The following is a 144,179-nucleotide window of genomic DNA, read 5'->3' as shown; positions in this document are numbered from 1 at the left end:
TGTGGAGAGAAGAAAGGAGATTTTAAAAGAGAGTAGGTTGACTTTGAGGCAGAAAAGCATATGGACAAAAATATATGGAAACAGCTCTCAGTTTCTACAGAGCCTGTCATAAAAACAAATTCTTGACTATAAAGCACTACCTGTGCAAGAAATAGTCAAGAGACAGAGTAGTATTTTTGTTTAACATACATTTGTATTTTGAAATCCTGACTTGCTTGTTACCTCAAGGAAAAAAAAAATAAAATAATAAAAAAAAAAAAATCTGTGATCCCTGCCTCCATTTATCTCACAAATCACAAGCAGCATAAAAAAATTGTGGCAATCAGGTAACTGTGCATCAGGTAGGTACAGCATCTGCCTAATGAGCCACTAACTGCATTTTCTGTAAGCCAGACCACTGACCCTAGCACAAAGATGCTCTTCACTGTCCAAGGTTGACACATAAGAGGGAAGCAGAAGTACAATCTGTAAGCTCATTCTGAATGTTCTTCTGTGGGCTTTCTGTCCTTTCTCATGCTCCCTTCTCCACTTCCCAGGTTGTTCAAATCATTCAGACTTCTGCACAGAGCACACGGATCATTTGACCTGCCCTAGAATAGCCCATGTGTCGGAATTGTGTTCAACTCCTCAGTGGAATCGATACATGATCAATACATACCGCAACAATCAAACATTCATAACTAATTATTAATTACTTACAAAGACTCCCCCATTCGGGTTAATTTCACTAGATGATCACTCAAGGAAACAAGACCAAGGAAAAGAGTTTTCTAAGTTGACTTTTAAAAGCAGATTTTTAGTTTTTAAGAACAACAGCAAATCCATTGCCCTATTTTTAAAGCCAAATTCACACGCTCCTGTAAGAAGACAAGAAAAACCCTTCATAGAAAAATCCCAACCTATCTTATGAAGGCTTGGATCTGACCCAGTATTTATAGAGCTGATACAAGCTGTCAGCTCCACTGCGTGTCAGTGGATCTCTGCCAGTTGACGCCAGCAAGGATTCACTCCACTATCATTCTTCTTGCTGTAACCCTGTTTTTTGGTTTGGTTTTTTTTTTGTTGTGGTTGTTGTTGTTGCTTTGTTTTGTTTTTTGTTTTTTTTCCCCATTTATCTACATAGTGGCCAGGCAGAAGCTCTCACTGAACAAAATATCCTTCAAACCAAATCCTTTCCACAGCCACTAAGTTGTACGTATACCTCACTTAATATTCCCTATGTTGGCTGCCCCCAGACTTAATGTTACAAATGCAGTTGCAAATTCATCTTCCACCCGCCCCAAAAATCAAACCATTCCAGTTACTATGTGCAAAACTCATATTTGTTGATAGTTATTGCAACCATGCATTTTAGTAGAGCCAAGTGTCCCCAATGATTCAGATCGCCCTAGCAATCTAACAGTTCTGGATTACTTGTGCCCTGGTGGCGCAGTGGTAGAGTTGCCGCTTGCAACACCGGTGGCCCGGGGTTCAAATCCCCCCTGTGGCACAAGTGGTAGAAGTGCCACTTCACTACACAGAGGGCTTGAATCCCGGGAGTTGGACTCGATGATCTCTAAGGTCCCTTCCAACTCCCACGATACTACGATACTATGATACTATGATACTTACTGTGTTTGTATACAAAGATTCAGAATACAATGTAATTTATTACACAGAGTAACAATCTACATATATTGTAACAATCTACATATATTGTAGCAATTCTTAAGTACGTTTTGAACAAAAAATATGTTAGCATTTGAATCCACATACAATTTTTTTTTTAATGTACTAAAGAAAATGTGCCATGACACCTGTTTGAAATGCCTTACAAGAGGCCTCAGATGAATAAAGCATTTCAGTAATTCCTGGAGGTGTTCAAGGCCAAGTTGGATGGGGCTCTGAGCAACGAGAATCACAGAATCATAGAATTATTCAGGTTGGAAAAGACCTCAAAGATCATCAAGTCCAACCGCAGCCTAACCATAGTGCTCTGACTCTAACAACCCTCTACTAAATCATATCTCTGAGCACCACTAATACCCTCTAGTTCTTACACTGGAAGATGAATAAGCAACCACAACTCATCTTTTCCCTGGTAACTGATTTTTGTAAACTGCTGTGACTTCTGCCTCAGTTCCTTCCTGTTTAAGCAACAGCTGCAGCTTACTTAATCACTCTTTGGTCAGAAATTGTTCCATCTTTTACCACCCCCATTACCCTTCCCAAAACTCTTAAAAAATATATATTGATGAAATGATAAGTGGAACTGCCTTTAGATATCACCTATCAGCCAATTCCTCCTTTCCTTCCCAGATTATATTTCTCCAGTGCTCAAAACAAACAAGACAAATCTATTGCTGAGTATTTTACAACAATTTGACAGAGCATTTTTCAGCTTTCTATAGCTCCTAGATAATGCTACATACTATCAGCTTCTTGAAAACCTAATTGGTTTTCAAGTATAATTACAAAATAAAAATTAAAAGGAGGGGGAGAAATTAAGGTCAAAGACAATCAGACTGAATTGCTCAATCTCTTGAGTTTTTAAGGAAAGAAAAACAGGATTTGTGCACATTTTGAGAATCCAGCTCTCTGATTCAGCATATAAGCATCCTTGGAATCAGTCAATCCAAGACATATGAAGGTAAGTTTAGACTGGGTATCAGGAAGAATTTCTTCATGGAGAGGGCAGTAAAGCACTGGAATGAACTTGCCCAGGGGAGTCCCCACCGTTGGAGGTATTCAAGAGACATGTGGACATGGCACTAAAGGTTATAGTTTAGTGATAGGACACAGTAGGTCCAGTTGATGGCTGGACTTCATGATCTTGAAGATCTTTTCCAACCCATTTTTAAACAGTGTTAAGAAAATAAAAATCTACATTTTCTGGACTTGGAAAGCTGATCTGGGACAAGCCACCTTCACATAACTATTTTCTTTACTCTTTAGCTATCCAAAACACATTGTGAGTATTGTTAGGCTTAGAGTGCAATTCAAACACAGACATCTCCATTTATCTTTGCAATGCCTACTATTTAGTTCAGTACAATGTTTTCCTTATCAGATCCATCACTCTTTAATTTAGCTGTTTTATGAACACAAAATCCTCACACCACCAAATCTTTATCTATGTACACTGGCTACTCTATTTCAAATTCTGGCTAATTAGATATTGCCATTTTTTCTCTATTGAAAGAGATTAACATTCTTTCCAACCTACCCATTGCTCTATTTTTAAAACTAGCTCTATTTCTGTATTTACTTCCAACAGATAACTGAATTCCAATGAGAAATCCTTAGGGTATTTCACATTGACTCAAAGTCAGCTCTCCTGAAGGCACAACTCGCACTTGTGCTGTTCCTCAAAAATATGCTTGCATGACACAGTAGAATATGATGACATCTGAAGCTGAAAACCCCAGACAGCCACAGCTCTGGCACTACCTGTCATAGCAGGCTCATTTTAAAAGGTTAGGGCCAAAACAGATTCTGTCACACTCTAGCGTATTGCATTAAAGGCACACCTCTGCACTAAAATAAAAGTATCCCTTCCAAAGTTAGACACCACCCTCTCAGTCAACTGTGAAGGTGAAATCTTCAACAAGTTCACAGCCTTTCTTTGGAGCCTTATCCAGTGGAAGTAGATTTTCCATTTCTGACCCATTGGCTCTGCTGCGCTTAATGCACACCAAAGGCATTTGAGGTCTTGGAGGAAACTTATCAGCTAGAGACTTTGAAACATATTCCCAGTGCACACTTACGCTGATGAAGAATAGCTGGCAAAAAACAAATGTGAAACAGAAGCATATTTCTTCACAGATGAAGAACTGCAATCGTACTTATATGTAACATAATGATAATGAACTAGGAGTATTGGCAGTTCCCTATTTTTTAAGATACAGGGGTTAGATAAATAAGCTCCACTGACTTCTATTGTTCTATTTCTTATTTATTATTCAAAACACTTAAAATAGATCTTTTTTAAAACACTGTAAAATTATGTCATGGAATCAGTCACACATTTCTTTCTTTTCCCTTTTCCCCAGAGATATACAAGCAGTAAATCCGCCCGTTCTGATTTCTTTCAGATAATTTATTTTAGAAAGAATAGTGATATCACCCACAGCACTGCTGTGGAGCTTTTCCATTATATAACATTGAACCTTTCCTGCACATAGAAAAGTATCTGTGAACTGGATGGTAGTTTGAAAGCAAGAGAGAACATGTTTGATACAGGGGGAAAAAAATCCATTATTTTTTCTTTAAACCAAGTCTATTGAGAGTGTCAGAATGGTTCAAATTGAAGTCCATGGAGGTATGCAGACATTCGCCAGCTGAGCCTCCAGACTGCAGTTTGTAAACTGCTAAGGACACATTTGAAACAAGATTGATAATGGAATGCTAATACCTGTAGCTTCTATGTTCTCTCACGTTTATTCTTAAGAAAAAATCAGCTTTTAATTCAAGAGTTTGGACTGAAGGATTCAAAAGGCCAATGCCATTATAAACCTTTCCCGTTTTTCCACTAACAATAGGCCCTTCTCACATGACAACATATCATCAGTTTTAAGGCACAGCTCCTTCACAGACATTTCCATTACGCTAACTTCCTATGCACCCTGTAGAGAGATCAGACAGCACTTATATGAATATGCAAAAGTTAAATTCTTACTTCTCATTTATCCAGAGCTGCCAACACAACTGCAAACAGTAAGCCAACTGTATCCAAACAAACAAGTCCCAGTACTGGGAAATCTAAATGGCACAGTTTGCTACTGCATCATTCCAAGCTGCACAAAAGGCTGTTTAGTGGCCACTGTTTGAGCTGGCAAACTATGAGGAAGAAACACAGGAAATTTTCAGAGGTTTTAGCCTTTTTCACTATTTGAGAATTACCCAGTAACTTATTATTATTATTATTTCCTTCTTCTAAATACTTTGGAGATGTTTTTCATATATAAAAAGGCATCAACTAATGTTTGTTATATGACTAAGCACTGTCCAGGATCTATTTACTGTGTATGGTTAAGCTAAAGACATTTGCAGTGGAAATGCTCCTTAACTCTGTGCTTCCCATCAGTCCTGGCTTTAGGACTGATTGTTGCACAATGTGTGGCAAAGGATTATTACAAACTGGTTCCTCCCTGATTCACTCACTTCCAGTGCCAACACTGAATCATATTTGCACTGATCAAAGCAGCAGCATCCATAGAAAGTAGGACAGTCACTCCCCATAGACCGAGAGAAGGAATGGTCCAGACTGGGCACTGTGTGCTCCTTCTGTGCTTGTGTTTGAGTAGCCACAATTATTTCTCTTCCCCTTGCAGTTTTTATTCTCTATGGAAATTCCTACCTATTAGACAAATAACTTACGCAATGCACTCCAATCATACGAGTGCCATTTTTCCCCCCATCCTTCAAGACTTTCATTCCAGAAAACACAGCAATTCTAGCAGGGAAATATATGCAGCCTGGCTGGCCCCTCAAAGTAGAAGCTGATGCTCACAGTCCCATACAAAGTTGAGGATCACTTAACAGCTTCGCTCTTTTGAACCTCCTCAACAATAAGATGAATTAAGATAGCAGTGATGCTAAGCAGTGCTGCTGAAGAAGGCATGATGTGATGTTAGGAGATGCAATGAGGAAAATAAACAGTGTCACAGAGCCATACCACTTCTATATTTCAGCTTTTTTAATCTGAATTAAGAAGCTCAAAATAAGCTTTGCCTGATAACTGGTACTGAGCAGTCTCCTCTAAAAGCCAGACTGGAAATACCAAGTATTTTAGGTAAGTCTCAGACCATCAGACAGAGGACATTAGGAGTGATTGGTATAAAGTGCATTGCTAGCCCAGATTTCATCTCACGGTGAACAGAAGCCCTTTCTTCTGCAGGTTTGTACCTTCAAAACGCTTTCTGGCATCACTTTTAAGTGACAGAATTTGTCACAATGAAAACTCTCAGCATGAGATATTACGTCTTCATGAAGAGGCCCGGGCCAGCAAAGGCATTGCCGCCTTTCAGACACTCAAACTATTTTCAGACGTTTGGAGCCACCACTGCTACAGATGGAGAAGTTACTCCATAGCGAGCCCGCCTTCGCAACAGCAGAATTAACAAACTGTCCATTGCTACAAATACTTCCCTGACCCATCTGCAGCAGATTGCCTCCCCCCTAGTTATTAACAATGGCCCTCACACAAGCTTAAATTCAGACAGAGATAAAAAGGTAACCCCCGTGGTAGCTGAAACACTACTGAAATAGAACCACCTCCAGAATGAAGCTTAGAACTTTCCCCTCTTAACAACACAGAGATGCTCTCTGATCCATCGCCTGTTACAGTGAGGCTAATTAAAAATAATAATAATACAGGTTTGGTTTCAAGTTCAAAGTCCTTCCTGAGCCTTTTAAAAAGCATTTCAGAGCCTTCCAGCAGCCTGCAAGGAAGATGGGGGGGGGGGGAGGGGAGGGGGAAAGAAAGGAAAAAAGAGGAAAAAAAACCTTAAAAAGGGTTGCCTTTTTAAAGCAAGTGTCACTCAGAGTCTGCACTGACTGCCCCAGAAGAACAAAATTATCTCAGACATAATAATAAAAAGATTGGAGAGCAAAAATATATTCTAGGTAGCACAGAATTAATGTGTGTTTTACACTGTAGAACATAAAGAAGCAGTTGTTGAAATGAAAATAAGGCAGCACTTCTCAGGAAGGAACCTTCCAGATGATATGAACTAAAAAGCACAATGTGTTTTCATTTAATAACTATTCTGTCATCCGACCCAAAGGAAGGGACTAGCTTAACAAATGTTCCATAATATTAAATGCAAAAGCAAGGGAAAAGTACATGATATGTGGTTTGTCAAGTCGCTATCACGTCTGATGTCTGTCACTTATTGGCTTATTATATGCACGCTTTGCTTTCTAACAATAAGTCTAATTTCACAACCAGCCTTAGGAGGACATCAAGAAAATGGAGCACATTTTCTGCCGCTCAGAGCAGCCTCTCAGGGAGCCCTAATAGCAGTGTCTGGGTAGGCTCTGGGAGACTTTAATGGCACGCAATCACTGTTTTGTTTGCTGCCGGTGCTGCAGCAAATGAGGAAAACAAATTTAATAGGATTAAATTACATATATTAGGACCCAAAATTTGGTGATTTATTTGCTGCAAACTATGTTTCCTGACAGAATTATTTTTCAAAACGCTCTAGTTATGGGAGCCCACAGTCTAGAGGAGCTACGCAATTACAGCATCTACAGGATGCCTTCTGACATAGCCCTACAAAATAATTCTGCTTCCTTTACACTTTCGTGCATATCTTCCTAATTGCTCTCACTAGAAGCACCTGTGTTTTGAAACTCCGACTGGTTCACAGCAAAGCCCATATGAGCAGCCTGAACTGCCAGGTCTCAAGTAAAATAGACCTTCAGCTACCTAAGCCAGAGAAAAGGCTATTCAAAAGCCCTTAGAGATCAGAAGTATGAAATTAGCATTGAAGCGAATCCTAACAGGACCTCAATCTGCCTCTCCCACATTCCTCAGCATTTCCATACTGGAAGTCATGGTCTGATTTGGGGTTGCAAACTCACGCTCATGAAATTTTGGACCCACTTAGGTACCAGTCCAGAAAATCTTGTATTTTGGAGAAGTTTTGAACACGCCCTAGAGAGGCTCTAGTTGAAAATCCTTTACATTATTAGTTACAAGGACTTAGATTTTACCTTCCAGCCTGCTTCAGACCCAGTTCAGACAACCTAACTGACAACATAGCTGATAACCTCCATTACTGACATAGTAGTAGACATACGTTCTTGTTTCTAGGAGCCCATTTCAGGAGAAGTGCTTTCTGCATCATCCTCTGTGTTCATTCCATAGTGCATAAATACCAAGAGGCAGATGTAATTGCTACCACTTGGGTACTAGTCAACAACTGCAGTGAGATCAGCTTGAAGCTTTCACATCTTGCTGCACTGGATCCTATCTACCCAGTCGTTCCCTTCTTCCAAGATGATATTTTTATTGTTATTTCTTTTGGTACAGAAAACTACCAACCCTGAAGAAAAACTGAGGGGAAAAAAAAGTCTGTAATTTATGAATCAATACCTACCGTCTCCCAGGGAAACTTATGTCATGATAAAATACAGTTAGTGCCCAGTGTCAAAAAAAATGAGAGAAAAACAGCTGTTATTCTCCACAGTGTAAGTAAATGTACATTTTCCAGACTGCTGCCCAAATGAATTTTTGAACAACCTCTAAATCAATCATAAACATCGGCACATCCTGTCACTGCCACTGGAAATGGCAATTAGGAGCTGAGCACATGAGGAAGCACCCCACTCTTTATTTACTACATGATTTCAAATATTACAGCTAAGATCATCGTTATCTAATTTTTAAACAAGCAGACTGGCTCAAGCTGACTGATTTTGTTTAGCAAATTAGCCCGAGGTTTATTTTTGTCGCCACAACCCTCACAAGATAGCTGCAGTAGTTATCGCCTGCCAACTAATATTATGTGAAGAGATGGGACGACAACTCCTCAAGCCGACATTTGCGCTATTACCACTGCAGGAAGGACCCTCATCAGAACAGCTGTCCTGGAAATGAAATGAAGTGGGAGAGAAGTGGTTCAGATTAGGATGAGGAGATATTACGTTCTAAATGTGGAGATTTCACCAAATAGTGAGTCACGGTAACGCAAGGGATGTTGAAAGTCCATCATCTTCAGTTCATTGTTTAAAAACCAGCAGCAAAAGATGCACGCAGAAAAGAGGCATAATTCATAAGAACAGCTGTTTCAGTACTTAAAAACAGATCATGAAAATAGGATGGGGAGGTCTGAGGTTTGAAATGTCAGTATCTACAAAGCACAATGTGAATAATCTGTGCAAGCTTTCCATGCTGGGGGGACACGGCAATCCCCAGTTCTATTTATATCTACATGAAGAAGGAACCTCAGAAAGAGAATCCAGCCAGAAAAGTCCTATTAGTTTTGCTTTGAGGAAAGGGCTAGTGCAAGAAAACTGTGTAAGCTGTTTCCAACTCTAGGTCAATTATAAATGCCTTAAAGGCCACAGTCCTAATTCTAGGTATGTTTCAAAAGCCTGTGCACCCCTACACCACAATATAGCTGGAATATACTTAGCAATCTGCTTCAAACTTCACTTTGATCCCCAACAAAACTCACTTCCTAAGACATGTGGTCTCTCCTTATCTGTTCCTCCAGTCTCCCCCCAGAGCTGGAGCTCTATGCTACTTGATGCTGTCAAGTATGTACGGCAAGATCAGTGCCTCACCTCCCAGTAGACCCATTGCTCTGATATGCCAGGTGAAAGCAGTAGAGAGTAGGCTCTGCTTAACTCTAACATTTAGACAAACAGTATCTTGATACTGAATGCTGTTATATAAAAGTGTTCCCCTTTTATATCCGCTTTTGTCTTTAGTAAATAAATGATCACTATGATTTACTGCCTTTCAAGTCCTATATTTCCTAAATTTTAATACTTGAAAGTCACTGATGCTTTATCAAAGGGTCTTCTAGTCTGTCCACAGGGCCCAAAAGAGCTGCAGGAAGTTTGACATATTTGAAACTATCTCAATAGAACACTTTCCTCAATAATCTAACAATGATCCTCAATGTTCACCTCACAAACTCATAAATTATTGTCATTGTTATTTCGTGAACTGAAGAAGAGAAGAGATCCACAGGTAAAATGTAATCTCTCCAGATCAAATTCTTCCCTGTATATTAAGGTGGAAAACAGCAGAAGAGCGAAGAATTCCTGCTATTGCTGTCATATTCAATAGGAGACATTCATCTCTTCCAGTATATATTAAGAAATTCTCCACTACTGTATTATCATAGGAAACGAAATATATCACCTTTCCATGCAGGCTGCCTGCTACCCTAAGGATTTGCTCCTTTGGTTTATTAAAGCTGATACGTCTCTACATGATAGTAGGACTTGAAATGCTATAGTGGGACAAAAATATCATTGACAAATTGAAGCTCGTATAGAAGTTTAACTTGTTCAATAAAAAAAATACTTCTAGTTTAGAACAAGCATCTACACTTCAGGCAAGCATCGTTCATTTTGGAAGTTCCTCCTGTGATCTGCTGTACCTTCTGCAACAGTCAATACTGATAATATCTTGTTAGGCGCCCTGGTGTGCACCTAATGCAACTCTTAGGTAGGGGTACTTAGAATCATAAAATATCCCAAGCTGGAAGGGACCCGTAAGTCCAACTCTCAGCTCTGTGTACCATCACCCAAGATGCAAGCCCTGTGTCTGAGAGCACCGTACAGAATTCATAGAATCATAGAATCACCAAGGTTGGAAAAGACCTAAAAGATCATCCAGTCCAACCGTTCACTTATTACCAATAGCTCCCAACTAAACCACGTCCCTCAACATAACATCCAATTGTTCCTTGAACACCCCCAGGGTCAGTGACTCCACCACCTCCCCACAGTCCATTCCAGTGCCTGACCACCCTCGGGCCTTGTCGCTAACGCCATAAAGCTGCCATACCCTCAGTCTCATCTCCTCTAGGCTGAAGAAATGGCGTTGATTATACCTACACTTTCCTTAAATAACGTTTGCCATGAACCAAACGTGATATTTTATTTGAAAATAGGTCTCACAATCTTTACAAGTAAAATTTTGTTGGCTTGGGCCTTAAAGCTGCCAAATTTGATTTGACCAGACAATCCTAGATGCATCTCCAGAGGGGCAGAGCAAAATAAAATATTGGTGCAGATCTCACTTATTAAAGTCTAAGACAACTGGGTATCAGCACTACATTTAAAATACTAACTAGTCTAGATGCCATTTGACAGCACATGGAAGCTCACCATAAGAATCCAACATTTGCCTCCAAACACATCCCTAGATTGGTGTTCCTAACAAGACATGATTGATGCATTTTGAGCCCAAGTCAAGATTAGATATATCAGCACACGCTGAAGGAACATACCTCACTTTGCTCAGTAAATATTCATCAGTAAGTTCAGTATCACTGGCTTTCAGGTTGTCTTACATTTTGCATCAAAAATACCACACTTTACTCCATAAACAATCACACTGCTCACACAGATGGAGCTTTCATGTCTGCAATGTCCTGTTAACAATTCTCTAACTCCATTTTTGCATTTGATAGGCTGCATTAAAGCGAAGCAAAATGAAACTCTTGAAATAAATTCCAGTTGAAGTCAGCTTTCTTATCTAGCTGCCACTTGGAAAATAAATTAGTCCCTGCAGGGATTACTACCAGCATAAGCACCAGGCATCCGCCCACACAGAACATTCAGCTGTTACACTTTTAATTCATTAGTCTCTTTAGCTAGGTTAGAGGTTATTACAACCTCTCCGGGAAAAATAAGAAAGCTCAGATGACCTCCTAACCTGTTATAAAATCTGGAATAAGGTTTTTGAAAATACAACAGCTTAACAATGGGGATTAGAAATGACTCTTATACTAGAATAATGTTCAAACCAGAACTGACAAGATCTTGGAAAGGCTCTTCAAACAGCAGCAGCATACGCCAGATCTCAAATCTACACACCATGTTCATCATTAGATACTTCAAAATTATCCTCAAAAATTAGTCACAATCATGCTTAAAAAAAGAAAAAAAAAAAAAAAAAAAAAGCCAGTAAACTAATTTACAGTTCCAGAAATTACATTATTTCTGTTCCAAACTGATGTTCCAAATGACACGATATCAATTACTACAGCAAAGTCTTTCAGTCCATATCTAGTCTCTTAGTAAAACAATGTTCCTTAATAAATGCTAGGTTTTCTGTATATGCTACTTGCAATTTAAGACAGTAAATCAGCTTTTTATGCATTAAATATCTTACTCCCATTGAGGAAAAATATCCCGGAGGTTATAAATATCACATTTTAGTGCAAATGAGATAACACCAAATTTCAGATGTTGCAAATAGATCTAATTGACGCATTCTGTTAGACTCACAAACCTAGCAAAAACTCTGTTGTGGAAAAGGCTGACAAAAGACATAGCACTGTCTGCAGAGAAAGGCAGAAAGCCTTAATCATGTTTACTGCCACATCTCTCTCCTCTTGGCCTTGCAACAAAGTGGACAGCAGGGTGCAGTGGGCCAACTAAACCTCAACTCTGCTCACAGCTGCCCGGTGCAGCAGTCAGTGCCACTAAGTCACAGTAGGTATCAGCAGTAGTTAGTGATCTCCAGGGGACACAGGAGGGCAAGCAAGCTGATGAAGAAGGAGGAGTATTGAACTAAAACGCCGAGGGTCTGATTCAGCAGCCAGTCATTAAGATTTTCTGCACCCCACCTTTCAGACAAAGCTCATTTTAGCTACAACTTCTGAATGCAGACCCAGGATTTCAGATATTTTGCCTCTAAAGCACATTGACATCACACCAAGACAATAAAAGCTTTAAGTGTTGCAAGACATACAGAGAGTGGAGCTGCATGAAATCAGGTCGCTCAATCTCACCCTTTTCAATCCTAAGAGTTACGGAAAAATGGAGCTTTTTTTTTTTCCCAGTCTCCGTTTCCTACCATTGGAACACGCAGCTTCACTTAAAACCTCCTCGGTGAATAAAAATCAGCTGCAGAAAGAAAAGGAAAAAAAAATAAAAAGATAAATCTGCCAGCAGTTGTCTGATCCTCACAAAGGAATTTGTCTGTGAGAGGAAAAGCTGGACACAGAAATCAAACGCTACAACAACACAAGAAAGGAAAGAGAAATAAATAGGGACTCCATGCAGTAAATTCAGAAAATGGGATCTTTCCAAAGCATAAACTATCCAATTGCTTTTAGCTTTTGGCAGTGTGCTGGCATTAATGCCTTTCCTGCTCAGGTTTGAGACCTAAGCAATCTTTTTTGTCTGCACGACCTGTCCCATATGGTAGAACCAAACAACGCACTGAAAGCTCACCGCTCTCACTGTAAACAAAGCTTCAGTGGAGGTCAATAGAAATCTCAATGGGAAACAAACGTTCTGATGATGAGACAGTTGCTGCTGGATCATATCGTGCTGCCAGTGACAAAGAGAAGGTAAATGCAGGGAGAAAAAAGTGAAATGAGGTGGAATGTGCATCTTATCTTCAGCTGCAGGGGAGGCTATGAAAAATATATTTTGAAGCACGTCAAAGCAGGAAAAATTCAATTTGCCACTAATAGATGAATGAGCTCTGAAAAGTAAGCTTAGCTAAGTCAAACTGCACATTAGGAAATCAATTGTTATCTGACTTCACTTAGAACACAGCTACAGCAATACAAGGAATAATAGCTGTCTCAGTAGGGCTAAGTTTGCTTTCCTCATGCATAAACAGAAAATACATAGCAGCTCAGAACTATTCAGTGGTTGCACGCATACCCACACAAACGCAGAACTAGCCTCTATCAAACTTACTTATGTGTGCCAAACTGTAACAGTTATGGATCTGCTGAGTTCTACAGTTGATGGTCTGATGGCCTGTAGTTCAACCCAGGACAAAATAATAAAATTCACATCACTTTAAATCTGAGTTTCACAATGATTTCCATAGCTTACACACTGCTGCAAAGGCAGAGAAGCCTAAGCAAAGAACATTGCCTCTCTTATATTATGCATCAGCTTTGCAGTGCTGAAAAACGGGTTAGTCTCAGCTGTGCTCTGCTATTGACATAGTTGAAAACATACTGTAATTAACCTTTGTTTTAGTCTTTGTTGCCTCTTTGTCACCTCCTTCATCACTCACATATTATCAGCCAACTACATGCACAACCGAACTCCATTTGTGAATGGAATATGATTTATGATTTGGCTATCATTTGACTTCTATAAAAGGCAGAAACAATTCTGCACAATGACAAATTGCAGCTCCAAAAACTTTCAGAAAGTACATTCAAAGTTACATGGCTCAAGTCCACAGTCTTTGCAGTGATTAGCACTTGATTGTGGGGTCAGCATCTGGATATAGAAATGACCAAATGAAAAGACACCCCTTAGAGTCATAGGAGCCAATAATAACCATCAGTTCAGTGCTTGGGATGGAGGCAGCTCAGTCACTTGTATTGCCATGCACTTACTGGTTTCGAGTTTGTGTTCTATGCTTCCAACAATCAGAAAGCCTAAAAGAAGGCATCTGAGCATCAAACCTGTGCTCAGCTGTGCTCAGTAAATATCAAGAGCAGCTCCAGATATTAAGAGGGCCACAAAATCTGGCAGTGGCTAGCAACAGGGAATGGTCACCCTTGAAACAGCATAACAAATTCCCAATTCTTTACTGGTCTCAAATCGACGTGTATGCAATGGTGGTGCCTCAATTCTGTTCTTACATTTTACAAGCATTTGTGCTCCTATGCCCTTGAAGAATCCATATGAGTTAGCAGAACATGGATACATGCTTACTTCTGTAGGAGGGAAGACGTATCCATCTGTACACATGAGCACAGAGTTTCCACACTGCGTCAGATGGTCCACCTTAATAACTCTAACAAGATGAACAGTAAAATACCTCTGTAGACCATCGCCAATAAACTACCTGTGAATTACTTTAACTGAAAAATCAAGCTGAGTCACCACAAGGCAGATTTTGTCATTCTCAGTTTTGCAGTGCTCTAAGAGGTGGAGCAGTGAAGGAAATGTGTAATGAAAATGTCAGTCAAACCCTGTAGATCTGCAATGAATTGAGACAATCCCCACTGATCACTCTATCTGGGGCCTCCCAGTTTTTTGTGCATGATAGTACGCAGACAGAAGAGCAAGTGCAGAAAGAAAAGGAAAATCTAGAAACATAATAAATGTACAAAAAGTCATTACTTGTTTACTTGCAAAAAGGCAAAGATGACAACCTGAAGGGAGCATAGCAACACAGCACCAGTACAAGACCTTTACTCCTCACATACACATAATTCACAGTAGCCAAAATAATAATAATAATGAGAAAACAATGGGCATTCCCACACGGCAACACACAAGTTCGGTTTTCTTTAAGCTTTTTTATTCTAGACATGAAACTCTTTTGACACTCTATGTATTCCAGCACATCCTTACCTTGCACGCTCTCCTTTCCACTTCACACTCAAAATCAAAACAAATCCTTTCAACATTTTGATGCCCCATGCAGGATGTCTTAAAGAAGTCTACATTTTTAGAATGGGTTTTCTCCTCTCCTTTGAGGATTCACAGTGCTTTATTTTTGTTAAAGCATCCAAACAAGACAAACCTAAGACTACTTATCACCACATCTTATCTGGCCACTGTCATCTTCCTATAATTTGAAACAGATACAAAGAAACACTTCTTTCTGCCCAACAATGAAACAAATTGCTCAGAAATATTAGCGTGAACACAGACATCTTTAAGTAGCACAGATGATCCCTAACCCGAGTTGTGATACAGCTCATTGTTTATATATCAAAATCCCTATGTATGTATACAACACCAAACACTGTTTTTTACCATCCTGATAAACTACACATGCAGTGACGCTGTCAGGATACAGGATATTTCTCACAATGCTCCCTCACATCATGTCTGCTGATCTATCTTCTAAGAGGTTTTAAGTTCCGCTGTACAAACATACAAATGTCTCAATCAACCTAATTTGACCAAGAACCTGATCAGACACTCAGTATGCTAGTATATAACATTCCATTCTTCATTCTATACATACTGATACTCCTGTTTCCAGTAGCTCCATGTTAATGAAATCAGAGCTGAAATGTGTGATTTCGTACATCTGTGATTCTTTCTGTTCACACATCTTAAATAATATGGCAAAAAAATTCACGATGGATAAATTATAAGGTTTAATTTGAAGTTCTAAATCTCTACATATTTGGATAATTTAACTTGCATTAAGAAAAAAAAAATGGGAATCAGAAAATGCTTTCATTAAAAAAACAGTGGGAAAAAAGGGAAGGAAAAATAAGAACAGATATAAGCAGTCATGAAAGACAAATTATGACCATCTAAAAGAAAAAAAAGGATTCCAATATGAATTTTGAAAGACTACTCGGGAGAAGAACATAGGTGGAATAAACAATTGTTTTTACTAATAAGGCTACTCAGCCAGGGCTGGTTTATTTGTAATTAAATTGATTATCAGCACAATACTTTTTGCAAATACCTGACGTGGCAATCATAGTGAGAAATAAAAACGTGAAAGCCAGAATCTAAAGGAATCCTACACTCTCTCTATAGCCCATTTTAATGACAGTCATTATTAATTATCTGAGTATCAGGAAACGAAAGCTGCAGTGCTAATTTTCTCTGAAACTTGCTTCGTTCTTTATAGTGTGGTAATCTGTAGACAGTTAATGAGGAAAAAAAAAATGACAACTATCTACCATGTTACTAGAAGGAAGAAGACAGCGTGACATTAATAGGCAAACATGTGCCTGCATTTTATACCTCAGCAGAGTTGTAAAAGCTATTCTGTACCTACAAAACTTCTCATAGGATTTAGTTTCCCAGCAAAGTGTCGTGGGTTACCCTAAAATCTACCTGCACCCATGACAGAGGGGCAGTCGGCCCGCAGGCCGCTGGCCCCGAAAGAAAAGGAAAACAGGGAAAAGGAAAATAAATACAGCGGCAACGATCTAAGGAGGCACACTTATTTACTAAATACTATATCGGAATACAGAATAACACAATATAATACAATATAATTGGAATTAAGGCTAACGAATCAAGTAAAATAAGAGAGAGTGAGTCCCGAAACCGAGAGGCCTACTGTAACTCTAGGTGAAATGGCTGGAACGCTCCCACATGGCTCCCCCCTGGCTGGAAAGGTCCAAGAGAGCGAGTCCAGCACTGAAGTAAGATTATATAGAGTCCATGTCATATGGACTGTGGTGTTCCCTGGGACATTCAGTCTTCTTTTGTGAGCAGCAGATTCGTCAAAATTATACATGCTTAACATGATGTTATGATGTGGAATACTGATAGCAAAATTACAAAATTGCAAAACCATGACACAAAGCCATGCCAAGGAAGTTATCCCAGAGGGATCAGTAAAGCAGGGACAAGAAGAACAAAGGTGTTTTGCTTATGAGTTTGAAAGGAAAACACAAAATGGGAACGTTGTAGTACAGTGGAAACAGAAGATTGGTTGTAGAAATTCAGCAGAACACTGAAACCAATGTAAGAGAAAGTAAGGGAGTAGAAGTGCTACAACACAAAATGGAAAAGACAGAGCAATACAAGTTTTAACATTGTGTTAAATTGGCTTATTTTACTGCAACAACTGAAAGTTCAGTTATTCCATTAAACAGATGGCCACGTGATCATCACACCCACTTCAGCAGCATCGTTTGGGAAGACAGTCCATTTGTGCTCATGGTAACTCCTACCAAGCAGTAAACTGCAGATGCATTCACAGACTGCCCACAAGTGATAACTTTGCAGGTGAACAGCACACTTTATGCTTGGCAGATACGTAAAGGTATGTACTGATAACTACACCACCAACTCAAATATCACCATCTCTGCAGCAAATGCACTCATTTCTTGCCATTTGCCCTTTCACGCCCAAAGCCCATGTGATGAACAATGGCTCTAACAGAAGAACTTTAAACATTTTAACTGTATATGCATTTGAGAAGGCCTGAAATAAACAGACCAAAAATCCCAAGCAGCTACAAAGCTGAAGGTAGAAATGTAGCAATTAAGGTATATGTGTTCCAAAAGATCTTGAGAAAGAAAATAACTTAATATGCAGCATTAACTGAGATGAAGAACACAATTTCTTGGACATCATCTCAAACAGAAAGGGGGGGGTAGAGGTAAGACAGCAACATGTGTAAGAAACGAGACTGTTCTAAAGCCACAGTCCAACAGATCTGACAGGCACAGAGATCCTTCTAGCTAACAACCTGCTCTACAGAAACATTGCCAAGTCACCATGATGTGCTCCTGGTTGTATGCAGGTCACTCTAAATGTAATGCTTCCTATTTTCTTCTGGGGAAACTACAGATATAAAAGCAAAAAAAAAAAAAAAAAAAAAAAAAAAAAAGACTAATGCACAAAATTCTGAGCTACAAAACGGTATTTTTCAACTTAGTCACCACTGTTAGCTGATTTGCACAACTGAAGTGCTCAAGGCTTCAAGTCATGGTGTGACAGCTGTGTGTGGCCATCTAGAACACTGATTGTCTTTCACATTGCTGTCCCCTCTGCTGACATGGGCCACACGCTGTCACACCATGCTCACTTACACTGTTTGGTCTCCAGAAACATTCAGCAAGCATCAATGCATGTCAATGGGTGCCATTTTTTCTACATAAAGGAATTCAGCTCTATACCTTTGCTTCATAAGCACTTCCATGTCAGACACTATTCTGTCAGTCTTGGTAGGAAAATTCAACCTGTACTGCCATACCACCAATATCAGCCTCTGATATCAATGGGCCATGTAATAAAATAGAAGGTATTACTTTTGGAGCAGCTCACATACTTAGTACGCCCTCAGAATTTATGAGCTATATAGGAATATTAACATGAGTGCACATATATGAATATTTAAGCCCAAGAAAAATACAAATAGCATCATCTAGCAGTCTGAACTCCAAAAATGCTGTATTTCCATCTTTATCTCAGAGACAGCAACCCTGTACTCTCAGGGTCATTCAGGTCAGCCCTGAATTCTACCGTGACTGCAAAGCTCTCAAGAGACACACTCAGAAAGTTCTTCTGCATCTTCCCAGAACCATCCTGATTTAAAAACACTAGCTGTTTCCATGCACAACCAACACACCTGAATTTAACTGCACTTCTACAGCTTTCAGAGAAGGGAAGATTTTTACTGAAAGGCTTTTTATATCAGAACTCACAAGTAAACCTGCTGAAATACATAATCATTTTTCATCTTGCTTCCCATGGTTCAAGTTTGCTATAAGACAGCACATATAACACACTAACTCACATGCTGTTTGTTTTGAGGCAGGTGAAGCTCCTGCTCCCCTGCAAAAGGAGCCACTAAGTGCAGCCCTCACTTTTCCAGCAGTGCAGCTCAAGTGCATAAGCTGAGCTTGGAACCCAGCTAAGTTTAACATCAACCTGCATATTCCAAATTCTCCTCAGAGTGCTTAAATTCCAACTCTATCAGACTTAAATGTATTATAAAGTGAAGGACAATACCGGGATGAGATCAGGAAAGGTGTATGATAGTGTTGCTGAAGATCTCTAACAACAGGTAAATGAAGACACTGACAGCTTTTCTTAATAAAAACCACATTACAGATTGCAAAATAAGAGGGTCTGTCACTTTGCGCCACATGCGAAGTTGGTATTTAACCTCTTAAAGGCCTTATCTGCAATTCAGTAAAATCAGATATTTGCGAAGACGAAACATGCGCACACAGAAAGGACTTTGAATTAACTGCAAAATTCTGTTTCTGGCTGAGATAGCTCCAGACCGTTCTTATCTTGTCTTCTGCCAGTCAGGAGCAATGAAGGATCCTAGTGGTTATGTGACACATTCCCTTATCCCATAGCTGCTCTGCAGTTTCAGTTCATTTGGAGGATTTTACCTCAAGGGCACTGTCTCTAAGCTTCACAGTTTAACAATCACTACACTTTACATCCGTTTCCAGTAGGTGTGTTCAGTGAGTTTCAAAAGTGGAGTTGTCATCGAGCAGAATGCCTGCTATCTAGTCATATAAAACCCATTAAGACAACTTAGACTTAAGGTGCAGAGAGTATCAGCTTTCCGGAGGCAGTGAACTAATTCTTTCTCTGTCTCTCACAAATAGACCACAGTTTAGAGTCAGTTTCTTTCTTCACCAGGTATTGAAAAGGGGATGGAAAACAAGGGGAGAAAGAAGGAAGCCAAGGAAACCCCTCCATCCAAATAATTTGCTATCAGCTGGCAGCATATGCACACATCTGGATTTTTCTACAGTATGCAATTTTCTGATACCTTCATTTCCCTATGGAAAAAATTGTTGCACTAGGAGCAAGTGCAGTCTTGAAAGTCTGCTAATTAGTGATATCCAACTATGATTTCAATAGTTTTCTTCGTAGTGCAAAGGTGCTACTCTGTGACATGACAAGAAGCCGCTTTGCCTTTGCTTCCACAGCACAGATACTCATAAGTTTACAAGCTTTTCCAGAAGTTACTTGCAGGTCAAGCAGCTAACATCATTGGGACACCTCAGCTCTGGGGTTATAGTCAAACAGTGAGCTACATAAATATAAAATAAATCCCATGAAAGCTACATTCAGCAGGAATGCATATCAAAAGAAACCACACTGGAAATCTCTGAGCAGTGTTACGTTATTAAGAGCTGGATTCATGTTTTATGCATGTATGATGTTATTCCACACTGCTGGGACGAGTCTTTGTGCAGCAGAAATTCCTGTTGGAGATCTAAGGATTCTATATCTGTAATAACACAAGTACAGTTTAAGACAGGTCAGAGAGAAGCTTTATTAACTATGGTCACAGAATATAGAATAGTTCAGTTGGAAGGAGTTTACAAACATCCAATTCCAGCAGTCAGGTCACACTGAGAAAACATACAAAGAGAACCTTCTCCTCCCTTCCCCTGGTCTCTGCCAACCAAATTCAGGGACACGGCTTATGTGTGCTTTCAGAAACAAAACAAAGACAAAACAGCAACAGTGAGGAGAAAATCATCCTGCTGACAGCAAGGCCAAGCATCCGTGCCTGGGAAGAAAGGTTCTGTACATGGCTCGTTAGCTGCCACACTATGGAGAAATGGTTTTTGGTGGAGCCTATGGGCATGCAGGACCATCTTGGCTCAGAAGCAGGGAGTTTGAAACCATCAGATGGAAAGTTTTTAGATGGAAGGAATACCCTTTTTGTCAATATAAGTTTCATAGGAAATCAAGGAACAAAGGGATTTATCAGAAAGTCTTCCTTATTACAGATGAAGAGGAATATGGAAGGAACAGAACAGAGTGCTGTGTAGCTACGCAGAGGAGTTGTCTTCTAAAATACAACCCCTTTTAGCTTTCTTAAATTCATTTTATAGTTACCAATAGCACCATTTTATACTGTGATATAAGAACAGTCTCCCTAAGGAGACTATGACTGCATTTCACTAATATTGCACTACAGCTCAAAGCAGAGACTGCCAACTGAGTGTACCGGCACCAAACATACAACAAAACTCATGAGAAACCTGAAAGGACAATAAATCAGGTAACAAACATTCCATCTCAAATGCAGAAAGTGGCCCATATGTACAAATGGTGAAATGCCAGATTTCCAAACCTGAGACAATCTTCCTTTGTTATGCCATCAGCTCCCCAAAATGCACCTGCAGTCTATTTTCCACAGTGTAAATCAGTGTATTCAGCATAGCATGCAAAACATGCCCTATACAAAGGCATTCTCTGAATCCTATATTCTAAGCTTAACCTCTTCTGCTAAAACTGTGTGCCATAAACTCCCGGCTATCAGGCATAACATGATTCCAGAGTGGATGCTACATAAATTGCATAACGGGCGTACATAAGCCATTCAAATTATATGTCTGCTAATACACAGCTTTGACTATAAACACACATCCCACAAGCAATCTGTAGCTTCCTGAAGGACAAAATAGTTACGTTCACAAAGAAGAAATGAGTAGTTGGGGAAAAACAATCTCTTTCCTCAATCTCTACTCTAACCCTGGAGCCCAACCTGCTTACGATATATACCTCACCCCATCCCTGTAATAGTTCATCTGTGTTTATGCAGCAGGCAACACACATACTAAAACTAAACACAGTAAACAGAGAATAGAGAGACATCTTCCCGTACTGAGATCTCTAATTCCATGTCTAATCTGTGCAAATAAAACTGCTGCCAAGAGACCCTTAATTAAAAACAGATACACCCTGAACACTTATTTTGATATAAATTGGCACTTATTTCATCCCACTTGCAGACATTAGAAAACAAATCAAGTGTATTTTGGAGCTTATTACTGTACTCATAATCTAACCTACTGTAAAAAAAATTCCTAGTAATGATGATTTGACAATATTAATTTAAAAATACTGCTATGATTATATAAATATATCTATTTCATTTCTCTATAGCACCAGTACTAGGAGGACATTTTTCTCTCAGAGGGCAATGAGGCCCCGGCACTGCAGCCCAGAGAAGCTATGGTTGCCCATCCCTAGAGATGCTCAAGGCCAGGTTGGGTGGGCCCTGAGCAGCCTGATCTGGTGGGGAAAGTTGGGATTCAGTGGTTTATAAAGGTCCTTTCCAATCCAAACCACCCTGTGATTCCACAACTCTGACTCCATCCAAAACAGTAGGGAAAATCTGTAGCAAGACCTTGGGCCTTCCTGCATTTTAACTTAACAAGGAAACAACTTTAGCACAATGATTTAAACCACGCTGACTTGATTCCTTGACCTCTCAGGTGCTCTTACTAGCATGTCTTCCTTACTCTACTGCAGATTACAATAGAAAATGCGGTCTTGCAACTGTTGAGTATATTTCTTTATACCAGCCAATAGTGTTGTAACCCACCCTTCTAAAGGCAGTGGACAAATCATGATGGGGCTTTCAGCGGTGCAGGGCCATAAGTTACAAATGAGTGAAATGGAACATACCTCAGAGCAATACACTGGGAGTGCTCACAGAAAACATCACTTTAGTCATCCTTAGAGAGCACTGCCTTTCAGCAGAGCATGTTTAAAGCCATTCTTGAGAAGGGGGGCTCCTTGGAAGCAATCTTGAACCCTACGGATTTCATATTCCTTATCTTCAGCACTTACTTATCAAAATATCGACAAAATCTAATGACTTGTAAAAAGCTGTGAAGTCTGCGGTGTTTATCTGCCAGATAAGAAAGCAAGAAGCATAACACAACAGGCAATACCAGTGTTAAACTTTTTCATGTTCTGAATAAATGGTTAAGTCCTAACAAGCACGTATAAAATGACATGACCACAGTAGTTCCTTTTATTGCTGGATAAGCATACATTATACTGTAGTAGAAAGAGTGACGCTGCAAAGCAAAAGCACAGGCTGCAGTCACAGACAAGCAGGGTCCGTGCATCGATGGGGAGAGGGCTGCTCCTCTGCAAGCACAAGTTTGGTACCTGCAATATGTGTCAGGTAGGAAAGAGAGTGTGCCAAGCACAGAGCCTGCAGTATAATGCAGATTTGCATGCCTTGCAGAGAAGCAGGGCACACGGTTAGGGTGTTGACCCAGGGAAGCCCAAAGGAGATGTCTACATTGTGAGGTGCCTGCAGCTCCAGGGGGCAGCATAGGGGACTATTTCAACCCACAAAGTCATTGGAAAAGGCTTTTCCTTTTTCAACATCAAGAAAAAAGGATCAACATTTCAAGGGCTCTCTCCGGATGGGAAAGATTAACATTATTTAAAAAAATAAATAAAAAAAAAAAGCTTCTGATTTAAATCTGCCTGACCCAACAAATCTGCATATTGTCTGTAAAAACACCTCTTGTTCTAGCTTATTAGTTTGTGTTTGTTCTAGTTGAAAAGAGGATCAGAGGCTGCAAGCCACTTTCAGCACTTTGGCACATCTGCCACACTGGGAAGCTGGGGCCGTTCTGCCTCAAGGCCCTGGCTGAATCCAGGTCCCTTTTTAAACAACCATTTTCGTTTTCAACACATTAAAATTGGAGAATTTGTATCAATAGCTGGAGCTCACAATGGATGCAGAGCAGCTGTAGTTCTTAACAAGGCCTGCAGCTTCGCAGGCTCCAAAACGAGCAGCTGCAGGGTGAGAAGCAGCAGAAGAGGGGAAACACTGCCAAGGAAAATCACGAGGTCACAGGCTCTCTGCAGTGAGTATGCAAGAGCATACTAAGCATTTTAAGCATTTTAAGCAATGCTTTGTTTGGTGCTGTTGGGTTTTTGGGTTTTTTTTTGTATATATATATATTTTTTTTTTCTGGTGGATTCTTTTTTTTATATATGTAGCAGGAAGGAATCATCACATTTAATCTTAAAGTAATCCTCTTTAAGCTTAAGGCGCTTCCATCTCTGCAAGCACTGTTCTGCCTGCATCACAAAGGACAGGAGGGGAGAGAACAACAACATGAGAAGAGCCTTTTTCAGCAGAGAACTCATCAGACAAGTATCAGTGCACACTTCCTGGCAGCTGTCCATTGCAAAGCTTCTAAGCACAATCCTGTACAACTGCAGAGAGTCAAATGAAGGCACAACCCCATATTTACCAACGCTGGAAGTAAATTGAAAAAACACACAGAGCTATAGGTTTTAGCCTTGGAGATACAAGGTGAAGCACTGTATCTTCAGTAGCACATCCTCTGCTGAGCCACAGAACTTGCAAGTAGGAGAGTGGGGGGGGGGGAAACAAAGCAGATTTTTACATTCCCTTTCATGTCAAGGAGATTACACCAGACATCAAGCAGCATGGCTCTTCCAGTTGTGCATCCACACAAAGCAGTCAAACAAGTGCAGTAACAGCACACTCAACCACTTCACGCAGTCTTGCTTGCTCAAGAAAGCTCAGTGCCCTTCAACACAAATTCCAACTCTCCTTTGTAAGGATCAGAGGCAACAAGCTTATCTTAAACTAGGAATGGGACAAATGAAAAGAACTCTAGTTCAACATACATACTCTTCACAGTAGTGTATGAAACATACAGGAAATCACATAAGAGCAGCTATCGTACATGAGAGCAGGTCAGTAGAATAATCTTTTCTCTCATTGGGCTAAAAGCTGACATTACAATTCAGTTCACTCCTCATCTTCCCCCACCAATAACTCTTAGCTCTAGATTTTTAAGCCAGTGTACAATTGCTATTCTAAATAGCATCTCTCTGTTCTGCCAACACACTATTGTTACTGCCAATAAACACACCAATTTAGAAAGGGGCTGATTATGTAGTTCTGTATAGGACAATATAATAATATATCTCGACAGGAATAATCATTGTTATCTATACTTGACAAGTGCAGCATCCAAACTTGAAAACGAACCAGTCTCTTAAAGAATAAAGCTTTTGTCAACAAAAATGACAAGCTCTCCAGAACTTAAATACTAGCTAGAAGGAAGGCAGAACACCTGGTTAGGCACAGCAGCTAAAGAGCATCAGTACTTGGGTCCAAGGCCTACCGAAGTCAATGGGAATAACTGACTTCAGTGGAGTTGGGAACACATCCTTGCAAAGTACATACCAGCCAATAAACACTTCTGTTTGTTTCTGAAAACTTTGCAGAGAGAATTCTAATTGAATATATAGGAAACTTTTGGCTTGGTTTGGAGAAAGCAAAATCTAGGCAGCCATTGCAGCTGTTGGACTGAGACTTGAACTTTCTCCCTTTATGAGGAGCTCATAAAGAAGCTCAGGCTTGTGAACAGTCACCCACCGTAGTAAAGTGCCACCCGAGCATGCCTAGGCAACCAAAGGTGCTGATTCCAGTCTCAGCAGCTTTGACAACCTTCATAAGCTGACGGCCACACACAGCAGTACTCTGTGTGGTCCTTTTCCCAACAAACTGCTCCCTCTCTAGAGCTGGGATCTCCAGTAAACAGGGTCAGTACACCTGTCCTCAAATGGCAACCTCATCACTGGCAACTGTACTTCGCACCACCACATCATTAAAAAACTGCACACAACAAGGACAAGACCTTTTTTGGATTTTCCCCTCAGAAGTGTTTTCTCATTTTTTGAAGAGTACATTCATTTACTTATGGCTAAACATGACACTTCTGGATGTCTGCAATACCTACTGGCTTTAGGAATGATGTACATCCTTAACCAGTTGTCTGTGCTTTTCAGGCTGCAGATGTGTGTATTTAACTAAGGGTACACTGAAGGGCACATCTGCTCTTCTGTCATTTTGCACTGAAGTCAACTTGTTATATCCAATCTAACATCATGTTTTCTTCCAAGCCAGGTTGGGGGGCCGGGGAGGTATGAATACTGCTGACATGTTTGTTTATAGCTGTGTTTATTGGACATATGCCCCTTAATCACACAAACCATAAACGGATGATGTATACAGCATCTCTGACAGTAACAAACATCCCTGGGCTGTTCCACATGGCCAGCAGCATCCACCACATACCAACAAAGTCTGAGCATCCCCAGAAACACCTCACGCTCCAGCTGCTCTCAGCAACACAGTTATTGAGAACAAATGAAAATCCCTGAGTTGAATTCAGCTTTGTGCAGCTCACCAGCTGGTGGCTATCTCAAAGAGCATGAGCCACTCTTGTCTCCATAGTGGTCCGATCAAACAACAGGTCTTGTCCTCACTTTGTATAATAATTAAAAGCAAAAATGATCTAAAACAACAACATGAGCTCTTTCTAATGAAGGAAGATGAATAAAAATTGTATTCTTCCATCATTTTAGTTGCGATTAGTAACTAGGGAATGCTGTCAGTTCAAATCTCTTGATTCCCATAAAATATTAAACTCTTTTTACCATAATACAAAGACTGCTCTGAAAGTAATGCCTCCTGTTTTATTATGTCAGTCCATAGTATCAGAGACAGATGTTGGTAATGGCAGCAGAAGTTAAACCTTCCCACCAACATTCCATTCCATTTTGTTGCTGTGCAATAAATGGCAGAAGAGAGGCAGTCTGACATTCATTGACACTTTCTGTACACTTATGGAGATCAACCAGTGGATGTGAGCACAGCAAGCCAGTGGCTGGTATGTTTCAGTAGTAGTTACAGTGGTGAACGGCAAGACACTTTCTGGATAGCTACTATGTGGATTTATTTATATATATATATTTTATGAGTGTAGTATGCACAATAGCATTCTGGTGAAAACACATAACTAGTAGCAATGACTGTGTTGAACAATAGTGTTTTGCAGCTTGCTCTATCAAATGATGTTCCTGTGCACTTTGTACCTGCTGTAGTTCCCATGAAAATAAACAGGAGGCATTACTTGCAGAGCAACATACATACTTCGTATATAGACTTCCATTCTTTGTTCATCCACGTTTCTCGTCTTACCCCTGTTCTATTTTTCTCATGGCTCTTTCTACCAAGCTGAAAGGTAACTATTTTATCAGAAATAACATTCAGTACATTTTAACCAGACTTACAGATAAATAAAGCATTTCTTAACACATTTGTATTAAGCCTACTTTATAATAAAATGCTTACGGACACAGTACTCACTTTTATCCCTAAAGAGAACTCTAAAAAGCATGAAGAGTTCATCTAACTTAAAAGAAGAAAGAAGGGAGGGGATGAAAGGAAAGATTCAAAGGGTTAGATTTACACTGTTGACATGTCTGGAAAAACAGCATAAGCCTCAGCAATCACAGAAACAGAGCCACAGGTTTGGCCAATCACACTCATCAGCTTCAGATGTATGGAGCAATTGCTTGAAGAGCCCTGTTGACATGATTCCCACCTCTAACATGATCAGCATTAATTATTCTGGTATAACTTTCTTTGCCATTGGTAAAAACCAAAACTCAAGCTTCATTTCTACCCAGCAATCCATGCTTAGGGCACATCCCTGAACTCTGCAGTTCTTGTCAGGCTGCTGCTGCTAGTGGGCATCAAAATAAAAACAGTACCAGTTCTTCTAGCAGTTGACTGAAAATAGTGGTTATATCACTGAGATTATTCATTTCCAACACTGTGAAAAAAAGCCCTAAACTATGTACTTATTTCAGGAGACACTGACCTACTAAAACCTGGGTCATAAACTGCACATACAACACCACTGCTCAGTGAAACACCTCAGAAAAAGCTTACCATGAAGTACAGTTGGCCATTCAATGATTAATAAATATCCACAATCAGTATGAATTCCAACTGCTCTTTTAGCATCACTGATCATAGATAATAACCTTATTCTTCTTGACATTTGGAACAGGGAGGAAGGCATGGTGGTTTATGCTCTGAAGGCAGAACATTAGGGAAGAGTGTTCATCATGAGAACAACCATTGAAATAAGAAGCTTCAGGTGTTGCCAGCAGTCTTTAGACACACTCTCAAATTCCCTTATATGGCCAAGAGCAGGATCATGCAGCCCTGCAGGTAAACAAGCAACTGTATTTTTCTTCCATTAAAGTAGAAATTACATGGAATAACACTGGAAAAAAAGAATCTTGCCTTTATTTGTAGAAGCTGCTTATAGCTGAATACAGAGCTTAGAAACTCAGTTCAAGCAAGGGGCCAAACTGGCTGGAATGGAAAGCTTAATACTCACTTGGTGGGCCCAAACCAAATGAATAGTTAGCGAATAGCACTCAGTCCTGCCCCAAGGCTCAAATACTCTCAAAAGAAAAGAAATATAACCTCAGCAAAGGATAACATTCAAACTGCACCCACACAAGGTCCTCCTAAGAGGCACCGTGAGCTTAAATAAACTTCAATACAATCCTCATAAGCGTTGACAGAAGAGTATTTGGAAAATGACACTTAAACATGTTAATTTTATCAATCATGGCTCCATATGAAGAATGTTGGACTTCCTGCCATAAAGTCCAAAAACTTGCTTTCTTAAACATTTCAGTGAACTCTCTGATGTGACCCCAGTGGCTTAAAAATGTTAATAAAGTCTATGCCTTAAAGATTAAATGAAAATACCAACTCTCCTGGTTCTGCTGTTCTGTTTTTTCTGGGAGGGGGTGGAAGCCGAGCAAGGGAGAAGCAGGAATAAACTTTACAACACCCTTTCTATAAAACATGAAGCAATTAAAAGTAACCCAAACCAGGACATACTTTCTACTCTAGTTTGCTCATAGGAATTGAAAGAAACATGAAAACAAATAGTTTTCACGTAGAGTTATGCACCAAGTATATTTATGCCTGCCTCTAGGAAAGTAACCTTCAAATACTATCTGAATTGATTTCTGTTTGGAATTCTAAATGTATATACAGATATAAAAAAAAAAAAAGTATGCAATGTATATATAATTTACACACACAAATATAAAATTCACTTAGAAAAAATAGTTTTACTCCTCACTTCCAGAAAATATTTCTCAGGTAAGCTGAAAGCCTAATGCTGCTCCTCTAAAGCTCCTCACCTCATCATCCTTAAGGAAAGATGCTGCCTTCAACATATTTCTGACAGTTTAAAAGCAACACTACCCATATAAATATAATTAACTGTCTACCTTAAAATTTAGTGAAGATGTACTGTCCAGTTTCCATCTTTCTGTTACTGCTGCTGCACTCATGTTTTATTTCTCAATGCACCCATCTTAGGTGGTACTGTTATAAGACGAACCACATGGGAGCTTTTAATGTAGTCTAGGAAGGTACAGACAATTATAGAGACATCTGCCCTTTTGTCTCCACCCACAATAAAGTTTCCTCATAGAAATATTGTCTCCAAACTTTCTGGCACTATTCATTCAGGAAAATACATATACATATGTGTACATATACATATATATATATATATATATATATATATATATATAGTGGCACTTTAGGGGCTACAGTCAAAGGGAATCACATGCAAGGTACCTATGAATGACAACCATGTCCATGACTGGGAATCAGAAACCACTGAGTTTTAGGTTTTTCATAATCAAGTTGCATATCAAACTCAAGGTGAAAGAGTCCACTGAGAACCTAGCATTTTGAGAGCCAAGATGAATACAAATTTCAACTAGTAGCCCATGAATCACAGTCCTGAAGAACACTGAAAATTCCTATCCATGATTCTTCATCAAAGCTGCCAACAGGGTGAATTAATTCATGCGGCTGAACCCTTGTGCAGTTCTATTCATCAGTTCCTGAACAGTATCTATACTTCTTCCAGTTCAACACTCTGCTCCCTAGAGTTTTAAAATGCTTTGGGGGGAAAAAAAATAAAACCAAGCCATGTAAACCTTTGTTAAATGTATTTCATTTTCTATAGAGACTCTTTTCTTCCAAGCTCACTCTGAAGTGAAAATCCTCCTGTGAGCAGGTTCCGGAGAAGGAACAAACTCAACAAAAGCAACTGTATAAACAACATTAAAATCTTCTTGTAAGCATAGCTGGAAATGACAAACAGAAACTAACATAAATCACACCAAATAGAACAAATAGAAGTTTAGGAGGAAAAGGTGCCTACTGCTTAGTTCCATCTTATTCACCTTCATGGATTAAAAAACAAATGAAGAAAAAAAACTGACAAGATTTTCTCTGTTCTTATTTAAACTGTTTTGCTTACTCTTATTTTTTCAGAGAGCTCCAAAGGGACCCACGTAGAGAGAAAAGCCCTTAGCATGTGATCTTGCTTCTCCAATACCGTTTTATTAAATTCATAGCGCATAACTGAAAGGAGCTCATTATCAACAGCTGATTGGGTTTTAAAGCGGTGGATAATCAGTTGGGTAAATTGCCATTTATTGTCTTTAGGACTTACATACAGTGGGAACATAAGCTCACCAGTGACTGACTGGGGTATTATACTCAAGCTTAACTGCTTCAACAAAGAGACTCTCCCTGGTGTTGTACGGGGCAGAGCTATGGACCTTGAAGAAAGTAAATGAGTATCGACTGGAAGTGATAGAGATGACATTTCTCGGGAGGATCCCTGATGTTAGCAGAAGAAAGAAACTGAGAAGTAATGACACCAAGAGCACGCTGCGAATAAAAAGCAGCTGCATATTGCCACAAGAGGACTGAAAATGGTGCCGAGCAGGGGGCACCTGTATACCGCCTTTCATTAAAAAAGGCAAGAAAAGAATTCTCTCTATAAAACCACTCCTGCTAGGCACAGCAGAAACACATCCATACAGCATTAAAAATAAAAGCATCAAATATGACTTTAATGTATCCAGGCTTGTGACTATTCACAAACCAGTGGCGTACTTCAGAACAATAGCTGAGAAATGTCACAATAAAGCATTTTTCACACCTTCCAAAATTCCAGAAAGGATCAGTTGTTAATGGGAGTGTTTTATTACAGACTGTAAAACTGTCCAGCAGAACATAAAAAGGAAAAAAAAAAAAAACCAACAACATTATGTTCCTAAAAATATTGTAACTGTTCAGTACCATTATCTTCAAATGCATTTAGACTTCTTAGTCTGTGTTTCTCGCTTGCATACGACGTAACTTTTGGTTAAGTAACAACCACTGTATGGATTTATTCACTAGGTTTGGTGCTAATCCTTGGTGCAAAGTGAATACAAGCCTGCTAACATCAATATCTAGAGAGCAAGGTCTTCTCTTTTGTTGTTGTCCTTTCTTTCAATATACAGTATCAAAACAGGAAAATTAGGGAGGGAAGAAAAATAGTGGCTTATATTATTTACCACTCTTTCAAGAAAAAGAGAACAAAAAAAAAATCAATAGTAATTAGTTAACGTCTGAATGGTGTTGGTTTCTTTCCAGCCTGGTAGTACTAAATCAAGAAGCAGGTAACAGAGAACAACATTTTATTTGATGGGTAATAATTTTCTTTGGTTAATTCTTTGTATTTTATTATTTAATTGAAAAATGTGTATGAACAAAAAATAGTTCCAGCTATATTTATTTGCCAATTAAATCATCATCCCTAAAAAGAACAAATGTAACATAATTTTAAAGGGTACCTTGGGAACTGAAGGTTAGAAAACAGAGTCTACAAAGATGCAACGATTAAGGAAGCAGTGTGTTATGAATCTAAAATATCACACAATATTAGAGAAAGAGATCAATTTGTCAAGCACAATTTCCATCAATCTGGCTTAATTTCATTCTCTGACAATGCTACTGAAAGTGGAAAAAGAAAATGGAGGCACTGTTAAGTTTAATGCATTTTTGAGACAGTAGAAATTACTTTATACAGCTAAACTAGGTAAAAGCATATATAGATCAATATGTTTTCATAGAATAGTTTTGGAAAAAGACCTTTAAGATCATCAAGACCAATCAGATATGCAACACTGTTAAGTCTGCTTCCTTTTCAACCTTTTTTATAAGCATGGTGCAGAAGAGGCATGAGCACCCTGTAAAATCTTATAAGTACATTTAAGATCTCTGATTTACATTCCCAGTTGCAAACCCTGGAGAAGTAAAGGATGCTCTTCCTACCCGGGACTCTACAGACCTCTTTAATTTTTCTTTTAACCATTTCTCACTTTCTAAGCCAGGCCTGCAGAAACAGCCCAGGATAACAAGCTCATCCACTGAAAAAAACCCTTCCATTAAATCAATGTCCTGAGTTGACACTACACATCAGTCTCAGAAATTGTAGATAAGCATTAATGGTGATAAACAACTATCATAATGAAAACAAACATGAACAAACTAGCAGTAAGTTTGCAGATGACACCAAGCTGGGAGGAAGTGTCAACCTGTATAGACGTAGGAAGGTCCTTTAGAGGGATACAGACAGGCTGGATACCTGGGATGAGGCCAATGGGATGTTCAACAAGACCAAGTGCTGGGTCCTGCACTTTGGCCACAACAACCCCATGTAACACTACAGGCATGGGGCAGAGTGGCTGGAAGACTGTGTAGAGGAAAGAAAACTTGGGTTACTGGTCCATGCTCAGATGAACATGAGACAGCAGCATGCACAGGTGGCCAAGAAGGCCAAGGGCATCCTGGCACATACCAGAAACAGTGTTGCTATCAGGAGCAGGGAAGCGATCATCCCTCTGTACTCAGCACTGGTGAGGCTACACCTTGAATACTGTGTTCAGCTTTGGTTCCCTCACTACAAGTAAGACACAGAGGCCCTGGAGCATGCCCAGAGAAAGGTAGTGAAGCTGTGATGAGCCTGGAGCACAAGCCTTATGAAGAGCAGATAAGGGATCCGGGATTACTTAACCCTGGACTACCTGAAAGGAGGTTGTGGCGAGTGGGCTCAGCCTCTTTTCCCACGTAACTGGTGATAGGACTAGAGGAAATGGCCTCAAGCTGCACCAGGGGAAGTTCAGGATGGATACTAAGAAGCATTTCTTCTCTGAACGAGTTGTCAGGCACTAGAACAGGCTGCCCAGGGAGGTGGTGGAGTTACCCTCCCTGGAGGTGTTTAAGAAACATTTAGATGTTGTACTATGGGACAGGGTTCAGCAGGGAAATACTGGTGGTAGGTGGACTATTGGCCTGGATGACCTTGGAGGTCCTTTCCAACCCCAGTGATTCTATGATTGTTTTATGTTTAATTCTCAGGTGCTTTTTGTTATCTCTGCAGTAGGGTTTACGCACAGGTTAGTAATTACATACCAAGTCACGTTTATATTACTCAAAAATAAACAATGAAAGTGATCAAGCAATTAATTATAATTCTGCAAACCTGATGCATGTATATTTTCTATCACAAAATAATACAAATAGTGGCTTCCTGCTAGCATTATAAGTAGGTGGCCTTTGTTTAAGAGCACAGGCTGGCTTTCACAAATATACCTTTTTCTGCAGAGTTTTATTATGACAAGGGAAATTTCCTGCTTCTTAGGTCTATACCCACCATTTACTGTGGGAACTGGTGGGACAAGGACAGATGAGAGATGTGATGAAAATGGCTGAGGTCTCTTTCTCTCTCTCTTTTCCCTCTTTCATGCAGTGGTATTTGACAGAGCGTTAGAATAGAAATACTTCCTAGCTATATCTTTTCATACTTGTCCTAGCTGTCATCATTAAAAAAAGTGAGGCTTCAATGCTACTGTTAAACCTTGGATAAAGCTCAGATGTAAATATTTCATGCTGTAAATTTATATGTCACTGTCACACCTGCCGTATATATAAATCACCCACCATTGTCATAGAAGCAGCAAAACTGTCATCTTTTTCACAATCCCATTAAAGATTTCCTGCATGTTCCTGCAAGACTGATGGAGAAACGCCTGACAACTATAAGACTAGTTTCTGCACTTCCCTGTAAGAATGAAATCACATAAGAATCACCCTTATTTGAATTAGGATATATACCCACAAACTTATTCACATTCGGTCACTTGCCACATCCTTATTTGACCTGCTTATTTATCTTGCTCAGAACTTCATCACATTTATATCCAAAAGCCTTCCTCCCTCAGAAAACATTCTATAAATACTGCCTTCCTTTAAGAAGACTATGAATCTCAGATCTGGAGAACAAACATAGCAACATACAATTTGTATGTATTTGCCACTACTTAGATGCTAATAACGTGATAACTGAACTCGACCAAATTATGGGAGGACACCATCAAAAGGCTGGCAAGGTATCACCTCGATCACAGTGCTTAACAATACCAAATACACCCCAGAAAGCAACCTGTGTTAAACCAAAGCTACAAAATGCAACTACTATTTTGATGCCAAAAGCTAAAGGACTGTGTCACGGGGTTACCCCCAGATATTAGTCCGGGACAGGGGGGTGCAGACCCAGAGAAAAGGAAAAAAGAGAGACAACGGAGCCGAAGAAAGAAAAAGAAAGGAAAGGGTTTGCCGCCACCCGGCCACGTGCTCCGGGAGAGGGGGAAGGGCAGGGAGCGAGGAGATCGTTTTAGCAGAGAGAAATCACAATGGGGACGATGCGAGGAGGAACGGGAATTTACTGAGTGCAACCAAATCAAACAAAACGAGAGAAACGAGAGTACCCAGAGGATGAGTCAAACCACGACAGTGCGAGGACAGCACGTGCTTCTCTCCGTGGGAGCTGAGATGGTCAGAAGCAGAGAGAGGCTGCGGTCCGGTCCGGAGTCCCACCGCGCTTCCTCTTCGTGCTGAGTCCTCCAGGGATGTCGCCCCTCCCCTCCGGGAACCCAAAATGCCCCAGATGGCGGTAACACGGAACCAGAACATGGACTCTTTAACTGCCACTGTTCTGTGTGATGTTTTGATGTGGAATACCAACAAGAGACATCACAAAAACCACAACAAATTGCTGTTTGAAACACTGTGTGCTCAAGTAGCCTATGTAAGTGCTCAACTCTTGCTAAGCTGAAGAGAAATAGCATTATGAAAATTGCAAACTAAAGTCACATTGATGTTTAATTAATTAACAAAAAGCTACCAGAAATTATCTGAACTGCTTTGCATGCAAGGCAAATTAATGTTTATAACTTCTCATATAATAAATGTCATCCATTCTGTATTGTCTATCATAAATGTTTTAGGTTTTGTTTGTTTGTTTTTGCATTAAATGCTGTGATAATAATTACGACACTAAAAAGTGAAGATACCTAAGCTCTAAATAACAAATACCGCATCATTTCTCTACTGCATGGATTTATAGAAAATCATATACTAAATAAAACAAAATCACCACAAATCTTTCCCAGATGTTGATAGGGTAAAATCTTTTACAGAGTCTCAGTCAAACATAATTAGGAATGATGTTTGCTCACTGACAGAAAAGGATGATCATTTTTCCATTGGTGATAACGTTAAAATATATTCATTTTCCTGAAATTCGTTCCTGCTCTTTAGTTGCCTATTCTCATAAGACAACTACCTTCAGCTGAAATAGATACGAATGCCACCCTAAAACTGTTGAACAGATTGCAGTGCATGCATTTTGTTGACTTGAATTTTTATCTCAAATACTCTGTGAAGTCTTAGCATTCTCCAGCAACCAAAAGCTGACATTATTAACCATATCCTTAAATCTTGTGAATAAAGACCATTGACAAAATCTGAGCTGCTTATGCTGATTTACTGTTTCTAATAACGAAAGAGAAATGTTTTCTAGCAATAGAAATACTGCAACTCGGAAAAAATGTATTCTTTTTCTATCTAGAAGAATCAATAACTACAGTTTGTTCTGCTAAAATGTAACTCCAAAATACACATTTTGGTTCTATGGATATACTTACTTCTGAAATAACAATTTCTAGTGTGAAATTGGACTCTAACATGTACATGAGCATTTTCATGAGAAACCTTGTCTCAGACAGACAATTAAGGAAGCTTTAAGGCCACACTACTATGTTTTCTTTATTATTCCCATCAATATAAATTAACAGTAATTTTATTTACCATACTGACCCAGACTGAGAAGACATTTCACTGCTTCTGAATGTTCATTTATTACCAGTTTACAAGCCAGAAAAAAAAAGTGTCCATATCACTTGGTGGCAACAATTACATTTAGACAGCTGTTTTATCCAGAAAATAACAACAGAAATAGCATAACATCCAAGTGAAATACTTCTTGGAGAAATAAGTAATTGCTTCACTTTTCTGTATCTCTATTCAAACACTGTTTTAGTTTATGGAGAATTAAATCCCTTTCTGTCACAGAAATACAATAGGCAGCTTAATTTCACTTTTTTCACTATGAACAGAGTAGCTTCTTAAGATATTAATGAGACAATGTCTTGAGACTATGAACACTTTGGAATAGCAGAAGAATGACAAGCTAGTCGCTTATTCAGAAAAACATGCACATATTTATCCTTTCTGCATAAACCAAATCAGTTCCAGCCCCCACAGAGATCCAGTTTGTGACTTCCATCTCCCTTTTACATCAGCACTATTCTCTTAAAAGGTATCTTTAAACATACTCCTATTTTGCTGCTCTTCCCCATAGCAGCAGCACTCCTATCCTCTATCTCCCTGCAGCAGCTGGTATGATTGGAAATAAGCATCCTTTGATAGAAGATCTGTAATTGATTTGGTTCTGTATGGTAAGGATGAATCTTCAACCAACAAAAGGCAAATAGTCCAGCCACTCTGTGGGTAGAGCTCCAATAAGCCTAATAGGAAGAAATGACTGCCTCTCTCTGGAATTAGGACCAACAATTAGCTTTGTTGACAAAGTTCTCATACACTCCCTAGTGTTCACTAGGCCTCATATTCTGAGCAATGCCAAAGCAAAGTCTAATGCACTAATATAAGGGAAAACACTACTATCCTGCTGTTAAACCATACAACTTGCTGGTTTTGGTGACTGCAAATAAGCACAGTTACATTCAATGAGAGCGTAACTAATAACAAATGCAATGTGAACTGTGTGCTGCAAACAGTTGCTAACCTGGGGGTCTGGGGACCCCCAGAAGATTCTTCTGATTCAGCATGGACATCCTATTAAAGAAATCTCTCCACGGTATTTAATTTCATTGCTTTTGAGGTTTCATTTTCATTTAGCTTTTTATCTCCTAAAAATTTTGTGGCAAGGAGTTTCCTAACCCAACTAACAATACTGTGAGAAATGAGCCATCTGTTAAACGGTGTCCACCATTTCTTGTGCAAGACCAACCAAATAATCACTAGCCATTTATGCACCCTTATCCCATCAGAATTTCTTGAAGTTTTTTACTGCAACATACTTCTCTCTACATCTTCTTCCTACCTCATTTTTATCCCTGCAGTAGCCATTTCTCATCCTTCCAAAATTATTCTGACAATTTTTCTTTTAACTCCTCAAGACAGAAGAATCAGAAATCCAGTCAGAAATCAAAGTGCAGTCAAAACATAGATTTTGTACACTTCTTTTTTTCATCCCTCCATTTCTTTCCCAAATGATTCCTAAGTTTAATCTGAATGTAATAAAATACTAAGTCAATGCTGTCATTGAGGACAATGCCAACTTCTTCTTCCTGAGCAGTAAGCCAGATCAAAGCCCATCGTTTTATTTAAGACTTTCTGCCCCCAGGGCACGTGGCATAGATTGAATTTCATCTGCCATTTTATTTCCCATTTATCTCTGATAAAAATGATGAAGTAACCCTTATCTCGTTCTGCTTTATAGGTTATCCCCATTGGCAAGGATATACTCTGTCTGGCACTGAACTTACTTCCCTGAATGAACCACCAAGATGCCCAGAGACCTCAGTCCATACAAGTGAATGGTCATGCAGCATCTGACACATAAAAACTATCAGTGATCCAACTAAAACTGAGGGTGATTGGGAGTTATATCAAGCTAGCTTAAAGTAACATGCTTCCTATGACACAAAGATTTTTTTTTATCCTATCTAGGTTAAAAGGAAATACTGAATTACTGCCATTTCTACCCTGCAACTCTCCAGCAGAACTAATAGCCGTTGGATACACACATACACATGCCTACATACACAAGGACATCTCAGTTTGTGTCTTGATATTGTTTTCGCGTGTACACTTTCCTTCCCTTAACGAGAAGCAACAGTTAAATGTTTACTGTATCTCCACCAACACACTGCTCAGCTTCTATTTTTATTTATTCCAATGTAAATCCAATAGAATATCCTGAAAATAATGGTTAGTCCAGCACTATCGTAGCCAAGTACAATAATGAAAATTGTTCACTGGTTTTCTCACAAGTGTTTTCCTCACACATTTATTTCTTTCTTAACCATACTCTAGCAGTACTGGTCAACCTTATTAGAGACAACTGCAGTCAGAGCACTTCAAAAATTGTAGCATGCATCATTCTTTAGCCCCAAGTAAAGCTGCATTTGGAAAGAACCACTGCACTACACAGGTACGCATTAAGTTACATGGAGAGGTAGCTGAGGGAGTTTCTATTAACTCCTATCAGTTCTTAAACTGTCCCATAGTCTTAAGCTACTACAAAATGAAAGTCATTTGCAGTGAATACATTAACATGTTGAAGATGCAAAACGTGAGAAACCGGGTACAGTTCAAGTCTTCAAAAGCCCCATCCCTGTGCATCCTTAAATATGTTAACTCAGTAAATTAGGACATACCATGATCTTAACTGCTTCTTGAGAAGTTGCATCATGAGATAAATAAGTAAGTACAGCCTTTATAAGTAGTTCTAGGTTCAGGAAAAGAGGACTGACAGGAATCAGTAATTGAAATGTCTTTTTTGAAATGGGATTTATTTATTTAAACTTAAACCAAGCAGAGTTGCTGACAATACAAGTCACTTCCTAGCTGTCCCATGCGATAGCATAAATACTGAAAAAGGAAAACTATTTTCTGAAGTGCTTCATGCTGAGCTAGTTCTGTCCCTGCTCATGTCAACAGTGAGCTCAGCGACTCAAAAAAGCAAGAGTCACAGCCAAGCAACATTCCTTGCTGTGTTAGATAGAAGACATTTCCACTAGATTGCTCAGCCTGCTTCCTCATTCCTGCATTCACCTCCCTTTTTCTGAGGCCACAAACATGCTCATCTCCCACAACTTTCAGTATTTCTCCCTGATGTGACAGCGTACAAAATTAACAAACGCATAGTCACCTGAGGTTTATTTGGTACACTGTTTTAAATAGATAGACATGAGAAAACCTTGAGCAAAATGAACATGAATGAAAGCATACGCTGAATTTTTCACTGTAGATAATGTAGCTAAGCAAGGCCACAGATTTCCTCACCAGGAAACACAAATCATTAGGTGAATTCCTCAATAAACCAGAAGTCTCTTCTCACTCAGCACCTGCCTTGCTTAATTTCCACACGCTACATGTTCCAAGACTCAAGAAATCCACACAGATGTTCCTTATGTAATTAACAGTTCAAAAGGAATTAGTACTTCAGTATGGAGCTCCAGTCCAGGCCCTGGTACACTTTTTCATGGATCATTCCATATGTTCCTACAGGTCCATTTTTAAATACCACCTTTCTAAGGCTTTTTTTTTTTTTTTTTTTCCAGAGATACTAAAGCAACTGTACATGCTTGCTCAAGTGAATCTGAATGCATTAGGAAGAATGAGTGTGGAAACGTTTACAACTACTCAGATATAAACTGAGCATAACGTAGTATGATATTTATCAGTCTTTCCAGTTAATGATAGCAATCACATTAATTCCTCTTCACTTCCACAGGACAGTCTCATGTGTGGTACTTGTATTTTTCTGGCCACTTTTGTAAGATGCAGTTAATGAAAAAGGACCAGCAATTATGCTCACAGCTTCTCCCTTTCAAGCAGCTTAGGAACACCCTTGTTCCCAAGGCTGGATGAAATATATCCTAGGCACTCATCCCAATTTCTCATCCCAAGACTGAGAAATGATCTGGTTGGTACCTTTCCTGCATTACAGCTGAATAGTTACGACCTTGAGGGGGGTAGGAAGGGAGGAGAAAGGAAAGAAAGAAGAAAAAATAATAAGACTGCATTAATAGCAAATGCTTCAGGAAATGTACAAATGCAAATATTCATGTTCTGCTACTGACCTTGGCTAGTCAGTGTACGACAACCAAGAAAGCATATTTATATCAATAGCTGCAAACAGAAAATGGAAATGGAATTGGGTTAATCATGCTAGCCAGCAATCCAGAAAGTAAATGAATGCTAAAAACATAATGCTTTGAGCTTAAGTATTTTACTTATAGAACATCTTTTTTGAATTGGTACACTTGTGTGGGGGAGCAGAAATGCAGTTTAACACATTTGTAAGCCTTCAGGTCTGCTGATGGAAGGACATACTATTGGACACCGAGTTTACAATGGAAATTTTGGATGTTTGGTTTCTTTTAAATCAAGTCTGCAGTCTACCTTATTTTACTAAAAACACTTTCAATGTGCCTAATGCTTCAGCAATTGCAACTGAAACCTTCATTTTCAAACACTTGAACCCAACAGTGACTAATTGTTATCATGATTTAAGACTGATCTCTGGACTTCATTCTGATGTACTGAAAAGTAAATCATTCCTAAATGGATGATGCTAATCACAATCTGTAGTTATATGCCATTACTCAGATTTGCTGACCAAAAGTGTAAATGAATGGCAATTCTTTAAAGCTTGATTTCAGTTTGATCGTTTGATCTTAGTTCACCTGTACCTGGCTAAAATCCAGTTAACAGTGACAAATTAAGCAATCTCTACTCAATAAAGTTCAGTACCTAAGAAGCAAAGCAAATTGTCTATGAAGTTGTGAGTCTTGTCGACTTGACTATTACAGAGAAATATGCGTGTATGCATTTATGCTCCTGTGAATATTATTTCAGTTTGTAGATGAATGGAAGCTATTCCTCATGGGGAAAAACTCAAAGGATATTAAAGGAGAGCTGTGGGCTAAGCCATGAACATCTTTCCTCATATTTAACCCATAAATAGTCCCAGCAGCACAGTAGAACTATCTGAACAAGCCACAAATTTGTGTTAGCTTTTTACAGGGTAAGTCCATACATTCACATTCAGAGATGGTGTGCTTTCAGACACAGTGATCTAAAAACATGTCATGAGCTAAGTGACAGACCATATGCTTTGCCTGGAATAGGAACTTAGGCTTGCACAAAAGACTCGAATTAATGCATCAAGAAGGTGACAAGCTTTTAAACTGATATATACATCAAGCTTCTCATAACCAAGCTGTCATCCTCAATTATGTTTTGTGGAGAAAGTCCCCCAGACAAACATAACTTTGCTTATTAAGCCCTGTGTATTGGCTACAGCCTGCTGCAGACTGCCAGTTCTTTTGTATTGTTGTTTTTTTTCCTAATGCATTTACATAAAACATGCCACAAAGTAATTTGGATCCGCAATAATGGCAATACCTGTAAAAAGCTTGAGATAAATGCTTAACAGTATATATGAAAACCTACAGAAACCTCCTGAGTACAGACACCTGAATAACTTCCTTAGCATCAGGCCTGAAGTTAACTGCTTATCTAAGATTCAAGCCCTGATTAACAGATCACTTTTATGAGGTAGAGGAAGACTTACTGGAGCATACTCTTTAGGTTGCAGTAAAAGAAAGGCTGGAAATAAAAGCGTAGGGTAGCTGAAAACACTCAAAAGTTGCATAAAGGAGCACCAATGGCACAGACCAGACCCTGAGGCATAGCTGATAGATAAGTACCATTTTTTCACCCAAGGGAGTACATATCTTCTGAGAGAGTAAGACAAAAAGAAAAAAAATCAATCACAATGGGCAGGAATCACCTAGGAATCATCAGCTGAATGACAGTCAGAACATCATAGGCCCTGAGTACAGTGAAGACTCTGGTGGCAATAAAAATAAACAAAACACTGAGAAGTGATATTTGTGAGGAAACAAGATGCAATTCTAGGATACCGTCTAGAGGTGTTAAAAGCACTGGTCCTTCAGCTCAATCAGATTTAGCGTCTCACAGTAGTAAAACAGCTTACCTTCGTGAACCGGACAAAGCATTGCTACATGATTTTCTGTTCGAATGAACACAAAGAAAAGCAACGGTCTGTCTATCAAGAGGAAAATGAGCTTAGAAAGGGCCCTTTTACAGTTGAGTGCTCTGATGCTGCAGGTGGATGCTAGAGACCGATGTTGTCCTAGGTGTGAAGTGCAATCATTATACTTGAGCTTTTGTATTGCATGGAAATGCAATTGTCAACCTTCAGAAGTTAACACTGTGTGAAGCTCTGAGTACAGAAGTGCACAATACACAACTTGAGAACATCCCAAAACCTGAGGCTTACAATGAAGGCAGATCATTCTAAAAGAATATCTGTAGGTTGGGATTTTCTCTCTTTTTATTTTTTATAAGGCTGCTAAAAAAAGACATGCTGAATGTGATTAAGCTCTTTCCTGAGTGCTTAATTATCTATATTTTTAATAAGACTTTGCTTACCTATTAGATTGTGAGATTTCAGTGTTCTTTCCTTATTGAAGAAAGGAGAAAGAAAAATAGATAGTGCTCCTACTGTCTGCCTGAATCTACAATCCCAAGGTCATGTTTCAAAGCACAATTAGAACACCCCACTTTAAAAAAAAAAAAAAAATAGGAGTTGCATCAAAATTGAAATAATAAACTGCTGCCAGCCTTCAGACGGTATTAGCATAGATTTTGCCTTAAAGGAGCTTAGCAATTAGGCTCCATTACCATGACAATTAGAGCACTGAATTGCTATAATGACCCACGTCTGCACAAATCACACATTAATAGAAATGACAACTTATGTCTATCTTTGCAATCCAAATGCAAACTACAGACTGCCAGCCACCAGAGACATCTGTCACAAACTCCAACGGGACAACAGATTCTTCAGCATCACAGGCTGTATATTCTAATCCACCTAAGGAACCTGCAGTCCTTAGTTTTACTGGATGAGTACAGGGATTACTAAACACAAGAACTCCCCAAACACTGACAGTTCCACAGATATCAGTCAGACATGCTTCTTTAGCGAACTGGAGCAAGGTGAATGCAACCCTCCTCCACATACCACCAAGGATGGCACTCTCTGATGCTGAGTAATATGAGACAACATACCCCTCTGCTTTCCATCTGATGTTCACCAGGTGACATCACGCGGAACAAATAAAAAGATGAACGGTAGCAACTTCAGTCTGCCGTGTGGCAATACATGTTCTCACATAAGCAACAATTTTGAGTTAAACTAATGAAGATCAGGATGCTCATAAGATGATCTGATTACAGAAGAACACTCCTAACACGTGTACTTTGCTGCAGTTACAAATGAAAAAAGTTTCGGTCAGAAATAGAGCTGTAACCTTAGAACATTAATAATCACCTTCAGACACTCCACGTTAGCCTAAAGCCATTAAACCACCACTGAGTTAATTTCATACAACTGCTTTAAGAGCAGGAGTCCTCTGACTGGTTATTGGTCTTGAGCTAAATCCTTTCTCCCAGTGAGGTGGCTTCTGAGGTTCTGAACACCTCCACAGCCTCTTTCCCAGCCTCAGGAGACCACACATAGGCAATGACTGGGGATGGTACTGTAGTTCTTTGCATGACTGAATCACAGTGCTCGAGAGTCAACACAAAGTTAGGCTACAGACCTCAAATAGATTTTCCTATTTTTACAGAGTTCTTCTCCTGTCATGTAGGCAGCGTCTATTTTTGGTGGAGGCAACTGGCTGTGCCAGAAAAAAAGTCAATCCAATAAGGATTTACATAAAAATTGGTAACATTTTTCAACTCTGTGCTTCTTGATCTTATAAAAAATAAAATAACAACAAAAAACAATTCTCAGCAAGTAGTTCACACACTGAATATGTGCAACTTCTTCCCATTAAAGAAAATATTGAATTGAAAACCTCTTTAGAAGTATTTTAAAATACAAATCATAACGCACAGAAAATTGATCAACCTCAAAACAGTAAGAAAAGAAACTAGCAACACTTCAGAACATGAGGGAGGCTTATTGTCATTCTGATCAGGAATAGTGGTTTGCTTGCCTTTTTGCAAACCAAATGAAGAACAACAAATAAGGTGTGCATTGTTTGGGGTTTTTTTCGTAATTCATTTCTACCTTCACCGCTGATAACGAAGTATCCTGAAATCCCGCAAACTTTCTTTGTTACCAAATACTCATATTATCCATTAAATGAAAGAAAAAGTATCAGAAATAATAGGTAGTATTCTTGACAGCTGTGGATAAATCAGTGTACAGTTGTAATTGTACAATTGTTAAGTTGACGAATAAACAGAGGTTATGTAGAAAAGAAGATAAACAACAAATGCTCACCGATGTTGAGGCTCGTGGTAAGGATAGATGCTCACTGAGGTCAAGGCTCACTGCAACTCCACAGAGGAGTGATCTCTTGAAAGAGATCCCGCCTTACTGGTAGTCAGCCCTTGAATGAGATCTAGGAGAGGTGCAGCCAAGCTCCACCCCTTCTGGTAGAACAGTTGAATTGCTTTCACCTGTGCTCCCACAGCTGACTCATCATTTGCCTCAGATGGTCAATCAGAGGTTCAGGTTGTGATCAACAGTTTCCCATACAATCAGGAATTACTTTGATTACCAGGAGCTACAAATCAATCACGCCTCCTATACTTTGCAATAAGAGAATCACCTCACAAAGACCGCAAACAATCAAGTTTTAAGGTACCTTCTTCAGCATATATGAAGAAAATTTTCACTATATTCAAGACAACCCGTTATGCACTCTGAAGACACATTCACCTGTGTCCTCCAGCCTTTCTTGAATTCAAGCAACCACATTTAAATCATGCTGAGTAAACAATCCAGCATCAACATAACACTTGTATTGACAGAGACTCCCACTACTTGCTTCTTTACCCCAAACCTCTCCTCAGACATTTCCATCTATCCAATCCCCATCATCTGCATCCTCTCTCCCCAATCCACAAGAACATAATGGCCTTTCTAAGGATGAAGCATAAACTTCAGTCCCTAAACCATTCTGGGATTGCACAGAAGCATAACACAATCGTGCTATAATTTGAGAAGTGATACAATAAATTTCTTAAGTGCAAAATGGACAGGAGAAAAAAAGAGACACAAAGGCATATTATCACAAGTGGTAATTAATTATTTTATAATTAATATTGCAGATCTCATTTTTCATTGTTAATTGTGTCTGGCCCTACTTGCAAGTTTACCCTCATTTTTTTGCTGTACATGATGCTACCTTCAGTAACTCTAATGTACCAGTTGAAAAGCAATTGTGAAAAGTGGACCCTGATGCCTATTAATTAGATAATTATTGGTTTGATGTGATGGGGTTTTTTTGTTTTTGTTTTATTTTGTTTTTGTTTTTTGTTTTTTTAAGCTTTCAAATGGATTAACAGCCTTCCAGAAGCCAGAAACCTCTCATACCACTGAGATTTCTGCTTTGCTCTTACTTATTTAGTCAGTAATTATATTTTAATCACTAAAAATTACAAGGCAAACAAAAACACACTTTTGCTCAGATAAGCAGTAATGCTCTAGAAAGCACATCTGTTTATCACTGCCCAACCTGGGACCTTTCATAGGTATTTACTGAGGTTACTGCAGACCAAAAAAGAAATACATGCAAATGATTTAAAACTGTTCCAACACTTTTTCCCCTGAGCTACTCATGTGTGGGCCAAGAAGAAAATCACCACCCTTCTTAAAATAAGATTGTATTCTTTCTTTGGGGAATACAGCATTTAAAAAAAGTCAAAGCACAGAAAACTGAGGTCTTGCATCAGAGCAACTGTACCACTTTCCTCTTGGAAGGTAGTAATAACAGCACAGGCCTGTGTTCATACAGCTCACTTTTTCAGCCAGTTCTTTATTACTGTTTCCATTCAATTGTAAACATATCCAGGAACTTTGCTGGAAAGCCATTTTAACGTTTGCAATAGGACACAGAGTCATTTTAAAAGGGACATGAGAGAGCAAGGATTTTTCTGCTCAGTCACTGACGGTGTCCTTGTTGAGAACAAAGGAAGCAGTGAACAAAATATCTGAAGTGTTCTTGAAAGATCACACTCATCAGCTGACCTCAAGTATTATCATAGCCCAAAACTGGCTGAAGGATGCATGAAGAAATCTTGAGGGTGCAACATCTGTGACAGCTTCCAGGAGAGACTTAGGTCAGAGTCTAAGCAAAGATCTTTTCACAGCTCCTACTAAGCTGTCACAAACTCAGCTGCCCCTCGAGCAAATTAGTTCCTTTAATGAAAAGTTCAAAACTAACTATTTCATGGCATTGAGGCAACATTTCTACCTGCCCTGCATCATTCCTCTTCTCTGCTAATGACAATTTAATCAACAAGATTCACTTTTCCTACTGTCCCCCTAAAACAGCATGAAAACAAATTAAGTTGATCAATAAAAGTACCTAGGATAAAAAACGCAATAGGAAGGCTGCACATACTTCAGAATAGTTATTTCATTGCAAAATATAATGCAACATTCAAGTAGCAAGTGTAAATGCGAAGCTTCATGTAACATTGAAGCATGCGTTATACAGAAAAGTGCAACTAATTGCCAACTCTAAACCTATGCTTCTAAACCTAAGCATCTTTTTCATTCCTTTTTTTGTTGTTACCATGATTCCTGGGTCATTACTCAAATCCATAACAAATAATCCACAACCTTGCTGCTACATCCAGTGAGAAGAGAGTCCCAGCTGAGTAAAACTGAAAATCTTGCCTCTCATCTAAGGCTTATGTTAATTTATCCTGTATTTTATTTCACATTCTTGAGAAAGATACTGTCATCATGTATCCTGATATCAGTTCCAACAGTGACTTCTCTTTATTCCCCAGTTTTCCAGCACCCAGAGTCACAAAGACTCATGAACCTGAAGAAGAACCACCAGCAGCAGTAAGTAACCTTGACTGCAACTAACCCAGCTGCTGCAGTGTGACCTGGAGGGTTAGGTCCTCATCTTTGCAGTTCCCAGTGAAGAACCTGGATCCTAGCAGAGGCAGACGCCAGGCAGGCACCCTTCAGCTACAGTCCCTGGGACATTGGGCAGAACTGAGGTACTCAATCTAGCTAGTTTTGTTTCAAGTATGTTTAATGCTTTAATGATCCTCATATAGCTTGGATCCAGTTTAGCAGGACATGATTCCAACATAACAGAGCAGTTCCACTGAAAAGCTGTAGCCGCCAGCAAAACCTTCCAACTCTACATCTGTTTAAAAGACTCTACTGTTGTACAACTTGACTCAACATATATACACAACCGAGCATATTTTCACGCTTTTGCAAACAAAATACTATTTTTCCCATGCTCTTGTTCTGTTCAGGTTCTGACTCATTAGCTTAGCTGTTTCCTTCAGCCTAGAAGAGAACCTCTTCCTTTACTAGGACCTAGTCTAGGTCCATATGTCAATGCTATTTACGAGGCACTGCAAATAACTACCACAGATAACGTCTTCCTTTGTAAACTGACTTTCCAAATGCATTTAAGATCCCACCAAGAAATCTACTTTGTTAGAAAAGTTACTTACCTTACACTGCTAATTAGAAGTTTATAATTAAACTGAACCAAACCACAGAAAATATACTGTAAGCAGAAAAATCTGCCAGTGCCAGAAGCAAAGATTACTTAAATAGTCTTTCTTCCTGTCTAAAGCCTGTGGCTGGTAATTAAACTATGATATTTGGACATGAACACAAGTTTAGCTATTAATGATTTCTATTCACAAGTCCAACAGAGAACAGCATTTACTGCATGCAAACTTCATCATTTTTCCCCCATAAATATGACAGTAGAATTTAAAAAAGCCTCCATAAGCCATTAGATCATACCTTTTCAGATGGACAAATAGAATCACAATAACAAGTTTGTACCATACAAATACCCTGCAAACAAGACAGTTCTGATGAGGGGGGAATATCAGAGGAAGGGGTAGTGAGGAGATGTTTCAATAAACTTTGAATATACAGTCAGCTCTTAATATAAATAATCAACCATTTCTTTTTCTGGGGGAAGGTGAAAGAAGGCTAGATACCATCAAAATTAATGAACCGTGAATTGACACACAACAGCTAAGCAAATAGGACTATTATAACATCCTGGGAGTTCTGCTCCATCCCGGTTGTGCCAAATGCCCTTTCACACCTTGCTACATGACAACAGGCCCTCTGGGCATCACTAGCTAAAGAAGATAAATCATCAATGCAGTGACAATGCCTCAAGCCTTGAATCAGTAAAAACACATACTAAAACCTATGCAGAGTAGAAGATGCAAGAAAGTTTCCCCCCCCCCTTTTTTTTTTTGCTCTTGCGCTTCATAATTTCAAATCAGGGTCTTGCTATTTAATTTGCATACTTGAGAATTTTTAGATAAAAAAATAAAATAATAACAGCAGTTTGTTAATCTCAGTTACAAACAGCAATCAAATTCCAGCAGCTTAGTTAAAAGCATCTCAGAAGAGTATCTCTGATGCTTACCTAGTTTAGGCAATAGCACAACATTAGCACAGATGCACAAGGGTGAGAAATTGTCACAAAAGCTAAAATTATTCAGAATATTCTTGGAGAAAAATTAATCTACCAGCACCCCATCTAATCATTCCATCATGCCTCTGTGTCAGCCACTAGGCTGACTAATTTACATTATCTGTAATATATGCAGTGACTTCACCCACATTCTCAGTAAGAATAGCTACTACTGGCATGATCCTTCAGCTCCCTAAGCAGTTCTTGACTCAACTATTCACGAATCCCTATAAAAGTATTGCTATCTGTATATAACACAGATGTTACTTTGATAGACAATGCCTTTGCATTGTCAGCAATTTATCCCTCCATCAAAGCACTCCACTCCAGTAATACTTTTTCATACACAGACTGGACCTGTATGCAGTGACTGAAGATACCACTCTTGTAAGATAGTGTTTACTGGTACAGTAGATTTAATCTCTCTCCAGCAGAGATACATAGGAAAGGATCTGTCCTGCTGCATGGCATGGCCGCAGAGTTCATATGTATCTGCTGAAGGCAAGAGGAAGAGGACATGCAGTGCCTGCAGGAAAGGCAGTGTCAGGAAGAGGGTGTGAGACATTAGAGCAATTCACCTGCTTCTGGAAAGTACTCCTGGCTATTAGTCTGAGAGGTCACTGGAGTGGAACAGCTGCCAGACATGCTGATTTATTCAGGGGCCATAACTGTCACACAACTGGGCACCCTTGCAAGGTGGCATCACATCCAATATGGTTTATTTTCTTCCCCTCCAGTTATTCTAAGCTCTCATATGCAGTCCCTGTCTTGTTGTAATAGACAAAAGGTAAAGAATGAATGGAAAAGGCAGAGCCCTCCAAAACAGATGATGAAAGTATCTACAGTGCCACAGTGCATAAGACATAATCTTAAGATAAATACAATTTGTTGTTTTGTTTCTTTTTTTAAAAAGTTTTAAAATTGTTTTCAGACCAACTACAAATTTACTGCTCAAGGATGCAAACCACATAGAGAAGAAATAAGTAAAGGAATTATTATTATATATTAGAATATATAAATATTTCAAAGTTATTCTTGACAAAGAGGTTTGTCACCTATTTTGGAAAGCCATGACACTAAGCAGAAAGGCCTCAAACTCAAACTAGAAGCTTCAATTTCATGGTAATTTCATTACTAGCTTACTAATTTTATTCACAGATTAGAAGGGGGGGAAAAAATGGTGTGGCAACTTTTCACTCACAAAAACCATTATGGGAATTTCTGATCAGAAATACTGAAACATTTTCTTTTAACATGGAAAAGAAAAAATACAAAAGTAGGAGCATTTCCACACTCAAAACCTCAGCATATTACAGCAGTGTAGCATCAGAAAATGCTCATGAAACCCTCATCCTACATTTCAACTGCATTTCCTCAGACCCCCTTGTTTACTGAGCAAGTTACGGGTGCACAGAAAACTCCTTCCAGTTTACCTCCAGTAACAGCTACTGGAATACGTTGAATGCATCTGCACCCATTTTAATTTAGTTTCAAATTCCCACTAGAAACACTGCCCAACTAGGGAACTTGTTAGCAGTTCATAACAAAAAGTTAATGGAAAAAAAGTGCATTATTCCCGTTGATAACTGATGAAAAAATTGTAAAATGAATCCTTAAGCACTGCTTAGAAACTTCATTTCCTCAAACAGTACACATAAGTTACAGCTTTAGCCCTTCCAAAGGATGTACAATCTTGAAACACGGCTAGATAATGCAATTTGCCGTGAACTGTGACATCTGAATGTCAAGTAAACCAGCCCGGTTCTGCTAACAATTAAAAGTGATTTTGCTGCAAATGCAGAACAGCTTGGCCATTTGTTACAGATGCCTTCTGGGTTTTGTCACCACAGACTGATTGATTATCATTGCCTGGTCTCAGTCAAAAGGCTGCAATAAAATGCATTTATTAAATCCATTTATAGTCCTGGCAGTTTTTGGGTTGATGAAACAGGGGTGGATGGATAATGATCCATAACACTTGAAAGACATTCACAAGCCATGGAAAGGAGCTTTTGCCAGCCAAAATCAGGAATAAACTAGTCAGACAAGAAGAAGAGATGGTACCTCATCCATCAGAACAACGTTTGCTTTATTGGTGAGTGAACGTGGGTGATTAACTTCTATTTTAGCTGCATGTTGGTATGTGGCATGGAGGCCTTTCCATTTGATGTCAGTTCTTGAGATAACAAGTTTTATTTATACATATAATTAAATAAGATTTTAAAAGCTTAGCTGGCCTTTTAAATCACCCTGTTGAGATCTGTAAATCTTATTATTATGCTGCTAAAAATAAATACAGAAGAAAGGGAGGGCTTTTAACTTCGGAAAAATAACCTGCTTTATCTTCAAGTTAAGAAAAAGAACTCACGGTATAAAGATCAGATATTGCTATTGAAAGTCACCTCCATGACTTACACTAGAAAAATATAAAACAGAACATTTCATACTTCTTTGGACGCTGAGTCAGGCCTTGTGAAGTCAACTGTTTCTATAGCAACGTATGAATCAGGGAGAAGATAAGATGTCTGAATGCAGAGAATTAATTTACCTAAGATCATCCAATTGCTCTTTGAGAGGATGCATGCTCTTACTTGGAGGAGAAAAATCTCATTTTAATTACTACGCATCATTTTCAATAACGCTGACAAAAACACTGTATAAAACAACTGAGGTTAAAAGGAATATTATCCAATGCACATTACCCTATCACTTAGGGTGGTTTGATACTTATTGAATCGCCTTGCAATAACAGATCACAGGTAAACATAACACCTTTCTAGATATTCTCTTTCTCTCTCCACCATCAAGTGACAAATTAGATCTGTTAGGTATTTAAATAAGCCTACACCACAGTACACTGCAATAAACCTAATTACTGTGCACTGGTTTAGAAGCTTAACCATTGCTGTCCATAAAAACAGTTTGGATGAAGGAAAATCCATATTTCCAATTGATTAGTTGACATGAAAATCCAATTTGCCACAAAATCAAAAGATATCTGATCACACAGGTTAAAACCCTTTAAAAATATTTTAAAAATGAAAGGCAAAAGGAGAGTAAAAAATTCATTTATGTGTATTTCTCAAAATCTGTTTTAAGATTAAATTACACTGCCTCAGGCTGGAATCAACATGTTCAGCATATGAAATACCCACTGCAGCCAGAACATGATCTAGATTTTCTATCCTAATTATCCAGCAGCTTCAGAAACACCTTCCTTCTGCTGGAGGCATTACTTATAAGCTTCCAGCTCACACAGCACAAAACCACACCCTCGGATATCAGACTCTCCACCCATTCAGTTTCTGGCAGCCGGGTCATGTAAAGCCTGTTATGTCAACCAAGCAAGAGCTTCGCTGATCGCGCATGAGAAGAAAACACACAAAAGGAACAGAAGCATTGCTTGTTAGAGAGAACACATAAGCCATGAAATGAGATGCAGCTCACACAGCCATCTGTAAACAGATTAGCCAGAGAAGGAAGAGCGAAACAAGTGCAAAACAGCTGCTCAAATGAGGGGAAAAGTATCAGCAAGTTACATTTGGAAGTCCAAAGAATGCACCCCTGGTTTATGACAGTTTCTACTGACAAGTTACTTCATGCAATTAATAACACCAGCAAAAGCATTAAATGCAGACAGTTACTGTAAATTGTGTAGACCAGTTAGCCAGGTTTCATATGTTTTAACTGATGCCATAGAAAAAAGCATTGAATAAATCACAATTGTTAAATTGTTAAATTTTATTAGTAAGATCTAGGAGTTATAGAACCTGATTTTCATTCAGCAACTGTATAAAATGAGAGGTGGGCAGAAACAGGGATGCAGAAATCATTGCCTTCGGAGACTCAAGAACCCATTTTCACCCTTCAAAAGAGGAGAACAGCACTTCAGACTTCACCACTATCCTACAAGGAAGGAAGGAAGAAAACAAAAGGGAAATAAGGAAAAAAACACCCCAAACTGAACCCTCTTTGTGCCACACCCAATACCTGATACCCTATAGCATTCAGCTGTCTGGATACACCTCCAAGTCCTGAAGACAGACTTAACAGGGGGAAGAGAGGAACAACTGTCAGCCCATAGCCCACACACACCAAAACTGCAACCACCTGCTGTAAGTAGTTAATGTACATTCCGGTAATGATACTTGGAATCCATATTCTTCCAGTGGGATACAGAAAAGGGGAGAGATTAGTCAGTACTTAGTTAGATTTGGTGCTGTGCTTCCCAGATGCATCCCATCATGTGGAAAATTAGCAGGGACTTGACACAAAGATAGATCTTAAAGCTTTGTCCCTGTGGTCAGCCACAGAGAATCATCAGCAATTTCCCTTCTTCCCTTGACACAAACGAATGTGAGAACTGGAGGTGCCTTAGGGTCTCTCCTGGGTAAGATAACTGCAAGATAATGAAATTGAGTTAATGAAAGCACATCAGGTGGAGGAGCCACACTAACCAGCAAGGAACAAATCCTTCCTAGTTCGCAACCACTTAGAAGAGCTTCAGAAACACTGTGAAAAAAATACTTAGCTCCTCCTAAGGCAGTAGCATAATATACTGTGACCATGGCCAAACAAAAAGCAAAACAAACCACAGACTTAACTTGCAAACAGACCAAATCACTACCTCCAACTCTCAAATGTGAGGTCCCTACCTCCCCTCATGAACACTTCAGAGTTTACACAGTATTGCCTGCCTTTGTTCACATCAGAACACAGGAAAAGCAAGTACAAGGCAACAATACCGTGACCAAGTTTTGTCTGCAAAGCAGTGGATTAACATATATATTATATATATTATATATATATATCCAGTATTTGTGAATACGCTATATATTCAGTAAAGAAGAAACATTAAAGTGAACAGTCTTCTGTGCAAGGGATGTACACGGTAGGCTGCATAACACAGGAGAAACCATGAATGCTGCACATGTCCAAGCATCTGACAGATTTCCTGCAAGAAGGTAGCTCAGCAGTCATTACCAATACCAGGACATAGAACAACTCAGATGCAAGTATAAAGGATTACTGTCACTTGGGCACCTTCCACTGTGAAAATCAGAGCAGCAAGTCAAAGTGTTCGCGTGACATCTTAACACATCATTCACATACACGTATCAGACATACAAACATCTCACCAGCAGGTTCTACAAACTTACAGTTCCTAGAAAGTTAGAGAGCAACTCCAACAAGCTGCAGGAAGATGTACAGTTCAATAGCAGAGCTCTCCTACAACTAGCAAAAAAGGAAGAGAAAACTTTATAGTTTTGTTTTATCATTTTGTTGTAATTTAGGTGTTCATTATATCTATTTTCCTTCACATACACTCCCCAACCCCCCTACCTCCCCCCCCCCAAAAAAAAAAAAAAAAAAACAAACAGGAAAAAAACAATTCACTATAAGTCTGAAGCCACATCGCTTTCCAATGCCAAGGTGACTTCTGGCAAAACATTTTCATTTATGAAAACATTTGTTCTTTCATACTGTGAATTCCTTTTGCTCATAGAGCAAATCATCTTGGGTGAGATCACACGGTATGTGCATGGCATCCCGGGGATCAGGCCCAGCCAGCATGGATTCATGAAAGGCAGGTCATGCTTAATCAATCTCATGTCCTTCTATGACTGGGTGACCAGGCTGATAGATGAGGGTAAGGCAGTTGATGCAGTCTATCTGGACTTCAGCAAAGCCTTTGACACAGTTTCTCACAGTATTCTCCGGGGGAAACTGACTTCCCATGTCCTAGACAGGTATACCCTTCTTTAGGTAAGGAACTGGCTGGAGGGTTGTGCCCAGGGGGTAGTGGTTAATGGCATTTAGACTGGCTGGCAACCTATTACAAGTGGTGTCCCTCAGGGGTCAATTCTAGGGCCTATCTTGTTTAACATCTTCACTGATGACCTGGGATGAGGGGATTGAGTGCAAGCTAAGTAAGTTTGCAGATGACACCAAGTTAGGAGGTAGTGTTGATCTGCCTGAGGGTAGGGAGGCCCTCCAGAGGGATCTGGATAGACTGAATCGCTGGACTGAGGTTAATGGGATGAGGTTCAACAAGGCCAAGTGCAGCGCTATAGGCTTGGGGTTGAGTGGCTGGATGACTGGGAAGAAGAAAGGGACCCAGGATTGTTGGTAGATGCTCGGCAGAACATAAGCCGACAGCATGCTTAGGTGGCCAAGAAGGCCAACAGCATCCTGGCCTGTATAAGAAATAATGTGGCCAGTAGGAGTAGAATGGTAATCATCCCACTGTACTCAGCACTGGTGAGGCCACATCTCAAGTACTGTGTTCAGTTTTGGGTTCCTCACTACAATAAAGACATTGAGGCCCTGGAACATGCCCAGAGAAGGGCAACAAAATTTGTGAGGGGTCTGGAGCACAAGTCTTATGAGGAGTGGCTCAGAGAGCTGGGATTGTTTAGCCTGGAGAAGAGAAGGCTCAGGAGAGACCTCATTGCACTCTACAACTTCCTGAAAGGAGGCTGTGATGAGGAGGAGCTTGGCCTCTTCTCCCAAGCAACAAACAGGACCCAAGGAAATGGCCACAAGTTGTATCAGATGAGGTTTAGACTAGACATAAGAAGGAACTTTTTCTCTCAGAGAGTGGTCAGGCACTGGGAGGTGGTGGAGTTGCTGTCCCTGGCAGTGTTGAAGAGGCATCTGGATAGGAAGCTAGGAGATATGGTTTAGTGGTTTGCTGTAGGTATGGTAAAGGGAGGACAGCTGGACTAGATGATCTTGTAGGTCCTTTCCAACATTGTGATTCTATGATTCTAAAGAAGGGTTGTGAAAGGAGCTTCCAAACTACAAAAGTTTCAGACCAAAAAATACCTCCTGCAGTTTGGTGTTGGCTTTGCTCCAGGACAAACCCAGTAGGAAACCAAGGAGGGGAAGCTAACAAACTCTAGGATTAGAGAACACTTTTCAAGCTCAGAAACAAATGACTGCTGAATGTTTGTTTCAGAGGACATTTCTAGCTTGGTGCAGTCACACTTCAAAGGAACAGAACCAAAGCTGTCAAGAGCATGTTCACTTGAAACACTAGCTCTGATCAGCTGAGACCACTCCTGGTGGAATGCACACTGTCACACAGAGATGCATCTTACTGAGACCCAAGCTGAAGTATGGATATTATGCAGTGCAGCTTTGCATAATACTCACACTGAAGATGCTTCTGATGCACATACAAAAGAACTGAATGGCGATGCAGCAGTACTAGCTCACGTGTACCCCTCCCAGTTCAATTACCTAGTACTGAACGGCAAGACATGAGAGTTTTGACCAGTTCCAGCCTTACTCTAAATTTGTCAGAATATACTAGTTAGAAAACAGATAATTTTCATGCATCGTTTTAAAAGTCATTTAACTGTGCTATGCTTGCTTAACACCCTGCATCCTTTAATGTTTGCAGTTTAACACACTGCGTAAATCTTCTCTAGATCTTGCTGCTCTAGATCTTGCTGCTGCTCAAGAATATTTTTTGCTTGATTCACTAAGAAATCTTACCATAATTTTCATCTACCATGGAAAAAAAAATCTAATATATGAATTGGGACAAAGTAAATTGGATTGCAAAAAATATCCATTGAGAAGGCAAAAATACAAATAATAATTGTATAAAGATTTTACGACATTTTGATGTTCTTCGGTTAGTCCTCAAAAAGAACTGGCCTTCTGCCTTCCTGAGGCATCCTACCATCTCTAGGACCATCCTGTTTCGTTCATCTGCGACTAAGACTCACACACTGACAGCATGATACTTCAAAGACAATATTTTTCATATTGTCAGATAGTCGTGCACAGCATTGAATTACTTGCTTGACTCCATCTGCAGGACAAGTTATTCCACTGGAAAACCGAACCATGTATCAGTTATATCACATTCCTTCTGGCTTTACTCTTTATATTTAAAATTTTACAGTATAATGACAGAAAACTACAGGGCATGAAAGATGAAAGATAATCAAGATATCAGATTTAAAAAAACCTGAAACTTGTTAAGTGTAGCCTAACCAGTGAGGGAAGTAAGACATTTGCATTACCAGTATAGTCATCCATGATGGAGAAAGTTAAAACTATTTGCATGTGATATACTCTGATAATTTTTTTGGGAAGAAGAAGGAAAAAAAAAAAAAAAAAAAAAAAAAAAAAGAGTTAAATACTAAAAACATTTGTAATTTAAATATATTTATAGTTTAGTAGAATCTTGTACAATTGCAAGAGAGTGAATGAGAGTGTGTGAGTAGACAAACAGAAAATCATGCATCTCTACAGGGCTAAACAGAACTTTGATTAGCAAGCACCATGGGAAAGATGTTCTGCTTCTTCATTATCCTATATCAAAGAAATACGTAGTTTAGATGAAGACTTCAGGCAGTTCTACCCTCGTTTATATCCTTCATTTTATCCTTCAGATAAAAGTTAGTAATAAATCAAGTCAGAAAGGAGACAGAAACTTAAAACCTCAAATAGCACCATATATAGTTCACAGGTCTTAAAAAATGTTGAATATTCAGATCATGGGTTTACATCTCTAGTAAAACTAAATAGTTTCAGAAACTGTTACACACAATCTGAGGCACAACATCCAAATACATTGGCAAAATGTTGACTGAAGCGTTACTTCTATTGCGTTTGTCGGAAGCGAGGAATGATGCAATATTAACAACGGTAGTTTTGTATTTTCCTGCAACACACCACTGAAGCTCAAGACTGCCAGTTTCTAAAGATATTTCTTTTCTTCTTTAATAACGTGACTATTTTTCCCTTTAAGTACTCACTCTGCTGCATCCATTTACAATCCTGAATGGAGGTTTCAGCAAATCCAGAGGTACCTCTTTGTTTAGACACCTTAATATTACATCTGGCAATTTAAGAGATGAAATTCTTTACGCAATAAATGGTGAGAAGCCAATAGAACAATTCAGCACATCTGTGCTAGATGCGCAAGTTGGATTACATGAAGCTCTCTTGAAGTGCTGAAATTTGAATTATTTATTCAAGCTGCAAATACATTAACAAATGATTTCTATTCAAGACATTAAATACAAGAAAAACAAGAAGTTGCTTGTGTCATAGTTTTAAAAAGGATCAAAGGCACAACATTGCTAACATGGTTCAGCTTTCTGTCTACTTCAGTGATGCTGCTCATTTGTTTTCAATAACAACAGAAAGTGGTTTGATATTATGTCCGTTTTTTCAGTGGAGGTCACTAATAGCTAGTTTGGGCTAGTGAAATACATCTCTTGGATCAGGTCAGTAATTCTAAAGAAAGCAGTTTACTTCAGAACTGAAAATGGGAGAAGTATAGGAGGCAAGAAGGATTAAAAGCTAGTCAGAACCATCCAGGACCAAGCTGGTTATAGTTTCTTTGCCAAGGCCCACAAAGAAGAAACATCACCGTGCTCAACATATCTGCCTTACAGCATGACCGTATCACATCAACAGCAATCCAAAAGGGGAACGAACATTTTGTATTCCTGTTAACTCTCATAAGAAAGGCCATGCAGTGTTACAAAAGCACTAATAGAAAGACAAGGGCTCTTTTAAGTGGAAAGAAAATCACATGATTGCCTGCTACAAAAAAGTTACCGTATTAAGGATAAAACGAGCAAATTTCCACCGGAGACCAACACATACTGATGCAGGTTTGGAGAACAGCACACAATTTCCTTTACAAGTACCTCCTTGAACCATTGTTTAAGATGCACTCTGCTGTATCAAAAACGTTAGTTTTCATATATGAATGTAGTGGTTACACAGCAAAAGACCCAGAGGTTTGCCACACCTGTAACAGAGCAATGTAAGTAGGAGACAAGCTCAGTGGGAAAAAAAAGTCAGCAAAACCTTTTTATTCTTGTCCATACGAAAAGAATTCTAGTAGCAAGTAGTATTCTAAGCTCATCATCTAAACCACTAGAAGGCTGACATGTTCAAAGATTCAGGTATGCTGGTATCATCCAAGCACATCCCAAGCAGACATACCTAAAGCCAACATCTTCATTACTGGTTTTCACAACTGATCAATACTCAGCAGCCCCTCTTCTGACCAATCTCAGACTTAGATTTTGTTACCAAGTCTTTCTACCTATTAGTGCGCTGCTGTTGGCAACTTCAGTGTTTTAAGTCTGGAAACCCCAGCAACTTTTTTTTGTTTTGTTTTGTTTTTTTAAATGAAGCACAGAACCCTATAATATCTCATATTTAACCTATATATTGCCCCCTACCACCTACCCCATCCTGCAGGACACTGAACAGCATCACTTGCAGTGAAACACAAGGTGAGAAGACCAATATTTAGCTCAGAGCAAGGCACCAAACCAAACCTGTGGCTGCCACAATGGTCACCCAACTCAAACTCAGTACATACACCAGGTCACCATTCAGGGCTAGATGTGGAGAGCAGTTTTTTAGAGACAAAATCTCCTTGGTTTACTGAAGTTTTATTTAGTACTGAGCTCTTCTGCTACTGCAGTTGTTCTAGGAGATGTCAGCTCCTGACAGCTGGAAGAATATTATTGCTGTCTGCAGTATGCCTTGTCTTCTCATAAATGCCCCCTTCCTCAAGGGAGACAACAATACACTCCCAGCTAGACAGTTGCACTGGTGGCGATGCTGTCATTCCTTCTAATAACTGACAGTAGCCATGATGCTCAGTGCTATATTTAATAGCAGTAAAAAATTTAACATACTAACAGCAGTAAACATAGTTGTCAGTACCTTGCTGCTTATTAAAATCCATAGCAGGTATTTACATTGCCCTTTAAACGTACAAGGCAGTTCATAAGACACACCTGCAATTTAACGTTCCAAATTAGCAGGTGTAATTTATGACAAGGGCACTGGCACAGTTTTTCTGCAATAAAGCTGTCAGCATCAGCGTTCAGGTAAACCTGATCTATAAAAACTTATCTGCCAGAATGAAAACAGTCTCAACAGAGTAAACAAACGTAAGTAGGGGGGATGGCAGAAGAAGTATAACAAATATTTTTCTTCACCTAGCTGGAATGGCATGTTCAGATTTCTTTACTGTAAAACACAGAAGGTGAAGTGCTGACATTTCCCACATTTCACATGTAAATATGCATTCCGGTACAGTTTCAGCTTCCTCCTTTCATACAGGTGGAATCACATACAGCTTTTTTTGCTAAGGCCCAAGACCAAAGTCCAGCCTACTGCAAACAGAGGGAAAACATTAGGAACATTCACTTTGCACAAGTTTAAGCCAAATAAAAGAACCTTTTTCCAGGGGTTTAGATTTTCTTGGAAATCAAGCAATATTCACTATCTGACTTCTACATAGGAAGATTATTCAAGCTACTATTGAGCTGTAGGACCTAGAGTATATATATACTACTCCCTAGTTATCTGGGTTTTGGCAACAATTTCTTGAGAAATGAGAGGAAAAAAAAAAAATGATTAGAAGAATTAGGAGGCTTTGTTAGTGCTCTTTCATCTCTGTAGAAGACCACGCGCACCTTTCAAGTGTGAAATTCAAATGTGAAGCCTATGAGATACAGCAAACTGTCACTCTTGAGGGATATTTCCCAGCGATCAAGGATCACTTTAGGCAGCAGCTAACCAGAAAAGCAGGGGAGTTCCTCCTCACTGCATTGCAAGGGTAGTCTGATGATAAAAAGGTAGTGTTTAACAGCCATTGAGCCCACAGCTTCCCACAGATAAAAACAGCCACTGAGGGAAAAGAGTGTGCTTGGAACAAGAGACAGAAGTAGACAGAAGATCCCGGTGCTTGTGACTCAAGAGTGGCAGCAGCAGTAAGCCCTGCTGACCAAAGCATCAGGACTATAACAGCAGCTTAGAAGTTTTTGAACTACTATTTCAAAGTGACTCAAATTCTACATTTTTTTCCAGGATACCCCTTTATTCCCCTTATTGATCTACTAATGGTGTTTTTCCACTCATTCATTTGTTTCATCTGTGAAAGAAACACAGCTGTTATATAATATATTGATGAGTATTAATCTTACACTGGGCCATCAAGTGGTCATTGGCTTTTCCATTGCCATCCATAGCAGTAATTTTAGAGACTACATGTATATGAGGAGGTATCATTCTTGGGAACAGGAACACTTCTAATTGTTTTTCCACCAGAGTACAAGGAGAAAACAACAGGACAGAGAATCACAGCACTCAATCATCTTTCAGTCCTGGTTAGAATCAATAAGAGGCTGCGAATGACCACTCTTCTGACAATGCAGCCTCCAGAAAAGGAGAAAGAAAACACTAATCACAGTAAATCAATAGAGTAATGAAATCTTCTTCCTTTGGAAATAACAAAAAGGGCACTTTATTTAATCATCATTTGCCACAGTCTAGACTCACTTTCTACTTCAATTCATGTACACGCATACAGAGAAAAAGCAGCCATCCCTAAAAGCACCACATACTTGTCAGCATTAGGAGGCTTCTTTCTTTTCAAACACTTTTTTCTTTTCTATAGGATATGTTCAAACAAAAGGCATTTTAGTAATGAGAGTTATCTATCTCCTAAGTCACTTTCTTCTCAGTCCAAAAAAGGTGCAACTTGTGTTGTGGGTTTTTTTTTTGTTTGTTTTGTTTTTTATGTAAAAGCTAGATTGCAACAGAAGCAAGTTTTGTACAATGGATCAGATGATTCCACAAAACTGATTTTTAGCGTTTGACACCCTGGTGTACAGAAGAAAACAAAAAGGGGAGGAAATTGGAGCAAAGACTAAAGAAATATTTCACTGGTTCTCTTAGAGACAGTATTAGTGGCATTGACCAGAGGAAAAATCACAGATATCTATTCCTTCCTTCAAATATAGGAGCTTTATAAGGACTACAGATGTATTCCTCCAGTCCAAGACACTAGCTTAAACAAAAAAAAGCACTTTTCTGGTGCTTTTATGATTCAGAAAGGCTTACACTAATGCTTCAGGAGCTGAATAATACCTGCACTCCTTGCCTTTAGGTTTTGAGGGAGAATGACACAGCTTTTAGACATATTAAACCGTATCTGCTGTAGTGACCCACTTGCAGGTTATAATTGGGATTCAGAAGTTTGATACAATTGGTTTAGGCTAACCTGGTTGAACTCCTCATCTTCTGTTTCTTGCCAAAATCCACTGCTTCAGGCTTTTTATAGTCAAACCTTCTTTGAAAAAGAAATGAGTAAAATTCTCTGCTTCACCGGTAGACTACAAAAGAGCTCCAGGCTCAAGGCTGTCTAAAAGTGCTAAGTAATAATAAGTAATTTTCTTAAAAAAATCAGTACAATTTAATTCCTCCCCTTATTAGAGGTCTGCAGCTGCCTTTCCTTACACAGTCATGGAAATGAAGTGACAAATCAGAGAACATGGCCAACACACAGGTACGGGGCTGACAAGAGAGCCATCAACAGCCATCTTCTGCTAGTGCCCTGCTCTTGGTAGCTGAGGCCTAGGCAGCGTGATGGGCCTGGGCTACCAGCCAGTCCATGCAGATAGGGATGGGTCAATGCACATCCCCATGGCTACCATCACAGAAGGCAGCAGAGAAATCAGGTTCCAGCCCAGAATCACGCTGTGCCTAGAAGTCCCTACTTTACCAGTATGAAAGGTTGTCAGACCTAACAACAAGGAAGCTTTTTCTGGAAATCATGAGCACTCTTCCAGAAATTTCACTGCTCAGTATTTAAGGTAAATGTCTGCTAGTCTGCCTGTGCTCTTCACCTCATTCATGTCTGGGTCACCTACTGCTGCAGGGCATGACCTCCTCCTCCTCAACCATGCTGTTGTTTCTTACCCTAACATTGCCATCTGCTACTTCTTTCCAACAGCTCTGCATGTCTCACTGCAGGGACCAGGCAACAGCATGGTCTGCTCAAAGACAAGGGAAACCCACGCTTGTCCAATTGTCATAAAATATAAGAGTCTTTATATCATAAGGATTCATTTTTTCCACAATGCCAGGTGAACAGGACTGTCTCAGGGATACAACAAAAAGGACAAGGTTCGAAGTTTTCAACATTACCAGCACTATAATGTCTTAAAGCTGTGCCAGGGGAAGTTCAAATTGCATACTAGAAAACAAAGTTTGTCACTGAAAAGGTGGTCAAGCACCGGTACAAGCTTCCCAGAGAAGTAGTCACTTCCTACAATTAAAAAACTGAAGCAGTCAGGCTGATCCATTCACATTATGCTAATTTGCTACTTGTTTACAATAATTTCATACCAAATCCAAAGAGCTGAGTGATTACACTATTCTTCTCAATTAACCCACCAAATTCATACCAAGATGCGTTTCCTCATGCCTCAATGAGGCCTTCAGACTGCCTGCTGTGGTGTTTTGTACCATTCAAGCACTACTATGCATTTCAACAAATATATATAACCACAACTTAAAATTAGTTTCTCCTGTGACACATCACAGTAACATCAGGGGCAAAAATCAGCAGCCATGAAAGGGACTGCAGGAGATGAGAAAGAACAAAGAAGCTAACCAGAGAAGCATTTGGAGAAGAAAAACACACACACGCACACCTATAGTCTTCAGATCATTTCTTTTTAAAGTCATCTTCTCCTTACTTCTAAAGAAAGATCACCACCTACTTAATATTTTACTGGTTATGCTTGACAGAATATAGCTATCTAACAGCCTGCCACACAGCAGTCTAACGAGGCCATGTGAGAGCAAGCTTGATTTCTCATCTACAACTAACAGCCTGATCAGGTTGTCTCTGGCAACCCAGCAAACAGATCAGCCCTCTTCTCAAAGAGAGACTCTGCACTGCTGTCAGACCTGTTTTCTCAACTGCAGTAAAAAAGCTTGCCTGCTCTTACCCCAGCTGGTACTTCCTTTATGGCTCTTTCATCAACTCAGGTTGTGGAGACAGCAGTCAAATGGCTCGAAGTGCAGTAACAGAATTCCATGTCATGCTTTCCTTAGGGAACAATACCATGAGAAGCCTGCGAAAACACGTTTTTGTGCAGACTATAAGATTCCTATCACATAGGTCGTTCTTGTCCTCCTTAGGGATTCCTCTAGAAGAAAGACCATAGAAAACAAAATCTATATATAATGTACTAAGTTAAATGTTCTGCTTTAAATATTTTCCTTATCTGTTTTGTGTATTCTGCCTCAAAACGGAAGGGAAAAAACACCTATGCAAGGAAGATGCATAAAATAGTCATCAACTTTTCCATGTACACAGTCATTATTTTCCAAAACAGGCTCACCACATTGTTTCCTAAATCACACACAAATTGTGTATTAATTGCTTAAACATACAGCCAGCAAACAAGCTTGCTTCTTTTGCACCCTTTTGGGACAAGTGTCCACAGTGATTATGCCAACTCTAAGAAGTCCATGGAATATCTGTACTGTTTCTTTCTACTGCCTCACTCTCAAAAGGTCTGACAGAGCTTTGGGAAGTGAACTTGGACATATCCAACAGGTAGCAGATTTAACTGAACAATACTAGGAAGATCCTTAATTCCATGAGCACGATGCCATACAGCCTCCCGCTTGTTTTGAACACTTGCTAGCAGCCTCTGAGTCTGAGAAGCACATAAATGCATTTTCATTTGATTTACTCAAAAAAAAAAAAAAAAAGGCAGTAGCACTCTTTTAGAAATAGCATCATGCATCAAGCACAGCACTCTGAGATTACAACAGTCTTCAACATTTGTACTGGAATGATACACTGTTCCAATTCAGCAGGTTCCACAGCCTTGTTTGAAAAGGCCTCATTCTTTCTTCAGTCAGTGACTCGTTATTTTTCCACAGTGTCATTTTACTACAAACTCTGTAAATCTGCTGTGCTCTATGGCTAGGAATATGTCTCTTGCTCTCTGGCAGGTGATAAAGCTAGATGATCAAATAAGGAAATGGACAAACATTTTCTAGCTCACATGCAGTCAGAAAGTGGAACTGCATCAAGTAAGATCATCAATCTGTCACAAAAATATCTTCTTTGAAGCTACCTCTCTTCTCTCATGTTTCTTCTATAACAACTCCCAGTGCATCAATAAAAAAAAAAAAAAAAAAGCCAACCTTCCTTGATAAATATCAGCAATAGATAACAGCAATCCAATTTTTCTCCCTGTACACATACAAATTCAACATGGCTTGAGGATTTCTCTCCAATTAATTGCATCAGGAACTAATGCAGACCTAGACCAACAACATTATTAAAATGATGACAGTCACTCAGTAGTGTTTGGAAACAAGTTATATGGTACACACCACAGATATTCATATTTGTTCACAGAATCATAGAATGACCTGGGTTGGAACAGACCTCAGGGATCACGAAGTTCCAACTCCCCTGCCTGGCAGGGCCACATAACTTCCACGTTTACTAGATCAAGTTGCCCAGGGCCCCATCCAACCTGACCATGCACACCTCCAGGGACAGGGCTTCCACAACCTCCCTGTTTGTTCCAGGACCTCACTACTCTGATTTTGGTTACCAGCCTGTAACAAGTGATGTTAGCATCCCAAATGGCCACAAATTGCCCCACTGAATTACCAACTGAAAATTTCTGCACTACTCAGTACTTTCCATTACGTGCCAGCTCCTCAGATCACATGGCTTCATCACAGATTTACATGATCTGGAGATCATATCTTTTGTGATGGAACTATCCATTCCCAAAACTTGTTCAGGAAAGGCTCATTCTACCACTTATTGGAGGAAAAAAAACCATCCATCTCATCCTACAAAGAGATTTTGAGTAGCACAGCACCTGCACCTGTTTCTTCACACACACAACACCTACTCAGTAACATGCCCTGCACATTCTTGATGCACTATCTTCAGTACCTTCTCCCTACTGTAACAAAGTATTTCCAGTATTTATATCTTTATATTCAGTATCTCGTGGTCCAACTCACACCAGAATCTGCAACAGCTTGCCCAGTGAAGGATTAAATAAGAATCCAATGTTCTTAATTTAAAGGAAAATTAGGTATTTTATTTACTATCAAAGTATCAGCTGGGGAATTTCTGAGCTAACACAAGCAGTACTTTAACTACTGAGTGAAGAACATTTGTTTACAAGGGCACACCACGAATTAGGCCCTATAGAGGTATTTTCCCATAGGTAAAACATCAGCCTTGCTTCTGTATCAAGATGGAAACTGCCTCCATTTGTTAAAACATTAAGTGATACAAACCTACCCTAGGCAGAGGAAAAATAAAAATTATAATCATATTGCCTGGGGTGGAGGGAATTTGTAAGTGTGCTGGAAGGCGGGGTACAGACCTGTCAGACTCCACAGGCATCTCAGGAGAATAACGCCGCTATGAAAGGCTGCTGAAGTACATTTCAAGAATAAAATGTTCTCAGAAAGTGAGATCATCAGTAAGGCAAAGGCAAGTTCATCTTCCCGTGAAACCAGACAAGCTGTGCTGATCTGTTCTAGCTGAAGATCTCACCTCTGGCTTTCAACCAGTTCTGAGGAAAAGATTTACCTGTATCAGCTTCAAATGGTAGTCAGGATAAAAGATAAAACAAGAAGTGATGCAATCCATCCAGAGGAGTTATTTAGCGTATTTTAAAGATGATGGAGTTAGTGTGTTTTCGGAGTTGGTGACATTTATTAAGCACAATATCCACATATATGTTGTACCATAGATACAAAAATAACAAAGATGCAGAACAGATTCTTGTTGGAAACCAATCATATCTCAAGTATACATTTCTAGCTGACTAAAAGACTATCAGTTCACAGGGCATTATACATAATGTAATCAGCTAGTATATGTTAATTAAACTATCTTCTCCAGAGTAGAAGACTGACAAGTTCCATTTTAATGGCTTCACCATCAGAATCTGGGAAGTTCATGAATTGAAGTTCATGTGAGCATCTAGCCTATAAGCAACTGCATTCTCAGAACATATCAGCATATGCATTTAATAAGACATATGAATTTTATGTAAACTATGAATTCATATCAAAACCATCCATCATATCAGACTTGTTTGATTGTATTGATGGTGCATATTTAAAAGAAAGCCTGGCCAGAAAAAAAGAAAGCTTTCACACAGAGGATCAAGGTGAACGATAATATTTACATGTAGCAGATTGAATCACTTTGTTCTTCCTCTTTTCTAAAGCCATAATAAAGTCCAGTGGTCACCTGTACATTCTGTTACTATGCCCCTCTGCTTACCTTAGACAGATTTATATTGACAAACCCAGCACCTCAAAAGGAGAGGAGGAAAATTAAATGCACCTTAAAGTTTGCTTTCATATGATGAAACAGTCATCATAAGATATTCCTGTAATTTTGCATAATGAATAATTTTCCCCCCCCCATTTCCCATGTAGTAGTTACATTCCCTCTCACTAAACACACACGCACAGATGAATGCATAACACTGAAGTAAATGTTGAAACAGGGTGAAGGGGGCTGGAAGGGCAACACATGAAACAAAGCACAGAAAATTGCTTTTCTGTAGATGCTCAGAGTAGCCTGCACAAATGCCAGCCAAACTACAGAGAACTCAGGCTACCTGTAGCAGCTTCTCACATAAAGCTGGAAGAGAAATTATTTCACTTCTTGCAAAAAATGCTATAAGGCAGAAAAATGACATAATTTAAGCCGATATCGAATGATCTGAATTAACGTGGGAACTTATTCTGAAAACTGTTTAATTCCTTGCTAAAGGAAAAATCCCACTCAAGTCAAACACATCCCACACAATCTCCTTAACAACTGTAATATAAAGCAGTACAATACCAGGTAGTCCATGAGAATAAAAGAATTTTACTTGCATATAACTACCCTTGTAACGAACACCAAAATGATCAGAAGTCTCACAGGGTTTCAATTTCATTTTAATTTGGATTGAATCATTTCAAAACAATTCTTGAAGTACAACAAACTCAAAAGCAGTCCCAGGCTTAGTTATACAAACAGCCACAAAAGCCGGTGAATATGTTTGCACAAAAATACTTGTGTGAAAATGTATGATTTCTGCTTCTTTCAGATGTTGTCTCCAAAATACACTTTTCAGGATGGATCAAAAGAAACAAAACCAAGATCACAAGAACTGCTGTATCTGTCAGCATTACACCTACATGGGCATCCTAGAGGTAACAAGAAGGAATTCAGAGAGAAACTGAAGGCAGTGGGTCATAGACATCTGGAGTTACAGACTCTGATTCTGCCTTATTTAGTGACAAAGTTATTGCTAGTTAGGGCAGGAAAATACAAGCGTGGCACAAACCCACTTTGTGATCTAACAGAATAAATCCCCTGAAAAGCCTTGCAGTAGATAATTAGAAAAATCTATTCTCAAGGAACATTTCTTCTAGAAATCTCTGCAGTTAGACATTTGGCTTATCCTTGAAGCATGAAAATTTACTTTTAAATATGTTTCCTTTATTGTAGTATGACTGTCAGCATCATCAAATCACAATCTGTAAACTATACTCTTCCTGAAACTTGTTGCTTGGTTGTTCTGAGAGCAGGGGGAGAGCCTTATGAGCCACTAAGGTCCTTGAAATCTCAAACTGATTGTTCCTCCTTTCTTTTCTATAAAGAACACATCCCATCTTTTCTCAGTTGCTTTTCTTGAACTTACCTGTCTTTTCAAGAGTTTTCTCCCCCATGTACTGATTTCCCCAACACTGGGGGACATAGTACAACGATACTAAGAAATATCTTATATTCACTGTTCTGCTTTTAATGTATACTCATCTCTCATCTGCTTTGTTTCAGAGGCTGATGTGATTCCTTCAAGTGAAAAATTAACTATTTAAAAATCCAATCACTCCAAAAGCCACATCATGACCCTTCCCTTTAGTACTTCAAAATTTCTTAATTTGAAGAGACAATATGATATCAAGTCATCTAGTTTGGATTCATGCTGAAATTATTCAGTCTCCTTTTGACTTTGATTAAGTTACCATACACAACCATCCAACTTCACAATTTTATTCCTATTTTTGTGGAAAGCCTGAGAGGAAAGCATCATTGATGCACAGCTTAGCTGATACATGATATTGACCTCGGATGAAATATTTATGTTGTCCTCCCTCCTAAGATTCCAGACAGTGTCTGATTCATAGCAGTACTTTGACCCTCTCATTAGGACAACTGGCATCAGTAATACTTTGCTATGAAGGATCTTTGCAGGGCGCATCCATAAATCTCCACAGGCTTCACAGAATACAACAGCTGACACCACCTAAAGCTTGCAGTGGTCCCATTGCTCTCTTCTATATTCTGCCAGAGGAAACACAGCTTTGAAATCTTCCCATCTAAACTCAGCATTAGCAACTGTCTGACCTCCTAACACTGCACTTATCTTCTGCACACACAAAGCAGTGAATTCGAGTGTAGGCACTAGCAGTAGAGCCACAGAAATCTACACCAACCCCCATAAGCTCTGCAAAGAGCTCCTCATGCTGCTGTGTGCTGCTTCACTGCTACCAGGATGAACTGCTTCACTAGCTCACATGCCTCTGGGCCCCACTCTGCAGCCTCAAGCAACAAATCCTCATGATACCAAAGAAACACCCAATTCGATCTAGTAAGAAGAAACACTATTTCTCCCCCACATTATTCTTCCATGTGTTAAGATTTCCCTTGGAAGCATCCAAAAGTCTTGCAAATCATTCTTTGCAGTACTTAATACCAAAGCCACTGAAAATGTTTTTCTGATACGCCTACACTGAAATCTTTCTATCACAGAAGTCTCTTTATCATGAAACGAGAAAGAAATAAGGATTATTTTTTTAATAAGGTATTTTGGTAAACAGATCATCACACCTCCTGCCTTATGCTCTAACTCAGAAGTTACCATCAAAACTTGTAGCAGAACACTTTGCCCCACTTTGCTTTCCAGCAGTATAGATAATGGCTACTGAACATGCAACAGAATGGCAGTCAACCCTCCATTACTGGAAGAGTAAAATATCAGTCTAATTTCTCTGCTTGTTCAAATGTTTTTCTTTGAATATCAGCTGCTCTACATTTTAAGTGTTTTAGTTGCTTTAGTATTGTTTACATTACTGCAGTATCCATTAATTTGAGTGAAAAACCCAATAAAATTTAGGAAAGACTGGTGTGAAGCAGCACAGCAAAGCTAAACATAATCCTCAGAATAGAGAACTGTTATGCACGAACTGTAGTCACTGATCCACCTAAGATAATTGCTATAGGGAACAAAGGGGTTTTTTCTGTTCAGACATACAATAGCATAAAAGAGTTAATGCTGGAACTTCTGAGAAGCTATTATGAATCTGAGAAATGTCACAACTTCTTTGCAATATGAGGAAAAAGTCCCTTCCTTTTGCTTCTGAGGCAACATTACACTTCAGCAGGCATCAAAAAACTTGAAAGTAATGGAATTGGATCAACATCACAGCTCTTTCACAAAGCCTTGCTTTTTGCCTCTGAGAAATTAATCTTCTTTTTACGAAACACTACTTTATTGAAAGCATCTTTCTCAGTGAAACTCAGGGTACTGAGATCAGTGATACAAGAAGTGCATCTGCCCCAGTCAAAATAGATACACTTCTGAAAGACCACACCATTCTTACCTGGGGTTCATTCCTCCAAAGTTTAGAAAAATCTTAAGACATCTGCATACACATATTCATAAGAAGTTTATTTTTTCCCTAGCCAAACTGTCAAAAGACAAGTAATTTACTTGACTTTTGGTTTAGGTACTATATTCATTTTGAAGTATATATTCTAATTAAATATCTCTTCTATTTTTTCCATCCTCCTGCTTCAAATCACCTCCAAGTTTTAGGTGATAAGTAATAGAAGAATACCTGAATTCTCTCCTCGCTGTTTAAAAAGTATGCTGCTTAAGCACTAACTTCTTCCAGACCAGTTGTTTGCTTGATTGTTCTTTCCAAGGTGATCTTTAGAAGGTAGAATGACAAAGTGACCTATCAAACCACTGTTTCTTTTTCTCCTACATTTCCAATACCTCCACAATCAAGCAAGCCCAGAACTCTCAAGCTTTTCCAAGGCCAAAGATCAGATTGGTCTCAAGTATTTGCAGCGCTCTTGATAGCTTACATGTTGCAAGATGAAAGGATCAACACTCCTGGTTGCAGTTCCAGCCTTAGAAGGATAATGAGGTTGACTCAAAAAACCTCTCATGGGACTCTGAGGTTACAGCTTCCTTCTCTGCTGTTCAAGAGCCTATTATTTCTTTCTGCAAGCTTTGTCCATGCATGATGAGTATGTTTCCTTGAATCAATTTTCCTTGAATCAATGGAAGAGCTCTGGAGGGTAAAATGGGATGTATATGCAATAGTTTCTTTTCCACTTTCTCATTCTACATGCAGAATCCAAAAGTCTTACAGATTCCTTAAAAAAAAAAAAATAAAAAAAAAAATAAAAAAAATCATGCATTTTAAAGATGCATTTACCAGAAGGGGAGAAGGAAAAAAAGTTTTGTCACTGAAGACTTCCATAATTGCTACAAGATTATCCAGCACAAGGCTTGTCATGTCTGTGGTACCAACCTAGCTGAACTGGATCACGAAAGACACAAATATCAGAAGCATGATGACACAGTTAAAATAGTTGAGATTACACATAAAAAATTTCTCATCTGCTGCTACGTGCTTTGAAACAAAACAGTTGATCAGAAAACTGACCGCTGCAAAAAGAGAAAGTGACTGAGAGTAGACAGATTCGGGCACAGTATTGCTCTCAGATAGCTGAGACATTCAAATAGAGGAAGTACACATTAGTAACCCTTCTGCCTGCTCTGTGGCTTAGACATTCTTATAATACTTAAAAGTTTTGTCTAAGTGATTAACAACTGGATAATACCAAAAAGTGGTGACTTAACTCAGAGTTCTACTTCTTGTTGTTCAATATGCTCATTGGATCACTCTATCAGATATAGAGTTCAGGCATAAATGACATATTGAAATCCCAATACGAAGTGCCTGAAGTATTTAGAAACATTTTGCTCTAAGTTCTGTGTAAGTCTCTTGCTTTATCTACTTAATATTTAGTCAAAGCAGAAGCTGTGTTATGATGCTATCAGCAAATAAGATTTAAATATTGCCTGGCAAAATAAAAAGACGGGTTAAAACCAGCTCTTTAATGAACTGCATGAATAACAAGTTGAAAATGACAAAGTTGATCACATGTATGCGGTTTGCATGAGACAGTAGCTATGAGGTATTATCATCAATCTTGTAAGTATCAGAAATCATATCACTATGGCTGCCCATAAATCACTTCACATAGCTGTGCATGTACACTTCCCAATTTACACTGAAAAGGTCTGGTAATCAGCAATTTGAGTTCACATAGGAAGCTTTTTCTCCCTAGTTTCAGAGTTCTTTTCAACTACAGACTGTCACAGATGATCGGCCAAATTATTATATCCATGTGTATAAATACTTGGGACTATTAAAAGTGAGGGGAAAAAATGGATGTAATCAAAAATCAGCCAAGAGTTTGCACAGAATTTGGCAAAGAATACTTGAAACACCAGATCCCGATGCCCCAGCTTGACCACAATGAAACAAAAAATATATATTTAAAATAATAATAATAATAATAATAAAAAGGATAATCCTCTTTTTTGCAGCATCTGTTTCTAAGACTCAAAGGAAACGGCTAAAGTAAGAGTCATCTATAGCCCTTCATTAACACAGTTTGTATGGAACACTAATGAGATTTTTTCATTTCTTCCCCCTCATGTCCCCCCAGTGAGGCGTTTTGGTTTTAGATACCAGACACACAAACCCAGTCTGCATGAGAGAGTGAAATTGGAAAGATAAATGGAGCGGAAATACCACATTGTGGATTGAATGCTTACTCATTACACTGAAACATGCATGGATTTCCCAGACTACTAGATGTGTCCAGAAATGAACCCAGAACATTTCCACACTCCTGAACATCCTGAAAAAGGGCAGAAAAGATGTCAACAAAATAAAAAAAAAAAGGAAATCAAAATTGAAAGAAAAATGTGACTCTATAGTTACCTGCTGTATGTCTGTCATATTGCATGGCTATGACTGAAAAGAAATCCCTTTGGAAATGATGCTAGCATTGATTTTTTATTTTTTTTTAATTTATTTCTTGTGAGAGTTTCCCTTGAGAACTCAAGTTGTTCTATCAGTAAAGCAGTGTACGTGAACCAGTACTCTGTCAATTTACATTTAAGCCCAAACAAATATTAATGCTGTAACATATGTTCTAAACCAGTAAAAAAAGAAAATAAAAGCAAACCCAACAAACACTGAAAGGTAGACAGCACTTAAAACATCGATACATGCATTTTATACCAGAAACTGTCTTCAATCAAATGACTACAGAAGCAAGTCTTATGATAGCTGTTATACTGAGAGTTTATCTATCAAGGCGATATTGGATGTGCATAAGTTACCCTGCTGTCACTCTGGTTCTCTCTACAAATAATAGCAACTTTAATAGTTTAAGAGGATGATTTTAGTAGTTTTTTTTATGTACAAATGAATTTTAATCCACAATTTGCTGCCTTTTAATCATAAATCACCAGCTGTGTTGGTACTGACCAGTGATTAAAACTCCAAGCATAGAAGCTTTAAAAAGAGGAGATCAAAAGCATACACACTTCATCATTAGTACCTAAGACCATCAAATCACAGTCTGAAAAAATGCTTTGCATCTGATATAAGGAAACACACTAAAACATAGTAATGAGACCAGAAAGTCTGTGATTTGTTAACTGGAGTAAAAAGCAGATAGATATCAAGTAGTGATCACTACGTAGGTTTTCATGTTGTTTAAGAAGGATGGTAACACAAGAATAACTGAGCATTAAATCAAAGTAGATAGAAAGTAAACCTGGGAGTTTGGTAGGAGGGCAAAGGAGAGGTAGAGATGCAAAATTGCAACGCTATTCCCCTTTTTTAAAGGGATTTTTTTTTTAAAAAAAGGAGAGTGAGAGAAAGAAACAGACAGAAACAAAGAAGTACACAAGGGTCAACGCACCTTAAACAAGACGCAGAAAGATACCATGTAGATGCCAATATTATGTGTAGGCTTCTTACTTCATAATGCTTAAAATAATACTTGAATACTTCAGGTTTGCCAGGAGAAATGCCTAGACCCTCCCAAAATATCATTTTCGGTAAAGAGTTACTTCATTGAGAATACAGAAATAAATTAATTCATAAATTAGAATGGTTAAATTGGCCCTTCAGGAAATACAGTCACATAAGAGTGTAAGAGATCATGTTTGTTACTTTCCCCAAATAACCTATATAATAAAAAGTGACGTGAATCTGAGCAGTTTGTGCATGGTTAATTCATGTTTAAGCTTGAAGACTGTTTTTCCTTTGTTCTTCAGAAATAAAACCTTATTATTCTACATAAAGATCAAACAAGAATAGATGTTCTCCAAGAACAATTGCATGACTTTCAACCAGTTCCATTTAAACTCATTTATTAACTTCAATAATCAGCTCAGTTACACCGCTACAAGGGAGGACCCAGCAACTACGCTGATATTTATTACTGGCATTTGAGTTCACATGCTGCTTCTCTCTCCAAAACTAACATAAAGTACTCCCCATATTTAAATTGTGACTGAAGAGAACTAGGATGAGATATGGAAAATGTCATCCTTCAAGGGTAAAGGATCAGACTATTGTAACCAACAGAAACCAGCAGAGCAAAGCAGGGCTGCTCATATATCAACTACTGCAGTTACCACCACCGTCTGTATTTACCTGATTAATAGAGTTAGAAACTTGCTCACACCAAAACAGATTTAAGTTTTACTCTGCTTACTGACACAAAGCTAAGAAACAAAACCCATCACACCCAACTGAGCTTAACTCAGCCACTCCTAAGCTACAAAACACTCAATAGCATTTGAATGGGCAACAAACACAATGAATGCTGAGATTCTTCTCACTTACGCAGAAGTATAATTTAATAACTTTAGATTGCCTGGGTTAGTGTATAACCAACAAGTACATAATTGACAAGCATACAAAATGGTGTAGTTAGAAAGGGATAACCAGCAATAAATGGAAAATACTTACCACCTGTGTAGGCTCAGGGAAAACTCCAAGAGGAGTGAACTCCAGAAAGAAATCCTTCCCCAGTGGCAGTCAGACCTCAAATGGGGTCTAGGAGAGGTGCAGCCAGGCTCCACCCCTTCTGATCACACCTGTGAAGCTGAATTGCCTTCACCTGTGCTCCCAGTGCTGACTCATTGCTCACCTCAGGTGGTCAATTAGAGGTTCAGGCCATGATTCAACAGTTCCTATACAGTTAGCTACTGCAAAAGCTGACAGATAATGTCCTCGACTTTTCAGATACCTAGTTTCCAAACCAAGAACTGAGACGTTTCTTTCCAAACTCAGCAGCATTTAAAAGGTATAGGGAAGCTACTCACCATTCAAGTAGGAGACTGGAGAAAAGACAGTGCTACATTATGACAAAAGGGAAAATACTGAAGTTATTGCTGGTTTTGGATGATACTTCTGGGACTGATACCATCAACTGAGACTTTTGATAGAGCCACAATTTATTGCCCTGCTGTCAGGAGATGTACCAAGTTGTGCAGCTACCTCTTTTTCCACCCTTGCTGTCACTAGAGAGAATCCTCCACAAGATTTGCATCCAAGAAGGTACAATAGCAGGAGAGATTACTGGGTCTTGCAGAGCTCACCTTGCTTAAGCTGCCCTAACTCAGTGATAACACTGGGAAAGCATGAATGAGGTCAGTGCATTTCAAATAGTATTCTGCTATTAGCTCTTCCCCACCCCCATGCATGCTAAACACCCTCCAAGATTGCTTGAATATTAAGCTGCAGTAAAAGTGAGGCTGTAATTCTACTAAACAGGAAATAGCTTCATGGCATCCAACACTCACTTCTTCCCTAGGGCCACTGTGACCAGGAGAGTACTTCAAATATCCCTAGGACTGGAACACAGATTTATGAGCACACCATGAAGCTTCAGCAGCCCTTTACCATACTGTGACTATCTTGCATCACAGATGCATCCTTTCTCCTTACTCTGCTATAAAATAAGAACAGAAAGAAAAAGAAAAAATCCAACTGCTTTCAAATAGGGAAAAAAATTAAATCCTTTTTATGTGACAGAACTCAAGTTGAAACACATCACCTCTCAGTTGATTTTGCCTACATAAGTTTACACAAGCACAGCGCTGCATCTGACATTACAATTTTCTGTTTCTGGATGTTTTTGCAAGTACTTGCTATCTGGAAAATCCTAATCACTCACTTACAGGGCAGGATTTGGTTTTTAGGTTGAAGAAAAAACAACAACCCAGCTCCTCTCAAACCACAAAAAGCCCCAGGAAGGGATTATTTTAACCAAATTCAGAACATTGAGAAAGTAGTTTGAGCTTGAGAGACACTAGAAGTTACCTTTTAGTGGTAACATTTCTTGGCATCGCTAATGAAAAATCCACTCTTGAAATAATGGCTACCACAGAGCAGCAAACTTGAACAAAAAGAAATTTGGAACAGAAAGCAGTTTACTGTGCCCAATTTCCCTCATCCCTGTTGTGCTGGCTAATTATGGACATTTTCATGTCCAGCTTCTCTCAGACTAGGTTTCACTTCATTCTTCATTAGCTAGTTCCACTGCAGAACACTGTGTGTGACATAACGCTCATCGCCAAAACTCACCTGTAGTCTCACACGTATTGATCACAAACCAGAATGGAGTACAGAACTTTTTCCCTGAGAAGGAAATATTGCCATTTCTGATGATTAGTGATTTTAAAATGTGGGCAGGACACAAGTCCTCATTTAAATACAATACACAGTCCTCAGCAGAATTCTTAGTAACCTAACCTTGCATAACAGGAGAACTGAATACCTCCCCTGCCATGCATCATTTACATCAGAAATCCCCCAAATCCAAAACCTCATTTAGCTGAATGAATTCTGCCTCCTCACCCTGTTCAGGGTAATGTAGTTCTACTTTATGCTTGGTTCTCATAGTACCCACATACAAAACATTACAGAACTATGTTTCTCCAGTTCACCTGCATTATGTACCTCCATATTTGCCTAGATCTTCACACACACATACAGGGATAGCTTATGGCATTCAGTCATCTAGGCTAAGTGTTTCTGAACAGACCTCTAAAATTCCTTGCAGCAAAGTAACTTGTAAAATACTAGCAGTCCTATCGCACCCATACACACTGTACTGGTACAGCTCTGCACTGTCACCTCATTTGCAAACTGGCTAATATCTAATATACTGATAAAAGAGACAAATATATTTTATTACAGAGTAATGAGAAATTCCTGAATGCCCTGTACTTGAGCTAACAGCTACAGTACGCTCAAATATAAATTCTTTTACTGTAAAAGTAGTTAATAGCTCTCGAAGATTTAATGGCATAACCAAGGTTTATTATGGAATAATATTTAAAATGTGATGGAAACTAATTTTTTTTTCATTTCTATGTGACATTCAGGATAATAAAAGCATTAAGCCATAACAGACACAAAGGGAATGTCTGTGCTTATAGACATTTAAGAGACTATCACCGAAACAGAAATTTAAGAGTATTTTTGGTTTCCCACTCACAAACACTTCATTATTTTATTACTTTGTAACAATAAAATTGCGAATTCCAGTTATTAACAGTCCATCATGGTGAACATTTAACATGATTTACTTTTTAATTAGGGAGCATTTTCTGCGGCTGAAATAGTTCATTTTTATCAAGAAGAAAGTCATCATCTTTTTTCCCCCATAAACTGTGATTCCTTGAAGGGCTTAACAAGCTACGAGGCTGACTTTGCAATCATTACACTCAGTAAAAACTGAGACTATTAAAGCTTATTTTACTGATAGAGCAGCTAACATGGTGTACTGTCTCAGTGTTCTTGGGGATACGATAGGCTGGGTTTTATAACTAGTTAGTTCTATCTGTACCTTCTCCAGCAGGTTGATGGAAATTTGTAAATGGCTGGTAAATCATAAACAAGCAATCTTAAAATCTGGAGAACGACTTAACACAGGGCAGACAGTGCTTTGAGCCTATTGACAGAATGACTCACAACAATATTAGGAGAGGGGGGGAAAGTTTAAGAAGTGTTGAGCAGAGATATACCATCAGCCACAAGCACATTTCCACAGAGTATCTGAGAAAGGGAATATCCCCAATACAGTTCTCATTGTGTTGGGTTGCTTCTTCTTCGACTGTTCCCAAAGTTCAACACCCTTGCACAGAAACTGGAACTTCAAGGCACACTGAAACAGATTCCTGACACTGCAACTAAAAGCATTATACAAATAATTATATTTCTAGTTCATGTATACTATTCACGTACAGAAAAGAGCTGTTTAACTTATATTTTGCAAATAGAAATTGCATTAGTGAGCAAGCAAAGCCAGTCTAAAGGAGGAGGGACAGATTCAGAAGTTTTATCCCAATTCTCACGTTTGCTGCCTCTGATAGAAATAAGGATAATAGCCCACAGGCAAAAGATCTGATAGCATTTTTCATTAATTATACATACATTTATTAAAAATATTCAGAACAGGCTGGACAAGCCTTGATGGATTTCAAAGGCCAGCCTCTATGTACTAAATAGCCCACATTTATTAAAATTCAGCTTTCAGCTGTATATATTGTACATTGCCACTCCAATAACTTCCTATAAATTGATGATCTTAGAAATGTAGATTAATTGAGGCAATGAAATAGCAGCTACAGTAAAGAAATTACATATTCCCTTTCATAACTTCTTCCTTGAACTTTCAGATTTATCAGTGGTGGCAAATTCTCTAAAACAAACCAGCAAGAGAATATAAACTCATATAGCATTTATTAACTCCAACAGCAGACTTGATAAATGGTTGCATGTTGATTTTTCTTCCCATCACACGTCATTCTGAAGCAACCAAACAAACACGCTGTTGAACATTGTGGTTGGGCACTTTTCTTGTTAAAGAAAAATGAGAAAGAAGCAAGCATAATTTGGTTTGCCATCCTTCTTTGCCAGTAAACTACAGATGCCTTTGGGAACAGAGCATTTGCTTCCTGAGACAAGTCATTTTTTGCTTTTCAAGAAGTAATAAACTCAGCTCAGCTCATGGGCCGTTTAGTTTCCTGAACAGACTTTGATGCTTTAAGCATATGCCCAGCATTACATGGATGATTTCTTACTCAGTTGGCTCTGGATGGCTCCAAACCATACACTTAGTGGAGAATTTTTATGCTGTGAAAGCAGTTATGCAGTCAGCTAACTAAACAGCAAAAGCATAAAAATCAAGAGTTCTCGGTGAGAGATGCTGAGTTATGTTCTTTGCTAATCACATCTCCTTTTCTACAAGAAAACTGGCCAACAAATAAGTTGTTAGAAGATCACAACCATGGGTCCAGAGCCACCTGCAAGCCCACAAACACAAGTCTCCTCCTGCACAAAAAGTTACCACGAGCAGAATCAAAACTAAACACTGAACTCCCTGTCCCTCCACTACCAGCAGTTAACTCACAAGCAGCCTTTTTTCTAGAACCATCAGTAAGGAAAAGAGGCAGCAGAAATGATCACTTTTGACCAGTTTTTAGATCACCTAGAAAAGATATTAGACACAGACTGGTTACAAAGAAGGAATAGCTTACCCTTTTCCAAGGATCCAGAAACATCCAAAGAAGACCACCTCCAAGTCCTCATGTTTCCCCATCAGCTGCCAGCCACTAAATGAGGTTAGGTAGGGGTGGACCTGGCCCTGCTCCTTCTGGTGGCACAAATTACTTGCAGCTGTGCTCCCAGGGCTGGCCCCAGCCTTCACCACATGCTCAACCAATGGTTCAGGCCATGACCTAACGGCTCCTACACGCCACCCTGTCCCCTCTTTGTACCACCTCCTCATGTCCCACCTTTGGATTGACTGAGGCTAGGCTCACCATCTGGGAAGTGCAACAAGAAGTGGATAAAATACAAATGCTTTAGAGGAGTGCTCCACCTTACACTGAGGGCCCCATTCTTCTTTTCCTTCATGCAGTGTGTCCAGGCACATAACAACAACTGCTACAGCAGCATGGCTGCTCCTAAGTCTCTGCAAAGCCAGACTCTGGTAGCTCCCAAATCTTGAAGATTGTTTTCTCTTCTATCAGCAGAAAGGTAGTTACATGATGCTGATTATCATTCAGAAAGCACACATCTAATATAACTGCACTAGCCCAGTTACAGAGCTAAGAGAATCAATAATAACAATAACAGAAAACAATAACGATGAAGCAGCTCAGCGTCTGCATTTAAAATGAGATGGAAGTACCTGGCTCCAAATTAATTTTAAAAAAAGCATCAGCAAGTAAAATATTCTTTTTCTACAAGTTCTCCTGTTCAACCTTTCAGCTGCCTTTAAGATACTCACAGCTTTAAAATCTTGTCAAAGAGAACAGCCGTGGATTTTTTGGAAGTGCTAACTTCACTCTCACGATAACCTCGTATCTCACTAACTGTTATAACAATTTATTTTGTGCTGCATTTTATATAAGCTCTTCAGAACTAAAAAGCATTTTAAATGTGCACTGTTAGGTAAGTCATGAGGAGCTTCCTACCTAGTAAGGAACAGCAGAAACAGGGCAGCTCCTGAAGAAAGGTGAGCAGAGGGCAGCTGCAATGCAAGATGAGCAGCAGTCTCACAAGCAGAACTCGGCCACATAGCACTAGAGCAGGGAAAGATGAATAACAGTAGCAAAAAATCCTGCAGATGGACCAGGCAAGAATGAGGCAAGGAAACAGACTGAGCTCAATTCAGCCAATTCGAAGAACAAACTGGGAGCAGAACTGCAAGCAAATACACCAACAGCATAACACAGGTAAGAAGAAACCACACCACAGTTGTAGCAGAGCTTCAGCAGTGACATCCAGGGGGTGGAGGTCCAGGTGACAGCAGGTCCCAGGTGAGGCTGATTAGGGCAATTAAGGTTTATTGATGTCTCTGGGTGCCCAGACACAGTGTTTTGTTTGAATGAGCTTTAGTGATCAAAGCCTTTTAGAGAGCACACCCTAGCAACTGAATATTGCATCGTAAGATATATCAACTGATTTCTTTCTTAAGCCAAATACTAACATGGTGTAGATTAATGGAAATCTATCTCACAAAGAATTCTACACACATTGCGCGTAAATTCCATAGGAAAGTCAGTGGGAAACAGCAACCTACAATTAATAAGCTTCCAAATTGCATACTTTGAGGTCTCTGTCTTTTGGTCTGTTTTCATAACGTTTTAATTCTGACAATGACAAGAGGCCAGCTGTATTGCCATTACCATATTACCATCAGAGATCACATCCAAAACTCAACATGAAAGAAATAACACAGAAAGAGGGTGACCCCAAGAGCACTTTCCATGTTAGTAACACTGGAAGTCAGCAGAAGATCTGAGCAGCAGCTTGTTTTTCCTGCCTGTAGTATGTATGGTCTGTGGGCATCTCTATGAGCTATCCGCACACATAACGGTGTAGTTACCAGCTCCTCAGCCTGCCTTAGCCTTGGTACAGATATTCCTTGAAGTTTAGTGCATCAAGACTTATTTCTCCAGTACCATTCCCTGCAAATATAGACCTTCACCTCTCGCATGCAAGTAATGTAAAACATTTTCTATGTATGGGATTTAGAGAAAAAGCCTTCAAAATGTGTAAGCATTTTGAAAAACGATGGTTTGGTTTCGTGTTTTTTTTTCAAATAAATAAAAGGTACGAGATTGTGAGTTGTTCCTTCACTTCTGAAAAACCTTCCTTCAAGCCCTGAAGATAATTTGTTTTCCTCCACTATATTCCTTTTTAAACTTCTTTCTTATTCTTATTCCAGAATACATCAAGAAGCCATCTTTGATTCTTAAAGTACTCATCGCTCCCTCTTGAATAACATTGGACCATTAGTATAGTTGCACTTCACATGAAGCAAAGCCCAATTAGAAGAGTGTACCCACCAAGTACATCATCAGCCTGCTTAAAGGAGGGCAGTTTGCTTCACAGAACGTTACAAAAAAAAACCTCAGAACACTGAGCACTCCAAACGTACTCACTTGCCAGTGTTTTTGTAGGCTATCGCTGCTTGAAGCCACTCGTTTGAAATTGTTTCAGATAATAAATGTGAAATCGAACTATTAAAGGTATGTATTTTTTAAAGTATATATTTTTATAGAATGTAAAATAATCCTCAATCTTAAGCCAAAGAGCACGCAGACAATAAGGTAGCAAGTGTGGCTTTCACTCTGAAAAGGAAAAAAGCCTGCCTGCTTTCACAGCGATATGCCACCACACATGTACATGGAGACAGTGCAGCCACACGAAGCAGCAGCATGAAACTGCAGATGAAGGAGCTTTTTCTCCCTCTTCCTTCTATTATACCTCATGTGGTGACATTGACTCAGCAGCAAGTGAGGCAGATTCATCCACAGAGACAGAACGGCTTTAAGTGCTTCCACTATAAACAACAGCAGAAACAGAGGCACAAAAACAAATGTCCCTAACAAACAGCACTACCTATTAATATTCTTGCACTACTGTCAAGTTTCAGGGCTATCATTTTCTGTGCTTTTTTTTTTTCCTGTTATTTTCATCTGCCAGAAACACTCACTGAGGGCAGCCAGCTAACTTTTCTTTTGGCAGAGAAAAGCTCTACAGAACTTGAAGCCTACATTTCTCAAGAGTTCTGCTCAGCTGCTGTAAAATTTGATGAGTGAAAACACCATTTCTACATCCACACTTTTTTTGACAATCATAGACTTTTTTTTTTTTGACCCTCCTGTGCAGCGAAACACCACAGTCTTTTCCCACCTTTAAATCAAACAGAGCCAAGAAAGAAACAAAATCTCTAACCTTATTGTGGTGGTATTATTGCTTTCATTACTAAGATCTTTTATCCTTATTCCTTGCTAATATTAAATAGCAGCTATGATATAGGCCTGAATGAGACTGATCTTGTTTTCCAGAAACAGACAGATGCCATAATTTGCCATTCCTCAATTCCTTACAAAGGGCAGAAGCAGGTACTTACTGAGTTCTGCCCAGCCTCTGCACAACCACTCACCTGCTTTTATTGAAAATCAAGTTGCACCGACTCTGCCTTCATCATTGAGATCTTTACTTGTCTCACTGAAGCCAAGGCAAGAGCTACATGGGCAATACAGATTACAAAAACTAATGCAGGATTGAGTAATTGCTGTGATTCCAGCCCATCCCAGCTGTGCAGGTAGAGTCAACACTACACTGCCAGACGCATGATGACTGGATTGAGACACTGCACAAGGGACAAGCTAGAAAATAAAACATTTTCAAGTGCCCTGGGATCAACAAAGGAACGACAAAAATATCCTAATATGAAAAAGTCACAGTTTAATAAATCCTGTCCTTTCAAGACGGTGGATGCAAATTCACACAACATCACACTTCATTTGCCCTGGTGCTCAGAGAATTATTCATTTAATGATATTTCCTGATGTGACTTTAATCTCACATTAGTTGATAATTTAGCCAACATGTTCTTTGCTTTGACAATTTTATGGGATTAATTCAAATTATAAGCAGCAAGCAGCAATTAAGACACTGGCAGTGAATTGTGTTTGATAGGTGGTCATTTTGAAGGACTGTCTCACTAATGTCTTTATTATTCTTCTCTCTCACCCACACAGATACACAAACTTTCATTAACATTAGATTCCTGCATGGTTTTGAAAGTGCAAGCCTGACAGCAGCAACATGAGTTTAGCAGTCCCTGTGCAGACTTCCAACCATTACAGGAGCTCAAGTCTCACTCATTCCCTGCTCTCTTTGAACACTGACAATGAATCACGTCAACTTGTGCCAGATGCCAAAGCAGTTTTGTGCTGTCAATAAATATTCAGAGGAGACATGCTTCAGATAAAGGAAGCCATTTATTTCTAACAATGATCTAAGCAGGGTTCAGACCTAGAGGTAAGAGGATGTTGGACTAATTTACTGCATATACTTCATCTCGTCAATCCTGGGAACATGGAGTCATATTTTAGGAATGAGAATAAATTTTTTTTTTTCACTGATCCTAATGCATGCCAGCCTCATCCTGGCATCTTTATAACTAGGAACAATTCATTGGAGTTCATTAGAGTGCACATGCACAACAATTTCAGGACAGCAATTTCTGTTATATTATAATAGAATCAAACTCTCTCTTTCCTTTTTTGTAATGCTAGTTTATGTTCCAGGATTTAAATAAAATTTTTCTCTCATGCTGGACTACAGATACTGGTCAACAGCCCTGGTTAATTCCCACAGCAAAGTATTTTGAAGTCTTTTTCTCCTTCATCTTCACATCAGATCATTTTAATTCCGGCAGAGACTGAGCGAAGCGATGCTGATTTCCCCAGATGGTTCTGCTTTCTTAGAACCCTGATGGAATGACAATTACAGCTGTGGAGATAGGCAAAACTGTGAAATAAATGATAGAAAAAACAATAACTAGATTTCACTGGCATGCACAAGCTAACTGAAGCGATCATATGATTCATTATTGGCCCTGTGCACAATGCTGCCAGACATATCTTTCATTCTTCATCAGATTTCACTAGGCCTCTTCCAGACCTCTTTTCTATGAATCCAAAATGATTGGCAAATTCCTAAAGTAAGAAACATGCTTTTCTTCCACACTTCTCCCCTGTGACAAATGGGGTGTTATCAGCAAGGGAAAACCCATTTACTGGATTATCGAAGATGCTACTTCTTGGCATTTTCTTCAGAAACATGTGAAATACTCTCTAATTTTAAGACAGTTTTGCTGCACTACTGATAGGAGTGGGGTCCCTTGCACAATATCAGCAGCCAAAACCAAAACCAGAGCCAGCTGACTTACAGATAGGCTCTGGCTGTCTCACAGTCACTGACAGTGCTGAATAAATACGGACAGTATTTGTTTGAGCAGGATCGCAAGGCCTCAGAACAGCTCATATATGCTCAGAAATAGGAAAATAAAAGCAAATCATGGCCACTGACAGATAGGAAGTAAAATAGACTGTTTGAGTGGGAGGGAGTTGGGGAAATTGTCGTTTATACTGAAGTATTTTAGTTTCCTGTGAAGTTGCTGATTCAACACCAAACTTGTAACTGCTCTTTTTATTTGTATATATCCCAGGATAACGATAGGTATGGCTAGTAATCAGCCCAGCAGCTATTCATGAGATCTTCTCTGATTATGCCTATTTCTTTCTAATACAAGACTTTCTATGAGGTGCCCATTAGCAGCACAGTTAACAGAAATCAGAGAGCGGGCTTGCTTTCTTCCTACACCTTGATAATGGAGCACAAAAGCAGCTAAACAGGGAGTGCCTGTGGCAGCCAAATTGCCAGTTAAACAGGCAAGTCAGCAGAGACTCAGCCTAGCAGACATCCATGTGTGAAGCATCTGCATAAAGCAGGGCTGTCTCATATCCCCTGCTGACTTTAGACTCTTAACTAGAATGCACTACAATTTATCCTACCCTCCAGCTGAGCTAATGGGGGAGCGGGCCACTCCTGGGATTGTTATTTTTCATTATTATTTTATAATGCCTGCTGGTGTTATTTTAGCAGCTGCTTGCATGAGGGAGTACCTAGAAGCCAGACCACCTTTATGGCATCAGCACAAGCGTATGGGAACTGCTGAACCACAACCTGTATCTCCAATTGACCACCCAAGGTGAGCAATAAGTCAGCCCTGGGAGCACAAGTGAAGTCAATTCTCCTGTGCAACCAGAAGGGGTGGAGCCTGGCCGCACCTCTCCTAGACCCCATTTAAGAGCTGACTACCAGAAGGCTCTCTTTTGGAGATTGCTCCTTGTGGAGACTTTCAGTGAGCCCAGGATAAGGGTAAGATCCATCTCTTCCTCTCTAACATAGCAACCTGTTTAGCCTAACTCTTCTGTATGTTTCTTAATTATAACATTGGTATATTCACTGGTTACACAATAAAGCACGTGCACTAAGAACAGAGAGCAAGGACAGAATGATGCTGTGTATCTATGTCGGTGCTAGTATTACCGCAGTATGACATAGGTGCTAGTATCATGCAAATTCTATAAGTGCAGGAATCACCTTTTCATAAATTGGCTGAATAAGCCTACAGTTACACTTGATTACTGAGCAGCTCTAACTAAACTGCAATGGTAGAAGCTTCAGCTGAGAGGAGACTACTAAGAGCTCCAGCAGTATAGCACAGGATAAAACCTGTCATCAGGAGAAATACCAGCAAATCCTTACCATTTTTAAAGTGTAGTTTGTTCTCTTCTTGTAAAGGGTTCTCCAGTGTGAGGCCTGGGAGAGGGAGGCACTGACTGAGGTAGCTGAGTCATTCAGAAGATCTCTGCAGTCCTGTGCTCCTACTCTACTCCAGGCATTCCAAATATCAGAATTGATCACGAGCAGGTGCCAAGTGGTATGATCACACTGTCCTTTTTGTATTGGCCTACAGGAGAAGAAACGTGGAGACATTTGATAAGAAATTGATCAGTGATCAATCGTAGTAGTATGAATGGCAGGGTTATATGCTGAACACTTTCCTTGGCTGGGGAAAGCTGCTTTCAGACACCTAATTCTGACACAGCATAATACCAAATTTACCTAAAGGTTTACAGAAGTTACAGGACTCCCACTTGGATTCTCTCATTTCCTTCAATAGCTTTCGCTTCCATTCTACCTCAGTGTCTCACTGCTGTGCACTACACCCAGCACTCCCAATCCTCTGCTGTTCTGCACTTAAATCCCTTCCCCACAACTCCTTCCCAGTCTCCCCATGGACATAGTTCAGTCGAAGCAAATCACCATGGTGCAATTTGATACCAGCACAGAGTGGAGGAGATCTCTTCTGTTCTGCAGACTGTTCAGGGTCTCCAGAATCTCAGCGGGTTTTGGGAAGCAAAACCGAGCCCTTTCCAGCAATTCTGACAAAGGAATCTGAAAACTCTAGAGTCTGGCACCTACATCACTGTTGTGGGATATGTGGGAAATGGCTCTTCACTTTTCCTCATGTTTATCATCACAGACAACACAGTCAGAAACTCAAGGGATCTCCTAAGCTAGTTCCATGGTTTGAGATGTACTATCTTTCCCTCAGGGAAGGAAAAACCCAAAATCTCCTATCTGTGAAATGATCTAATTGCCCCTCAGTTGGTTTCCATAAGTTAGCTCAAGTATATTTCTGTTAAACCTTTTTAGCTTTATAAAGCAGCATCTTATTAAAATCACCTTATTAAAGTTTCCTTTTATCTCATGAACATTCAGCTTGGGCTGGAAAGAAAACAGTAAAATCAGTATATTCTAGCATCTCAATGAGTGGAGTCACCTGCAGAACAGTGAATGACTGTACTGGTAAAACGCATTCACAATTAATACACTATTGATATAACCACTGTAAAATATTTAAAGTGCAGCATCAACATCTATCATGAAATCAATATTATTGAAGTAACAGTAAAAATAAGTGAATTTCATCACATCCTAAATAATTACTGTATTTGTTTAAAAAAAAAATGTGTATTTACATGAAATAGCACGGCAGAAAAATATGATAAGCTAAAAATACCTACAGAAGGACAATATAATTTGAGACAGGCAGGGTGTTAATTGGAATATGATATTTCTGAGGAGTTAAACAGGTCAGTATAAACGCTTTCATTTAATCAGACATTGCAATAGGTGCCATGCAGGTTACTTAACCTGTATCCCAAATGCAAAACAGGACTTGTCCTGTTTTCACCAAAACTGTGTTTATAACTTGTAGATTATATACTACGAGGACAAAATAGATTTTAGATAGTGTGATACGTGTATATTTTGCTGTGACCTAATGTAGGTCACTCAGTGATGAGATGGCTCAGCATTAAGAATAATCAGCAGTCACACACTCCAATCTCAGACTGCTATAAAACCTCAGCCTTTTCTCTTTCCTTTCTATTATTTCCTCTCATCTGACTTAAATGTAGTATCTTTTCATATTGGTTTGTATGGTTTTAACCTGATTCCAAGACACATGAAAAAAAAATATATACACGATACACTGGGCAAGTAATGGGACTATAAGACTACTTGTCATCCCTTTAATAAAAATACAGTGAAAAGCTAGAATATCGGGCATCTTATCTTAGGTCCTTGTATATATTTTTAGTATGATTACAACCATTCCAGTTATTACAGAGTTCACAGAGATGATTCAACTTTCCTTATCACAACAAACTACTGGACATCTAAACCTCTACTCTCTACAAACAGACACAGTAGATACGTACAGAGATTAGTAGCACAGATACTCCATTGTGAGGGTGGCATCCATATAATCAGAAGTCATACACTCCTGCTTTTCTCCAAGATCACAGCTTTAGCAATAGAATTTCCTGCTGCTTTAGCATACAGGTCTCTTGAAATTTCCTGCGTGCTCCCACTTGCTTTCACTCTATAAATACTTAAGAGGTGGCCTTGAAGTTGAACCCTGGCTGACAAGTTTTGAGGTTTGGTGGTTGGTTGGGTTTGGTTTAATTTTGCTTTGTTTTGGCAGTTCTACTCTCCTTACTATAAATATACAACAGTGAAAAGTTTCTGAGGAAGAAGAATGATAATCTGGCAACTCTTATTCAAGTAATGGTATAAATACAAACAGTTTGGCTCGATTTCTCTTGGAATATTCCACCCTACAAACTGCAATATTATACCAGAACCAACTGCAAACCAACTAATGTCTCAGAAATCATGTAATTGCTGCACTACATTGCTTCTAGTACCACTGAGAGCTACTACAGATTCAGTTAGAGTACATCAGCTGCTCTAAGCTGAAATAAGGCACCTATCAAATTCCAGTCATAATGGGCAGTGAGGAACTGGGGCTGTGGTGGATTTTTAGTACTGTCTGATATCATCCAAAGCTCAATAGCTCCAAGAATTCAAGAAACACAGTTTAGCTTGCAAAATCACTTCCCAAAGCTGTGAACATCTGGGTTCTCCATAGAACACCCTATTCCTTTAAAACCTCAGTCTTTTTGTTGTCTTCACAAGTCTAAATTCTTCCTAAATTCACTGGCCTGGTGACAAAAATAGAATGACTCCTATGACTGAGGAACAAGCCTGCTGATCTCCTTCTATTTCTGTGCACCCTCTCTATTGTTCACAAGTATTCCAAACTTTCAAAGAAGGAAAAAAGAAGTATCTTCATGACATGAGGAGACAGGCTGTATTTAACAGGGGAATAGAAGATTTATTCCTCTAGTGGCAGGTACAGCTGTAGATTCATTATTATTATTTCCTTCTTATTTAATGCTTTTGAAGAAGCCTCATTACAGGTAGCTAGGAAGCTGGTCATGAGCCAGTAGCATGTGCTTGCAGCCTGGAAGGCCAACACTATCCTGCATCAACAAAAGGGGTGGCCAGCAGGGAGAGGGAGATATGGTGGCAAAGGGAAAATGTGGTGGGAATAAAAAGGAAAAGGACTGTAAAGAAGGTTAAATATATAAACAATGGATTTTGGTGGAAACTTTCTTGTTTTACTTGACACTATTGTCATAAAAACTCACACAATCAAAGATCTAGATAAATAAACAAACCTTGTATCAAGGCTGATTATACAAAAGTATGCTGTATAATTAGCAGTTTTACCTACTACTCTTATGTTAATGAATACCTACAACAGTGCAAAGTTATCTCACAGCTCTTATCAGCAAGACCACACTTAACCATCATTAGAAAATATACTATAGGAGTTCCAATGAGCTTTCCATACTTATTTTTATTATGTTTTTACCTTAAGCTTCTAAGTTTACTTTTATTTTAGTACCATTATTCTGCTTAGTCTTACTCTAGTACTTTGCATTTGATTGCAGGTCCACTCCAATCATTTTTTCCAAAAAATTAAAGCCCCCTTCCAAGGAGTTTGGTTGCATATTATGAAACAGTATCATGCCACTGTTGTTGAGTTATAACCAAGTTGCAAGCAACCAGTTGCAGTCTGAAACACTTAATCATGAAGCTACACAAACAGGCAACATGAAAGGAAAGGGAATATACACACTGAAATTATATTTCTTTTGATATGACTCAACTGTCAAGTCTCTGCTGCACATTAGCAGCTAGCTAAGTTGGCTCAAACCCTTCTTGATTACAATTTAATTATAGGATTATAAATGTGATGTCATTTAGCATTTTGACAGTCAAGTTAACCAGATACATTACTTAGCACATCAGCTTAGGCTCGTAAAGTTGCACACATAAAAGACAAATTACACTTATCTCAGGCATCCCTTACAGAGCATGCTTTGTATCTCTGCAGTTTCAGAAGACCGAACAGATTTCAGGACTTCTTTTCTTGTGGTCCCAGGTCTCCTTGAAAAATCAGGGTCAGATTATTGTCTTTTCAGGGCTAAATTTTCACAGTTTTCTCAAAACTGATGAGGATTACCGCATCAACAAAAATGGGGGTGTGTGAGAGCACGCTTCAACCCAGTTCAGAAAATAGATGGATGGTTTCTCTCATAGTTGAAGGTATCCCAAAGTTCAAAAAGTATGCTTAATTCTGAGGACTGGTGAAAAATTAGACAAATGATAAAATTCAGGGCTGGGGCCAAGAGAAAACACAAATAAGGAAGTAGCAGTATGGCACTGCTGTGGGAAAGCTGTTGCTGTTCTGACCTTTTTGTCTTTTACACTGGTTCCATGCTGACCATAAGGTTCCTGTTTATTAATTGTTGCTTCTGATCAACAAAGTTTGAACTCTGCTACCCAAGTCAGAATGGATTTCAGGTGTGGAGGTACAAACTGACAGAAATTTTGGTCCTTAGAAGGACTAATTCCAAATAAATCTTTTCAAAATTAAGGATGCAATATGCTACTCATAGACTGAATTTTGTTAGTTCTGCTGCTTCATCTCTAATCTGAGGTAGAAATGAGAAGACTTGTAGCAACTTTTAGATCTTGATTAGTGGGTCCAAACCAGGAAACACTGCAGTCTGCTGAGCAGTGCTGATAAGGCACGCACTGGACTAATTACAAATATCCTTTAGATGAGCAAAACTTTAAAACTGCCATGGATTTAAGCCACGCTGTAAATTTAATCGCAATTATTCACACACAAGTGGAATGTGCCATTTCCCCTTTTCTACTGAAGTTCATTTATCCTCTTTTAATGCCACCACACATCATTTGGCAAGGACCAGTGTTATTGCAACTTTATAATATCATTTCTGGAGAGCAGTCATTTTGGCACAGCAATATATGAGACTGTACCATATGGCATCCGCCCGTAAAGGGGATAGGATCTTCTTTCCTCTTCACAATGCTTTACATAAAAGTGATCATATGTGTGATGTATCACTACTTCTTCTATGAAGTATTTGAAATTGTGCATTTTTGTCAAATCTCCAGTCCCTAAAAAAATCCCAGGCATTAAAGTCTGGAGTCTCATTATTACTATGTCTGCCAATGCTAAAAATTAACTTAAATTTCAAGTTGTTAAATTTAAATTTCCATCCAAAGTAAATCTTTTAATTCGGTGAGTTTCACTGCACTTGAAAAGGTAGAAACACAAACAACAAAGGTGCATTAGTCAGATCACCATCTTTCAAGAACGGCCAAGCAGCTCAATCATCAATTTCTGGATGGCATCAATAGAAACCGAAAAGGAAATTTTATATGAAAAATACTAAAAGTCATTCAGTTTTGGCACATACTTTTATAAATATGATTCATTAAGCAAAAATAATTCTGTGTAATTTAGCAGTTCTGAAATCTTAAACATTCTACCAAAAATTGTTAAGAATGGAAAACTGTAAATGACAGTTTTACATTCTTAAGACACAATCTTGACATAGAAAACACACAAGGAGATTATTCTGAAGCTTGAGGAAGGGAGTAATAGAATGAAATATACTGTAATTACTTCAACAGAAAAGGTGTTGACTAAAATAGTTCTGGAAATTTCTGGAATAATATGTACAGTTCAAAATTAGGTACTAGATTGTTTGAACAGAGAAGAGAAATGAGATGCAAGAATCTTAAAGCACTGATCAGGGATAACAAGGAGGGACCCCAGCTACACTGAGAATGAAAATGGTAAAACATCACAGTAACTACTAAAAAAAGTTTTGTATTTCAAGCCATTTTCCTTCCACATTTTATTCAGTAAGGAAATAAAAGAAGAAAGAAAGAGGAAAAAAAAGTAAGAAAAAATCAGGGGTAGTAGAATCCAAACAACACCAGCTACAATAAATGGTGCAGAAAGCAATGGAGACCTACAGTTCAGTGATTATATTCACCATATCAGTAAAAATACCTCCAGGCACACAGAGGGAAGCAAGAACACAAAGGAAAGAGACATGCACTGATTAACTACACCTATTCAGCAAATAGCTTGATATGTTTCACTCCGTTTGACAAGTCTTAAGACTTAGAGGAATTTAGTATAAGAGATGAAAAGATCTTCAGCTACATGGACTTGCATCAAGGAAGGAGCTGACCCCATACCTTGCAATATAAGTCCCTCATCTTGCTGTTATAGACTGCTCCATGCCCACTATCTGATACACACAGCCCTAAAAATGAAAACTCTACACAGGATGCTCCATATGGAAGCTGGTTGCAGGAGCTCCTGTCACTCATCTCCCAGAGCAATGGAAAACAAACATTCTACTTCAAGGAAGAGTACAAAAGAAGCTTTCCCTATCTGACCGTGCCCTGCTATCCATGTTCTACATGGCTTGTGAGGCCTGTGACAGAAATGCATGTCAAGATATTGAAATTTGTTTTTTAGGGGAGAATTATCATTTTATTCTGTAACTCTCTCCATTCTAGAGGCTGTCGGTAACGTTCCTCAAAAATATTGCTTTTTTTTTTAAAGATTGTGTATAACATACTGCTCTGAACTGTCTGAAAGGACCCATTTCCCCCTCGTTCAAGTTTCAGATATGAATTATATTCCCAGATTTCTGTTGGATTTGTGACACAGCCCCACACATGCAGCTAACTGACTCAGGCACACACAGGGTTCTGAAAAGCAGAAGGATGGGTTGACTGTGTGCACCACAAAAAGTTCTATCAACTGATGGATGAAAATTAATACCTAAGTGCTAAATATAATACTGAAGAATTTCTTAATTGTTCTGGTCAGGCTTTAATACCCTTAATTAAGTGTCATTTCAGAGTATGATTTGAAGCTGCTTTTCGCTACCCTAACAAAGCACTCTAGATGGGGTCTCACCAAGCCCCGTGTGAGACCATCATTTAATGCACTGTCTGCCTTCGCTTCTTTCAGTCTATTCCCTTAAAGGCTTTTCAATCAATAGTTGCAAGCCAGGCACCTGCAGTCAACAAACTTGTGCTTGAATATCACCTACATCCCACCATTTCCTCATCCTTTGATGGTCAGGAAACACATGTAGCTTGCTTCTAATGTGATCTCCTTTTAGATTTTTCTTTTAATGTTCTCTGAACTTCTGCTGACTCACTGTGTTTCTTTACAGGAGATGGCAAGCAGAGCCTCTTTATCATAAGTGTCCTTTGATCCTGCTTTCTGACTTGCCCGTCTCTCCCTGGTTTGTTCAGTACACCCTGTAAGTGCCCTTTGATCTCATGCACTCTGGCCTCCCTTATTCATTCTCACAGTACAAAGGAAACTGCTTTTTCCAAATTTATAGGCAGACCTCTTCTTCTGGAACCCATACATTTACTAGAACTTTCAATGTTTTAATGTTATTTGTTTTGTTTCTACGAGCCTTAGTTTTTTACTGGCACACTACATCACTTTGCACATTTCCCTTTACCTGAAGCATTATTTCTTTCATGAAATAATGTGTATTTCCTTTACAGTGTTCCTTTGTATATAATCTTCAACTTGTGGTTTTTGTTTTTGTTTTTTTTTTTACACAGACTGTTCTGCACCAAGATAGCTCCACAAAGACTGCTAACACTTAATGTACTCTATACGTTAATTCTCATTTATTGGTAGGCAGCTTGAGGATCCCTTTATTGCTGTTCAGCAAAATAAACCAAGCCTAAAACTTAAATAAATCAGTGCAAAATAACTAACTACACATGCCACAGCATTTGAGAGCTCAGTTCTCCTTCCTGGTGATGACCCAATAACATCATCCAGTTCAGATGTGTGTTGTGGTGTCCTATAAAAGAGGCCCCCCACAAGTTATGCTCAGATAGTATTTTCCTGTACCAGCTCTTCAGTGCATCTGCTAGTTCAAAGGGGACCGAGTACCTTCTAACATGACCAGCCAACTTCAGCTTAAGGTCCTGTAGCTGCTGACCGTGGATGAGAAAGCTGCTGCAGGCCATGTGGCTACACAATTTCTCTTTGACATTTTATATAAGCTCCATTTTCCAAATCTCAGTCTCTCCGTGCACTTGACTGTTTCCTCTGACTTCATTTTTACCTGCTTTTCTTCAGCATGCGTAGACACTTAGCGCAGGCTGAAGCCTGCAGGTATTGCTGACCTCAGAAAATATTGAACTGCCTTGCCCTCAGCCCTATCCTGACTCAGGCAGAGACGTGCTGTTTTCTAGCATTTTAAAAAATCCTTTCTATACACAAAGCAGTGTGTCTTAAATGGTGCTGCAATTCAAGCCTTTTCAAATGCAAGCATCTTCCACTCCCTCGCTGTTCCCTTGGTTTGTTATCGTCACACAGCTAAATTCTGTTGTCCAATTCATAACCTTTTTGCAGCCTTTAAAGTCAGCTGAATGTGTTAAATTCTGATTTGTCAGTGCCAGGAAGCATGAAATCTCCGACTGAGACCTGTTTTAAAAAGCATCTGAAGAGATGGCTCTCAAACTTTGCTGTGCCACATACTTACTGCAAAGTCTGACAGAGAAAAATGTGTGCTGGCAACACTGCTTAATCCACATTGAGAAAAGAAAATTGAAGCCATACTTCTAGCAAGATTGGTTAATGATCAATAGCGACAGGTAGCTATAAACACAGTAATGGAGATCCTCTCATATTCTCTCTTATCCTCTCACACTGCCCTCCCATAACTACATTTCAGGAAAATGAATTTGTTCTGATTCCACTCTGGGCAAACTACCACAAAAATAACATGAGACTGGGGAAGGAAAAGGGAAAAAAAATAAAAATAAAAGAAATAAAAATAAAAAGAAATTTCCCATGAAGAGAAATACCAACAGCTGTAATGCTAAACAAAAAGCAATGACCACGGAGTAAAAGAAGAGGGTGCTCCTGAGGAGGCTTCTCTGTTGGAATCTCAGTATCTGTAGAATAGCATTCTCAAGAGATGAGGGGAGACAGAAGTTTATGAACAGTCTGAAAAGCACTTTTTCTCTGGTAAAATGCCCAGAGGTTTGGCCACTAATGGTTAAAATTCCGATTTTCCTGAGTCTGTTTCTTACTTATTAATTGGATGTTCCCAGAAGCATTCCAAAGAAGAGAAGAACTGTAATATCCACCTGAAAATGTCACATTTTTTGACTTCTTAAAACAGGCAGTCCAGAAGGAAGGGCTGAATTTCAATCACTATGTGGAAAAGCAAATACAGCTCAGTCATTTCTCAACTGACAGCAGAGCAAACAAGCAAAAGAGAAAGTTCTGCAGTTGTTTGGTTAGCCACGCGCAGTAGCAGCCTCTTGGACTGGGAAGACCCAAACAAGAACACAGGAACTTGTAGAAGTTTCTAATTCAGAGCCAAAAGAAGTCTGGTGGCTTCTTGATGTAACATAACTGGTGGGTTCACTCGAACTACTGAAGTCACTGGAAAGATTTCATTCTCTCACTGTGATATTTTGATGTAAATTCTAGCTCTATCCAAGAGTGTCTCACCCTCCCACTTCAGCTGACGGACCTGGTGTCTGGCATGCTACCTGGACATAGTTTCAGAGTGCCTGTGCCTGGACAAAACATTGCTATGCTGAGCATCTGCCTCTCAGGGACACACAACTCGAATTTTTTAATACAGCTCATCTGGTTGTGAATGTATTGTCAGGAGACTTGCATGTCCCGTATTCTTAAACTACAATGGGCAGATTTCTTACATATTGTATTAGATTAACGATCATGATTTCATTTAGCATTAGCGGGGATGTCAGTTCTATTTCAGTGAAAGTCTCATTAATTCGGGGTAATTTATATAGGATTTAAAATGTGTTTAAGTAGCTTCTTGCAATGAAAGTGATTTCTAAGCTTCCTAGAGTGATTATATGTTCATTATCACTTTGTGCATGGCTTTGACATGTTACAAAGACTCCATTGCTTTAGAAAACTACATTTGGAGGTCTGAATTTAAAACGTGGGAATATTAAATACTTGACACACATGGACCTACAGAATCAAGACGCCTACTCTGAGCACTCTTAGACATAACTTAAAATATAAGAGAGCATACCAGAAAGCATATTGGCAGTAACAGTTTCTCAGTAAAGGAACATACTCCTACACTTTGAAAATGAAAATAAACACAAACAAATAACAATTCTGTCCATCTTAAGTGATCAAATGTACTGATTAAAGGAAAGCTTCATTAACTGTTATTTCTTGGCGAAATATAAGTGTAATAGGATAACAGTCAAGGTAAATAAATGCAGCACATATTTAAATTACATATGTGTATATTTTAAATAGAGTAAAACTAGCTAAACAGAAGTATCAATACAGAACAAATCTGCACAGTTAGCTAAGAGCAGATAAAGTTCAGATCTGTATTTACTAGATATAAAAATTATGAATTGAATTAGAACCTAGTATTACAGAATTGCAGGGTTCAGAAGGGACGTCAAGAGAACATCAAGTCCAATCCTCTGCTAAGCAGTTTCCTACAATAGTTCACACAGATAGAATTCCAGGTAGATCCAGCCTGATCTATCCATTGACTCCCACCCATTAGATATTTATAAACTCTTATGAGATCCCCTCTGAGTCTTCTCCAGACTGAACAGCCCTGGGTCCCTCAGCCTTTCCTCATACAGAAGATCCAGGCCCCTAATCATCTTTGTGGCCCTCCATTGGACTCTCTTCAGAAGATCCCTGTCCTTTTTGAACTGGAGAGCCCAGAACTGGACATAGTACTTCAGATGTGGCCACCCCAGGGCAGAAGAGAGGGGGAAGATCACCTCTCTTGACCTGCTGGCCACATTCTCTTTGGTTTCCCCATGATTCCATTGTCCCTCTTGGCCACAAGGTCTGCTGATTCATGGCCTACCTGTTGTCCACATAGGTAAACAGAAGCAGCATTAGTATCCGAACTATTTACTTTTGCATAAGAAGGACCAAAATGCCTAGTGCTACTGTATTGGTTGTTAATATACAGATGGTAACAAATATACAGAGGTAATAAGCAAAGGGAAACTCACCAGTGGTGGTGCCTTAGCTAAAGAAGCTGGGGCAGTCCTCACTGGAGAGCAATCTCCAAGAGATGCTGCCTCAGTGGGAGTCAGCCCTTAAATGAGGTCACAGAGGGGATGGAGTTGAGCTCCACCCCTTCCAGAAGCACAGCTACATCACTCTCACCTGTGCTCCCACAGCTGACCCCACACTTGCCTCAGCTGATTAATCAGAGGTTCAGGCTGTGATTACCAATCTCCCATACAGCTACCTTGATGAAGACTTTGAAATATTTAAAGCTGCAAAGTTTCTCCTTTGTGGCATTCCACCCTGACTAGGCTGAGTCTAGTGTCTGTCCTCTAAGAGTCCAGAAGAAGGCTGAGAAAGATTGCCACGCAACCCATATAAAAAAATCCCGAGTTCATTTGAAAACTGTATCAGTCAAGACTTCTGCATTTTCCACTGGTGTTTTGGCATCCAGAGAAATACAGAACAAACTGTGCATATAAAGAGCATCCTGTAAATGTTGTAAGCAAATCTGGCTCACTATTGGAATGATTTTTATCCTATTTGTTCTACCTTCCAGCCTTTAAAATCTGATAACTCCTAGAGAAGAGATGTCACACTACCAGAGTATTTCACTGATGACAAAAATTCTGTCTATAGTCCTTGAGAAAGAAACTTTTAAAATTCATGTTTATCCTAATACACATTTAAGGAGATGTTTCCACACAGATAATTCTTTGCTACAGTTAAACAGAACAGAGCTCCTTTGCTTTGCAGTCTCCATTTTGATCTGTATGGTGAGTTTCCATGGAGATTTGCAAAGAGAGTGATCTATGCCATGTCAAATCTGGAGAGAACAAACATTTTCTTTCCAATATTTAAGCAAACAAATCCAGAAAGAACACCTTGTCCTTAAGCTCCTTACCTTGATTCACAGCTTCAGCCTTATAAAAACTTAAAATCTCTGAGCTTCGTTTTCCTGTAAATTAATTATAACAGATCTTCCATTCTGCCACATTTTGCCATTCTTATGTACTTCAAAGGTACGATCCTTAGGGCACAGAGTCTCTTACTAAAATTGCTTAAAGGAAAAAAGAAAAGAAAAAGAAAACATTATTAATTTGAGAATTTGTAAACAAAGTATTCACTCTTGTTCACACCACTTAATGCCAAAGAGACCATTTTCTATAAGCCTGGTAACCTCCCAAGCTTCTGTAAGATATTTTTCCATTGCTCTCAACAGGTGCAAGTAGTGCTTTCAACCACCAGTGATTAGACCTTGCCAGCTGAGCTTATATATATTAAGTTCAGAGCAGAACTAGCTTAATTATGGTGATACGTATAATCAGATAGTGCTAAATAAATGATTAAAACAATTAACTGAATTTTGCAAGACATTGAATACACACAGCAACAGTAAATTGCTTTCAAACATGGCAGATGATTTGGCTTCTTGTAATACTTAGGGAAAAGCTGTTTGCACTGACAATAAACTAATCGAACAATTTTGTCTACACAACCTGTATACATAAAAACTTTAAAGATCCAGCACTGAGGAAAAGGAAAGGGAAACATCTAAAGAAAAGATATGTGGCAAACATACTATTTTCCAAAGGATTTTAACTCCTTCTTCTGTCTTATATTCTTCCTTGAATTCTGTCAGCATCTCACACAAATGCTTTCTCTGAGCAGCTTTTTCTATAAGGCTGAATATCAGCACGTTTTTATCATTTGATTTTTTAAAGTAACTTCATCAAGGTAGGATTCTGTAAACTGAGCCTAGAGTCAGCAGACCAAGATTAAAAGCTATGGAAAAGCTTCAACTCAGTATTCTGTCTTTCCCCTAACGTTGTAGTACATACATTAAAGAATAATCTGAAGGAAAAAATACATATATTTCTTATGCTGAAGCTGGTTCCCAGGCTTAAATTTTATGGGTAATATTTTTGACCACTTTTTAAACATAAAGTAATAGAGAGCAGAGGAGAAAGAGCAGTTAAATAGTAAGTTCAACAGTTTTGTAATATAAAATGTATTATTCAATTTACCAAATTTTTGCAATATATGTGAATTTTACCAGTCCAGAGTTATGAAATCATCTCTTCCCCTGTTCTAATTTAAAAATAAAGATTATTTCCCTTCTTTCCTGCTGTCTTCTCACCTATATCTTTCTTCCCTTTCAACTTCATTAGCATATATTCTGACTGCTACATTCTCAAGTACATTGAGCTGAGAACAAAAATCTTGCAAGGGAAACAGCTGTGGAGTGTTAAGAGAACGAAGACACAAAGCAACTAGAATCTATCTATCTATAACTGGAGCACTACTTTTCACAGAGGTTCACCAATAAAATGATCACTGCAGGGCTCTGTAATTTCTCTCCCTCTCCATCCTCCCCCCCCCCCCCCAAAAAAAAAAAAAAAAAAAAAAAAAAAAAAATCCTCAAAAAACCAAAAAGATAGATGAGAATGTTTAAACAATTCAGTGTATACTTTAAACTGTAGCACAGTACATTTATTTGGGCATTTATCCCTCATTTCCCCAAGGACAAACTGTGTACATCTCAAGTAATGATGCCCAGATGGCTCTATGGATATGGCTTAGCAGTCAAGTTTCTGCTGGTGCAAACTAGCAAATTCACTGATCTTTGATATGCTCTCTTGAAAACTCACAAGCTATTTAATCTTCAAGATAGCACAGTATCCTTAGTAGGTCTAACAGCCTGCTTAAGAACCAGCTTTTCAGCAGCAGTATTTGCCATTATGATTTTGAAATGTACTGCCCAGAAATTCACAGTATTTATTCAAAACACATTGCTTTGCAACTATTCATGCCACTAAGCTTGCAAGTGAAAGGAAATCTCCAGGGCTGTGAACACTGCCAAAACAAACGCATGCACTAAGTCAAATAAATATTTGCAGATTTCTTTTCAGCATTCACCAAGCTTTAGTGTCAACACATTTGCGATCACTGCAATTAGCAGCAAGTGAGACTTCAAGACGGTGATGCAGGGAAATAACCTTAAAGAAGGAAGAGACCTCACTTGACTTGCTAGAATGATGAGGAGATAAACTGGAACTGAACAAGCAGCACATGTTGTTTCTAAGGAGTTATACAAGTTTAGCAGAAAGAGCTGCACCATTAGTTCAGTTAATAGAACATTCTGTTACTGTTAATTTGCTCTGTTGCTGTGCAGAACAAAAGAGGAATATGTAACTTTATTTTAAACAGAATGAGAGCCTAGTGAAAGAAGACTATATAAAATAATTACACTATTATGAGACTAAATTTACTGCCAGAATTGTCAGGATACTCTCTTTACCATCTTTTTAATTGGTATGTATATTCAAACATAAATCACCTTATACGAAAAATTGACGCTCTGACTCCAAGAGTAAGAAATTTATTTCTATTATTTATTTAAGGATTTATTTATTTATTTATTTTTCTGTAAGCATTACTGATAGTCCACAGGCAGATAAAATTCATGTTATGATCATCACAGAACTGATGAAGGTATCTCCTTCACTTCTTCACATCTCCTTATGGCTAACTCCATAGCAGCTAAAATATATCTACTTTGCTTAAAGACATAATAAAAGCAAGAGAAAGGTGGAAAGAATGGAAAATTAAAAGGGAATGAATATTTTGGTCTTTGCAATACAACTTAAAAAGGCAAAGCTCTTCTGGAATTAAGAAGCACCGTATTAAACCTATTAATAACTTCATTTTCTCACAGAAAAAAAGTGTCATTATTCACAGAATACAAACTAGTGGAATCATTCAGTTGCTGTATCTCCTGTGATTTATAGCTAAATAGCTCCTGAGTTTTCAAATGAAAGAAGGGCTTTCTTTTGAAAACAGAATCTTGAGCATCTGGCAAGACAGTGAATGGGCAGAACAAACACCTTCCCTCTATCAATTTACTCAAAGGAAAATTACAACAGAAAGGTCATCACACTGAAGAAAGTAGCTGTGGTTTTTCATCCTCAACAAAGCACAAGACTGTCATTTACTGTTAAAATCTAGCAGACTTTAACAATAAAACTTACGAAAGAGGTAGTTTTTAATCTTAATGCCATTATAGATGTTGTTTTTCTCCATTTTTATTGTTCTTTAATTTCCATTTTGATTGTCTAATGAATGAAAGGATGATAAACACTTGACCTTTAGCTCACAGGCTGACAGGTGTGGCATTTGTTAGAATACATTCAATATGCATCCTCTGTGATAGGACACCTTGCTGTGGAGTCTCCATGTACTGTATGTTAGCATTTTAAACTCAACCGAAGAACATAAACTGTGCAATTTCTCTTGCTTTAACTTTTTACTAATTTATCATTAATGAAGTTTCTGGGGCCAGTCAAGTGTCAGTCCTTTTGTTGTGTTTTTTTTTTTTTTTTTTGTTGGTTTTTTTGTTTTGTTTTGTTCTTTTGTTTTTGTTTTTTTTTTTCCCCACATTTGGAGCGCTTTCAATGTTTTTTTTATATGGCAATTTTGTTGTATGAGTCAATGCAAGTTTGGGTTTTTTGTTTGTTCCTCCTTATTTCTAAGGCTGCTAATTCAGATCATGATAGCAGGAGGGACTGCTTTTTTTTCTGTCTGGAATTTTTCATGGGTAAATCACTGGATTCTCTTGAAAAATTCCTAATTAGACTAGCATGTGTGTATTCTCAGGAGGAAAACCATTCTTTAAAATCTCTGAGAATAGACTACCATGCATGTCGAGATTAGGAAATAGTTAATCATCCTCCAAATTCATGTGTTTTATTTCACTTCTGAACTTGTCGTCTTTGAATTCCAGTCTCATGAGCTTGTTAATCTTGTATTTTCCTGAATAGCCTTATAGCATAGAAAATGCATTTATCTATCACTTCCTGTCTACCTGTATAGCACATCCAGACCACTCCAAGAAGGACAAAGTAGAGATCTACCAAGAGTACTGTTCAAGGAAGCCAAAACATTGAGTCAGCTGTGAGGCTTCTGGGTCTGGACCTAGTTACATCAATATTCACTTACAATTGCAGACTCCAGACCATTTCTGACCACAAACACCAATGGTATAGATGATATACTTTCTGTACCCCAAACATTTGATAGTTCTCCATGTATATATTTATGACTACATAAATATATTCAGTCACAACATTACACTGATTTCATGTCCAGGTCAAAATATATCAGAGTTTCAAGACTTTTCCATCATCACATCTCTACCCTTACCATTAGTAAGTATCGCTACAAGAAACAACTCACAATAAAACACAGATTTCCCTGCTCTTTTCTGCATAACAACCAATTCAGATCATTTTGCATCAGTAATCTTCTCTTTTCCAGCAAATATCACACTTTCAAAACTTGTGTCACCTTTGAACATCACTAGTGGTACACATCTTCTTATTAAGCCAATACTAGAAAGAGACAAAAGGAAGCATTTCAGACAGGAATCATTTCTCAATGACTTTTTGTTTACAGGTCAATTTGAGACACAACTTTTACATATTCTTCTTCCATACATTTTATAACATTTAGACTTTGTGTCATTTTAGTTGCTAATGAGAAAGCTGGGTAGTATCAATATGACGTCTCATCAAATTATTGATGTTCCCAATTCATCAGGAACAACAGTATCAGATATTTCTAAAACAGAATGTACCTAGCACAGTTTTGTCCAGGCTTAGCACCAGGCTGACAGGCTAAGAAGTATCAGTCTGTTTTAGTATTTCTAAATATTATGTATTTGTTGTCTTTTATTTCAGGGAATTTTTTAAAAAAAAGCTTCCTGAAAAATCAACATCCATGATTCATAAAGGCTCTTCACAACATACTTAGATCTACTACTACCGAATACTTTCCTTTTATCAATTTCTGTTTAAGAAACTGCTGAGTTGCAGCTCTCTTTCCTTTTCCATGAAAGATGAGACTTCAGTATCCATTTGTAAGCAGATTTCGTAAAGCACAGGGGTCCACACACTACACTATGTAAACCAATGAAACATCAGACTCGTGAGGAAGTGTCTCAAGATTTTCATTTATAATTTTAGGCTAATAAATTAGTGATGTGTTCACAAACTTATTTAACCAAATCAGGCTTCTATTTTATTTTATTTTTTTATTTAAGCAAAGATTTTGATGTGTTTAAATTGGCTAATATCTGTCAATTGTTGAGAGAAATAAGATATTAACCTTGCTTTCATATTCTCTCTAGCCAGGCTGTTTTTCTCTGATGCACACACTTTTCATGCTGAGTATCTAGACTGCTGGTTTGATCATCAGTCTGTAAACATTTACTGATATGTTCCTAATTAATTCTATTTATCATTCCTATCTTATTCTGCCCAAATTCCTGGCTAATGAATTTAGCTAATACAAGTTTCAGCATTTGGAAACTGCCAAAAATTGAACACAATTTATCTATAAGGTACCAGTCATTTAGCAACAGGATATGCACAGTTTCCCATTTCCTCTTCTATTATTATTATTTTTTTTAACTTGGTAGATTATGATCACCTTTCTTACTCCCATAATAAAAACCTCCTCCTCAGGATTCATCAGTACTAATGCTGATGCAACCAAATACTAATGCAACCAAATGACTATCTATAGAAAAAAAGTAATATTTCTCTACTTAGTTACCAGTGAAACTAGTGCTAAAGTAAGCATGCGAAACAATTTAGTCCAACTTTTTCTTTACTTCTATAAATTCATGGGTCTGATTTGGGTTTGTACTCAATTGGTTCTGCCATTCACTTTCCACTTTCTTCTGTTCTTTAATATTTTCCTAATGTCTTTTTGGCTTTGTTTCCAGAATAATTCCAGCAAAAAAAAGGCCTCTTTCTCACAGTTTCTCCAGCTATCTGTCACCCATGTTTTGAAGGGGGTTAGCACACAAAGACTAATCATCATTATCTGAGTGTTTAGCTACTAATAAAATCCTTCATAGTCAGTGGGAAACCTGGAGAATATGATTTTTAGAATGAAATGATGTAAATTTTATTCAGCAAATTCTATTAGGTAATTCAGTTTCAGAATAGCCAAGAATTGCCATTGGAACCCTAAGGATTCAACAAATATATTCTCTTCCACTGATATCAGACATGCAATTTGTCAAATGGTTAATACCAGCATAGATAAATATTTCCACAACCAAAAAGCATTCAGTATCTTAAAAGAGTGTTTTGTGGCTGAATATTTGTTCTATCAAATAGCTTTATTGTGCTCTTTGTGTCTGTTGTGGTTTCCATGGAAATAAATAGGAGGCATTACTTTCAGATCCACCTACTTACAATGAGAGACTCATTCACAAATATTCTTCCAGCAGTGAGTTTGTGTGACCTGAGGTAGACTCCATGAACTGCTTTTGGCATATTTCTTACATACAGGTGGCTTAAATGCTACATGACGCTGCTTTTAATACCCGATACCATGCATATAGATTTTCATATCTGCCTCAACTACATACTGAAGACTTCCTTCTGTGATCATTTCTGCATTTACAAAAGTAGTTTCTACTAACTAGTTGCAAACATAATTTCTATGTCCACTTTTGTCGGTTCTACAATAGAAAACGATTCTCTGGTATGGCCACGCTCTCCATTCAGTTCCTATGTGATTATCTTTGGTACAGTGATAAATACAAATTGCTCTAGAGATAGCAGGAGCTGCCTGAAGGAATTTCTCGGACTTACTCAAATTCTTACCTGTTGTAGCTAACGGTCTAATACTTTTTTGAGACACTGACTGCAAATCAGAAATCACCCCATTTCAAGTCAGTCTATGGCCCCAAACAAGTTGCTTGTCATATCTATGCAAATACATCTACACGAGTAAGATCCTGGACTACTCAGAGTACTAAGTTTAGTGCACAAAGTCTGTATACAGCACTGATATGTAGCTACACTATACCACAACTGCAACTGTAGGACAAATTTAATTTGCATCCTTATATCTCCCCTGTAGATTAATTTCAATAGCTTCTGGCACAGCATGATCCATATTTCTTCTAGATTTTTTGAAGAAAATAATTTACTAATAATTAGATATAAAAAGTTCAAATACCATCCATTTTCATCTGTTTATTTGTAAAGCACAAAGGTCACAATCTAAAACCAAAGCAGATGATGCCAATTGTAGTACTCACAGGGTCTGGAAATCTGCTATGTATTTCCTCTCTTTCCTTAAAATATTACATTGTCTTTATGTTGACCAATTAGTTTTCTCACTTTCTGTTCTCTTCCCTGTCCTGCCTGTTATCTGGGGAGTAAGCAAATGGGAGTGTGGATGCTTGGCTTCTGTCCAGGTTCAGCTCACTAGAAAAGGTAATACTGTGTTTATCTCCCCTTTCTCCACCTTTAATACTTTACATATTACTAAAATTATTAATATCTCTAAAACTCAGAATTAACTTAGGACCCATCTCATCAATTTACAGATTATCACTACCAAGTTGCCTAACCAGTGCATAATGATGTGCTTCGAATTCTGCTGTCAATCATCCTAAGTACTCAATACAATGACCACAATACAACAACCAAGTATTGGCTGCTTTCTTTTCTTTTTTTTTCCTTTTTTTTTCTTTTTTTTTTTTTAAATTTGGGCAGAATTTAGCTCAAAGTAATATTTGATTTGTATATGGACATCTCCAAGTTGATGAGGGTACACTTTCACTCTGATTTAGAAAACGTCAGGCAAGCAAAATACAGCCAAGTCTAGACTGAATAAGAGGGTTGTAAAATTGAGGAGATAATCAAATATTGATTCAAATTTGACATCAGTCTCAGACTTCTTCATACACCTAAATGTAATGAAACTGTTGAAATTGACTTCTGAGGGCGACATGATTAAACTCTAACAAAGGATTCTTCCATTATCTATATTTCTTCTGGCTTAGTTTTTTCATCCACTTCATAGTGATGACCCTTATTTAAGTGTCAGATACATGTTCACTCTTCAGTCTTCCTTACTGGAAGATGTTTTGAGATATCAGACAAACAGTTATTTCTGTGGGGCCTTTGGTAAGTATCAGTCCTGGTCCCTGGTATTTAGTGTTTTCTGCAGATAGCCGGAGTTAGATTTTAAAGCCATGCCTACCTAAATCATCGGAGTATCATTTGCAAACCCTCATGAAAGCCTCTCTGGAAATCTTGGTGCATTTTAAGGTAGACAGAAGATAAAGACCACTGGCTATTTTTTCCCCTAGATTCAAGCAGGAATATCATTCCTGTTTCTCAGCAGTCTGTAAGACAACTTGCAGCTGATCAGAAGCGTTTTAGAATAAAAAACTGTAATGGCTATAAGGATCTCTAAGGCAATATCCTAAGCAGCTCAAAATGTACTAGGATCATTTATACGGAGCAAAAAGTATAAAGTAACTTCTAAAGGAAACACATTTTAATCATATTTTGCTCATTGCAGCAATTTACAAAAAGCATTTGGTTCACTCTACTTTCCATATATATATATATATATATATATAAAAGCATATTCAGCTACCATTGCATAGAGATCTAGCAATTTAAAGAAAAGTCACCTGCAATTCAACATGAAACCCAGAACTACCAAACATGCTTCAGCCAAGGCTGCCCCAGTGCACTACAGATACAATAAAGCACAGAAATACACAAGAGAGCTGAAGAGTTGAAGCAGGCTGAGTCAGCGCTTCACTCAAGTTGACTTTTCCTTATGCTATCTCTCAACACAACAAAACAGTCATAAAAATGTCCATCATGCAAACATACTCTAAGTAATTCTAGGATACTTCAATTAAATTGCATTACATTTACAGAAAAAAAAAAAAAAAAATGTTCTCTTCTGTTTGTTTACTTGACTGTTCGTAATGATGTAGTTTGAAGGCTGCTCCTAAGAAGCATTTCAAAAATTATAAATGCTGTGGCTTTGCTTTGAAGTAAAATTAAGCCATGCTTTGGTGAGTTCAGTACACGCTGTCCCTCTTTTGGGGGTGACACTCAACTGCAGGCACACAAAGCAATTATCAGCGTTAAAAGTAAGAGAGTACTAAAAATCATATAAAATATCTTAACATCATAGTAAGTCTCAGCTTTGTATCTAGCTTTTGGTGTTGGTATGCAGAGAGGAAACCATAACTGTATTTTAAATGACTACTGAAAATCACTTTGATCAGCAAGAAATTTTAGGGAAGTCTGTAGGGAAATGCTGAGCACAAACACTATAAAGCCTGAGCCTGTAAGAGGTGATAATTAGGAATCTTCTCCAGAGAGAAGGTACTTAGAAGCACTCTCAAATTTTAGAGCACTTTACTTTGAGACAGAAATGCCAGGTGCCTACCTTTTCTTTAGATTACCTGTGGTAAAGCCAGGTTATGCTTAATTCCATTGTCCATTTTCTTATGTGTCTTAATTAGCCCTTCCTTCAAATTTTGTTTCAATCCAGGCATGCAGCTGAGGGGAGATTAATGGCCTGTCCTTTCCCTCATCACTTTCTCCCTGTTCTTAAAGAAAGGTAGTACATTTTCTATTCTGTACTCATATCCACTTTCCCCTGAGGTTTATTAAAAATATTCACCGTCACTCTTGCAGTTTCATGTGCCAGCCCTTTCAGCATTGTGGGATGGAAATTAGTTGGTCTCCAGGCATGAAAAAATTATGTTCTTCGGGTTCCAATCCAGGAAGTGGTAATTTCGACCTATAACTTCACTCCTCTTAGCCATCTTGCTTTTGCTATAATGATCAACATCACAGCCTGCAAAATTCCGATACAAACCATTCATTCAGATTCCTAGCTATGCTTAGATTATGCTTTCTCTCTCTCTCTCACTGTATAGCAAAATATTCCTCACTCATTGCTTGTTATGTTGGGATGATTTTTGTGTGTGTGTGTGTGTGTGCGTCTGTTGTTTTTGTTTGCTTTCAACGCTGAAGAATCTTTTGCTTTTCCCTATCAATATTTCTTCCAAAGTCTCTCAGCCTTGCTTGTGGCACTTCCATTTTTATTCCTATGCCTCTTGACTTCTTATCTAATTTGGCCACTTGGAAGAATTTTCTCCTTTTCTCTCTTTAGGAACTGTCCTCAAATCTGTACTTTCAATTACTGGAGCCTAAGTCCTAACTGGCATTCTCAGGCATTTAAATAATGTACGAACCTACCTACTGGTGACACAACAGCAGAAGACGCAAATAGTTGAGAGTAAATGACACTCGCAAACTGAAAAGAAGAAACTGCAAAGACCTACAGATGTAACAAAGCAAAAGAAATATCAGTGCTGTCAAGTATATAATGAGGACATTGTATGTGAGACAACTCTCCTTCAGACACTCAGATTAGGAAAAGTCCCACTGAAGTCTGAGGAATTACTCTTCATTAACGATGAAGCAGTACAGACAGGAGTTAGGATTGCTGAAAGTAAATACTTGTAGGATTTCCTCCTCCATTTGGTCTTAAGTAGTTCTCACTCTCATACACTAAGATCTTCTTCAGAGAAACATAAACCAAATCCTGAAGCCTGCATACAGTCCAACCCTATATCAGCACTCAGAATTTGCCAGCATTAGGATCCCAGACTTTCTGTAATCTTTACCTCCTGCGTGGCCCAAATGCGTTCCTCTCACAAAGCAGGGTGAAGTGTCTGAACATTCAGGACTTTCTGCTCAAAATGAAGGAGAACTGAGTTTGAGTTTCCCCACAGACTATATGCAAGCCATTAGAAAGAAGGCCACATGCCAGTGATGTCTCTCAGCATCTATTATATCAACTGCTGCTGCCATGCAATAAAGAGGAGAAAATCAGGAGCTGATAGCACTGTTGCTGTTACTGTCAAGGATGGAGTATTACATTAAACCTTGCAGGTGCTCTTGTACTTCATGGTACATCCTCTGGAGACCTGGGTGGTAAGAAAGGTCACAAGTATATGAAAGTGATCCTTTGGAAAGTTGGGAAGTGGCTAAACACACGAGTTTTTCAGTACTTGTGCTCATGAGCAAAGGTTAAGAACTCATGTATTAGGTAATTTCATATTTAAATGTTTTCTCCATATTGATGGCAAGACAGGAGAAAAAAAAAAAGGGGGGGGGGGGGGGGGGAAGAGGAGGGGGGCTTATTGAACAGTTAACATGGTTAATGTTTGTACTTCAATGTTTTCCACACTTGCTCACTCCCCACCACAGCCTTATATTTACTAGTTCTTAAAATCAGCCCATAGTGGTTGCAGCAAGCAAGTAGCAGGCTTCTGCTTGGATGTTCACAAGCTCAATTTTTAACATTCCCTGCCACTCACCCACATGTAATTGTATTTTGCCAATGACACTCCCCAGTCAAAGGAAAGTTTCTATCATTTCCTTCCATGCTAGGAACTAGGAAATCTTCCCAGTCTCGATTCTTTCACTACATTTCACTACAAATACCAAGAACTCAGTAAGAGAAACATAAACAAAAGATTTAATGTACCAAAGTGGAATTTAACCTTCTTCTATAGTGTCTTTCAAATTGTTAAATCTGAAGTCTTAATCTATTATATTGAGATGTTGTCTTAAGTCATCACTATGGCTTATACTGTGCTCCAGTATATTTAAAATATTTTTAAAATGCAAACTATTTTTATTTTGTTGTACATAGCTCTGATGTATTTTAACATTTGTTTTGCAGTCCACAAAGGAATAGTCATGCCATTATGATGGTTGTTTCTGAATCAAAACTATCAGTTCAATATAAATTGCACACAAAACCAGTTTAACCAGCCACATCATGAATTCAGTTAATTGGCAGTCTGCTGGAAGCTTTAAATGGACCATCTGCAAGTGAAGACAAGAACTGTAGATGATCAACTTCTATCAAGCTGTGGTAGCCCAATATACACAACTCAAGGAACATTTACAGATGTTCATTTTATCACTCTATAATGTGATGCACCACAAACTGGGAAAATATCACTGTGTAAATCTCAAGAGTGTAGTTGATAATCCAACATTATTCAAATTCATGTAAGCGTTTCCCATAGATTCTTGGGCCCCAAAGCACTTCTCAGTCCTCTTGTTAATTCCACTCACTGCTCAAAGTAAATCCATTGTAAATAATGGTGCAGATTACATTTCACATAATCAGACAGAAAAAACAAAGCTAACCACCTGAATTCAAAGTGAGGCTGAGCAACAGGTATGACTGACTAAAGAGATGTTAATATCTGTAGACTGTAATGGCCCAAGATATTACAGAAAACCTGCACATAAGAGCTGAGAGAGGGTATTTCCTTGTGTGTGCTGTTCTGACAGGTCTCTGAAGTGTCACTAACTGCCAAAATCAACACAAGAGTGCTCATCCTTGCTAAGATTAATAGCAAAAAAAAAAAAAAAAAAAAGATGTGCACAGTAGACTTAGGCATTAAAAAAGAAAAAAAAAAATCCTCAATCTCCAAGTGTTCATTTCACTCACAGCGAGCAATAAATCCAACTGACCCCATATCATGGAGGTGGGTGTAACTGCAGCAGCAGGAAGCTACAAAGGAGTATTAAAACATAGTGCTCTGACTGTATGCCAGGCTATATGGAGTTGAATCAATCAGGTTTATCGAACCATCTTTCTTCTCTAGATGCATGCATGCAATAGTTTTTAAAGGGGCTCTTCCTAGGGTCTTCCTCACATCCCAGTCTGTGTGGGACTCCAACACTGGATGCCTTTTTACCTGCAAGTTGAACACAGCCATATCATCCACCTTGGTTCTGTTTTGTTTCCGAAATGGATTTCATTACTGCTGAAATGCATGTCATTATCTACTTGTCCTGACTGATGACAAATGAAAGAAAATAAGGTGAGTACAGAGAAAGGTAATAAAGTATGGCTGTAAGCTTATGAGATCTGCAGTACAGGTGTTCAACTGCAGATGGCCAACAGTAACAAACATTTCAGCTTCATCTAATATTGCTCTTCTTACTCAATTATGAAGCATCTCTCCCATTTAGATCCATCTGCCCTCATCTAAGATTCTGTACATACTGTAACATGTCTATTCAACTTCTCTTTCACTGCTTGCTGCTTGAAAGCCTTGCTCTCCTTTGCTGCTGAGCAGTACTGACTTTCTCCCTGCTCCAACATACAAGTTCCTTGCCCCTGCTGCCACCTGTCCCCATAGTTCCTGGTGAATTCAGCTCTCACACTTGTGACCAGCACAGCCCACAGCTGTATGTCTCCTCACCTCACTGATTTGGTCTTCCCACTCAGTGATTCCATCACATTGGGACAAACAGTTATTTCTGCCTCTCATCTCACTTTTACATTAGGGATTCTTCACTCTGATTTCTCTGCCTACCTTTCCTGCGGCTCTCACACTCAGGGTAGCACCAATTCCTGTGCATCAGCACTGTGAAATTCCCCACTTGTTCCAATTTTGTCTCACCAGCTGACACTGACCTGGCAACCACTTTTCTTCTCCTTTCTTTCACCTAGCAAATCCAGTACATCCTCACCCTGCATTCTTAATATTTCTTACTGAGGAAAACAAGACCAGATACCTGCTATGGATCTGTCCCATCACATTTAGCTCATTAAGCAAATCTCTTCCACTTGAACTAAATACCATGTCATCGTGGGTGAAGATTGCTTTGCTATTATTGCATGTATTTATCTTCTATCAGTGTACAATTGGGTCAGGTGGACCTTCCAGAAGGAAGTGTAGAGGTAAGGGAAATCAAATATCCAGCCTGCTTACGTGGAGTAGTCCAACACACGAATAAAAGGCAAACAAGAGGTCAGCACAGAGATCCTAGTAGCCCAGGATAACCGGTTTCTCAGAAGCCAGCAAATACTAACGTTACCTGTAACAGCCTCACAACTGTGGCTCAGATGTAAAGGGAAGAAAGAGACACTGACAAACCTGAACAGAGCTGTCTGAGGAAGAAAACCAAGCTGATAAGAAGCAAGAATGAAAGAAGACTATAGCCCTGCATGAGCAGAGCAGAGAGGGGCAGTTTTGTTTACAACTTCTTTTTATCTGTCTCAGCTGAAGTTCTCTCTATTTTCAAAGATTTCCTTCTAGTTTATGTTCTAATAGACTTGGCTATTGAATTTACAGTCCTTTTAGACTGTTCCAGTGTGCTCACTGTAAGGAGCAGGTCATCTGGGGATCCTGTTGCTCATTTCTAAAATCCTTGCAAACTTTTCAACATCTCTGGCTCCTCAAATAGACATTCTTACTTTGACTCCTGTTCCTGCACAGAAGCTGAGTGTCTTACTTCAAGGGAGCACTGACACAATATATTCTGTTTTTCCTCACTTGCTTCCTTTCCTCTTTTATTCTCCCTCCAACAGATGAAGAATTAATCATTTCCTTTTCTTCTCTGATCCTTCATATGTCTCAGTCTTGCTGCTCTTCTCCTTCTCTCTCTACTGTTGCTTTTTCCCCTCAAATTGCAGTGTATTTTTTGCATACCCATAACTTCATTTGTCTCTCTCCTTTTGTCACCTGCTTCTTTGACCTTTCGCTTCTGAGATCCTTAGATAAACTGCTGCTACTGGTTATCAGGTATCTTCTTTTCTACAGGTCAGTCTCAACCAATTCTTACCTAGCTTCTGCTTTTCTTGCCCATAAATTCTCTTGAGAGCCAACCAGTCCCTAAAGACTGTTTCATAGTATTGATTTTAGGACTTCTGTTTTCACGTGCTTTGATATGGGCTCTTTTTGCAATTACCATTTTCTGTTATTTTAATCTTACTTTCTCCTTACTCTCATGTTGTCCCTACATGAATCTAACTCTAATTTCCCTCGGTTCTTAAAGGAGCCAGTTCTTCTACAGGATATCCCATTTAACATGAGATTAGAAATGCAGATATCTTCACCTTGCCATCACTTCAAGTACCTATGTACATTTTATATTTGAGTCCTATGCAAACATTATCTTGGCCCACTTCTCAGTGATTGTTAACCATGCAGTGCAACAAAACCTAAAAAGGAATTCCTGATTCATCCATTCCACAGGCCGTCCTTCTTTTCTTCAAACAATATAACTTGCTAATTTGTCTGTTATCAGGTTGATGAAGCCCAACCTTACCTGAGCACTTGCCCAAACTCAGTAATGTATCTTGCATAGAATTTTTGAGTGAAATACTGTCTAGCTACTGCCACGCTACTAAAAATTACTTTCATACTTTCCCTTGTGGAGTCCTTTTATGGACTCCTTTATCATAAAGTCACAAGGAATGTTCTTTCTTTTCTTTTAAAAATATTCCATCAAGGGCACTTTCCTTCTAATCTTTCATTACGCACTGAAGGATTACTTCCAGTCCCTATTTGTTTTGTGACCTCCTCCTGCCATCATTTATTTGTGGCAGTGTAATTCTTTAAAAATGAGTATCTTTCTATCTCTTTCCAATGTCCCTTATGGCATCTTCTCTCTAAACTTTACATTCTCCTCAGCTATCCAACAAGTCATGCACAAAGATGAGAAAATATCACTTTCCTCTTTCCTCTCAACTTCCTTGGTAGCTGGACATGCTAGCTTGTGGAAAATTCCTTAAAGAGAGAAATTATTTTCTGTGTGTTTCTCCAGTCCCTAAGACAGTGGGCATAGGTCAGAGATGAGTGCTCCTTACTGGTATTATAATACAAATAAATGGTAGTAACAGTATCATTAGAGTAAGAGGTCCTGAAGTCTATTGTATTTTACTTTTTTTGTCAGCTGCCTTTGTCAAAATCTCAGTGAAAAAGCATCATCAACATCGGGACAGTATGGAAGTGCATATACAGTCATTCACGTTGGAAAGAACTTTTAGACTGCAAATGCATTGTGTGCTTGAAAAAAAAAACCTGATAATTTATTCATTTCAGAGAAATAAAAGCCACATGTCTCCATTGTACTCTGACAGTAGATCTCATATCTTTAAAAGTGTGGAAACAGTTATATATAATCTACCTGTGTGTCATTATTTCTTATATTATGGCAATGCACTCAGGACATGGACCAGGACTCCAAAACAACAGTGTCATTCATGAAGAGAACTAAATGGGGCATCCACTCTCAGTTATGATAGGGTCTATCCTGAATGGCACTACACATCATGTTTTCAAAATTGTGTCTCAAAAATAGTCAAATAAAAAGAAAAAGAATCCCTGCATTTCTGTACTAAGACAATGAAGATGATTTTGTACCCCATCTGCAGATTGCTAATTATACACACCGTTGTTATTTGTCAGTATAAGATATTTCAGAATGATATCTGTAAGCCATCTGCTAGCTATCTTACTCACATTCTTTGGATCATCAACAGGAAATCTTACACGTTCCTTCCATAGGTAACAATATGTAATATGCAAAAGTAGTTAAATAGGAATGACTTTCTAAAAATGACTTCTAAGCATGTAACTGAATTCAAGTGAATAAATTGGAATTGTTTAGAAGTGTCACATATGAAGTCATGTTTTTAATATTCCATGTTAGGTATTAGGTAAGAATTTACAGAGGCATTTTGTTCTAATTTTTTATGTCATCAGTGTGATCTTTGTGTAGAAACAGTAAGGCATTAATGTATTTAAAAAAAACTACCATGAGCAATGACATTATGCATACAATTTATGACTTTTTATTTTCTAGCTGCACAACATTATTCATTCTCATTAAAGCAGTTGCTTAGCAAAATTCTTCCTCCTTTCTTATTCATAACTGAGCCTCTAAAACTCTAAATTCATTGCACAGATGGGTACACCTTGGGTACTGGAAACAACAGGGAAAGGAGGAGTTAAGAAAGATCATTCCTGAATAAACAGTGAGCAGCAACTGAAGAAGTGCAACACTTTCAATCTAGCGGCTATAACACAACCCCCTACCATGACTGAAATGACATCACATGCAAAAATCAAATTAAGACCTTATAACCAACTACAAAATTCATTCAAACTCATACATAAGACTTGAAGAGTTATGCTCAGTCCCTGACTCTGTAGCAGGCTCCTAGCACAACCTTCTGCACAACACTTAAGTTCTCCTTATTCAGATCTTACCTGAATAGACATGTGTCTGTTTTATTACAATATAAACAATTATATTGCAATATAAGGCAGCCCCACATTGCACAACACAAAAAAACACAAAAAAACCCACCAAATTTCTTTTTCAAAGAGGATAAAATTTAGTATGGGAAGTCTGAACATCTACAGACACAGAAGGGATTCTTTAGACTTCTTTTCAGAAAATAATTGATGATATGCAAATGTCTATAAACAAATTCTTGGCATATACTTTCTTTAGAATCATGAATCAGATCATCCAGGCAGGCTCTGTTCCTGTGCTCACCACCTGTGAGAATTTCCCCCAGAAATACGTACAGAAAAAGAGATCATAAGAAAACATTCACAAAATCAGAATCAACAATGGATAAAAGAAGAAAGGATAGAAAAGAAAAACTACAGCTCAGCAAATGGGTTACTTTCTATTCCCTTCATAAGAACATGAGCTTCTACCTTCACCACCCTCACTCCATCTGATGGAGTTTTTCTACTGTCAAATAGATTGAGTTTATATTTTCATTGCCAGAAGAAAAAGTTGGCTATTTGACAGCAGCACAACTAACCTGATTTAGTTAGAACATTTTGTAAGAAAAACAGCTACGTAAATGTCATAGTAATATAGCTGATGGAGGTCAGCGTATAGTCAAGCTGACATTATTATTAATTTCTCGTAGCTATGTGAAGTTTAAGGATCACTTGACTCCTGCTAGGATTATGCCACAAAGCAACTATCTGGAATTAATTATCTACTAAAACAAGAAAAACCTCACACATTGTTACAGCTTTTAAGTCATTTCACAAGCGTCTGTTTGAACTTCCTCTAAATCCTATTCGGTCCCCTCTTTAGGCTGCCTCTTAGTGATGAGTCCAATCAGTATAAAGCCAACGGAGACAAGTTAAAACCATCTTGTTGAATCTAGAACACTTAAAGACAGGACTGTTTGCTGTGTGCGTTCCAAATCATATGGCTAATGCAAGAATACTACTCAGATAAAGTCTTTCTCAATAGAAAACAACACTATGGAGATTGTTCAAATTCAGTGCTCCCAAATGCTTCATTTATTGTATCAGTTATACAATGCACTCAGCTGCTTCCCTCTCCATTTCACTTTTCAAATAAACACTTTAATACTTACTGCATAATTCTTACTTGCCAGTTAGATTACTGTTTTCATGTATGTCACAAGCATTGCCCCAAAGAGCTCACTTCCCACTTTTCAAGGAAATGAAATTAGTGTGTAAGAAAGAGAAAGTAAGACATTATCTACACTGAGAGATTATTTGGCTTCTGTTTCCAAGCAATCACATGGCTTTAACCAGAAGTGAAGGTTTCATTTATACAGACTCACCTCTTGTTGGCTTTGTGGAAATGGTGTTAAGAAGGAATACCAGTAAGAAAAGTGCAAAGACTTATCAAACAACCTGAAGGAATATTCCCCAAACATAAAACAATACTGAAAAAGGCATAGACTGTGTTTAGGTATGAACGGGGAAAAGCTACAGTTAAAGAGAAAACTATAAATAATCAGGCAGGAGATGCAGACACACGTGGACTTACACAGGGTTGTAGGAAAAGCACAAAGTCCAAATCTCAGTGGCATGGCAACAGAAGGGGAAAAAGACTTCATTGCTACTTCTTCAGTGAAAGAATTCTAAAGAAAGGAGACTAGGGCAATGGGACGAGAGGAGTTAGCTGTGCTCTGGTTCCTTGATGACTGAGTTTTAGTTCTTCATAGGAAATTAAATAAGGAACAGCAAGCCCGGAGGCAAAGGCAATAAACAAAATAATCTCCTAGCACTACTACATTATCAGTCTATGTGGTAGTAGTAGTAGCCATATGGTAGTACACACGATGAAGAAAGGTTGGAGAAGGAAAATTAGTTGTTCTCTGTACAAGATTTAGGAAAGAAAGATCTATTCAGTCCAAGCTATACCTGGGGAAGTGACAACTTCAGGCCTGAAATGTCATGGAGAGCCAAGGCATCTCCCTGCAGTAATTCTTCCACTTATATACAAACATACTGGCACAGAGATGCTCTGAAAAGCCCAGTCATATTCAAGCATATAGTGAATAAGTAGCCAAGGTTACACTTTAGCACTTTACCTTGATAATGTTACCTCATTAGTGCAAGTGTGTGTTTCACCATGTTATCACCAACTTTCATTTAAATCCAAAAAATAAACTCTGCTTAAACTGTCTCTTGTAAAGAGAATTTGAAGAAGATTAGGAAAAAAAAAAGACTTTAGAACCTTGAAGGTACATAAACCAAAATGACATTGTCTCCTCTATTGTATACACACCTTATTTCTTCATTTGCAAAGGTCACCTCTTTTAGATTAGACACTGTAAGAAAGTTAATAGCTGGCTTCAACAGAAGAGGTACTTCGTAAATCCCACATTAATTTTGATTCTCCCCGACATACGACTTTGAAAGCTTTAAGAAGTACTTCATGCCAAAAGAGCAACCATTAATAGCAGCAGAACAGATATCTAACTTTTCCAGCCCAAAAGGGACATGTGTGTAGAGTTTCCGGATGTTCTCTGCTAATCCACAAAGAACCTTTTATAATCGTGTAACTTTTACTTTTAAAAGCTCAGTAAATAAACTACTGAGATTATTTAGACCTTTTCTTGGCTGTCTACAGACAGCCTGACTGCAGTTCATTGTGTACAGGGGCTGTCCTTTGAGTGCTTTCCCAAAACAAGTTGTCATCAGCAGCCCTTGCAAATTGTTTAATTGATTTCCCTTAAGTAATCAAACTCCGCAGCATCTTTAGTGCCTCATTACTTGAATCAGATATTACAGTTATCTTACATGGTGGCCTTGTTCTTTTATATTATAGCTCAATTCTAATAAAAGTACTGTTGTAGTTTATTTATGTATAATTCAGCATTTCCCATGCTCTTTCATGCCAACTGATCCCCAGCATCAAGGCTCTTGTAGGCTCAGTCCTAAAATATAAGGCCAAATACACAGCTAAAGAAGCTTTACCGCTGAGTTTAAAAGGCATTTCATATGTTTTTAAGTCTCCAGAACAATAGGAACAATATGTTCTTTAAATTTCAGCCTGTAATCAGTCTGAATCTAGATTATGAGTCTGTGGTTTGTCAGAATAAACAGCTCAGGATATGGCTTAGTTTTCGGGTACAGCCACAGTAAGTCAGTGAAATTAACACTCTTCATCACAACCTCAGCACAACACAAACATTAGTCAAGAACCTTTACAGGAAGTAATTTTTCTCTAGGGAAACTTAAAGGAAAAATAAAAATTGTTTAAATTGTGGCAATTATTGACCCGGTGATTATCCCAAAACAACTGAATTTATGCTGTAAAAAAGGAACTCCTACCCCCATAAATGTAGACTTCCAGGCCATAACAATCCCAAACTGAAGAAATAAAGTCAATAAAATAATCAATATGTAAAGTCAATCAGTATAAATAAAGCTTTTTCCAGCTGTTATTGTTCTTGCCGCCAGATATTTTTTTTCCATTGCACAGTAACTCAGCTTCATAGCATTCTTCTCTATGATGCAAATGGGAGAGAAATCAGCTTTTTTTGAATGCATCCACCATCTTTTTTCACATAAAAAATAACTGACAGATGAGTATTTATATTTAGGATTGGAGTTTTGCATAGAGAAACTGCAAATAAATGTGCCCTTGGTATCTGGGTTACATCCTTTAATGATACGCAAATACATGCCAGAAGCACTTTAATTGCATTCAGGAGGAAGTAAAAAGTATGAGAAATGTAAAAGAAGGTGCAAGATACAGTGAGATATAATAAATAAGAACTAGAAAGTCACAAGTCAGAGCACAACGTTCAAGCTTATTTACAAGTCTGAGGAAAAAATAATCACCCCCAAGTTCAAGAAAAACCCTTTATGGTGACTCATGTAGCTGCTAGATTTTAATGATCTAATCTAGATTTCACAGAACAGATTTGCCTTCATTTGTGACCCTCTGTGGTTAGCTAGGGCCTGGAGGATAGCAGAAGCCATGCTTCTCTCCAAGTAATACAAAACTGGTCATTACTGCCTACCTACACACTACACTCTGTGGCAGAAGCAATACACAGCTGAAGTGCAGCATGAAATGATGCACATGAAATAAACATCAAGGCAAATGCATGCAACCATGATTCTGTTTTCTGCAGTGGTCTACAGGGACCACTGCAGGAAAGCTGGAAGATTCCCAAAGAGCTTTCTGAAGGCTGAACCAGCTCTTTTCATTTTGGTCCTTTTAGCATTGCTTTTCTTTCCTTTACTCCTGGTTAGGCTGGCAAGGTTTGGAACTAGAGAGAGACTGTAGAAGACATGGTCATCTTGTATCAACAACTTCAAAACTGAAAGGAAGCAAAAATGCAGCCTAGTCACAAATGTAAAAGCAAAGCTCAGGGCTAAGAGCAAAAATTCAACCTGTGTCCTTGAGCACTGAGTGTGCCTTGAAATCTTAGATCACTACAGCTGTCTCACTGATGGACCTTCAAAGCACTCTGTATGTTCTGCTACATGAAAGAAAGGATTTCAGTGTTGCTTGAGAAGAAAGTAAGTGAAATATAGTATATACACCTCATACTGGCAAATAAACAGAAGTGAAAAATGGCTGTAGCACAGATGTGCTTGTGAGAAAACATAGCCAAATAAATGAAAGGGAACCACTGTAGCAGTGATTCATGTGTAGCAAAGGTATTCTACTCATCTGCTTTTTATTCTGCAAGGTGGCTCAGTTTGTCCAGATATATCAGCCTGTTTGTTTGCTCACTGTTGGCTACGACTGACCCACAGCATTCCATTTACCTGAGAAGTTTTTTTTCCCTTGAGTACTCATATGGACAAATCCTTTCCAAATAGTTCCTAAATGGTGGTTCCTTCTAACAGATGAAACCAACGTGGACAGACTGACCACCACTGAAAGCTGGGGCAAGTAAAGCAAGACATATGGAGCCATATTAGTCAGCTGGACTACTCAGCACACCACAAAATAATAATGAATGTATGAAGATTTAAGCAAGAAAACTATTTGCCATTCGTTGTTTTTTTTATTTACCTGTTTAATATTTTCAGCTGCCCAACCAGGAGGACTAATCAATACTTTGTGTCCTACGTATTCCAAATTCGAGAGCTAAATTCTTAATTTTCCCAGATTCTTGTTTTCACTTCACTGTGAAAAGAAGACCTCAAAGAACACCACATAACTTGCAAACCTCAGACTTCGGCTGGGCAAATACTCCTGCCCTTCCCAAACAATTTATGAACATTGCATTAAGTGTAATAAATAATTCAGTTTGCATTGCTTCTAGTACAAACCATTTTAAGAACCCTGGTAAGATATACAGAGAGCACATGCTGAGATACAGCAGATAAAATTTGGGCTAGGGCTAAGACAACATCTATCAAACAATGCTGCAATATAGACTATGAAACGTTTTTTATTGGTATCAACCCTTCTCCTATTCTCTCTAAGGTCTGAATATCAGCTTATCTGTGTAGCTGCAATCATATGTAGAATGATGCCATGACAAAGAGATGCTACCTGACTTTAGAGGCTCCAGTGCTCCTCACAGTCAGATCCTGAAAGCCTGATAATTTCTAGCTGTTTGATGGCTCAATAGCACAGTTCTTCTTGACCCCCTGCATGAATTGAGCTTGTGACATAAAGGTGACAAGTTTAAAGGAGCCAGATCAGAGCCTGAACAGTGTTTTCACTACCTTTAATGTTCTCTGCTTTTTACTAGGTGCTTTCGCAGACCACAAAGAACAGTGCAGCATTTCTTGCTCTAAGAGACCTTAGTTCATAGTTTTCCCAGTCCTCAGCAGGACACTGATTGTAACACTTTGGTTAGGAGCTAACAGCATATCCTGCTTTTTTCAGATACTTCTTAGCTTGCTGCCTGGAGCTCTCAGACACGAGTAAGTCAAGGGCCCTGTGACAGAGCAGACAGTGAAGCCCATAGCCCTGGTAACATCCATAGGGTAAAAACCAGTGGGGTTTCTCTGGCTCATGCTGAAGGATTAGGATTAACAGAAACATCTTTCTCAGATTAGGTGATAGCCCTTAATATACTGCTGCTTCCAGATGTAATCATTTAGATTTACACATTCTGTCATTGTCTGCTCTGTTCCACATACAATTAACAAAACACCCTCGTCCCCCCCATATAGTTGGAACAATACGATTATAGTTGTAAATAGATAGCCAGAGAGCATCCAAGGAAAAGACTCACCAACTCTGAGGCCTTCAGTCAAGATGCATGCTTGAAAATGTTGAGGCTCACAAGAACTCCACAAAGGAGCAACCTCCAGAAAGAAATGCTACCTTAGTGATAGTCAGCCCTTAAATGGGACCTAGGAGAGGTGAAGTCAAGCTCTACCCCTTCCAGGAGCACAGCTGAATTACCTTTACCTGTGCTCCCACAGCTGACTCATCACTTGGCTCAGATGGTTAATCAGAGTTTCAGGCTGTGATCAACAGTTTCCCTTACACCCCCCCAAAAAACCAACATATCCACATCTACCAATCTGAACATTATTATTTTTCAACTCTGCTCAAAGCCATTGGTTTGGCCAGTGTTTGACTCACATTGTTCTTCTGGCCTAAGTCTGTGGAGAAATTTTAAAAACCTCAAGAAAGAGAGTCCTTGGCAACCAGGCCTCCGTTTCGCCCACGCTATTATTTGTGCTAGAGTGCCTACATGTTTGTCTAATCAAGGAGTAGAAAAACCATTACAAAATGCTTCTAATCAATAGCCTGTAGGCACAAAGCTTGTAGGCACAGAGCTTAAACACTGAATATTCACCATCAATCAATACAGTAAACATTCAAAAACACTTGCTGAAAAAAAAAAAAAGAAAAAAAAAGAAAAAGAACAAAAATCAAAACATTGCTTAAGTACAGCCTGCTCCCAAATATACTGCTAACGCTAAAAGGAGAATTCTTCCATTCTTCTAAATGCTGTTCCTTGCAGACTGTTGATTCCTTTCCAACTATCTATTTAAGTTGCTTAAAGCTTGCTATAAAGTAGAGAAGCTTTCTGGATTTAATACTTCTTTTCAAATCAGGAAGAAAGGAAAACCTATTTGAATGTCAAGAAGGGGCATTTAGAAAGACAAACATCTGGACAGCCAAGTTTTTTAAACCAGCTACATGTCAGGAATCAAAAGATATGTGCCATTCACACAAGCACAGCAAGACGCATAAGAAGGAAAGATATATAACCATAGTTGTATGTTTTTCTATTAAAAGAAGATGCCTCCTCAGACTTTTAACCCAAGAGGTGGAAACTTACTTTGCAAATAACATGTTAAGCACAATTTATTTTTGCAGTACTTCTGAAAAAGCATGTGAGATGCCACATGCATAACACAGCACTGCACTCCACTTAAAATGTGGGTACGAAAACTTTCAAACAGGCAGTCATCTTGCAAGTAAACAATTTCTTTATTTATTTCAATGTGTTTCAAAGGAAAAAAACACTTTCACACTTCAGCAGTACAGTCCCTAGGGACATGAAGATGATTTAGCAATACCTGGATAGTGTTGAGTTATGTAAATATATCAGTGCTCCTTTAGTTTGCTGAGCCGTATACTGCGGTGTACTGCTTATAATTTGCACTTTTATGACTTCATCCAGATGAGAATCTCTAAGAATTTTTAAACAAGAGTGAATTAATCCTTGCAACTGAAGCAAGGAGAGAGGTTCAGTGAATCTCTCAAGGACGCAAAACCCAGCTTTGACTCAACTCTCAGGCTCCATTCTGACACATAGCAAACTCTCCACATCCAAATGTTTCCGAGAAGTTCTCAGCAATATTTCTCTGTGCAGCCCTGATTTTGCTAAGGTGATGCAAATAAATAAAGGAGTTGTAGTTACAGAAACGAACTAGCTCATAAATCAAATAACAAGGCCAGGAGTCAGATCTCTCCATTCCTTCCAGTCATCACACCAGATTTTCTAATCAGAAATTTCTGGAAATCAGCTGGGGCAGTGGATGGGTCTGGAAGGCCAAGCTAAATATCACAGAAGAAAATGAACAGAAAGCATTGCATACTGCCTCATCATTTTCCAACTAATATAGAAAAGAATGAAAGCCAATTGCAGAGAACAAGTGGATTGTTTTGCAGGAGAAAAAGCAAACACCCTTGGGGAGATGTGATATGCAAACTTAAGCCATCATTTCTTCCTTTAAGCCAAGTATGTTACAAGGTGGAATGATACAAAGACGGTAACAGATATTCAAAAGGTCATTTATGAGAGAAAAACTCACCAACATGGATGCCTTCACTGGGAAATGCTGAGGCAATCTCCATTGAGGAGCAATTGCCAAGAGATGCTGCCTTAGTGGTTGTCAGCCCTTAAATGAGGTCTAGAGGAGGTGGAGTCAAGCTCCACCCCTTCTGGGAGCACAGTTAAATTACTCTCACCTGTGCTCCCACAGCTGACCCCACACTTGCCTCAGCTGATTAATCAGAGGTTCAGGCTGTGATTACTGATTTCCCATACACTGGAAGATCCAAGACTAATGCACCCCATAAGTTGAAACTTAAAACACATTACCTTTCAGACAGAAAATATTCTTTCTTTTCTTTTCTTTTTTTTTTTTTTTTTTTTTTTTTTTTTTTTTTTTTTTCCCTGCAAAGAATATTTAAAAGCATTTAAAAGAAACAGGCATTGATAACCAAACTGGAAACAAGGCAGAACTTGATTCCTCTATATACTACTGAAAGCTCCAGGATTCTGATGTAGGCAGCAGGGTAAATCTTCATTATGCAACAAAATCAGGTATTGGATGTCCAGACAAAAATTAATGGGGTTATTGCAGGACTGAAGAAACAATCAGTTTTCAGAGTACCTTCATTTATTAGTTTGTTTTCAGCCATTTGTAGCAAAAGCACGTTATTCAAACCATAAAACATGCAAAATATATCAAAAGGCATGCAGGAAAGAGGTAAGATTCGCTGAGGGAGATAGTACTAATGCAACTGTCCTCAAGTACCTGTTGCTTCAGTAAATGGCTCATTCTTAAGAGCTGCACTGCACAAAAAAGTTATGCACTATTTATTCCACCTGTGTATCCAATCTATTTATTTACTTTTACAAAAGTTTAATCTAATATCAAGAAATACTGACTTCTTCCACCTTGCAGGGATTAGAAGTATTGGTATGCACAGTGCACCTTGGAAGATTCTCTCTTCTGCATAGATGAATAGCCAGAGTATCAAAGTTTCAGATTCACCTCTTAGCTGAAGATGTTTTTAGTGTTATGCTTAAAACCTTTAAGCTCAGAGGCTTGATCAAGCATTAACACTTCACTAAAGCAGGAGCCCTAGTGCTTAAGAACAAACACTGAAGTGAATAATGTGGTGTTAGAGATCATACTGGAGATTTTAATAGAAACCACGCATATCTACCTCATTACATAATGAAACCACCTCTTCTCACTTGGTTGCTTTATTTATATATGCAGTGTGTTTATGAGACAATACGCTCCCATGTTAGAAAACAGACATACTTGTGAGCTTGAATAGACCATAAGCAAACTCAGGATACGACCTCCATGTGACACAAGCCTCTCCCAATGAACGAACACACAGTCTGAAAGGATAGTTTGCCCAGCAGCAGGAAGCCAATTAGAAGAGATACAGAAGGTCAAATTGCCCATTTCTGATCTTACTCTGAAATCAGTGGAATTATTTACGCAGACAGAAAGAAGTTTTGCTGTGATGTAAGATCTGACTAAAATTCACAGAATTCTAACATCGAATTCCAGCCCCTCCCTAGTTACGTGTTTTTTACATTACTTGAAGTTCGTTTCAAATCAGTGAGACTCATTTTATTTCATTTTAGTTGATTTAATTAAATGAAGTTTTCTGATTAATCTAGTCCTTGTGGAAAGTTGGACAGGCACCCCAAATCTGTAAACACTTGACTCAATCTTTAACCTCATGTGACAAGAAAATAAAAACTGTTAAAAGATTCTTCTTTCATGTAGACTCTGCAAAAAGTATGTTTAATGCATACAGAACAGCAGTGAGCTCTGCAGAAAGCAGGAGTCTATCAAATACAAGCACAGTGCCCTCAGTCCCCCAGAAAAAGGTTCCACGAATTCTAAAAGCATTAGGATTTCAGCCATAAGCTTGCCAGTTGCTGCATTAGCTCAGGCAGCCAGCATTTCCACGGGAGATAAACTAATGCCTCACTAATATATTGGCCACACTTCAGTGACATTCCTAGAAGAGCTTTTGTGGTAGGAACTAGAGGTAAAACACCATTTATTTCAGAAATCTGCTTTGGTAAAAATAAAATCACAGCATCCTTTTATATATTCTTTTCACTTCTTAAGAGACATACTCCTTGTTATCCTCTACCAGCTCCTCCATCAGATCTACAGTGGTGCATTTATTTCTCACATAAAGGGATGCAGAAGGTGACAGCTGACCCACCACATTTTGCAGTGTGCAGTAACAATGGCAGTCACCCCTTAATTGAGATACGTATACATTACTGGGCAGTAGCCCTATAAGTATGGGATATGCTAGCATGAGGAGCATTCTCACCCTGACCAGCAAGGGCTGACAGTGGTAGCACCAATTTATCCTATTGTTCTCACCACATCAGCAGTGTTGTCTTTTCAAGTTGCAGAATACTGCAGCTATGATGAAATACCCACGTAATTAAATCAATACCAGTGTTAGTCTCTAATATCTCCACTGTGACCAGTGGAATCAATTTGTACTAAACTTCAAGGTAACAAGATCAGGATCCAGTCTGCCGCATTACTTGTGGTGTGGTCATACCACATCTGTGTCATGACAGATCCCCATACCACCAAAGAGAAAAAAAAAAGCTTGCTGGAACTTTGGGATTTAAGCTATAAACAAGACTTGGCCTTTTAGACTCTCCTTCTTCTGAATACGTACAGTCCTTTTATTACTGCTTTATATGCCAAACTCATTCTAAGCCTCAGTTATGGCACCTTAGCATTATTCTCCTCAAGCTATATGGAAGATTCAGAATTAAAGAGACAAATATTTATGCAAGACAGACAGGCAGACAAAGAGAGGCAAAACACTCACTTTTAAAGTGTTATCTTCTGCTGAACACATTGCACCAGATGCTGAGATCAATTTTTCTGTGATATTACCAACTGTCTCCAGTGTTTGTTCAGGATATTCAATGACAGTAGGTTAAGGCCAAGGGAAGGGAAAAGCGGATCATGCACTAAGTGGAATATCTCAGGTTTTTCAGGGCAGCAATCACCTCTCACTATAATGAGCAGAACACATGGTAATGTGCCATGGTGCGCTGCAGCCAGGAGAAAAGGTCACGCTTAACAGAGGGCTGCAGAATTCACTGCAATACGAGCATCTATTTAATCACCACAATGAGGCCAAGAGCATTATCCACGGGTAATCATATTATATCTCAAATACAGTTTGTCATGTTAAAACAGTATTCCACTAGAATGAGAGGCTATTTGTGCTACTGGGTGACACTTTAAAGCTGTGACTATCAATTTAGTGGATTTGTGTCAAATGTACAGAACGTGTGAGTGATGTTAATTCCCTTCAAGTTTTCCCCATTAAAAGGAACCGCGTGACAAAGAATTTAAACAAAGATGTGCTGATACTATTTGGGTAACTATTTAAGGCAAGTATGCGGAATATCTCCTGCTAATTGCATTATTGATAAAGGTACTGGGCAAGAAGAACAGAATAATTTTATCCAGAAGTTCTTCAATAATGTTTGCAGGAAAAAATAATAATAATAATACAGCACGTCAAAGAACAACTAAGTTGAAGTATATGGTGAAAAGAAATCTTTAATACATACTTAAACATTTTTTTTCTCATGTATTATTCTGGGCTTTACAGACTGCAAGATACCCAGAAATAGATCTATCTTGTTTGTAAATATAGAGATAGCTCTACTAGTAGCTTTTCTTAATCACTTAAAGACGAGATTAGCATTCACTTTAATTTCTACAAGTAAAAATAACGGAGAATGACAACTGACCTGAAGAGAGGCTGTAGTGAGGTGGGAGTCAGTTTCTTCTCCCATTTAACTAGTGATAGGACTAAAGGGAATGGCCTCAGGTTGCTCCAAGGGAAATTCAGATTGGACATTAGGAAATACTACTCCAAGAGAGTGGTGAGACACTGGAATGGGCTGCCAAGGGATGTGGTGGAGTCACCAACCCTGGAGGTGTTCAAGAAACCTTTAGGAGTTGTACTGAGTTACTGGTTTAGTGGGAAATACTGATGATAGATGGATGGTTGGTCTGGATGATCTTAGAGGTCTATTCCAGCCTTGGTGATTCTATGACTCTAAGCTGACTCAGTAAAAACAGTAAGATCAAATCAATGCAATGTTATTTCTAAAAGTTTGTAGTTTATTCATCATAAAAAACATAATAAAAAACATATTCTGGGGACAAAAAGGCAGACATTAATTCTCAGTCTGGTCATATTATAGCCACAATCACTTGAACAAACTGAAAGCAAATGTTGCTCAATGCACACTTCTGCCATAGCAGTAGGAAAGTCAGGTAGAATCTGCCACTGATGAAGATCAGTAAGTTTAACTGAGAAAATCAGATACTATTCCACATTTCAGATAACTGTTTCCTCCCTTAGCCTCCACTCTTTCCCTTAAAATGTTATGGATTCATTATTACAAAGCTCAAAGTCTTCTTCATCTCTGAAGACAGCCCCGGTTTGTGCTGTTTCCAATTAGGATTCAGCTGCAGATGGCAGATCAGCTGGAGACAGGAAGAAGGGGTGGGTTTCTTGCTGGAAACCTGGACTATACGAATGAGTTCTCAGAGCTTCAGCATCATGTTTCCATGCCAACAAACAGCACATGAAGACACGTGCAAATAACAGGTTTTGTGAAGAAAAAGAACGATAAATTTTACTTATTCTGCCCTCTGGAAGGTTCATTATAGGGCTGATGAATATCTGTCCAGGCACCTTCTAGATGTTTAAGAGAATTAAACATTCAAGCTACACTTCCTTCAACACCAGTATGTTCACAGAGTTTTCCTAGGTCTGGGCCTAGCCTGTTCTGTGGTTAAGTTGTCCACATCTGGCCTCTGCACCTCCTGACCCAAAGGATGTCACTCTGCTCTTTACCATTAGAGCATGCTGGCTGCAGACTACTCTCTTTTCAGTCTCTTAATTTTGGGGCAATGACGAACCATTGCTGTCAGTCTCCTCTGCTCCCTTGCCAAGTGCATTTTTGGTTATGGCTACAATAAAGCACTATGCAGGCACCAGAAGTGAGACTGAAATAGCAGGCTGCAAAGTGATGCTAGGCAGAGATATATAGATAAATAGGTATCTATTTCACATCTCCAAAATCTGTCCTCTTCAGCATCCAGCATAGGATCAAGCACATATTCCTCTCAGGCACCAGCTAACAATTGCTAAAAAGCCTGGTCCCCAGGAGCTGCGTTTTCTAAGACTTCACTGTCCTTTCAGCTCCATTCCTCTCACAGGGCTGTCCCCTAACCTTGACTAAAGATCCTTATTTCCTTATTATTTACATTGGTGAACTGGGTCTTGACTATTTCACATCTCTTGAACCTATCTGCTGAGTCTCATTCTGGTCTGAAATTGAGATGCTTTTACATGCCCAGACATTTGACCTAGTCAACATAAGCAAAGCAAAACATATTCTGAGATAAAAATGAAAGACTTAAAATATACACTGGGAAGAATTTGGAGATACAATTTGAAAGGCCAGGTTCATATTTAAAATAAACACACAAAAAAAGCTAATTGCTGGATAAGCATGGTAGACTCTCCAAAGGGCATGTCTAGGTTGCACAGGACAGGGGAGACATCCCCAAAGCCATGTGTCAACATCATTGCTAGTTACAGATGCTCAGTCCACTTCTACTGCAACCCAAGCAATGCTAATATGGTATGCTACCTCTGGACTTCAAACCAGTGATCTTGGCAGCAGCTTTTTTCATGCATTTTTTTCAATTACTCTTTTGGGGATCTGCACTTGGCAACTTCTCTGAATGCTGTACACAACAGAAGTGGTGAGGAGGGAACCACCACTTTGTCTGTGGTCAAAAGAAAAAGAGATAGATAGATAGATAGATAGATAGATAGATAGATAGATAGATAGATAGATAGATAGATAGATAGAGTGGGAGGCAGAAGTGGCAGTGGCAGATAAAACTTGAAAGCTGCCTCTCCTCCCTCTTTCTCAGAGCAAACCATCCTGCTTTTGCAATGGCTCTGCTTAGGCATTCACTCTGTAATATGTTTGGCACAAGCCTGTCATCTAAGATGAAGTTGTGCAATACACAGTCTTGCCAGCATCATCCTTGAAACCAAACTGTAGTGTTTTGAAAACCATAATCCATCTAACTGTAGAGCTCAATTTACTTAAGTACCATGCATTTGTGATATACTAAGATATTATACAGAGTATAAACGAATATATTGTAAAAGAGACTAAAAACCGTTTGTAAAATTCACATCTATCCAGTTATCCACTGAGATGGTATATCTGTGCTGTAGCATACAAACATAATCAGCTACTGTGAGGTCACAAAGCCTGAAAATCCATCAAGGGATAAGCCTCGTATGGTCCAGCTCCCATGGAGCTAGCAATGTAAAGCAATGCTTAAAATCTGTAATGGAGCTGTTCTGTTTAACAAATACCACTTAATTTCAAACAAGATGGGAAATACACCCCTACTGATTTTCAGCGTTATTTCCACATCTCATGGCCTTTTATACAGTAATAAATCGGGCACTGTGGTAATTCATCCCCTAAGTTTGTATCTACTATCTACTGGCTTCATTAATGATCTGAGCTCTGTCTATTTAAGCCTCTGTTTAATGACACCATTCCCTGTATTTGTCCTTAATGCCTTTACAGTTTAATGCAGCATGACAAATGAACACTGTGCATTTCATATAGTTGCAACTACAGTAATGCCCCATTTTGTATTCCTATCAAGTGGAAGTAGAACAAGCAGACAAAAATGTGCTAGAAATGCAAACAGACTTAGGGGAAAATATTCAGTGTTCACAAGTTGTACACTGCTTCAAGCATTTCACTTTTCTGTATTCACCTGAAGTGAGTTTTCCAAGCAGTTTAGGTCACAGTGGAATTAATCTCACAGAAGAGTCTTCAGATTTGGCTTACTGCTAAGTTTCTATTTGGTGCTGCTGTAGAGTTGCTTTAAACTCATCATTTGAATTCACATTATCTTAAGAGCTACAAAATCTAGAAATTATTTTACAAACAAGGCTTTGTTATAGTGAATAGCCTGGAAATTTTTTTTTTATGTTCCCTCACATACATCTCCTGTTGTGGTATCAATAACTAAATAGATCGAGTGCAACATGTCAGCAGATTAAGGAAGAATCAAATTTTATTTCTTAGACTACTTAGCCCACGTCTATTTCTGTTCTTGATTGCTTGTTCCGCTGTCCTAGTCCCAACAGTGACTTCCTCTGCTATCCATGTGGTGGTTCGTTGTATCTTCCCTAATGGGTAGCAGCTATTCATCATTTCTACGCTCTCATGAGATTTAGGGGTTATAGTTTTTTTAAAGTTGTTCTTTTTGTACTGTATGACAGTCAGAGATAAGATGTACATCCTCATCTTTTGGGTTCTGCTCTGCTCTCTCCAGAAAAGATTCTTAAAAACACACTCAGTTTAACTCATATTCCTTCGGGCTCCTCTCTCTGTCAATCTTCTTATCTCCAAGGCAAAAATCATCTTTTTTTTTTTTTTTTTTCCTTTTGTTCTGCATCAAATCCTTAAGTTCATCAGTGCTCTAGTTTCATCCTTTGAGTACCACTAAGACAACCCTTTTCTCCCTGCTAGCTGGCTCACTGGTACACCAAATGTTTCTCATCTTTCTTACCACTGTATGCCATTAAGCCTAACTCTCTCTCATATACCTTTCTGCTTTGTTTCCAAAACACCACTTCCAGAATCAGCTTTGCAAGGCATCAGCCTTCTGGTACTCCCAGTGGAGGCGGCAGCTGTGTCTTTCACTGTCTAAGAATAAAATTCATTATGCCGTGAGCAACTTGTTAGACAACTGAGTGACAGAATTATTGAAAGATTACATTTAAAAATTAGGTGAAGGTGTTACAAAGCTGAAAATAATATAATCCGCACACATTTTCAGAATTACAGATCTGTTTCTCAGCTGTGCTTGACATAGATACCTTGCAGCTGGTTAATGCATGAATGCAAGTTCTAATAAAGAAGATCTTGTTAAAAAGATATTATTTAAATAATTACAATACAATGTGCAAGAGGAATGCTGATTTCATCTAAGTTCAGTGGATAATCTTTGAAGCACCTCAGGAAACTTTACCCTAAAATGAGTCACATGAGTCACAAACATCTTAGGAATTGAAGAGGCATATTGTAGAGTTAAAGATAGTTCCATTTTTAACAATAAAAAAGTTTTTCCAAGTCCTTTTTGTATGATTCCCATTTAAGTAGAAATTCTGATCATTAGGAAAATACTTGCAGCGTGCAAAAAGACACAAAAACAGAGACTGCAGCAAATTTTGGGATAAAAGCCAAGCTTGCAATTTTTAGAGGCAGACTTCTAGCCAAGAGATCAGCCTGACCTTGTGTTATGAGACACGGCACTCAAAGACACTCTATTGGAGAGCCCAGAATTAATCCCTGGTACAGCAAAAGAATTTTCAAGCAAAGGATTACTCTTGAGAGAAGTTTACAGAAGAATGTCCTGACACTAATACAGTAGACAATATGATTTTTCTTTAAGCTCAAGAAGACTTTAGACACTAAAGAATTCAAAATTGGAAAGTTCATCTTATCCTCAGGGAAAAGCAAACAGAAATGCTGGAAGGGCTCACTGCTTTAAAATCACAGAGCAACCGGGGAAGAAAGAAACAACCAAATTTAAAAATGAACTCTTTTCTTTTAACCTTTTGTATGGAAGATAGTATTTGAAAGGCAGACAAATTTTTTTACTTTACTTATATGGATAACCATAACTGTAGGACGTATTCAATGCTGGTACACTGAATATGGTACAACCCTTCTCACTTGGTAAATATCCACTTAGCAGTTGCAGGAAACTTTCATCAGTTTGCCACTCAGTTGCTGGCAGTATCACATGCACTGCATAGAAGGGAGTAACATCTTTCCTACATACTAACTGATGTCTGTTTGGCCTTCTTCCATGAAACAGCACCATGTTAGTCCAATGGCACTCTTCTTCCAGAACAGGGAGATGTGCAATAGTGTGCTCCCAGAACCTCGTCTCCAATAAATATTTGCATAAACTCTGAAGTTCAGTGTTTGAACGCCATTCAGAAGTACTTGTCATTAATCAGAGCAGTTATGGATATCCAATACAAATATCTACTTCATCATCTCATAGGTATTATTCTTCTGACCTCAATATCTTCCTGTGTCTGGAAGTTCAACAGTTTAATCAAAAGTTGCATAGAAAAGCATTTACATTTATCAGTTCTGAATTTCCCAATTTAATGTAATCATGTTTGTTCTAATCTTCTGCTTTCTCAATCAATTGAACCCTTTGACTGAAGTTAAAAATGAAGTGATAAAAGAATTTGATATCAAACTGCATCAAGGCTGTACCCCAAATTGTGTACATTGCACTTTCCCTGGATAAGAATCTGAATTCAACATTAATTTACAGGCAAGAAAGCATTTTCTTCCATTTTGAACTCTAGTGAGGACCAGCTGCTACAATTACTGCAGAAATCAGACAATGAAAATTATTTCAAAAAGCATTCTTTTGTACAAAACTTCTTTGTCACCATGTATACTCACAGTTGTCAAACCCACAAGCTCCCATTTTCTCTCCTCAAAGGTTATTATAGATTTCTACTGGCTTGTGCACTGAGGAATTCAAGACTGTATTTTCAATTGATTCCAGCCCTGTGGCACTAAAAAACAAAAACCAAACAATGTAAAAGAAGTGCATTTTAAAAGACCCTTTCTGGGCCTTGTTTGTCCTGTTCATATATTTCGTCCATAAGTTATAAAATAACGTGAAACTCAAGAGGTAAAAAAAAATAATGTTTGTTTAAAAGCACAGATGAAAGGGAAGTTAAGCATTCTACAATTAAAGAAATGGAAAATGATGATGTTCCTCTCAACAGCTCGTGATGTCAGAGGAAACAGCCTTTACATTTCTTTGCTACAGTAGTAGGTTACTTGGCCCAGGCATAGTCCCCCTATGCTCTCAGAGTTCTCACGTCTGGAATAACATCCTTTCTTCATATATTTTTCTCTAATACAACAGAAGTTATTCTAAGAAAGAGAAAAAAAAAAAAATCAATAGTTATTTGCTCTGCATCCAAAATGAGGTCGGAATAGAGTGCATTAAATAGGGCTTTCAGTGATAACGAAGTACTGACCAGGTGTAGGTTTTTTGAGCAGTATTCACGTCTGTGCTTTTAAATGGTCATGGGTCTTGGGGGAGAAAATACATAAATGATCTACTGACAAAATAATGCTTACCTTAGAAAACACTCATTCAGTATAACTGCATTTTCCATGGAAACGTATCAATGCCATTGAACAGTTTGACTGCAAAGGCAGTAAGACAGCCCAGAGCTTATCTGAACCTTGGTTTGATTTCAAATTTCTCAAAAGTCAAACAACGCTGATTTTGTTGTTGTTGTTTGCTGGTTCTCACTTTGCTTGCCCAGAAAGCCCTGCTGTCTTTCCAAGGAGCTTGCTAACTTTTTTTCAGCTTCATGTCCCCCCTGCTTTTCACAAGCATTTTATTCTTTTTCCTTCATGAATAAAGTTTCCAAAGATGTGTCATGTATTTATTGATATATTTCACTGTCAGGGAAATCCCCACTCTAGTCAGTTCTAACTATAAGCATTACATGGGCTTTAATGAAGGTTAAAATATCTTTCAAAGACAACTCCACCTAGTTTACTTTGCCAGAGGTTTGGCTTTTAGTTTAGTGTGCTTTAACTGGTCTGTACATACTCTGACACTCAAAACACATGCAGGACATTTGGCAAAAAGCCTATCTTGACAGGAAAGTCAGAATTTGATAGCTTGGCATTAATGCAGTTTCTCTTCTTCATAGTTGTACCAGAAAATGTGTCTGCCAGTAGTTTCCAACCAGTGCTGGGTTGAAACAGAGCAGTAAAGTACCTTTGTATCAGAAATGTATACATATATACACATATGTATATACATACACATCTATTTCCCATGTTTCAGATTCAGCAGCTTAGCAAATCAAAGACTTTACCTCCATTTTTTCTTTTCTTTTTCTTTCTTTCTTTTTTTTTTTTTTTTTTTTTTTTTTTTTTCAGCTTTTCTTTCTACTCCATCATGCCTGCACAGCAGGTAAGAGAGAGGAGTAAGAAATGGGAGAGAAGCAACTCTGCAGCCCCTAAGGTAAGTGCAGAAGGAGGGCAACAGCTCCCTGCAGCCCAGGAGAGGCCCACAGAGGAACAGATTGTCCTCCTGCAGCCCATGAGCACCAGAGCAGCCACAGAGGAGCCCACAGTGCAGCCCAAGGATACCCCTGCAGGAGCAGCCTCTTCAGAGAATGGGGAGTGAAGGAGTGATGTGGTTGTGCTTAGCTGTCTACCAGTGTTAAGCCATCACAGTGAGCCATCTCTGCTTTCTTCCTCCCTCACTCTGATACAACAGATAAATCAAAGCCAAATGAAACACCTTCCATTCTGAACCCACATTTTGTTCAGATTACAGTTACTTCCTCAAAAAAAGATTATACTGCTGGCTATTGGCAAATTAGGGTATTCTACCAGGTTACAGCAATCTGACTGTATGCGTATAGAATACAAACATCCCAAATACACAAGTTCCTCAGCAGGGCCATTCTTCATCTTAAAACAAAATGGTTCGATTACCTTTTCACCAGTCTTACTCACATTTTCACTGTGCCAATTTTTAAACTGATTTATCATCTTCCTCAAGTTTCAAATGGAGCTGTTTTGCACTTATTTTACTACAATGCGGTGACCTTAGCAGACTCTGTTCTTATCTACTGTCTTTATGACAAGCACAACTGAAGCAGTCTTAAGAGACAGAGCAGCCAAGGTGAGTTTCTGTATTTCTAACACAAATGAAATAGAAAAATAAACCTGGGTTAAGCTTTACAACTTTCATGGAACAATTTTATTATATCCTTTCTGTAGCTGCTAGTAAAAAAAGGATCCAAATACTGCTCTTTGGTTGCAGCAGAGTCTTAGAGCTCAAATTCATCATTACTGTACTGCTGTAAAGCTGATCAACTGCAAAGGTGCTGAGAGTTATGTGCAGATTCCTTAAAGAAATCCAGCTGTTTTAACTGGAGAAAAAGCATCGATAATTTATTTAAAGATAATTTATTAAAGTTATTTACTGAAAGTAATTCATTTTTCAGCTTAAATTCCCACTGACCTCATTATTCCCTTAGGATCTAACAGAAATGCCAAAAAAAAAGAAAAGGAATTTCAGTTTGCTGAGATGCTTTACTGAAAGGAAGGCAGGAAGGCAGGAAGGCAGGGGTGGGAAAATAAAACAGAGCTGATTTTGTGAAGTCTTAAATTAACATCATTCATTGCTTAGGCAGAAACATGGAAGAAACAAAGCTTCCTTCAGCAGTCAGAACACCTTAAGCCTGTTTAGGCAGAAGCTGCCATGAAGATATTTTCTCATAATCCAAACGTCTGTTCTACAATGAACCCCTGCAGGTGCTCACACAGTAGAGGGCCAGGACTAACAGCTAGGCCAGCTAGAAGAATAGCAGCCCTCCTCACCTTCAATGACAGTTTACATGATAAGTGGTCCAGGCAAATAATGAAATCTATAGTAAAATAAGTTCACTCAATTATTACAAAAAGAAATATGAAAAGATATACAGGCTCAAACTTGCCTGATGTCTGCTTACCAACCTAAATTCTTGAGCTATACTCTTCTGCTTAAGGACTTACTTACAGTGGATACAGGAGATAATATGTAGAACATGTCCTGATATTGCTTTCACATTCCAAAGATCCCACACCTCTTTTGATTCAGTTTCTCTACTAAAACTGAACTGAAACTGAAATAAAACATGAAACTATGTGGAAACAAACCCTTCTGACCTTTCTGTAGTTCATTTCACAGTGATGAACAACAGAGTTATCCAGTCAGAGAAATCACAGAATACAATACGGTATGAAGAAATTGATCCTGGCAGTGGTGGAATATCTCTATGTAAACTAAAAATTCACACACTGAGAATATTTTACAACAACAAATTTGCAACAAAAAAAGAACAGATTTGGGTTGGTCTGAAACTCTACGTATGGCCAACAAAATAATGTCTCACAAAGCATGCTAAAAGGCTTTCTGAAATTGTGCTGTTTGTCACATACATGACAAGTAATATAAACACGCTGCGTGCTTTTCCCCTTAGATTGATGGAATGTTTTGATAAAGGTATCGATATTGCACACATTCTCTCTCTTCACTGCCAGTGCATCAGCACACTACTGAGAGAACACTTTTACAGGCCACAATTTATCTACCAACAAACAACGCAAGAAACAGAATGGCTAAGTAGGCTTAAAAGATATAAAGTGCGCCATAAACCAACCTTAAGCAATCATTTCTTCTTAGATTAATGAAGACAATGGCACTACTGAATTAATGAAGGTGTTATGAAACACTTGTTTCATGTTCTGTTTTTTTCCTAGGACTCTAGTATGTCATTAGCTCCCTTCTTAGATTAAAAGTTCCATCTATGGAGGTGTTCATGGCCAGGTCAGATAGGGCCCTGGACAGCCTCGTCTGGTTGGAAGTGTCCCTGCCCATGGCATGAGTGTTGGAACTCAGTGATCTTTAAAGAGCCCAAAACATTCTATGATTCTAGGATACAAGCCAAATTTCAGGCAGCAAAGGGAAAAAATCCCCTGCAGCAGGAAGTAGAGGCTATGGCACACAGGTCACCTGGTTACTGCTCAAGGCAAGCTCACAGCAAAAAGGGATTGCTCATTCCTCAGAGAGAAAGCTTGCATTAACCAGCGTAAAGGCCTGTGATCTAAAATAAATGGAATCTCCCATTTTTCAAACATAGGAATGTAACCACATGAAAGAAGAGGTAGTATTTAGGAGTTAGAGTTAATTAAAGCAAAGGCTGGAAGTTACAGTCAGCTAAGAGAAAAGCAAAATAACAGACTAGGGAAAGCCCGGCCTTCAGCAGTGACTGCATCTATGTATTTATTAGAAGGTAGATTCATCCTTTTGGATTATAGGCATCTTTGGTTTCTTGCTTGCCAGTATTATTTCTAGCCTTCCAACATAATGCTTTCACAACGGCCAGCCCACCATCTAGCTCAGCAGAAGCCAGATCCATCCTGTTGGTTCTATCACCATCATTTAACTACATCAAAATGAACGTGTAATTCTTGTGGCTATTAAATCTCGACTTAGCCATGCAGATAGTAAACACTGTGATGTTTATGTGCAAAACGCACCCTTTTTCAATGGTATGTTTAAATCTCTTTGGAGATATTATTCAGAAGCCACGAAAAGCTCATAACGGCAACAAAATGGGACAAGAAGGATAAAGAATAGCAAGAAGGAAGCTCTTTTTACTCTGGTCTTGCTCAGGAACAAATTATTATACCAGATATCAAGTGAGTGGGATGAAGATCACCTGTCTAATTTTACATTCATTCTGGGTGTAGGTACAAAGATACTAAAGATAGTGCAAGTCAGAGAAACAAGCCTAAAATATTATTTTAATTAGCCCATATTTTAAGGATAGAATAGTTATGAACATACAGAATGTCCTTGAAGAACTTCGGTTTACTTATATTCCAAACTGAGCGATTTCAAATAATTGTAAAATGTTCATTGAATAATTTTTCTCTTGAAATGTCTCTTCTTTGTAATCTCTTGTTTCCAAGACATGCTGGATTAACATGAACATATTGGACCCTGACGTGGAAAACTGTTGAGGGGTTTCTTATAGCCACACTGCCCGCTCTGTGGCAGAATCTCTTCCATCTGTTCCCACACTAAATTCTAAATGTAGTTTAAGCACCCAAGTGAAACTGAGCTATCCATAACATTGAGAGTGCAGGGGTAGTTACTCCTGCCAGTGCAGAAATAAAGGAAATGAAGGTACAAATATAACAGCCTTTAAAGATGTCAGTGAATGGCATGATGTATTAGCAGAGAGAAGATCCATGAAATATTGCACAGCGGTACACTGATAAACCACTTCAGCTGCTTTTAGCCCTGTGAATATGCACTACTTCTTCTCTAGAATGGAAATCTGGGTATTAAAAAGAATAACTCCATCACATACAAAGTAGGTATGTGCGAACAATTCATTCAGGCAATTAAGAAAACCCAGGTGGCTCATGTTTTTTGGTTCCAAAACACCTTCTCATTTAGTGGTATAAATCAAGAGTAATTGCATTAAAAATTAAGAAATCAAACCAGTATGGGAAGAGATGCAGATCCATTTAAAGTTACGTAGAAAGCCAAATTTCACTCTCAAGAGAATTCCTAACACTTCAGTAGTAATTTCAATGTCAAAAGAGAAGGCACATTGATGCATAATACAATGTATTATAACAGACAGGTCTGACATACTTAGCTAAAAAAGCTTAGATTGCATTGTTAAAATTTAACCTATTTGCAGAGTTCTTATTTTTCAGTATTGATTAAAAACAAACTATCTTCACTGGAAATGTTCTTCATTTCCAAAGTTTGAGGTGCTTGCTCTAAGCTTTCTTATAAAAAATGAGAAATATAAATCATCATTTAATAAGACAAGCATACATTCTGTCAATAGCTAATATATTAATCAGGAAGATTCTTTTATAAACTTTAAGACAAAGTTTATAAAGATAGAATAAAAATAGCAGAAAAATGGTGTGTTGCAGTGAAGAACTTGCTCTATCAGTGTTGCTGTACTCTTTTTATCTGCCACAGTTTCCATGGAAATAAATAGGAGGCATTACTTTCAGAGCAGCCTACATAGTTAACAGAAATCTTGAGTTCATTCAGATATATGCAGAGAAATATGATCTACTCTGCCACATTTTTCTTCATAAGCATAGCCAGATCTCTTTTCAGTCACTCCCGTGTACCATAGAATTGGTGGTAGATTTCAGCTTTGGGTCAGGCACAAAGGGCAAAGATATAAACAAATCAGTCTTGTTGTCAGACCACAGGTAAATTTGTTCATGGTAAAATCCAAATTAGGCTGACGTTTCATTTGGTGTTCTTAATTTTTATGTCCCATCTTTATTATGAATTCTTTAATTCTCCACAGAAAGACTAAATTGCTACTAATGCAAAATCTGCCATCTTTAAGTCATACCCACAGCATCTAGGAGTCATGAGAATCACACCTCTTTTCTTGTGACTCATACCTGCAAGTTTGTGTCTACTGAATGAGAAACTTCTCATAACCTCAGAAAACCTTCTGAAAATGTGAGCACTTGGAGACTCACTTTGCCTAGGCATGGGAACAGGTTTTGCAAACTCTTCTGCCTTTCAGCTCTGCACATCCCCAGGCTGTGGCTGTCTGTCCTCAGGGTAGCTCTGCTATCACCCACTGTATAATCTGGGACCAGACTGCTATGAAAAGGTTTGTAAGAAACCTTGTTGGGTCTCCCACCCATCTCAGATCAGGAACCATATGTAAGCTCAGGTACTTGCCCTTGCTTGCACCTTGCTGAATGTGGCTCATTGACTTGCCTTCTTGGCCCAAGTGGTCCTGTGTCATTATTGTGGATTGAGGACCTAACCATTTGATTGACCCCAGCAGCCATTCCTGACCCTGCTCTGCTCTTCTTTGTCACATGCTGTGGGCCTGTCCCTTTGTCAAGGAGGACACTCCACCCATGCACAAACTTGTCATCGTTGCTTCCATCTTGTTTTCCCTTGCATACAGCAGCTCATTCCTTTAGTTTCTTGACTCCTGCTCTTCAGCTTCTCAGAAATGATGGTCACTTCCCACACCCTATTTAATCCAGCCTAAAAAACTTTAGACAACTGACAATGATATAATACACTCTATATCCAAGAAGATAGAATCATGGCTTATCTCTAGAAAGCGAAATAACAATGAGGAGATTTTTGGAACTCGTTAGCTCCGTATCAAGAAAATATGTAACTCTGATCCGAATTAACTCCACAATGGGCAAGACAATTGTACATTATTTCAGGTGTTTAATTCATGAGTGCAAATTCATGAGCAGAGTCTGTCTGACTGAACCCTGCTTGCCAGAATTATGCACTCTATGCTGGCTGCTGATAATTTTCTGGGGCAGATGAAAATAGCAGCTAGCAAAATCAAAGAAAAAAAAGCTTAGCCAGCATGGAAAGCAATCTCTTAATTAAGCAGGTTAATCTCTTTCTCCTATTTACATAAAGAAAGAAGATGGTAATCAAAATGTAGTTTTAACTCTGGAGAAAGAGAATGCCAGTGTCACCAGTTTCCCAAAGTACAGTCTGTAGATGACAATTACTGTTAAAAATTGAACTGCATCTGGTTTTCAGCAAAGTATACATACAGCATGTATGCCTGAAGCCTTTTATCTGTTGTTTTTTCATCTGCTATTTCTGTATGTAGCCTACTTACTCACATTTTGTCCTGTAAATAATGCATATCTTTCTATTTATTTTCATTTAGCTAGCTGAAGTGGGTTTTCTTGAATGTTGCAATAAAATTTAACACATTTTCATGATAATATTCTGCATCTACAGAAAGCTGTTAAGAATGGAGCTTTATTCCAGTTAAATCATCTTTAAAATAAATTTTATTAACAGGAAGGTAAAAAATATCTTTAAATTTTAATGACCCTAAACCATAGATGGTTAAGGGCAGTCTATAACAAGCACTGAAGAGACAGTGATGCTGAGGATTCAGATTCAACTTTTGCTTCCCTACTGACATCAGTATAATACCAAATACAATTGTAGCAATGGGAAAATGAAACTACAGAACAAATTTTAGGTTTTAAATCAAGCCCAAAGTGTTTAAAACACATGGTCATACATCAGAACTCCACACTCTGTTCCCAGCTCAGCTATTTATTCACCTGTAAAGAAATGCCCATTTTCCCTTGCTATCGATTTTCAATTAAATTTGCTTTCTTCATGTTTTTGTGGGAGCTTTTCTCAGCTACCAACTGATTGAGTGAAAGAAGACGTATACATGCAGCGTGGGGATATCTGTCTGGGACCTTACAGTTAGTCTGCACTGACTGTAGTACTGACCCATACAGCCATGAGGCAGAGGATGCTGAATGTGCTGAGCCCAAACAGAGGACGTCCACAAACTGAAATGTTCTTCAACTTAAAGTGAGTTTTTTTTTCAAGCAAGCTCTGCCTAATTTGTCTCACTCAGATTAGTTTGTTTGCTTTCTTGTTTGTTTCATTGTTGGTCTGAATTTAAACACATAAGAACCTCAGTCACAACAGGGCTGACAAACAACTACTTTGTTCCAGGTTCACATTTATTTCCTTGTCTTTCTTACAAAACAATTCTATGACTTGCACTTTAAATAAATAAATCAGCAAAACTTTGATTTCAAATGCCAACCTAAATGATATCCTCATCATTCAAACACAGGTTGCAACAGGCTGATGGCCTTTAGGAGACTAAATCTGTATAGTCTGAAAATTCTGTGTAATGATGTCTTAGAGGACTTCTTCTGGGCTACTTAGATTCAATTCAACTAAATATGATCCTCATGGCCATATTGTTTTCATAAAGGAAACACTTTACAAATTTTCAGGAGAAATTTACATTCATTTTTATTTAGATTTCTCAGGTCTGATTTCAAAGCAGACCTTTGATCTTTTCCCCATAAGCACCAGTTTGTCTCAGAAAAGGGAGCGAGTGGGAATGAATTAAACTATATTATTAAATGGATTTCTGAGTTTCGTCCTCAGCATATATTTCATCACAAAGGACATCAGTAAGTCTTTAAATTCAAGTCTGAAAACAGTTTCAACAGTAATCAAGAATGAGATTCATAGGCCAAAAGGGAACCACACTCTTAGGTGCTTTGCTGAATGAGTGCCTTGGTCAAACTGGTAATTTCATACTGTTTTGAAGTACTTCAAATTTATTCTACACTGTGCTGAGGCTCTCAGATACTACTAAGATAATAATTACATTATACAGAGTACAAGAACAATAAAGTAGACCCTGACCAAAGTCCTGGCAGTCAAATTAAAGAAAAAAAGTAAAAATGACAAAGAAAATAGAGACTGAGAGTGAACAGAACTGCAGATTTCTAATTCTTAGATTACCAACAAAACCATACTGCATACACAGGCAAAATGTATTAGTTATTTCAAACGCTTACAGGTAGACACAACATGTAAAGAATGCTAACTGAGATTTCTTACAGTCTCCTACAGAATTCCATGAAGTCAGTATGGTCTCAACGCCCCTCCAAGAAACGCAAGCTTTTGAAACAATTCTGTTTCATCGCTACTTGAAAATAAAAAGATGAGTAACTTTCATTATGCCTTGATCAAGAGTATTTCAATTTCTTGGAAAAATCTTGAAAACAAAGAAAGCAGAGGATCCTAAAATATCATGTCAAACAATAAGTTAAATACACATGCTTAAATGTAGGTTTCAGTATCTTAAACATTTAAATATCTACTATATATTCATATGATAGGATATTTATCCAAGTTGAAAACCTGCAAATTCCCTTACTGCTAATTCTCAGAAATCAGCAATGGCAATAGCCTATGAGTTCAGAGCCACAGAGAATTAAGCTGCTCAACTAGGAAATCAAGTAGAATGCTCTTTCTACTCTAACACTGGTTTTTAGAGAGGAAAATGAGTTTGCCAAAGAGAGGAGACAAAAGAAAAGCTTTATCCAGTGAGTGCTTCATAGTTACTGACAGTGTCAGTCATTTACTTCTTGCCAGAAAAAAATGAATCACATCGAGTCATTCCAAGACAAACAGCATCCATTACTATCTGGCAGAAGAAATACACCAGTAAGACGCTCTTCATTACTTGTGGTGTTTAATAAGCACTGCAATATTAGTTCCAATCTTCTGGCCAAATTCCAGTTCAGGTAATTGCTTCCTGCCTCCCAAAACTCCCTGTGAAATTCACTTAGTTCAAATACTCTTCTGCCTGCTCTAAGCTGCCGATATACTATTAAACACAAGAATGGACTACTTTTGGTAAGTGGATTATACGAGTGAGCCAATGCCTCCAGTTCTTTCTCAGGCAGGAATTCACTAAATGCTGATACATGGTGAAAAACATAACTGAAATTTACAGTATTGTGTACTGGCATGCATGAAGCATTCTGCTGTCACTGGGCCTACCAGTAATTTTTTAATTAATTCTGAATTCATTGGATGTATACTTTAGTATGTTTTGCTGGTTTGCAGGTCTCAGCCAATAGGATCACACTCAAAATGCATTGTGCTATATATAAATGTACTCCATTGGGCTATCAATGGGTTGCATCATGAGCCCGGAGGCACAAACATACTAGGTTTTTAAAGGGTCTGACTAACTTTTATTTCTATCTTCTATATCACAAAAATAGGGAAAAACAGAATGTACAAAAACTGCCTGCTGCAAAAAAACAAATTCTTACCATCTCCGCTCTGATCTTTACCAGGAATTTCTGTCATCCCATTCTCTTGGAATATTGCACACACTGCCCTCAAGGTCAGTAGCACAACTCCACTGCAATTCCCTTTTAAATTAAAAAGAAATAAAGGAAGAATTAGGATTTTACCACAAGGATGTGGAGAGTATGTATCTCAATTAACTGGGAAAATTACTTGCATGGCCTAGAAGTCCGCATCTCTGATATTCATAATCCTTAAAGGGAACCCTAATGTGAATAGGTAAGCTTTAGTCAGCAAAAAGATACACAGTACCTCTCATTTCTTTCTCAAAACATTAACCTACATAATGTCATTCATTTCACCTGTTGGCTAAGTTTCAATACTTCCTCACGTATACATGAACGAATGCAGGACTCGTATCTAACAGAGACTCTTGTCACTTACTTTGACCTTTAGGTTGCAATTACAAGTTATTTTTCCCTTTTGCATATTTTGATTTTGAAGTGCTGTGTTGTTTAAGCATTTTAATTAAAATAATAATAATTATAATAATAATAAAAAATCTGGTGAAAAGAATTTAGTACAATTTTAAAATAATTTAACGTGCTGTACAGGTACCAGAATGTGTCTCTTCTATCAGCAAAGCAGAAGGGAAAAACAATATGTTGGAAACAAAATACTCTAAGTTCCAGTCTCATATTTGGTTAAGTCAAAGACATGAGCTTCATCCACGAACACCATCATGAATTTTTTATCTTTTCATTTCCTAGTTATCAATATGCAATTCCTTTTCTTTTTAGAATTTATTTTTCACATTTTCATTAGGTTCTCAATCCCTTTCTGAATTCCAATATTCAACTGCCATATACACCATACCTAAGGGCAACAAAGAGATTGCCTGAAACTTGCAGGCAACATACAACGGTGAGAAAATACAATTTCCTCTTGATGATGAACAGTCATCTGTGATAGTCTCTTGCTGAATGGGACTGGCATAGAAGCTTGTTTTTTCTACAGATTTAATGAAGAATCAA

General features: G+C 38.5%; 1 long non-coding RNA gene across 1 annotated transcript; it reads right to left on the bottom strand.

Annotated features, from left to right (window-relative positions):
* Positions 1 to 82,819: 82,819 nt before the first annotated feature.
* On the bottom strand, positions 82,820 to 143,261 carry LOC140250556 (uncharacterized). The gene is made up of 4 exons (XR_011903205.1): positions 143,169 to 143,261; positions 97,504 to 97,659; positions 85,520 to 85,724; positions 82,820 to 83,716 (listed from the first exon to the last, which is right to left on the bottom strand). It is a non-coding gene; the product is annotated as an uncharacterized lncRNA (long non-coding RNA).
* Between the last annotated feature and the right edge of the window lie 918 nt (positions 143,262 to 144,179).

This window comes from Excalfactoria chinensis, chromosome 3, assembly GCF_039878825.1.
Source record: "Excalfactoria chinensis isolate bCotChi1 chromosome 3, bCotChi1.hap2, whole genome shotgun sequence".
In the NCBI taxonomy this organism is placed as follows: Eukaryota; Metazoa; Chordata; class Aves; order Galliformes; family Phasianidae; genus Excalfactoria; species Excalfactoria chinensis.
Note: the sequence above shows the minus strand (reverse complement) of the source record. Positions and strands in the feature narration are given on the sequence as shown.